Source organism: Adiantum capillus-veneris, chromosome 6, assembly GCF_014529385.1.
Source record: "Adiantum capillus-veneris isolate H3 chromosome 6, ASM1452938v2, whole genome shotgun sequence".
Lineage (NCBI taxonomy): Eukaryota > Viridiplantae > Streptophyta > Polypodiopsida > Polypodiales > Pteridaceae > Adiantum > Adiantum capillus-veneris.
Window position 1 is genome coordinate 45,751,694 of NC_140936.1, and position 144,179 is coordinate 45,895,872.

At 41.6% G+C, this 144,179-nt stretch overlaps 1 protein-coding gene across 2 annotated transcripts; it reads left to right on the forward strand.

The window, feature by feature from the left end:
- Nucleotides 1-22,740: 22,740 nt before the first annotated feature.
- Nucleotides 22,741-65,743, forward strand: LOC147455450 (protein ACCUMULATION AND REPLICATION OF CHLOROPLASTS 6, chloroplastic-like). Of its 2 annotated transcripts, none has more exons than XM_086514239.1 (6): nucleotides 22,741-23,247; nucleotides 62,075-62,305; nucleotides 62,458-62,682; nucleotides 63,182-64,409; nucleotides 64,588-64,718; nucleotides 64,834-65,034. In XM_086514239.1, exons 1-6 carry the CDS (start codon nucleotides 22,837-22,839, stop codon nucleotides 64,894-64,896), a joined length of 2,289 nt encoding a protein of 762 aa, XP_086370365.1. In that variant the 5' UTR covers nucleotides 22,741-22,836; the 3' UTR covers nucleotides 64,897-65,034. The 2 variants fall into 2 exon arrangements, with proteins under 2 accessions (XP_086370365.1, XP_086370364.1); XM_086514238.1 differs by having other exon boundaries at nucleotides 22,744-23,247; nucleotides 64,874-65,743.
- Nucleotides 65,744-144,179: the final 78,436 nt, after the last annotated feature.

Genomic DNA, 144,179 nt, shown 5'->3' on the forward strand with positions numbered 1-144,179 from the left:
GAGAGGGCACCCCACTTGAGCTTGCAACAATGACGCACCCACATTTACTCGATCTAGGAGCTATTATCCTTGAAGATCTTTTAGTTTGGCCGAACCATTATCATTAAGACAATAGAGCTCATATGGTCCGGCCCATCTAATGGTCAAATTCTTTTTCTTTGTGTCTAGCTTCCCAAGGAACAACAGCAGCAGGTCCCCTTTCGTGAACCTTTCCCTAATGGAAATTGGCCCATGAACTTTGAGAATAGCGGAATTAGGAGAATTAAAGAGAGCATTTTTGTGAGACTACTTTGAGAACATAGAGGGTGAACTTAATTAGAGGTAGAAACATAACCATTTTACTTAATTAACTTGGCATGAACAATACTTTTGCAAGAGAGAGAGAGAGAGAGAGAGAGAGAGAGAGAGAGAGAGAGAGAGAGAGAGAGAGAGAGAATTAGAGAACTTAACAACAGTTGAGGACCGGATTTATGTGGAGCTGGTCCCCCCTCGAATAGGCTTTTGTATTATAGATTCTCCCATAAAGAGAGACTTGGTATAATACAATCTTTGTGCTCTTTGTGACATTGGTGATGAGCGGGGAATGAGGGTAGGGTAGAGGAAAAAGAAACATTCATAGGAGAAAGAAATAGTTCCTCACTTATCATCACTCTTCTTGCTAGCATACATAATAGCATAGTAATGAAGATGGAGAAGATGGCAAGCTTAAGCATTGAAGCATGTCTCTTGGTTGGATTTTCATTCCATAGCCAAGAGTGTTGGTGTAGGCTCTCAACTTCTCAATAAGCTTGGAGAAGGAGATGAAGTTCTTCCGCTTTCACCAAGTGAGAATGTGTGAAAAATGAGTGTGTGAGAGAGTGTATACCCCCAAGCACACCCCTTGCTTGGTTTGGTTGACCCCTCCTTGTAGCTCAAGCTTGAAGCTCATTGGACCCCTCTAAGCCTAGCAAATCACATGCATATTGCATTTCAAGCAACATGGGTAGCATTAGGACAAGTGTCCTCCTTACTTCTTTTAGAGAGAGAACTTGAAAATACCTAGATATTTGTTGAATTGAACTAGAATCTCATTAGACCCCTCTTAGCCAAGCCAATAGGATTCAAGGACACCATGTGGCTAAGCATAGGGAGAGCTTGACATGTGTCCATGTACCCCTTGAGAAAAAGGGTGCCCTTTGGGTGAGTGGGAGGTTAAGTCAAAGATTCCCCTAACTTTGGGGCTTTCCCCCTCCTTTGTAGGGTCTCTTTTTGACTCAAGCACCTTACCCCCTAGGCATGGGAAGCTTCTCAAGCACCTTCCTCATCAAGCATGACAAGCACCTCAAGCACCTTAGTCAGCAAGCACGACAAGCACCTCGAGCACCTTACTCATCAAGAATGACAATCACCTCAAGCACCTTAGTCACCAAGCATGACAAGCACCTCAATGGGTTTCCACCTCAGACACAACCCTAGCTTGTTGCCTAAGGTCTAAGGACTTTTAACACTAACCTTTGGAGGTCTTTGATGAATCAACCCTAAGGTCTCTTAAGCTCCATTAGATGCACATTGCTCTTTGATAGACTACCTCCTTTTGGACCCCTATTGAGATGTAACCATCTCTCCTCTTGGTCCCTTGCTGAGGTAAATCTAGAAGCACTTATTGCACATTGTTCTTTGGTAGACCGTCTCCTTTTGGACCCCTATTGATATGCAACCATTTCTCCTTTTGGTCCCCTATTAAGGTAGGTTTAGAAGCACATATCTATATCCTAACTCTTGTTCTCCTTTTATCTTCCCATATTAAATGATCAGTTTAATATGAGAAAATCATTTGGTAAAGTTAGATATTACATTTTATGACATTTTCTTTTTCAATTGCTTGTTGTGATAGCTTTCGTTCTTCCTTGGGCTACTTCCTATTTCCAAAAGGCCATCTGACATAATTCATCCAATTTCTCTAGTTCTATTAGCGGACTCTAAAGGTTTGCTTCCGAGTTCAGTTGATGTTGAACCAAAGTTCGCAATTATGGGATGGTAAACTCAAACAGAACAATGGCCTCCTTCCCAAACACCAAACAAAACAATCTTTTTCTGTTTGGTACTTTGAAGGTTGTTGTGTGTGTCCATAGTGCCGTGTGTAAATGCATATCCTAGGAGCCTTTCACTATTTGTGTCATTTTTGTTAATATTCCCTTCAAAGTTGTGTTGGTACTTTCTACCTGGCCATTATACCTCTAATAATAGTCGTTCATTTTTTAGTGCTTGATTTTAAATACTTCTATCAGAGACTCAATTGTCTCATTCAAGAAATGTGTGTCTTGGTTAGTGGTGACTAACTCGAGTGGGAAGCCATACTTGGTGATAATGTTGGAGAGGGGGAATGGGGAACAACCCTAGAACACACACAATTACCTCTATATAGCCCAAGGTACTCACACCACCCCTGTCCTCTCATAAAAACCTTCAAAAACACACTTTTCCACTAACAAACCCTCAGTGGCATAGAGTCCAACACACACATGCACATCGATATCAACACCCCACACACATCCTACAATGCAATCATCCCTTGGCTCATGGCTACACACAACACACCTCTCTCTCTCTCTCTCTCTCTCTCTCTCTCTCTCTCTCTCTCTCTCTCTCTCTCTCTCTCTCTCTCTCTCTCTCTCTTTGCACACCACAAATGGCATAGGGGCACACACACACAAACACCAGTTCCACAACACAAGAGAGAAAAAGAAGAAAGGGGGAGTAGGGGAAGTGACATGGAGAATGGCTATTGTAGCATGACTTCTTGTCCAAAAACTATATACAAGTTTCTCCTTCACCGACTTCTCCTCGCAACCTTGGGAAAAAAGCGCCAAAAAACTGCACAATAGGCCCTTTTATACAGGAGGTTTTACATTTTTTTAGTAAGTTCTTCCTTTACCATACACCTGTCCAATCGGTTTTAGCAACGCTAACATGCTAAGCTGCATGGGCATCACCACTTAGGAACTTAGGAGACGAGCCCTCCATCGCTAGTGGGGGGGTCCCTTCTCCCCCATAAAAAGGGGAGTCCAAATGGTTCGTGTGTGAACCACCCCCTTCCAAGGCCACTGTATAACCCTCTGGCACAACCACCGCCACCCACGGATGCTGCCCAACACCATAGACACCCATCTGCAACACACGTGAGGAGGGAGGATGGGCCGCCATTGCTGGCATCCCCAAGCTCTTCCCCTCTTCTCTTGTTGCCTAATGGTGAGCCCTTCATGCTTTATACCCCACACCCCCTTGTTACTTTTTTGCATAAAGATTTAATGCCCCTTGCCACAAGGTGGTTCCATAGGCTTGCATCCTAGGGTTTTTAAAAAACCATAGCAACTTAAAAATAACACTTTTTTTAATGCTTCCTCAAACTCTTAATAACTTTTTGTCCCAATATTTGATGATCAAGGTGTAAAGGCATGGTGCAACTTCACATTGCGGGCTTCAAACTCCCAGATCCCCTCCACATTTTGATGCTTTTGAGACCACAAACCGAGGATTTCAAGACAAGAAAAAATCATCAAATACCTACCGTCCTTATTTTCTGCCAACTTTGACCAAGTGTACCTTGGTGCCCACAACTGCGATTGGTGATTTGTCACCTCCAATTGGCATCATATGCCCCACACTACCCTAAAAACTCTAGCAAGCTTGAGAAAAGCTCCAATGACACGTTTCTTGAGGCGGTCAAAAGGGTGCACAATCGATCCTCGATGAAACTTCATTTGCTCATAACTTAGCCGTTTGGAACCCAATTGCTGATCTGAAAAGACCAACGTGCACTTTGTATTGAGTAATATAGTCCTATCATTACACATATTCCTCAAGTACTTTCCACCCTTGTCTCATATGGAAAAACTCTGCACACCACTTTTTCCTTCTAGCTACAATATCTTGGGCTATATACCTCCGATTGATGATCCGTTTGGACGAGCTTAGAGAGCACCCTGAAGGACACTAAATACATCCTTATTCTTGCACTTTGGAATCTTTTGGTATCCATCCTATTAAGGCCCAAAATGGGACTCTCTAGCCCAAAAAAAAACATCACAAATATACATTGTCGGACACCTCTGGCTACACTTGATCTCCATACTTGCCTTAGCCCATTGGCATGCACTTATAGAGCCCCATAGCTCTGCTTTCTTCCTTTCCTATCACCGACTCTCTTTGGTTGTACCATCATTGCCCAACCCCCTTGTTGAACATCTATGCTCAACCACAAAAGGTGTTTATTGAATTGAAAATGCAAAAAAAGTGAACACTTGAGAAAACAAAAAAAAATCTATAACCATATGTATAGAGATTCTATTCCTTGGTCGTGTTACTTCCCTTTGGGTAGGATGTCCAACCCGTTCAACTACAGCTTGATGTACATTTGGCACCAATTCCGTATTAAAGTATAACTTGAGATGCACACCATTCACCCTATGTTTGATTGCACAAATAGATAGGTACCATAGGGAAAATCTTGGTATACCTTGTATTGCCACGTCCACTTCTTCTTGAGATGCACACCATTCACCCTATGTTTGATTGCACAAATAGATATGTACCATAGGGAAAATCTTGGTATACCTTGTATTGCCATGTCCACTTCTTCTGGAACTTCTTCGAGAAGGTGAAGTCGAGATAGATCTCATAATTCATCACTAGATCTCACTTGTATATCTTCTTCTTGGGCAACTTTGTAATCCGCTTCTCTCTTTGCTTCACATAAAAGTCTCCTACAACCTCTTTGTCCATCCTCAGTGCTTCAAGGCTAGCAATCCTGTCTTGCAAAACATTTTAGTGAGCTCTATTTACATGACACGTACCCTTTAATGCACCAAACGAGACATGTACATGTAGCACCACCTCTTTGCCATAAACCAACTCATAAGGGGTAAAATTAATAGCAACCTTAAAAGATGTTGTGTAAGACCACAAACATTTTCCAAGATTAGCCTCCCAACCTTCTACCTGCTTGTACACATACTTTGTAGGCATTTTGACAATCTTCCCGTTGGCACTCTCAACCGGATCATTGCACTGTTGATGATAACGTGAAGAAAACCTATGTTGGATGCCCAACTTTTCCACTAGTGCATGCACAACTTTGCTTTAAGAACATGAATCTCTATGAGAAATTAATACCCAAGGTGCTCCAAAACAACAACAAATGCAAATAATTTTTTAAAATTGAACCAGTATGTGAGAATTTACCTCTCATTGCCTTTTCCTTGACCCCACCTAGTGAGAGAGTCAATTGCTACCACACTATACTTCTTGCCACTTGCCGACTTGGGAATTGGAAAAATGGTATCCAAACTCCACTTCTCGAATGTATTTTGAGCTATGATAATCCCTTGAGATTCTGCTACCATCCTCCGAGCTCCCAATCCTGTTTTGATCCTATTGCAAGTAGCCATGGCCTTCCCATAATAATAGAATAGGCACTATCACCTTCTTTTGTCACAAAAAAGTCTATGATACATTCAATCCCCATCACCTTTACCTTCACATCTTGAATTATCCCAAATATCTCACCTTGGTGTGGCTGGCCATCCTCATCCGCACATTTGTTTTGACTATAGAGTTGACTCATGCATCCTTCATAGCACCTTTTGTCATAACATACCTGGGCTCCACCATCAATGTATGCATGCACCTGCATCTTCTTATCAATAAGCACATAAATGAGAAAGGCACATCCACTGGATTTCCTACCCTTAAGGCTAAATTTTGCATAGCATGTATATCTGCTCGAACCCATGGAAGCCTAGTACTGGTAGACCATTGCCTCCTCAACCTACGATTCAATGCTAGCAATTGCCCAAATATAGTATTAGCCTTCTTATTTTTTACATCACTCACCAAATCATATTTAAGATGACCTCACCCAAGCAGGAAGTCTATCTATTTGATTATGTTGCTCCTTCTACTCTTGCTAGTCTTTGACTGCTCTCTACCTTCATATACCTTCTCTTTGCCCTTGTGGCCTCTAGTTTCCCATTCCATCTCTAACTCTCTTTCTCTGCGTGCTCTTTTGTTGGCCAAAACATCTACATCCTGTTTGTCCACTCCAATTATGTTAACTCTATAAACTTCATCGTTACTTGGCAAAATCGGGGGTGTAGAATTATTGAATGGTTGCTCCCTTTGACCATTGAGCATCCCTCTCTCTTTGCCAAACAACAAAAACATACCTCCTCTTTCCATGGGTGGATGCGGAAAATCTTGAGCATAATGTCCTTCCTCCCTGCAACTGTAGCACTGGCCAAGCAAGGACCTAGCTCTCTCTCTCTCTCTACCCTTGGCTACTATATGTCCATCATATTTAGATGAAGCTCTTGCATTTTCTGTGACAAATCTTGAACAACAAATACCCAATGTTACGAAACGGTTGCCACACTTCACTTCGGTTGATTCTCTACTTGAACCTCATCCTTCGGGCTTTGGGGCAAAATAAGAGACAATGCTTTGTACCCTAATGCACCTTGCTCGATCTTCTTCTTGATTTTCTTACTCTTTGCCTGTGCAATTGCTACAACACCATTAAAATTCTATGGACTCTAAAAATCCACCTTGAGATGCAAGCACGCCATAAACTTATTCAATTTGAAGTATTCACCGTTGGCCAATTCTGTCGCAATCACCAACTTTGCCCAACACTCTTCAAAATGATTTAAGGAAAATGCCAAAATCTTCACTACATCCTGCCTAAGAGCCTTCAATTTTGCGCCCATGTCAACATGAGACACCTCTTTGTAGAAATCCTAAAAGAAGCAAGCCCATTGGGGCAGCCATGTTGCCTTTGTTTGCCTTCTAATGCATCAAACCATGCCTTTGCATCACCAACGGAATAATTTGCATCTTGCTATCCTCGTTTGGCATACACGGTGATAGCATATACAGCTCCTTTGGATTCTCCTTCATCAGTAAAGATAGCTTCATGCTACCATTTCTTCTTGTTCAAAAACCACTCTCTTGATTTGACCAATGAGAAATTAGGTTGGTCCTTTGTGGGAGCACCAAAAGATGGAGAAGAAAAATGGAAAACACCCCTAGAACATACACTCTTTTGATTCGACCAACTAGCAATCAGGTTGATCCTCCATGGGGGAACCAGAAGATGGAGAGGAGGAATGGTGAACACCCCAAAAACACACACAGTTGCATCTATATAACCAAGGGTATCTGACAACACCTCTATCCTCTCAAAAACACCTTCAAAAAACATCCTTTTCCTCGATTGCACACAGTCAAACACACACACACACACAAACACACACACACACACACGCCTGTCGATATCAACATCTAACACACATCCTATAGTGCAATCATCCCTTGGCTCATGGCCGCACACAACCTTTCTCTCTCTCTCTCTCTCTCTCTCTCTCTCTCTCTCTCTCTCTCTCTCTCTCTCTCTCTCTCTGCACACCAATGATGGCCCGAGGTGCGCACACACACACACACACACACACACTAGCACCACAACACAAGAGAGCAGAAGAAGAAGAAAGGGGGGAAAGGGGAAATGCCATGAAAAATGGATCTCTTGAAACTCTTAATAACGTTGTCCTAGTATCTGATGGTCAAGCTATAAAGCCATGGTGAAACTTCACATTGCGAGCTTCAAACTCCTAGATTCCCTCCGTATTTTGATACTTCCAAGACCACAAATCAAGGATCCCAAAATGAGAAAAAGCAACATCACGTACTTGTTGCCCTTATTATTTTCCAAATTCAAAGAAGTATACCTTGGTTCCTACAACTCCAATTGGTGATCTGTCGCTTTCGGTTGGCTTCATATGCCAAATGTACAACTAGAAACCAACACATCACTTGCGCATTCATAAATATTAGAAATGACTAGTTACAAGATGTAGACTTGGGCCATACAAGTGTTAAGCACTCATTTATGTATTACAATGATGCTCAAGGCAACTATGCACTCACTCACCCGCCCCCAACATTTGGGTATCAGCTTCCTTTTGTTCTTGCTCACAATACCCATTGTACTTCTTGAACCTTGTTTCTTGATTCTAACTATCCATGGCTATTGGTTGCCCTTTTTGGATTCTCACCAATAGCAGTGGTCCCCTTATCATCCTTGCAATTGTGTTGCATTGTGTTGCTAATGAACCTTTAGCTCTTTGTCTAGCACAAATTGTCCTTGTAAGTCCATAAACCAAGGGCAATGCCTAGAATCCACTATGGATAGCTCTTGTCCAAAACTTGTAGCGATGATGAGTGCCATGCCAAGAAAAACAATGCTATTGCACCAATCTATACTCTACTTACCTGACAAAGCTTGAAGTCGGGATAGATGTAGACTAGGTTGTCATTGCACAACCAAGCATAAGCAACATTGGGGAGCTCCTCCAAACTACCACTTGCAACTTCCTTCGATTAAGGGTATACTATGATATCATCAAAGAATACTTCAACATAAGTCCTGTGTACAAAAAAGATGTGTTGCATCATTTGATTGAATGTGGCCGAGCATTTTTTAGTCCAAAAGGCATGACAAGATATTCATATAGCCCAAAGGTTGTCTTGAAGGCTATATTGTGGATATCTTCCGATACGATTTGTAGTCGATGATAACCACTTTTGAGGTCTATTCTATTGAAATAGATAGAACCTTGTAGCTTATCAAAAAAATCCTCAATCCTTGGGTAAGAAATCTTTTCTTTACTGTCAATTTATTTAATGCAAGATAATCTACACACATCCTATATGTACCATCCTTTTTGTGCACTAATAAAACATGAGATCAAAAACATGTTGAAGAGTTAGGTCTTTCCATTGTTTTTTTTTGTACAAGCTTGTTAACTTGTGTCATAATTTCCTCTTGTTGAGCTGGTGAGACTCGACAAGGAGGCTTATTAGGGGGCTCTTGATTAGATCAATCTTGTGATCATCATCTCTCCTTTTAGGGGATAACTCTCCTAAGATGTTATCTATGTACAATTTGGCATTCTAATGTAGAAATGAATGAAGATCACTTTCTACTTTCAATGAACCATGAGAAGAGATGTAATTATCCATTGGAGCATCTTTGACAATTATTATGCTAGTATAAATGCAATTCTTTATTGATTTTGCAAATGAGTCATCAGATACAATGGGGATAGTACACTCTTTCTCATTGACTTGAAGAGTCATATCTCTACCCTTATTCTAAAACTTAACGGGTCTGTCAAGAGGGTTCATGGCCCTATGGGTACTCTATCTACTATAGACTTTGAATGAGCCAAGAGAGAGAATTTGTGTTTTTGTTGCTTATCGGATTTGCATATACCAAGTGAGATTGTCCTTTTCTTAGGAACATGGAGGAGGATCACATCAAGAGCTAGGATCATATACCAAAGTATTCATACTTATAGGATGTCTCTCATGTTTTGGATATACTTTTTTTTGCAATTGAATCATAATTTTTACAAGCTATAATTTAGATCGATGCTAGTTATTTAATGTTCTTAACCCTTTTACTCATTTGTTATGTACCATTCATCTTGATTTTGTTTCGAGTGACTAAATAATCTTTCCTAGGATGCATTTTTTGCTATATTCTATGATAGTCATTTTGCATCAAGACACTACGAGTGTGCAGTTTGAGTTAGCCCTGATCATCTCCTGATCACATTTTTGCCAATCAAATAGGAAGCATTATGCAGTAAGATGGGCATCATTTCTTGCAGCATAGACATGCAGGTTCTTTAAAGTGTAGAGTTAGAAGTTTGGGGATCTTGTTCAATTTTAATACGATCACTCCACACAAGGCTCTTCTTCTTTTCCAGAGAACAACACCAATTTATAGAAGTTAGGATAGACCAATGAGTGTAGCATTCATGGTCCGCCGGGTAAGAGTCACCAGCCCATTGGAATAGGGACTAGAGAGTTTCCTAGTTTAGGGGTTGCCTCTAATTAGAATGGTCCTTAATATAGTGGCACACCTGTCTATAAAAAGGAGGTTGGGAATACAAGGTGTGATTCTAGAGGCGGAGGTTGTGATGAGTGGTCCAGTCTCCTTAAATGTAACTTATTGTTGGTTAGATCTCCGGAATGATAGGCAGCTTGGGAATTAGAATGAGGGTACATTGACTTCCTTAGCACGTTGTGGCTTTTGGAAAATCTAAATCTTTCCTCGCACATCACTCATTTTATGGCTAAAAAAGGAACATTTTTATTTCTATAGGATAGGCTCCATCATGTCATTTTTTGTTTTTGAGGATATCGAGTTAAACAATGTCAAGAAGGTGGGGTACTAGGAAGATATCAATTGCCTTACACACGTTGACTCATAAAAGTCTCAAAGATAATATTCCCTCCTCATTACCATGTTTGCTAAATTTTTTATCAAAACAAGCACGGTGGCTTTTTTTTTTAAAGAGTGACTTTGATGCCCTTAGCCATGTACCCTAGAGACAAATGTTGCTGGCATAGTTGGATAAAGAGTACTATGCTTGTAGCGATGAGCACCAAAGGCAATCATACTCTTATTCATGGATACTTACACATATGAAGAAGAAACTTTTATTGATTACTAGTACTGTTGACGGTGCCTCTCGGAAGACTCTCTCTCTCTCTCTCTCTCTCTCTCTCTCTCTCTCTCTCTCTCTCTCTCTCAGTGGCCAGGCTACAAGGCACACACCATCGGAGCTCACCAGTTGAAGGAAATGTTGCCATGTGTCCGGGGGAGGGGGCCGGAATCCCTCCCGCTTTTATAATAGTATAGATTCCCTCATAAGGTTTGAGAACAGATTAGCACTTGTCATCTTTGTTACATTAAAACCAAATATATATTGAAGATGATGTGAGATTTCCTAAGCAAGAAGTTGATGAACTTGCCTTGGTGGTGTATTCCACAACCTTAAGCCATCTTCTCATGACATGATTTTTGATGGTTTGAGTTTTTCTTTTAGTTCACTTGGTTGGTTTCAAATAATAAGTTCAATTTCATGGAAGAAGTGACATTTTACCAATGTTTATCAACAATGTTTCTACCAATCTTTATCAACAACAAGGCTCATCTACAACAAAAGGTTGAGATTACAAATAGAGATTTATGTTTGTATATTTCATTTTGTAGAATCTTGAAAGATCCCTTTGCAACCTTGGTCAATTAGCCATACCAAGTTAAAATCCTCGAGCAGCTCGTAGGATCAATCTTGCTACTTCTATACTCTTTATAATGCAGCTTAAAATTTTCAAGGAAGGAGAGGACATCCACATGTCATTCCCTCGTTCATTTCAAAAATCACCTTGCAAAAAACACCTTGCAAAATATCTAATCTAAAATGCAAAAGCAAAGGGTAAGATTGCAAGAAATGACAACTTTTGCAGAATGTAAGAACCGACAAGCTTTTTCAAATGTAAAGTCAAAAGCTTTCTATTCTATATAACAAAAAGGGGATAACTTTAGTGCAGGTTTTGTTACTTAGTGCGAATTTACTTTTTGAAGATATAACAAAAAAGAAGAATTTTAGTGATTTTTTTTTAATGCTTAATGGAAATGTAATTTTTGAAGATGTGTTTGGCTTTATCTTTTCAAGAGGCTTTTTTCAAAACCAATATTGATATACTTTAAAAAATTTGGAAGCATGTATTTATTTAAAGAGCTTGAGAAAAAGAAAAAAGCTCGCCTAATGTCGACTTGGGGCAGTCTCGCTTTGAGGGCATGCATGACATGCAAATGCAGGGGTCGTTGTGTGTGTGTGTGTGTGTATGTGTGTGTGTGTGTGTGTGTGTGTGTGTGTGTGTGAGAGAGAGAGAGAGAGAGAGAGAGAGAGAGAGAGAGCATTACCTTGTCTATATGCATACACATGTACATTTATGAGGGGGAGAGAGAGAAAGAAATATTAGCATTACATTGCCTATATGCATACACATGTACATTTATGAGGGGGAGAGAGAGAAAGAAATATTTTACCGTTGAGTTCACGCACTTTTCAATTTTTCAAGATATTATTTTTTGGCATTAGTGTATTTTTAAAAGGATAGCTAAAGTTTTTCAGTGCAGAAAATGGATTAAATGCCCGACAAAGACCAACCCTCACAGTAATACGCCAAATTGGTAGAGAGATTTCCCAATTGATGGATTTTTTAACCAATTCTTAGATATTTTATTCTTTTTATTTTTAAGAGTTAACATCTGGGCTATGCTTAAAAATCTATAAATTCCTTAAATTTTGGTAGGCAAGGGTGCAAATCTCAATCAACGAGAGAGAACACCCCAAATGGGTAGAGAGATTTCCCAGTTGATGGACCTTTTACCAATTCTTGGATATTTTGTTCTTTTTATTTTTAAGAGTTAACATGTGGGCCATGCTTAAAAATCTATAAATTCCTTAGATTTTGGCAGGCAAAGGTGCCAATCTAAAATCAACGAGAGAGAGAGAGAGAGAGAGAGAGAGAGAGAGAGAGAGAGAGAGAGAGAGAGAGAGGAACAATTTTTTAGTGCCATATTTAATGTGTTGAAATGCAAAGTCCAACAAATGATGCAGGAGGAGAGAGGAAGACAAAACAAAATGTTCGCGTGTAGGAACAATCTAAAGTGACTTTAAAAGTTACAAGACATGTCTTCAACAAAAGTGAATAACTTTTGGGAGAGAGAGAGAGAGAGAGAGAGAGAGAAGATAAAGAAGAAGAAAATTTTTAATGCCATCGGGACAATCCCAAAAGATATATCTCACAACATCGGTAAGTTTCATCTTCTTTCTTTCTCTCTCTCTCTCTCTCTCTCTCTCTCTCTCTTACACACACACACACACAAACACACACGTACACACATGTCTTGATAAAAGGAGAATTTGAAATGTTGTAGGAGCACCCAATGAGATCTCAAAGATCTATCTGATGGTAGAGAGAGAGAGAGAGAGAGAGAGAGAGAGAGAGAGAGAGAGAGGGAGGCAAACCAATCATAGCCATATAAACTTTTCTTTTCAAAAAAATGAGAAAAAAGAGTTCGCCTCTTCTTTTTGAATGTCCACCTGGGATCGTCACTTCAACTAGAGGGTTGGGGGGGGGGGGGGGGGGGGGGGGGGGGGGGGGGGGGGGGGGGGACGAGGGGAGCATAGAAACTTTGAATGTCATAGTTATTGTATTGGAACAATAGCAAGATGCCTCAAGACCTATGTGACAAATCTTTCCTTCAAGTATATATATATATATGTGTGTGTGTATCTGTGTGTATGCGCGCACGCGTGTTATGTGTACATGTGTGTGTATACTATGTGTACAAGGATAGAAACAAGTAAGAGATTGGAGCAGAGACATTGAATCCAATTGTGTTCCTATCATTGAAACCAATTCTAGAACCCACTCCATTTATTAAAAAAAAGTTTTATTATTACATTGACTTCTCTTAGCTTTCATCTCTTCACACCATGCTAACTCATCTAATCTCTATAATCAAGCTTGGTAGCATTGCTAGATCAAGGTAGACCAAAAGGAGGAATCTCTCTCTCTCTCTCTCTCTCTCTACACACACACACCCCAATAGAATTAGAGCACTCCTAAGTTTGTTGAACAAGGGTTAGCACCTCATGAAAAATAATGTCTTTGAGAAGCTTCCAATCTTGGTATCAAAGAAAGCTTTGCAACATCTATTAAGAGGTTGTGTCATGGATCACTTTTATAAATGCGATAGACTATACGTCTAGGAAGAGAGTATTGATAGTGTTCCACTTGGAGGAGAAGATAGCCCTATGAGAATAGAGGAATTGTTTCCTTGACCGCAGCAACGCGCGGGTCACATACTAGTTATCCGTAAGAGGAGAAATCCCTACCTTGAGCCACTCCAACCAATTCGCACTCTTGTGCCCCCTATGAGCTTCTCTATATGGAAAAAAGAGTTTGCTGCTCCTTGTGCCCTCACATGATAGCTAGTGTCTTGTGTGTGCATTTCAACCTTGCACAATATATATACAAGAAGTTTTGGACAAATTCTCACATTGTGACTTACCTCAACATCATGAGCTTCTTTGAGGGAGGCATCACATGCCTAGCTAGGTACGATTGGGGACAGGGGACCACCGGCCCGGTGGGGGGGGGGGCGGTGGTCCCTGCCCCCAATCGTACCTAGCTAGGTATGCGGTGCCTCTCGAGCAGAAGCTCATGATGTTATTCATTGTATGAAAAACATTGGAAAGTCTCTGTTTTCCTACATGAGAAAATTTCTAAATCTTTTTGTGATAGTTGGTGTTTGCCTTACTTTTTCCTCCTTACCCAGGAGGCATCTCCGCAAGATTGTTGTTCATTAGATCCGTTTTCAAAATTTGACACACCAAATTTTTTTTGCCTCCACTTCCCTTTTCTTTTAGTTTCCAAAAAGCATCTTCCCGTGATTCCTCTTAAAAGAAATAACTTAAAAAATCGTTGCCTTCACATGAAATTCTTATGCAACTTGCCTTTTGTGTTGAATAAGATAATGCACATGACTTTGTGTGTCAAGGATGAGGGAGCGGGTTGGTAGGGGTGGCTGCCCTGATAGCTGATGTAATTATGATCCCTATATGATGTCATGACTCAACAGGAGAATGATAAGACCTTGTAATTTTTTGGGCTGTTCAATATAATTCACTCACAATTGCGAGTTTTGAAAAGAAAAAAAGAAAAAAAAAGATAATGCACATGACCTTGAGATAAGCTATTTGAATGATTAGGAAACTCCTTATAAGCCCCAAAAGCAAGACAAAGTGGTAGAGGGATTTATGTTGGAATTAGGGTTGCAGAGAAACACACACAGCTTGGAGAAGACAAAGGAAGCTCAAGGCACACAATAGAGAGTGTGTTACTTCGTGTGCAATGGAAAGATAGATAGCCCTAGAGTGATGGGCGTATATACAATGCTCGGGAGAAAAAACTTCCTAAAGAGGGAAAAAATGCCCCGGCGGTCCTAGTGTGTTCACACACATCACTACCACATGTATATGGTAACAAATCCCCCTTGGAGTGATGCGGTGAACAAGAGCTGGCACATGAGTAAAGGGAAGTGCCATGCCCTGAGGACAGGATCAGTCCACAAAGGGGAGTAAGCTCAAAGCTTTGCGGAAAGCTTCAAGCTTCTCACGAGACAATGCCTTTGTGAAAAGATCTGCAAGGTTGTCATATGTTGGCACATAAGGCAAGATGATCTCTCCTGCTGAGAGCCTCTCCCTGACATAGTGGTAATGCACCTCAATGTGCTTTGTGCGAGCATGAAAAACTGGGTTCCTCGCAACTGCCAATGCGCTCTGACTGTCAGTGTAGATAGTGTTGGCAGTGTCCTGTCCAACACCCAAATAATCCATAAGGCGTCTGAGCCATACACACTCAACCGTAGCTGTGAAGACTGCCCTGTACTCAGCCTCACAACTCGAAGTGGCCACAGTAGGTTGCTTCTTGCTCAACCATGATATACATGAACTGCCAAGCATGAAACAAAAACCACTTGTGGACACTCGCGTGTCAAAACAACCAGCCCAATCTGAGTCCGAAAAAGCATGTAAGTCTGGCGGCAATGGTCCCCCCTTGGGATAAAACAAGCCAAGATGTAAAGTGCCACTAAGGTAGTGGAAAATTCTCTTAACATCCTACCAATGCTTAGACCCTGGGCTATGCATAAATCAGCTGACTTGTGAGACTGCAAACTAAATATCCAGCCTCGTGTTGCATACATAAATGAGGCAGCCAACAACAATTTGGTAAAGAGTGACATCAGCAGGATCGCCAGCATCATGTAGACTCAACTTCAAACCTGTTTCCATGGGAGTGGCAAAAGGTTTGCAATCCTCAAGTCCAAACTTACATAGCAATGTCTCTATGTAACTTTTCTGACACAAGGCAATACCACCATCACACTGCTTAAATTGTATGCCCAAATAATGACGCAATAGCCTTAAATCTTTCATCTTGAAAGTAGCATTCAAACCATCCTTAAATTCAACAATATGTCTCTCATTTGGTCCAGTGATCAGCAAATCATCAACATAAAGAACCACGATGAGAAATACATCACCCTCACGCTTTACATACAATGTGCTTTCTGTTGGACTGTTACGAAAGCCTTGTTTGACCAAATGAGTGTCAGCTTTCTCATACCAAGCACGAGGAGATTACTTCAACCCATACAAAGCCTTGTTACATTTTCACCCTTTGTCCTCTTGTCCTTTTATGACAAAACCGCGAGGCTGCATTACATAAACTTCCTCAAATATGTCACCATTCAAGAAAGCAGTAACAATGTTTGATTGATGTACATCCCAACCAAAATGAGCTGCCAATGCACATAGAAAACGCAGAGTAGTCATACGACAAGTGGGAGCAAAAGTCTCTTCATAATCTATGCCTTTTTGCTGTGCATAACCCTTTGCAACAAGTCGAGCCTTATGGCGATCGATCTCACCATCCGGCTTGCGTTTCAACTTGTAAACCCACTTAGTACCAATGGCCTTTTTGCGAGGAGGAAAATCACATAACGTCCATGTGTCATTTTCTATAAGTGCATCATATTCTGATTGCATGGCAGCCATCCAATTTTCTGAATTCTATGCTTCATCAAAAGTCAGAGGCTCCTCAACGTCATGTAAGCTAGACACAGCCAAAGCATAACAATCTGATGCATAAGATGCATGGAGAGATCCTGAACGAGTATGACTAGACAAAGGTGCATCCAATTTACTGTCACGCAAAGTGTGCACCAGCCATTTTGGCATACCTCTAGCCTGCTCATTTTAGGCCTTTCCTCATCAAGTACATCATGTACATTTGCATCAGTAATAGGCTGATCTAAAACATTTTCAAAAACCCCCATAGGCTGTACATTTGCCTCATTGGAACTTACATTCGTATTTCCACCACTGAAAAGAGGCAACAAAGTGTCATAAATGTCCTGTGAGCTTACATTATTATCTCTAGTACATGACAGCAAGGGCTGAACAGAATCTTCCACAAACACTACATCCCGAGAAACCAGAATACGTTTTGTTTGCAGATGATACAACCTGTAACCTTTTCTTTCAGCACTATAACCAACAAAAATACATTTGACAGCCTTATCATCCAATTTTCTGTGCTGCACTTGTGGCACCAAAGCATATGCCAAACAACCAAAAACACGCATGTGCTCAATAGAAGGTTTTCTATCATGCCATGCTTCATATGGAGTAATAGACTGCAAAGCTTTCGTAGGACACCTGTTAAGTACATAAGTGGCACACATGATGGCCTCAAGCCAAAAAGAATGCGGCAAAGCTTGACTTTTGACCATACATCGTGCCATTTCCGTAAGTGACCTGTTTTTCCTCTCAGCAACACCATTTTGCTGAGGTGTATAAGGCACTGTACATTGGTGTTTTATCCCACGACTAGCCAGAAATGCATTAAATTCATGAGACATATACTCCCCCCCTCGATCGGAACGGAGGGTGCCCATAGTACATTTCGAGACATTTTCAGCCATAGCCATAAATTGTTTGAAGCACATAAAAACTTCGGACTTCGCTTTAAGCAGAAATACCCATGCATGCCTGGAGTATTCATCAATGAAAGTCATGAAGTACAGGTAATTGCCCAAGGACGGAGTTTGCATGGGCCCAGAAACATCACTATGCACAAGCTGCAACCTGCATGTGGCCCGAACTGAACCATCCTTTGGACACTTAGAACATTGCATCGCCTTCACAAACATGTTTGACAGGTGCTTCAAGAGGTGGCAAAGAAGCAACAATATCAGATTTCTGCAAACGCAGCAAACTGGCAAAATTCAGATGACCAAAACGTGCATGCCGAAGTTTTGCATCTGAAATAGCCCTTGAATCTGCAACAACATTTGCAAAATTTTGTCCACACTTGTCATACAAAGTGAGCTTATACAGCCCACGGCACAAAAGCCCAGATGCAACAATTTCATCACCAAAACTGAGATCATGAACTGTACATCTGTCATCCACAAATTTGACTACAAGTCCAAGTCTAGCAAGTGCGGATACAGACAAGAGATTCTTCTTGATCCCAGGTACATAAAGTGCATCAACAAGTGTGAAGGAACTGCCATTAGCAGCAGTGAGCACAATCTTTCCAACTCCCTGAACTGGATAAGAGGCGTTGTTGGCACAAGTGACTGAATTCCCATGAGGGATAGACTCAAGAGAGGTAAACAATTCACGATGTGAGGTAATGTGCTTTGTAGCACCACTGTCGAAATACCCCACATGTGAATCTGCAGCAACGACTGACAAGCATGCATCATGGACAGCAGGATTGTAAGTGCACTCTGCGCTAAAAGCCCATTCTGCATGAACATCAGCAACACAATCTCCTTTCACAGAAGACTCAACAATGGCTGCATTTGTAGTGGAACCAGCATTTGCAGTGGAACCACCCTCTTTCTTCTTAGCCTCTTTGGCCTTCAACTTAGGACACGACTTGATCAAGTGATCATTGGCTTTACAATAATTGCAACGCATCTTCTTTTTGCCCTTATCACCAGAATTTCCAGACGAAGTACTGCAAGCAGAATCATTAGGAACATAATTTTTGCCACTCGCTGCAGAACCATAAGAAGTGGCTGCATTGCTGTTACCACCCTTTCTTTGAGAAGCAATAAAAGCCTGTTCAACTGCACGCTGCCTAGTCCTGTTTTTTCTGGAAAGTGACTCTTGCAACAGCAATGTGCATAATGCATCAAACTTGACAACTTCAGGATTTCCTTGGGTCATCAGTCTCCAAGTACTAGCAAAAGTCTGGTAGGAATCTGGTATGGCATTAAGAACAGTCTGCACAAGGGAACTGTCTGAAATGACTTCACCTGCAGAAATAAGCTGCTCATTGATATCCTTGACACTAGCAAGGAAAGTGTCTATATCATCTTCCTCATGCATAATCTTCGACTCTAGCTCTTTACGCAGCAAAGCAATTTTAGCCTCATTCCGGCTTGCATAAAGACCTGCTAAAATATCCCAAGCCTGTTTTGTAGATTTTGCTGAACGGATGTGAGGAACAATGGTGCGCTTCACAGACAACGCAATCAATGCATGAGCCGGCGCATCCTTAACATCCCAACGAGCTTGTTCTGCCGTAGGCAAAACAACTCTAACAGCTGCAATCCTTGCAGCAAGACCTGCAACATCCTCAACATCGCCTACATCCTCAGAACCAGGACGTACATCAATGCCCTGCACAATGTTCCAGACACCTTTTGACACAAGAACATGTTGCATCATATAAGCCCACATAGGGTAGTTGTCCCCATCCAACCTGTCCTCAGCAGCAAACATCTTGAACACATCTGTGTTGTTGTTGTCAGCCATGGTAAATGCTGCACCTGATGTGAAAACTGCCCGAAAATAGGAGAAATGGAGCGAGAACAACCTGTGCTATATAGCACAAACCGTAGAAGACTATAAGGCACCTGTTATGCAAAAAACGACACTGACAGAAATTCTGCACAAAATGACGAAATAGCCTGTGCAGTATTGCCTGTAATGGAAACGGAGGCCGAAATGAGCCCAAATCAAAATTCTGAGCAGACCAAGCTTATCGAGATCTCCCAAAAATTTTGTCGACCTGCGAACGCCTGCCAAAGCTCACTGAAATCGGAGAAAGTGAGCAGGCGTGTGCTAGAGCAGCTGGCGACTAAGCCCGGGAGGACGTGAGCTGCTCTGATACCAATTGTTGGAATTAGGGTTGCAGAGAAACACACACAGCTTGGAGAAGACAAAGGAAGCTCAAGGCACACAATAGAGAGTGTGTTACTTAGTGTGCAATGGAAAGATAGATAGCCCTAGAGTGATGGGCGTATATACAATGCTTGGGGGAAAAAACCTCCTAAAGAGGGAAAAAATGCCCCGACGGTCCTAGTGTGTTCACACACATCACTACCACATGTATATGGTAACAATCTAATCTTAAGATTCCCTCAAATCAACCCGAAAGCAAAATTGGCAGGGCTAGTCATGGTTTATATACTTTTTCATGCTTATGAAGATCATGAGTGAGTTGTGCGTTGTTAAAGTCTTATAATAAATTTAGAGAAAGAAAACTTTCCACACATTGGATCATTGGCACATGCATAAAGAGACAAAAATAAAATAAAATGTTTGATTTGTGAAGGTTTTAGAGTAGACAAACAGAAACTTGACATTTTAGAAGTGGGACTACTATATATGTATGTAAGTGAGCATACATATATTTGCATGGATATGATATTCTCTACATTTATGTAGTAATGTATTCTACATCACACATGAGTGAGGTTAAGATATATAATGTAGTATGCACATTATAAAGTAAAGCCTAGGAGTAGTTGTGGTTTCTCTCTTGAGCAGAAAACTTGTAATCCTTTGGCTCGGTCTGAGCTCGAGGTTGGTGTATATTTTTTATGTTCTTAATACCATCCACTCACAATTGTGAGTTTTGCAAAATAAAAAATAAAAAATGTGTGTGTTTGGGTGGGGTGGGGTGGGGTGGGGTGGGGTGGGGGAGCATAGAATGTAAAAGTCACGCAAGCTTGTTGAAATTAATGAGGGATGAAAGTTATGAGGAGTAAGTATGAATGTAAAAGTCACGTAAGCTTGTTGAAATTAATGAGGGATGAAAGTTATGAGGAGTAAGTATGAATGAGTGCTTACAATCACATGTCATTTTTGTTATGTTTTAATATAAAATTGTATTATCCATTATACACACATAATCACAAAACCCTCATGTTACGAAGATCTCCACTTAAATAACAAGGTGAAAAGCTCATATCAACATTCCAAAACAAAAAATTAAAAAAGAAGTAATAAATAAAATAAAATAAAGAGATTCATTTATAATTTTTAAAAAAGTATATTTTAATGCTTTTATAAGAAAAGATAGGTGTAATAAACATAGTAATTAATTAAAACAAAGTGAAAATTTAAATGCCTTATATAAGACTACTGAGAGAAATTTAATAATAAAAGGCTTTTTTGTGAGAAAGAAAACAAAATCTCATCCTACCTCGCATCATCTCCTTGATTGCACCTACCATTGCCATGTGGCATCCTGTGTCGCCTTGCAATCCCTCTTCCTCATGATCGACGCCTTGTTGTACTCTCATTGCTGACCTGAAGGGTCGACCACCCCCTCTCTTTGTAGCGTGCATCCTATTGGAGCGTACTTTGTACCCTAAGCAAACCTTTTGCATGTGCAAATGCCGCTTCGCAAGCCGTCACAATTTTCTCTTTGAGCAATTCATCCGCACATCTCCACTCCCAATTGTCTCCCCTGTCGGGAGAGGCTCTACCTAGATCATGGTCTCTAGCTTTTGGAAAACCAACCGTTGAGAGACGAAGGTGACGAAGAAGAAGACATGACAAAGGGAAAGAAGATTAAGAGAGAGAGAGGGAAAGAAGATTAAGAGAGAGAGAGAGAGAGAGAGAGAGAGAGAGAGCCAAGAGATAAAACCTATGCTTTTGTCTCTTGAATTTCAACCTTCAATTTGCTCTCCATAGAATCTTCTTAGTTAATAAAAGCAATTTTGATTTTTCGTGATTGGGTAACCCGTAGCTACTACTCAAAATGGAATTTAATATACTTACTCGCACATACATAATGGAAAGCGTGAAATGAAAATCGATAGTTGCCAAAACTCATGGAATCTTTGCAATTCCCACCACGCTCCCTTTCACTCACCTCTTCCATATGAGAGAGAGAGAGAGAGAGAGAGAGAGAGAGATGCGTCGTGAGCTCTCTCAAATCACAAATGCCAAATTAAAATTTCAGAGCTTGGGTAAAGATAGGTTCGCTTTATCCAAAGCTTGTTCGAAATGAAAAATGGTCGGCTCAAATTTGGGCAAGAAGGTTCTCAAGCTGGTTCAAATTATGAAATTTTTAGTTATAATATGAAATTTCTAGTGTGATTATCCCTGTCAAATTTAGAGTTAACGTGTGTGAAAAGGTTCCAAAGCCGGGTCCACAAAAAATGTTTCCCGAGCCCATGCCAATAGTCTCGGAGTAACACTGGAGTAACACTCTGGTCCTGAATTCTTTGCAAATAGCAATACTCGCCAGGTCCTGCTTTTCTCGAAAAAAAGAGGAGCAAATGTGACGTTGTGAGAAGCAAATCGAATGAAAGAGAGAATCTTTGAAGATTTTCCTCTAGTTTCAAAATTTTTGGTAACGAGGGGACAATGCTACTTCATTATAATTCTTTAGAGGTTTTCTTTGAAAAAATGGACACTTTTTTCTTTCACCTGGAAGACCTTAATAAGATTTAAGATTTAACGATAGCCATATACGTAAATTTACAAATAAATACACCCCTCTCATCTTGGACTCGAATAGAAAAAAAGGAAAAAAAAGAGTACTTACATATGTGTACATGTTTTTATATCAGATGAAGAGATACACACACACACATACATACACATATATATATGTAAGTATGTATGTATGTATATATATATATATATATATATATATATATATATATATATATATGTATGTATGTATGTATGTATATGTAGCTCCATCCATACTTATATACATACATTTATGTGTGTATGTATAGAGTTTTACAAACTTACCGGTATGGCTCTATAAATACGTAAATACATACATTTATGTGTGTAAACAACCAACACCCCCCCCCCCCCCCCCCCCCCCCCCCAAAACAAACACACACACACAAGGACTCACACATGCACATATATGAATGTATATGTGGAGGATACACGTATGTACACACACATATATATCTCTCTCTCTCTCTCACACACACACACACAAATATGTGTGTGTGAGAGAGAGAAGATTATGTGCGTGTTTGTGAGAGAGTGCGTGTTCGGTGAATAAAATGCCACAGAGCAGTCGTTTGAAGGAATGAGAGGCGGAAGCGTGTCCGTTGGTAGGACTGGGCCTTTCCTCAGTCCCCAAGTCAGCAAGCACAGATTGAGAGAAGCAGTTCCTACAGCTTCCACCCCCTCGCCTTCTCCTTTCTCTTCCGCCTTGCATGCCACAGTTGGCAGAAACGACAGCACATGTAGGCGCCATAGCCAAAATAAATCCTCCAAAAGGGGCCTTTCGTGCAATGCAGCTAAGTGGGCAGACCGGCTCTCCCGTGACCTCCATGCCGCTGCTCCCCTCGACCCATGCCCGGACGACTCTGCTGACCCTGCATCCCTTTCTAGTTCTGTCAATAGAACTAATGGCAAGACAAATGGTGCTCTTTCTTCCTCTTCCTTCCCAGCTCTCACTGAGAGATCAGTTCCCCTTCCATTGGATTACTACCAGGTTTGCTCAATCTGTTTTTTTACGGGCAACAAAGGGGTGTGTGAGAGAGAGAGAGAGAGAGAGAGAGAGAGAGAGAGAGATTAATTTCTTGTAGAGGTCGATTCGACATAGAGGACAAAGCAAACACATCCGTTCATTTCATTCAACTCTGGCTATCATGCAATAAAAGGCATATAACGAGAAAAAAAACTAGACTTTGAAACCACCTACCTACACACACTTTTTTTTTTTGGGTGTAAATCTGCTTTGATTAATTTACAAGTGGGAAACCTCAAAGCGAGGAAAACCACGAAAAGAAAGGGATACAAAACATGGAGCACTATGAGGCTCCGAAGGCTGCATCACAGGCAAAATGCAGCGCTTGACCAAGAGATAATTTGAAATAGAGCCCTGGAACATTAAGGAGTTCCTATGATGCCAGATGGCCCACATAGTCCAAAATCTGACCAGGTGAAGAAGAATGCTAACTGAGATTGTGGTGACCAAAGCACCCCAAAAAGCCAAAATCATCTGTGAAAAGAGCCGGAAGGAAAACGCAGTCGAAGAGCAGTTGACACTTGCCGAATGAAGGCTCTGGAGTGACGACAGCAGCAACAGTAAGTGTGGCACGGTCTCCTCAGCTTCAAGGCATCTGAGGCAGTGGGAAGGCGCAATATGCCGAGCATGCAACACACTGCCAAACAGGTAGAGCTCTCACCAAGCACCGCCACAAGAAAACACGTTCCTTCAAAGGCAGATGACTCTGCCAAATGCGAGACAATGTGTGTTGCCACCACAAGGATGATTCGGAAAGCGACCACAATTGATTACCCCGATGCACAATCCATACATCAGACTGAAGGATGGCATAGACACTGGCAGCTGAGATGTAGTCCAATCTAGTAGTAGCCAGATTCCAATCAGAGAAGCGAGAGTCCATTTCCAGAGGAGGAATGGGTGAATGAGCAGCAAGCATCCTTTGAATCTCCCGCCAGAGAGGAGAATAGTGAAGGCCCAACCGAAAGCGGGAGACGGCATCAGCGAAAGAAAATAACCCGAGTCATCAACCACCTGATGCACCTGACAGATTCCTTTTTGGGAAAGAAAATACGCTTTGCGAGGAGACCGTTGAACCAAAGTCGAAGCAAAAACCCTGCTCCAATGGAGACTCTCTAGGCGAAGAGAGTTACCCCCCAAGGATTGTCGACCATCCCAAGCCAAATGGGAAGTGACAACCTTCCAATCAACAATCAAAGAAGAAGTAAATGGACATCCAGGAATGTGTCCTTCAAGCTTCCCAAAAACAACATCCCAATAAGTCAGTTTCCAACGACCAAAAGAAGGGGTGACAATGTGCACACAGAAATGTGTGACCATGAGAGCCCAGGGTTGTTGTTGCTCCACCAAAACTGGCAACAACATAGCTTTCCGAGCCAGAAGATGACGTCTCAAGTCCAAAATATTCAACCCTCCTAGCCGCGTAACAGAGCTTGTCCATAGATAGAAGCTGAAGGCCCCTCTTGCTAGACGAGGTCCGCCAAAAATGCTCTAAATTATTGGACATGAGGGATTGCAAGCACAACCAAGGCCAGGATAACAAAGGCAAGTAAAACTGCACATAAGCCACAAGGATGCATTGGACAATCCTGAGACGCACATGAAGTGGCCACGTGGACAATTCCAATAATTCAACTTGGAATGCAGACGTTGGATCACCCAATCCAGTTCTTGCATTGCCGATACATTCCAACCCAGTGGATAACCCACACTACCTACACACACACGCGGGCGCGCACACACACACGGAGAGAAAGAAAGTTAATTAACATCTTCTAGATTCCGAACTTTGCTTATGAGACATGCGAATGTACAAATGTGAGATTTCCTACATCATCAGAAAGAAGGAAAAATTGAATGATAGAACAAAAATGGTAGCTAGAATTGGACCTCTACAGAATGACTGAGTGGAGTATACAACAGTTGAGAGAGGGTGATGTAATGTAGAGTAGGGTGGAGATCTATGTCTGAAGGAATGAAGAGAGGAGAGCAAATAGAGGAGACAAACTGAGAGAGAGAGAGAGAGAGAGAGAGAGAGAGAGAGAGAGAGAGAGAGAGAGAGAGAGAGAGAGAGATTCAATAACTCAAGGGAGTGCTCATACAATTGGATAGTGAGAATTAGGAGGCGCCCCGCGCCCAGTGTTGGGCTGACTCAGGCTCTAATAAACAGCCACATAATCAAAACAACGTGCTCACGGATGACCCACTCCGATACACAAAATTGTAATTGAAAGACTTGAACTGGAGAGAATAAGTAGCACTTCCACTTTGTAGACAACATGAGAGAGGTGTATTCCCTTCGAAGAAGATTGGCCCTCAAGTCAAGTGCACTTGGCGGTATTTCTTTAGTGATTAAAATTATAGGTTACAACTATATGTTTGACCATGCACCCTTTGATTTGTTTATAATGCACACTTGCCTCAAATTTAGACGCACTTGCCACTTGGCCCTCAAAAGCAATCTAAAGATGATTGGCTATTTTAATCAAAGCCCAAAAAGCACTTTGGCATGATAACTTTCATGTTAGCACTGCCGTACAGCGCCACATTAACACACGTTGTATAGCTCCGCGTTTTACAATGAAAAATCCGGTCCGCTTTACGTGTGGGCAACAATGCTCGGAAAAAACCTAGGGTTAGTGCACTCCCACCTACATTAACCTCTAAATTTTGAAGGTGAGAAAACCTAAATTTAGAGAAGTGTAGTGTAAAAACCTTCCAATATAGTCAATTTACCTTGAACTTTTTCCATGCACTGGTGGGCAAGCTGAGAGAGAGTTGTTAGAGTTTCATCCCCTATTGCTTCACTATTATTCACATATTTGTATTGCTAGTGGTTTTTGCAGGCTGGCTACTCACATGCATTGCATGTGGGATGCATGGCTGAATGCTTTCAGTTTGGTCCGGCCGGTTATTTTGGGTCAAGATTTGGGGTTTCCCAAATTTTACCCATTTGCATGGGGTTTTGGTTTTTCCCACCATATGTACCTTTGGGCTGACAAGAGTGCTATCCATATGTAAGTCTTTGGGAGTCCCTAATGAAGATGAAGGTAGGTGAACCAAGTGTGTAAAAGCGGGAACAGGTGCAGCAGTAGCCGCCTCACCGGTCTCTGACTTTTTTAGTCAATTCCTCCGAATATGCCCTTGCTCTCCACAATTATGACATATCATCTCCTCCTTGGGTCTCTCACGAGTGTCCTGTTGATCCAACACCATGGGAGCAAGCTCCTCCCATGTCAACTCAGTGGTCTTCCCTGAAGTTATGAAGGTTGAGTAGAAAGCCGCGTTCTCGAGAGTCAAATTGTCACGAATTGCTGATGTGTCAAGCGATTGAAGACCTAGATGGTTAGGACTCCCTAGCCCTAACACTAGCCAACATGCAGATCTTGGCCGAGGGGCTTAAACCCTAGCAGAAGTAGAAGAGGATGAAGCCTCACCAACTTACAGATTCGCACCGAGTGGCCTATTATTAGAATAGGGTTAGGATTAAAATCCTAAATTCAACAACTTATGGAACTCGGACTGTTGGGGCCTAAATTAAAGACACAATCACACACTGAAATTACATGGACTTGTTGTTGACGTTGGAGCTTGCTTTACAAACGCTCGTGTTTTGCACTATCTGTTGACGTGGCAATTGTACGGATTTTCGTGAATTGCGTTGGCAGTCTCTTGTGTCAGCTTTTTGAACCAGTTGCTTTTAGACTTGATGCTTTTCATGTAAACTACTTTTGGATGGCCAAGGGCCTTTAAATATACACAAGGGCCCGCTCTCTGGCATTCTACCCGCGAGAGATGTAGAGCAGAGCCTCAAGTGTTGTACCGTGTTGAACTAATATAAAGAATCATCGAAAGGGACGCCTCAGTTTGGGGCCAATGCTTTCTGGGGGTGGAATTTCGCCATTCCATGTCTCGTGCGAAGTCTCTCTCTTTCAGTTCTATTGTTTTGAAGCGTCTATAGTTTGTTCAATCTGTTCTTTTCCGTTGGCACATGGTGCCGTCCTGTTACACAAATGCATCATCAAAATTATAGCCATGTCTTCTGAAGAGATTAACTTTCTTGCCTGAAGAATCACCTGCTTCATCTCTTGCATCTTAATGTGATATTTCATTGGACCTTTACTGTCAAGGGTCCAAATTCCACAATTGTACTCCTAGGTTAGCTAGGAATCATCCTATTGTAAAATTTCTCCAAGTGGTTAAGGTCTCTAGAGCATATTCATATTCCCAATATGTTCATGTGCTTGCGGCGTATGATTGAGGAAGTTAAAAAGATCGGATCCTTGCATTGAGCTGATCCCAAGCACGTTGATGACTCATTGATGGATCTTGGGAATCGGGTCGTCAATGTTTTCTGTAACCTTGGTAGCCTCCGTAGTGGTCTTGGCAAGCTTTTCATAATCCAAATTGGTATGTGTGGTATCTCTGATCATTTGAATAAGCAAGAGTGGAGATGAGATCATGCATCACTTCATGCTCTTGCTTTCGAGCCTCTACCTCAGCCTCCCGTTTCTTATGCTCTGGTACCTCCATACTCTCTGTAACAGGCTTGGACTCTCCAAGCGCGAAATCAATAGCAATACACAAACGAAAACTTTAAAATCATTGAACTTAGAGAGAGAGAGAGAGAGAGAGAGAGAGAGAGAGAGAGAGAGAGAGAGAATGAAATGAAATGTTATATTAACGTCTTCAAAAGGCCAAAGTGACTTATGAGATAAAAAAAGTTACAATGTGGTGGATCTGATACAAAGTCAGAGTAACAAAAGTAACAAAATGACAAAATGAAAATACAATGCTATGGAATCCTAAACTGCTAGGTGTGAACTAAGCAGCTAGCTGGGATAGCTAAATCACAAGAGATCGAGCATCGGTCACTGGCGGATCTCATCAATCTCCTCCATGGCCAGTAGTCTGACCGGGCATCGTGCAGTCGTGGGCGTCTGGATCTCCCCATCTCGGTCGCTCGATCGATTAGTGTGCCTCTAGTGTAAGGCGACAAACTCTGCTCTGGTGGTAGCTCTTCCGAGTGTCCGGTATCTGTTCTAAAGAAGTCTGTGATCCGTCTCTGAGACTGCCTAGCCTGTCCTCTCGTCAGGCTCTCTCTGTGTCTGCGCAGCTCGAGCAAAAACAAACCCAGGCATCTCTGATCCTCGTACTGCATCACTCTGGAGAGTGGTCCAAATCCCTCTCTGAACAAGCAGTGGAAGCGGCCTCGTATCTCGTAGTAGACGGGGCAGCGGCATGTGTAGTGCAACTCTATCTCAGGCTCCATGTCACACATGGGGCATGTCCTGGCCTCTGTTGGTACTCCGTTGTATCTCCCAGTCTCGATCCGTAGCTGGTGTGAAGATGTGTGTATCTGGCCAATAGCATATCGTATCCCATGATACAAGTGGGTGTCCATGTATCTGGGCCTCGTCACAAAACCGTCCTCCGTAAGTTGGAGAAAATGCTCTCTGTAGGAAGCCATCTTCGTGCCTAGCTCCTGTATTGGCCGTATCCATGTCCTCCTGGTGTCTAGCTGTCACCAGCGTGTGACTACTATCTATCGTTTTTGTTGATTTCTTTCTTATTATCTATTTACTTTCACTTTTTGGAAACACCCCTCGGGAAATCTAACTGCCCTGCATTGCATAGCTAGTGTGGAACTGTCCAGAGGGAGGCCAGGCCTGAGGGCAAGAGAGCACTAAGGTTGGACAAGGACTATGGTTAGCCAAGTGGGGTCATTGACTAGCCAAAGTGGAAATCCTTTGCTACAGAGGCTACATTTCAGTTCTAGATGTGGCCGCAGTGTACAAAGAGGGTCGGATGACCTAGAAAGATACAATGGCAGCATCTCCTAAAATTTAGGGAACTGCTATTTTGGGACCTGAAAATGTGTTGACGTCATTACCTCCGGAATGACAAGGGGAACATTTTCTTACTCTGCCGTGAAGTCAACTGGGCAACCGGTTGGGATATTTTTAGACGGCAACCCCGAAACTGGAAAATGCCTATAAATGTGCCAAGTGGCACCTTCTGGTGCACTTGCCTCATGCAACAAGAAGTGGCGCTGAATTTAGGAGGGGGAGAGCCTCATTTTCAGATTGGTCACAGGTTAAGAGCTATGGAGTGCTTGCTTTCCCTCTGATGCACAGTGCGGTGCCAGGAGTGATGCCCTGCACGCTACGCACTGCCCTCTCTCTCCCCTTTGGCAGTATGTTATGCCCCTCTAGTGGGCTCTTCATTTGACCAATGTACAGTTGTGTGGGTTCATGCGCGATTGCCGAGGCAAGAGCCTCTTGCACAGGTACTGGATTAGCTAGCGGCTAATCCCCCCGCAAGTACAGGTGAATTCGGAGAGGTTTCACGCCAGAAATCTCGTCCGATTCAAAGGGCAAGTAGCCCTACAGGTGCGGGAGCTCGAGGACTTGCTACGGATGTGACCGGCACGCAAAACGGAGCCCGAAACAGTAAATTACAGCCTGCTGTGTATTTTTGCAGGTTTAGGGTTTTGGCCCTAAACGGACCCTAATACCCCCAGGAGGTTTGGGGACGCAAGGGGACCGTTGTACAGGCGATCTGGCGCATTTTCAGGGCTGAAAACAGAGAATTCAGCGTTCTCCAGATTCTCGCCAGGTTTTGCAAAGTGCCCGTATGCGTCGGGAAAGTCGGCCAATGCGTGGGAATATTGATTGTGAAGGGTTCTAGTATAGTTATGTTGCCGAAATCAAGCCAGAACAGTCAAAATTCAGCCAAGGTTGTGCGGGGCAGCTTGGAAAGAACCACAGCGTATATTCCCTCTTTTAAACAATAAAGAAATACCGAAAGGGGCGCCTAAGTTAGGGGCCAATCTGGTGTCGGTCTTCTCATACAGGTGCATTCTAGCATCTGTATCCCATTCCCCTCTCTTGTGTCACTATAGCGCAGGTATAATAGACGACTAATAATGGGTGAAAGCTAAATCAAGGTTTAAAGTAAAGTCTACCGCCCTTTTTGGATTGAACAGGCCGGTTTCATGGTTCCATCGACGGGATTAAATCACTTTTTCCCATAGAAGTGAGCCTTGGTGAGTTTTGGGCTTGAAGACACAGGGGATCATAGACCAGACACAGGGAATTGCAATTATGGCTGACAGACCAGATGATGTGACTGAAGAGGTTTCCTCTTCACAGGGTCAACAGACACATGAAGTGGGTGAGTCCTCAAGACCACCACAAACAGATGACGATATATTCAGGACCCAGTTGGCTACTGCTGTGGCTATGTTCACACAAGTAATGCAGAACCCGAGGTTTTTAGCCTTTGTGCAACCTCCTGTTCCGTCTCAGCAAGTTGGGTCACTGGATCATATTCAAAAGCCTGTTAAGGCTCGAGCATAGGTGATTCATACCGCACAGTCAATGGAAACACCTGTACACTTGACGGAGAACATGCAGTCTCCACAACCTGTGCCTAAGGTGCAAGAACAGGTGGCTGAGATGCCAGTTTTTCAAGCTGTACCAGTTCAGCCCGCCACCTTTCAGCAGCCTATAGCTGGCTCTAATGGGCAGGGAAGCAACCTACAGGGTATGCAACAGGTCTTCCCACCATCTTCAGTACACCCTGGCTATTTTGGAGGTGGATCCGTATTCCAGAGCATGGCTGGTCATGCACCTGGAAATCAGTTTTACACGCCAGGAACAGTGTTCGGGGGTGCTCAAACGATGATGCCTAACCCCATGTATGGTGTCACAGGCATGCTACCAGGCTTTCAGAGCACTCAGGGCCAATTTGGGATGCCACAGGCAAATTTTGGTATGGCTGGAATTACAAATCAGCAGCCAAATATGGCATTTCCAGGTCAAGTTAATAGCGGCCAAGGAACACAAATGAACCCTAATAGTGTTCCCATGTTTCAGTCACTTCCATATGACAATTTAACGCCGCTGGAGAGGCCAACTCCGTACAAAGAAGGTGGCAAAGGTGTGTCATTCACGACCTTTACAGGGTTTGATGACAGGAAGAAGGCTCTCTCATTCCTCCAGCAGTTTGACAAGGCCTATGCAGGGGGAAACTTTACAGAGGCTTCAAAGGTCCGCAAGGCAGCCACTTTCTTGACAGGGAATGCGGGACAATGGTGGACAACTTTATTGCTTCAAGGGAAAGCTCCGTCCACATGGATTTACTTCAAGCAGATTTTTGCAGCAGCATGGTTATCTGATGACTTTGAAGCAGATGTCATGACAGAATGGCACCAGCTAAATGCTGCCACTTGCAGAAATCTGGATGATTACAATCGGAAGTTTTGGAAAGCTCTACTTCCAGTAACTTCCTATAGGTTTGTGCCATTGATAGAACAGATTGAAAAATACTGTTGTGGCCTACCCAAAGGATTGAGAAAATACTGCACGAAGACAAAAGTCACTACTTTGACGTAGCTCATCGAGGTAGCAAACACTGGCAATGGTTTGCTCAAGGGAGAAGATTGTGAATTTAACACTGGCGTCAAGGCAGGATCAGGCAAGAAAAATTCAGCCAAGAAGCACGTTCCCAATGAGGCTCCTAAAGGGACTCAGGAGTCAGCCAACGCAGGGAAAGATAAAACTACGGCTGAATCAGAAAAAGGACCAGCAAAGAAATGGAAAAGACGTTTTCCTCGCAAGTCGGAAGAGCAAAAGAAGGTCCTGAGGACAGAGAACAAATGCTTTATATGTGAGCAGCCTGGCCACATTGCTTACAATTGTCCTACAAAGAAAAGGCCAGCTGATTCTGATGACAAGGAAGACAAGAAAGGAAAGAAGCCCATGGTTGGTCTAGTGCCAGATATGGTGGGCGATGAGCCAAATTCAGATGCAAGTGAGCTTTGCAGAGCATGGGGAAAGGTCAGGGATCAAACAATGCTTATCTTCTTTGATCCAGGTGCCAAAGCCAACTTCATTTCCCCAGAATTGGCTTCAAAGTTGGGAATCAGACCTGAAGAGATGGGGTATGCAGCAGAGGCAGGTTTGGCATGTCCCGGCCATACAGAGGCTGTGACACCCATCATTGGAAAGTTGCGTCTACATATCCAGTTCTATGTAGATGCTGAAGAATTTTACATCATGCCACTGGACGGATGTGATGTGTTGTTAGGTATTCCTTGGTTGTTTCGTGTACAGGGAATCATGGATGCCTACAACAAAAAGATCACTGTACAGAGCAGGGGAAAGACTCACATTCTGGATGTAAAGCTTAAAGGGGAGTCTATTCCTACTGTATCAGCTTCTGCTATTACTTTTGTAATGAAAAACCATCTTTCTGCGTACTTGGTTTTTGCACGTGAAGTGTCAGATTGTGATGAATCAAATTTATCTGTGCTAGATAAAGAAAGGTCAATGTTTTTACAACAGTATAGTGACTGCTTTTCCGATTCATTACCGTCTCAATTACCTCCAGAGAGACCCGAGGACCATGCGATAGATTTGGTGCCAGGAAGTAGCCCACCAAATAAGCCTCCGTACAGGGTTAGTGCGGCTCAGCAGAAAGAGATAATGGGCCAAGTACAGGAGTTGTTAGAAAAGGGGCTGATTCAACCCAGTTCATCTCCATTCTGTTCTCCAGTGTTGTTGGTGCAGAAAAAGGATGGCTCATGGCGTATGTGCATCGACTACCGTGCACTGAACAAGAATACCATCAAGAATAGGTTCCCTATACCTAGAATTGATGATATTATGGACAAATTAGGAGCAGCAGCTATGTTTAGTAGGATAGATCTAAAGAGTGGGTACCATCAGATCCGCATTAGATCAGAGGATGTGCATAAGACTGCTTTTAGAATGACGTTTGGCCTTTACGAATTTTTAGTGATGCCCTTTGGTCTCACAAATGCTCCTGCTACGTTCAATAGGATGATGGACATAATTTTCCGTCCACACCAACAGTTTGTTGGTACATTCTTTGATGACATGATAGTCTACTCAAAGAATGAAGAGGAGCATAGGCATCACTTGGCCATTGTGTTCAAAGAGCTACGCACTCATAGGTTGCTCATCAATGCAAAGAAAAGTGAGTTTTTTCTGGAAGAGATTCACTTTCTGGGACACATTGTCTCAAAGGATGGTGTCAGAATGGATCCTGCAAAAGTTGAAGCGATCAAGTCATGGCCAAATTTGAAGACGGTGCATGATGTCCGAAGCTTTTTGGGACTATGCTCCTATTACAGAAGGTTTATCCGAAATTTCGCTGAGATTGCTTCACCTTTACATGCTCTTCAAAAGAAGGCAGTCACCTTTAGATGGACACAAAAAGAGATTTCAGCTTTTAATCTCTTAAAGGAAAAGATGACTTCAGATCCAGTCATTGTGTTGCCAGATCTTAGGAAGTCATTTGTGGTCCAGTGTGATGCCTGCGGTAGTAGCATTGGTGCAATGCTAATGCAAGATGGCAGGGTAGTAGCCTATGAGAGCAGAATTTTGCAAGGGCCAGAGATGACCATGCAGGTCTATGAGAAAGAGTTACTGGCTGTGATTCATGCGCTCTTAAGTTGGAAACACTACCTGGTAGGTGCAGATTTCGTTGTCCAAACGGATCATCAGACCTTGCGATACTTCTTGACACAAACAAAGTTATCTGAGAAGCATATGCGATGGGCAAATATCTTGTCCATGTTCCATTTTCAGATTGTGCATGTGGAAGGCAAGAAGAATGTTGTGGCTGATGCCTTGTCAAGGAAGCCACAAATTTCAGCTGTGTCGATTCCTTATCATCATGAACTTGATGATATGAGAGAACAATATGCAAATGATGAAGATTTTGCAAGGGTCTTCGAGCAACTAATGGATGGACAACGTCATGAACACTATCTTCTTAAAGACGGGTTCATGATGATGCATGGCAGATTGTGTGTCACAAAGCCATTGCGACGCAAAGTGATGGAAGAGAGTCATGTCCCACCGTATGCAGGGCATCGTGGTATCGATGCTACAGTTAAAGCGGTTGAGACATTCTTCTACTGGCCTACATTAAGAAGAGATGTGGATGCCTTTGTGCGAGAATGCCTAATATGCCAAAAGGTCAAGTTTGACAGGCAAAAGGCACCAGGGTTATTGCAACCACTACCTATTCCAGATAAACCATGGGAAAGTATTGCTATGGATTTTATCTTTGATCTTCCGAGAACACGATGGTATTTGGACCATTATTTGCAGATTCAGCAAACAGGCTCATTTTATTCCTGTCAGGAAGAAGATAAAGCCAGATCAGATGGCACGCTTGTTTATGAGCAATATTTTCAAGTATCATGGCATGCCACAGTCGATTGTTAACGACCGTGATCCACGCATGACAAGTTTGTTCTGGAGAGGCTTGTTTGAGAATATGGGCACAACGCTCAAATTCTCTTCGACATTTCATCCTCAAACAGATGGGCAGTCAGAAGAGGCAAATTCTACCGTCCTAGATCTGCTGAAGTGCTATGTGTCAGAGCATAAAGGAAAGTGGGAGCAGTATTTGCCATTGGTGGAGTATGCATACAATAATACAGTGCATTCATCAACTGGCAAGGCACCCTTTGAGATAGTTGAAGGTGGCAAGAAAGTTCCTCCCATACTGCATACAAAAGACAAGATATTTGAAGCAGATAAGTATGTTCAGGACATGGATGAAATGTATAAGAAGGTCAAAGTGGCCTTAGAAAGGACTCAGGCAAAGCAAAAGAAAGCAGCTGATCGTCACCGTCGTGAAGTGGTATATTCACTTGGTAATTGGGTGCTTTTACGCTTTGAAAAGGCAAGGTTAAAGAAGATGAAGGGCAAGGAAAGACTGTTTCCAAAGCTCAGCATGCGTTACTATGGGCCTTTTCAAGTATGCGACATAATCAGTGATGTTGCATATAGGCTGAAATTGCCAGACAGTTGGAAGATTCACAATGCATTTCATGTGAGTCTTCTCAGACCCTATGCCAGAAGATATGCCAGTTGAAGATCAGCCGGAAGTCGAGGAACTTGACGAGATCTTGGTCCCTGAACAGATTTTGGCACACAAAGAAAGGAAAGTGAAAGGCAAGGTTGCTAGGCGTTACTTGGTAAAGTTCAGAAACTATCCACCAATGGATGCTAAGTGGATGGAAGAAGGTGAACTTGCAGAGTCACCAACTGTGTTATCACTTTACCTTGAAGCCTTCGATTTGCAACCTACCTTGACCCCTTGAGTTTCAAAGCTAAATGGATTGTCAGTGTGACAATGGCTTTTGAAACAAATGATGTACATGGTATTTAAATTGAGCTCAAATGAAATACCTGTTACATGAATGTTAGAGCTGTACAGATTGTCAGTTTGGCAATTGCTCTTATGGAATGTCCAAAAGTTTGGTTAGTGCTATAGAAGTGAGTATTTCTTGTCAGTTTGTCAAGGATACAGTGATTGCTTCTATTGAACAGTATATGTGTAACTACATTCTTAAACTGTCGGTTTGGGTATGCTCGAAAGTGTTACGGGATCCAACGTGTACTATAAGACAGTGGCAAAATGTGCAGCTACCATTTTGTCATTGGAAAGGTAGTGACTCAAAGCAATGGCAGAGTGCGCAGCTACCACTATGTCATTGGGACAGGGTTCACACGCAAGCAATACATGAGTCGACGAGGTGTTGAATACACCAGGGTTGACAATGAGCATGTATGTGTCGTACATGTGTCGACAGGTGTTGAATACATCAGTGTTGACTAGGAGCATGAACGACATAGATGCAAACGAGGACGTTTGAGATTTCAAGAGGGGGGTATGTCACCAGCGTGTGACTACTATCTATCGTTTTTGTTGATTTCTTTCTTATTATCTATTTACTTTCACTTTTTGGAAACACCCCTCGGGAAATCTAACTGCCCTGCATTGCATAGCTAGTGTGGAACTGTCCAGAGGGAGTCCAGGCCTGAGGGCAAGAGAGCACTAAGGTTGGACAAGGACTATGGTTAGCCAAGTGGGGTCATTGACTAGCCAAAGTGGAAATCCTTTGCTACAGAGGCTACATTTCAGTTCTAGATGTGGCCGCAGTGTACAAAGAGGGTCGGATGACCTAGAAAGATACAATGGCAGCATCTCCTAAAATTTAGGGAACTGCTATTTTGGGACCTGAAAATGTGTTGACGTCATTACCTCCGGAATGACAAGGGGAACATTTTCTTACTCTGCCGTGAAGTCAACTGGGCAACCGGTTGGGATATTTTTAGACGGCAACCCCGAAACTGGAAAATGCTTATAAATGTGCCAAGTGGCACCTTCTGGTGCACTTGCCTCATGCAACAAGAAGTGGCGCTGAATTTAGGAGGGGGAGAGCCTCATTTTCAGATTGGTCACAGGTTAAGAGCTATGGAGTGCTTGCTTTCCCTCTGATGCACAGTGCGGTGCCAGGAGTGATGCCCTGCACGCTACGCACTGCCCTCTCTCTCCCCTTTGGCAGTATGTTATGCCCCTCTAGTGGGCTCTTCATTTGACCAATGTACAGTTGTGTGGGTTCATGCGCGATTGCCGAGGCAAGAGCCTCTTGCACAGGTACTGGATTAGCTAGCGGCTAATCCCCCCGCAGGTACAGGTGAATTCGGAGAGGTTTCACGCCAGAATTCTCGTCCGATTCAAAGGGCAAGTAGCCCTACAGGTGCGGGAGCTCGAGGACTTGCTACGGATGTGACCGGCACGCGAAACGGAGCCCGAAACAGTAAATTACAGCCTGCTGTGTATTTTTGCAGGTTTAGGGTTTTGGCCCTAAATGGACCCTAATACCCCCAGGAGGTTTGGGGACGCAAGGGGACCGTTGTACAGGCGATCTGGCGCATTTTGAGGGCTGAAAACAGAGAATTCAGCGTGCTCCAGATTCTCGCCAGGTTTTGCAAAGTGCCCGTATGCGTCGGGAAAGTCGGCCAATGCGTGGGAATATTGATTGTGAAGGGTTCTAGTATAGTTATGTTGCCGAAATCAAGCCAGAACAGTCAAAATTCAGCCAAGGTTGTGCGGGGCAGCTTGGAAAGAACCACAGCGTATATTCCCTCTTTTAAACAATAAAGAAATACCGAAAGGGGCGCCTATGTTAGGGGCCAATCTGGTGTCGGTCTTCTCATACAGGTGCATTCTAGCATCTGTATCCCATTCCCCTCTCTTGTGTCACTATAGCGCTATTGAAGCCTTGGCCCTAATGAGCCGCGAGATCATAGAGACCAGAGGCTTCTCCATGTCTCCCCATCCATCAGCGCGACCCGTCCTCCCGCGATGATCCAATGAAGGTCCCCATATCTCAGCTCCATAGAGCAATGCAGAAGCCACCAAAGTGTCGAAGAGCCAGAGCTTTGTTCGAGGTTCCTGAAACTGAACCTGTGAACACATCCTCTCTAGTCTACCCAATGCTGCATGGGCTCTGGTCAATCTAGTCTCTGCTGCTCTCCTCAATGAAAATGCTGGTCCACTAAAAACCACTCCAAGGTAAGTGTAAGCATCTATATACTCCATTGTCTCGTGGCCGTATGTGAATGCGGGTGCTGACCTCCTGATCCACTGTGGGGTGGTATTAAATACCATGACCTTGGTTTTACCAAGGCTGACAGACAAACCACTTTCATGGGCAAACCTATGCAAAGCATCCAAGTGACGTTGCATCCAAGCTCATTTACATAGAGAGAGGTGGCTCTCTATGTAAATGAGCTGGGAGTGTCCTACTGCCCAGGTCGGGGGATAAGTCTGTTGTAAGGTTACCGAGGGTGAGTGTAAGCAACTCTGAAGGTAGCAATCCAAATGATCAGGAGTGTAGAAGAGCAACTGCACTACCATCCAAGCCAAGCTCCAGGTGACTCCGGATGTAGTCGTGTAGTGATGCCTGATCTCCCACATCTCGCAGGTAAACGCTCCAAGAGACTCCAAAGCACTGAAGTTCCACTCCAGTCTGTAGATCCAAGCAATGAACCTGTAGATCCAGGATCCTCTCCCTAAGTCCATGTAGGTGCTCCTGTATAAGCAAGTGATCTAACGTGTCGAGGTCAAGTGGTAAGTGTCTGTCCACCCAAGATGGTGGTGTCATCTCTGGGAATGTAGGAATCCCATATACCATGAGCATGGCCATATCTCGTGTGAACTCTTCTGATGAGTGCATAGGTGTGTCCATAGCAAACCACAAGTCACCACCCCCTCTGGAGTGCGCAACCGTCGAATGATGGTTGGAATGAATGGATCTCCCAAGGATCATGCACCCGTAGATGATGAAGCCGATGTAAAAGCTACCATGTACTGCAAGTCACTGAGAGACCGCACGGACCACCACTGGATGGTGTCCTTGCGGGAGGTAACTTCATCCTCTGTGAAAAACACAAGCCATGTGTCTGCTGTCCACCCAAAAACGCAACTGCGAGGTGACGAAAACGCTGCTGTCCAGCGATTTTCAGCGTGCTCGTACGCTCCCGGCATGGTCCGGAGAGGTGCAGAGGGTTTGGGGAGGGTGAGGAATCAATGTAGCAACCCAAAGTGGGCTGAAAACAGAGAAAACACGGCAGGTGTTTATGCTGAAAACTGTAGTAGAATCAGAGGAATCTCGCCGGAAAGGCGCCGGATGCCGAGCCATGTAGGAGGCAAGATCGAGTGGGCCAAGGCTGACGCTGTCCCCCTTTGCTAAAAACGCTGTCATGCTGTCCAAAAACGCAGATCTACCTGAAAACGCAGATCTGGTTGAAATCACAAGTGGAGCTGTCTCACAGACTTGGACACCCCAAGTCGAGATTCTGACACGACACACGGGAGAATCACTAAAAATGCTTCACAATCTCAAATTTGAGTCGACACGGCCCGGTGTAGTTCCGTGCCCAGAGGTATTGGCCCCAAAATCTGGCGCCCCTTTCGGTATTTGTTTTTATATTAATGCTTGAGCAAAGTACAACTCCCGAGGGGACCTCTGCGTCCAGATGCCCCTGAGAGTGAGGCCCCAAAGGGTCTATTTATTCTTACAAGGGATGCCCCAAAAGCAGTAAACTCAAAAGCAAAAGCATCTGGTCCCAAAAACTGCCAGAAAAGCAGCCAGCGCAAATTACGAAAATTCATACAGTTTGCCACTTCAGCAGTCAGCGCAAATTCCGGGATTCCGTACAGTCAACAGACATCGCAGATTCTGGGACTCCGTACAGCCTGTCCTTTGGTCCTGCCTGGGTGGTCATTGGTTTATGACAGGAGTAGAGGGTTTTCCGGCGAATCAATAGTCCCAGAAGTGTAGCGCTAGGTGTAGAAGGTGATCGCCAGGTGTGGGAGCAAAAAACGCAGGTGGAGGTGTGTCCTCCGCGACAGAAAAACGCCAGATTCCTTCGCGTGCCTGGCTTGTGCAAAACGTTGGCAGATCTACAGTAAATGCTGGCTGATTTGATCCCTTGGGAGGAGAACCTGATGCGGAAGCACCCAGACCATGGAGAGCCTGAAGCTTTGATACCTTGTGAGAGTGTACGTGTGCGGAAGAGAGAGAGAGAGAGAGAGAGAGAGAGAGAGAGAGAGAGAGAGAGAGAGAGAGAGAGAGAGAGAGAGAGAGAGAGAGAGAGAGAGAGAGAGAGAGAAAATACACAAACACTAGGTGTAGGGGGGGGATCAGCCCTCCATGACTACCAAAACAAGAAGACCGGTACAATTATCAGATGATCTATAATGAAATGTGTACCCCTTGGCCCCATATATATGAGTGCCCAAGGTGGGAGCCCAACTCAAGTGGGCGACCGGCCCCAAACTCGGGCAGCCAGACAAGGTACAACCTATGCTATGGGTGGCCAACCCGGAGACACTAGCCGTACAAGGAAGTTCCCTAGACCTTTGTGAAGCACCAGAGTTGTGTAAATCTAACATTTAAGAGTCCGCATGTTGCATTAAATGGATAGGGAACCGGTTTCCAGGCTATGCATTAATTTTTTCCACTGCCCACAGAACATCCTGGTTATTTCGGTGGTGGATCAGTGTTTCAGAGCATGGCTGGTTATGCGCTTGGAAACCAGCATTATATACCAGGAACAGTGTTTGGGGGTATGCAAGGCATGATGCCAAAACCCATGTATGGAAATATTGGCATGCAGCAAGGGTTTCAGTGCAACTAGGGCCAGTTTGGAGTGCCACAGGGCAGTTTTGGCATGGCTGGTCTTTCCTACCGGCAGCCACATATGGCACCAATGACTCAAAATGTCAATGGCCAAGGGGCGTCGATGATCCCTATTACAATGCCCATGTTGCAGAGGCTTCCCTATGACAATTTGGGAGCACTGGAAAAGCCAAAAGACTACAAAGAAGGTCGTGCAACTGTGAATTTTGATACTTTCAGTGGCTTTCAGGATAATGTGAAGGCTCTTACTTTTCTCCAACAGTTTGATGTAGCTTATGCAGGGGGGAATTTTACAGAGGCCTCTAAGGTCCAGAGAGTTGCCACTTTCTTGAAAGGTAATGCGCTTACATGGTGGACGACACTGTTGATGCAAGGACAAGCACCCGTCACATGGGTATACTTCAAGAAAATGTTTGCATCTGCGTGGTTGTCAAATGAATTTGAAGCTGATGTCATGACGGATTGGCACCAAGTCACTGCGGCTACTTGCAAGGGCCTACAGGAGTACATTCGGAGGTTTTGTAAAGCGTTGCTCTCAGTAACCTTCTACAGGTTTGTGCCACTGACAGAGCAGATTGAGAAGTATTGTTGTGGGCTTCCTAGAGGGCATCGAGATTACTGTACAAAGAACAAAGTGGCTACTCTCATTTAGCTTATGGAAGTTGCCAACACTGGTCTTGCCTTGTTGAAGGGAGAGGACAGTGGGTTTTTGGGCAAGAATAAAGAAATATCGAAAGGGGCGCCAGTCTTTGGGGCCTACAGGGTGTCGCTGTCTGCTTGGTAGCGCTCTAGCTGCCAAGCCGTGGTTTGTTTGAAGTGTTAATTCCACTTATAGGTTTATTTGTGATTCGTAAAGTTCCTTAGTGTCGTAAAGTTTTTCAAGTACAGAATTGGGTGAAAGCTAAAGTCTACCGCCCTATAAGCCGGTTTCAAGGAACTTTACAATCGCTGTGAGATGCTCCAAAGACAAAATCACCATTCTTATCTCAAATTCCAACCTACAGTTTCAAGTTAGCTCCAAAACAGCCTAAAAACACTTCAATTGCAACAATCACTTCCTTTGGGGATACCAAATGAGCGTCAAATTCAGAGAATTAGAAAACAATCAAAGAGACAAACTTTTCTATGTGATAATTGGAACAGTTTACTCATACAATGTTAGGTGCAACAAAATTGAAATGGTGAAGATCTAGGTTATACACTTCCACATATCTGTTTTCTTCTTTCCTTGCGTTAGTGATCCCTTTTAGCTTGAAGGATGGTTCCTTTTACTTTTCCTTGAAGAGAGGAAATATGAGAGGGGATGCCACCTGCACATTTAACCCTATGTGCATGTGGACAAGCTACTTCATGACAAGGGTTCAGCTAGCTTAGGAAGTGTTGGCACCTTTGTGAGTCTGTTTGCAAACCGTGCATGTCCAGACACTTAGAGTAGTTGCATTTCCTATGGTTGCACACAACAACATGATCATAAGATTACAGTGAGTACCCATTTGGAGCATTTTACAGTGCATAGAATCCATTTTCCCTATTTTAGCCATTTTTCACTTATTATTATCAAGTGACTTTGTTGGGAAACTGGGTAGGGTAACTTTGGCAAGTTAATATTATATAAGAAAGCTAATGCTAGCACTTTTTGGCAGAAGAGGCAGCAAATAGCATCTGGCAATGCACCTTCTTAGCAAGACCGGCAAATGAACCTAGCGTTTTCAGCCACCAAAGACCAGCAGCGTTTTTCAGCAATTGCAGATCAGCCCCAACATTTTGCAGTTGCAGATCAGCCTGGCGTTAACAGTTTTTCAGCAGATCATCTAGCGTTTTCCAGTTGCTGCATCACCTAGCGTTTTGTAGATTCCTGGTGACGGTTCAGCCCATAGCATTCCAGCAGCCCCCAAACCTCGCAGATCTCACCTTCCCGCAACATATCCTTGTGGCACTGTCAGATCAGCCAGAGTTTGTAGATTCAGCCCGCTATTCACAGATTTCAGCATCTGCGTTTTCAACGCATCATTGTCGCGTTGTCGTCATCGCCGTCCTCACCGACATAGAGTCAGAATTCAACAGATAGAAGATTTGCAGATTTCAGTCCCTAGAATTGTCACGTGACACATCCAACCCTATGTGTCCATGGACAAGCTACAACACGACAAGGGTTCAGTCAATCTAGATTTAGAAGCGTTTTGGCACTTTTGTGAGTCTGTTCGCAGACCGTGCATGCCCAGGCACTTAGTATAGATGCATATCCTTCGGTTGCACACAACATGATCATAAGCATTCCCATCAGAATCCATCAGAATCCTTCAGGGGAATTTTCCAATGCATTTAGCCTATTTTACCTATTTTTGACATTTTTCACTTATTTATTTTAAGTGACTTTTGTTGGAAAGTAGGTAGGGCAAATTGAGTAAGTTTGTATATAAGCAAACCTAGGCTAGCACTAATTGGCAGAAGAGGCAGTAGGAGCACCAGTGCTCAACAGGCAACTTCTCAGCCAGAACCTCCCTTGGTGGCGTTTTCCCTCCAAGCAGAAAGACTCCCCTAGCCCTAGCGTTTTCCATCAACATTAGCCTCGGTGTTTTCCTCAGCAGATACCCATCGCCAAGAAGACCTTCAGCACTAGCGTTTTTGCATCACAGTTGCATCGCCAGAGCATCTCATCTCTAGCGTTTTCCAGAACCACAGATCGCCCCCCTTGCATGGTGATTTTCAGCAGATAAGCACCAGCAGAATTCAGCCCTAAGACCAACAGATTTCAGCCATCAAAGACCAGCCCATACCAGCATTTTTGGTGCTAGATAATTTCAGCCATCAGCATTTTTTGGACAGCAGCAAGGCGACATCAGATTTCAGCCAGTAGCGTTTTTGGACAGCAAATAGGAAGCCTCAGTTTTCAGCCCTTCGATCGGTCTTGCCATCCCCGTCGTCGTCATCGATCTAGCCTAGACTTGCATCAGTCACATGCATCCACTTTCGTACCAGTTTGTGCAATCAATAGTAGACCACTCTCGCCGACGAGAGTGGGGCCTTCGGAGGAGGGTTTTACGTCTCTGGTGTTGTATTCTCTTCTCTCTCTATCTCTCAGTCTCATACACTTGCACGCACAGTGTCCATTCACTTGTTTGCGATCATTGCACTCTCTCATTAAGAACGGAAGGCTCTACCTTCCATAAGAACGAAAAGGAACCTTGAGGCAAGTCCATTGCATTTAGACCATTGTACGAGGATTGTGCAATCAATAGCATAGACCTCTCTCGCCATAGAGAGTGGGGCCCTTGGAGGAGGGTTTGACAACTTTCTGGTGTCGTATTCTTCTCTCTCTATCTCTCAGTCTCAACACCTTCATTCACAGTGTTTATCCACTTTGTTTGTGATCATTTGCACTCTCTCACTAAAGGAACGGAAGGCTCTCCCTTTGTCACAAAGTGATGACGTGGCTACGGACAACAGAAACCCTAATTTTTGCCAAAAACCCTAAACTTCATGCAAACCCTAATTTTTGCCAAAAATCCTAATTTCCGGAAATCACAGAGGCTATTATTTTTTTTTTTGGAAATTTTGAGCGATGCAAATCTCAGCTTTTTGCTATGATTTGGGAGAAAGAGAGAGAAAAAGAGAACTTGCTTTTTACCGACTCTCATTGAGAGAGAGAGAGAGAATCTGCTTTTGCTTTCAAGCTTTTGGGGCTCTGCTTTTGGGCATCCCTTGTAACCTTTAAATTAGTGGTGAGGGCCTCACTTCTTAGAGCATCTGGACCCAGAGTCTGAGAGTGAATCCCGACCCACTCTCTTGTACTTTGAACTGATTAATTAAAAAGAAATACCGAAAGGGGCGCCAGTCTTTGGGGCCAATATCTCTAGGCACGGAACTCCCCCGGGCCAGTGCAAATCTATTATGATCTGTGAATTGTTTTGAAGTGATTATTTGGTGCTGTCGCGGTTGATTCTTGACTTGGAGTGTCCAAGTCTGTTACAGTGGTATCAGAGCACGGCCGATTTCTCTTCTACGGGAAATCCGATCCCAAATTAATTTTTTTTCCGCGGCACCTATGGCTTCACGCAAGGATCAGTCGACTCCCTCTGCATCTGGAGATGCGGGCAGGGATCACAACGAAGATTCCAGCACGGATTATGGCCTGCCTAGGCCTACTTAGGCGAAGCAGCAAGAGATGGAGCGTCGTCAATTGATTGGCGATGCAACAAAGATTATGCTCAATTTTGCCAAGGACCCGAAGATGGCAAAATATATGAACTAGACCTCTTGGAAGAGGTACAGACGGAGTGGCAGAGAACCACAATACCACTCCCGAAACCCGCTCTCAAGAAACCTTCTGCCTCCAAGAAATATATAGAGAAGGAACTGGAGAACGTGGTTGATGCACGGATTGCTAAGCTTTTCGACGTGCAAAAGGAAGACAAAAAGCACGGCAAAAAGCAGAAGAAAGGCACTGACTTCCCGGGATATTTGGGTCGTTGGTCGACATTTGACAAGGCAAAGAAACAGAAGAAGCGTGTTCGATTTGAAGGAGTACCCGGTTCTTCTTCTTCCTCTTCTTCTTCTGACAGTTCTTCTAGCTCTTTAGATTCGAGCGAAGAAGACAGAAAAGGTAAAAAGCGAAGCAAGAAACAAAGCTTCGGAAAGGGCAAGAGAAAGACAAAGAAGGCTAAGTCTCGCCCAGAGACTGACAGTTCTACTGAGGACTCGTCTACAGACAACTCAGATTCCGATGATGAAAACTTCTATGCGAACAAGAATAATTTTTACAAAGCCAACCAGTATGACTTTCTCAAAGATAAAAGCAAGAAAGTCCGAGAGTTTAAGGAAGGTGGCCACTCGATCAAGTTCGATACTTTGTCAAGATACTCAGATGCTTTGAAGGCTTTGTCTTTTGTACAATAGTTTGACATTGCTTTCGCGGGAGGACGCTATTCAGAGCACTCCAAGATTCGGAGAGCTGTCTCTTACTTTAAGGGGAATGCTCGTACTTGGTGGTCCACGCTTCTTTTAAACAAGACTGCGCCAGTTACATGGCTGAAATTTAAGAGGCTTTTTATTTCTTCTTGGTTGACGCAAGAGTTTGAACGAGATATACGAGCTGCTTGGAACCATCTTCGGATGACCAAGAGCGATACAGTAAATGCTTATTGTGAAAGATTCTGGAGCTCTTTTCTACCCGCCTCTTCATTCAAGAAGATCTCGTTCAGAGAACAGATTGAGCGGTTTACCTTGGGTCTACCTACAGAGATCCGAGATCATTACTTGGAACAGAAGTCAGCTTCTATTCAAGACTTGATGAGTCATGCGAAGCGGGGCTTTGCCATTCACTCTGGTAGTCTGACCTACCCCACAGATGAGGCCATGACACAACGAGCCGAACAGACTTCTGGGAATGAAAGTAGAAAGAAAAAGAGCAACCCAAAGAAAAAGGATGCACGACCCAAGCTTACTCCTGAGGAGAGAGCTTGCTTCATTAGAGAGGGGAAGTGCTTTGGATGCAGGGAACATGGACATATCTCCGCGAAGTGCCCTAAAAAGGTACAGAAAGAACAGAATGATAAAGACGACGACAGGCCTGAGAGTTCGAGAGCAGCTGAGGAACGTGGCAGAAAAGGCAGATAGAAAAGCAGAACCGGTACCACATGGCATGGGACCCGCACCGAATCTAATGAATGAAAGTACAAACTTTGCCGCTTTTGGGACAAAGTGAAGGATCAGGAAGCTCTTTTGAAGGAGCCAAGGCCAACTTCTTTTCACTTGGAATTGGCGGCTCGATTTGGAATTACGCCCGACAGACTGACGCCACAGGCGGAGGTAGTTCGACTGGCACCAGGATGGGATGTTGCCATTACACCGAGCATTGGCAAACTTCGTTTGCAATGACAGGGGTGTTCAGGGCACGCGATTGACGTTCTACTCAGGATCCCTTGGTACCACAAGAACTACGCCGTGGTTGACTATCGGGCCGAGAAAGCGACTTTGATAAATGAAGGGCTCAGAGATTGTACTTGATGAACTTCAGTTTCTTTACTCATTCTTTTGAAAGAGAACTGAACGATGGATAAAGGTTGAATATGTTTTGATCTGATCAAAAGAACGCCAAGATTTTTCTCCACACTCATGCCGATTGCCTTTAGAGGGCCTGAAGATCGGACCATTGACCTGATACCTGGAAGCACGTCACCGAACCGGCTACCTTACCGTGTGAGCCAAGTACAGATTGAAAAGATTATGAACCAAGTGAAAGACCTCTTGGAAAAGGGTCTTGTCCAGCCTGGTACTTCACCGTACTGCTCTCCACTGTTGTTGGATTTGAAGAAAGACGGATCTTGGAGAATGTGCATTGATTATAGAGCTCTCAACAAAATCACCATCAAGAAGAGATTTCCGATTCCTAGGATCGATGATATACTCGACAGGTTACAGGGATCCTCGTGCTTTAGCAGGTTTGACTTGAAGAGTGGATATCATCAGATCCGAATCGCGCCAGAAGACGTCTACAAGACAGCTTTTCGGACGACTTTTGGGTTATTTGAGTTTTTTGGTGATGCCTTTTGGTTTAACCAATGCTCCTGTGACATTTAACCGGATAATGGACAGGATTTTTCAAGAGTACAGGCTATTTGTTGGCACTTTCTTTGATGATATCATTGTTTTCTCCAAGAATGAGGCAGAACATTGAGATCATCTGCTTCAGAGATACACTTTTTGGGACACTTTGTCTCAGCAGCAGGAGTGCAAGTGGATTTGGCCAAGATAGAGACTATACGTGATTGGCCCGATTGGAAGAATGTCCATGAAGTTGGAAGCTTCTTGGGACTATGTTCGTACTATAGGTGGTTCATACGAAAGTTTGCAGAGGTTGCTTCCCCTTTGCATATCTTGACACAGAAAGGAGTCCCTTTCTCGTGGGGATCCACAGAAGTGACTGCCTTTCAGACATTGAAAGAGAAATTGACTACGGGACCAGTTTTGACCTTGCCAGACTTGCAAAAGTCATTTGAAGTATATTGTGATGCTTGTGGTCGTAGCCTGGGTGCGGTCTTGATGCAAGAAGGCCATGTCATTGCTTACGAGAGCTGATTGTTCTCTAGGCCGGAGATGACAGCACAGATATATGAGAAAGAGCTTTTGGCAGTGATCCATGCTCTTACTCAGTGGCGGCACTACCTACTCGGAGCGGATTTTACTGTCTTTACAGACCATCAAAGTTTGCGCTACTTGTCACAGAAGCAGCTTTCGGAAAAGCAGATGCGGTGGGCGAACATCTTGTCACAGTTTCACTTCTAGATTGTCCATGAGCAGGGATAGAAGAATGTGGTGGCAGATGCTTTGTCTCGGAATCCGTTGGATCTGGCTATTTCCGCGATACATCATAGGAGCTTCGAGGATATGGTCGATCAGTATGCCACAGATATAGATTTTGCAGATATTTTAACACGGATACGGATGGGGAGACAGTAGCTGGATACTCCCTTCAGGAAGGCTACTTGATGAAAAAGACTATGTTGTGCGTTACACAACCGTTGAGGGAAAAGGTTATGATTGAATGCCACTGTCCACCTTTTACGAGTCACCGCGGCATTACTACCACCATGAAGGGGGTAGAGAGATACTTCTTTGGGCCGAGACTCAAAAAGGATGTGGAAGAATTTGTGCGCAGTTGCTTAGTATGCCAGAAGGTCAATTTTGACAGGCATAAGGCACAGGCATTGTTAAAGCCTTTACCCATACCTACCCGCCCCTGGAAAAGTATTGAAATGGATTTCATTTTTGATCTCTTGAGAACACAGAAAGATCACGATGATTTTCCGATACATGGCACGTGTCAGACGATTGTCTCCGACAGAGACCCCAGATTTATGAGTTTGTTTTGGAAGGCAATTTGGGAGAACATTGGCACGCGGTTGCAGTTCTCGTCATCGTTCCACTTGCAGACTGACGGGCAATCTGAGATTGCCAATTCAATGGTTTTAGATTTATTGAAGTCTTGTATCTCGGATCAGAAGACTCAATGGGAAAAGAACTTACCTTTGGTGGAATTTGCCTACAATAACACGATACACTCTTCGATGGGGAAGACGCCATGTGAGATTGTTGAAAGTGCTGCGAAGGTTCCATCCTTCCTGAGCACAAAAGATTAGATATTTGAAGCGGATGAATATTCGCGAGATTTGGATACGGCTTTTGCCAAGGTTCGCGAGACTTTGCAGGAGTCTCAAGAACGATAGAAAAAGGCAGCGGATCGCCATCGTCGCGACTTGAAATTGAAGGAGGATGATTGAGTGCTCTTACGTTTTGAGAAGGCACGCCTAAGAAAGAAAAAGGGAAAGGAGAGGCTTTTTCCAAAGCTTAGTATGCGATACTACGGACCTTTCCAAATTACTGAAAAGATAAATGATGTCTCCTTCCGATTGAAACTGCCAGATACTTTGAGGATTCACAATGCATTGCATGTGAGTCTCTTGAAACCTGTTAAGGGTGATGTGCCTGATGATGGGGAGCCTGATGAGCAACCCGAAGTGGAAGAAAACGAGGAGATCCTTGTTCCTGAATAGATTTTTGCACATAACGATACGAAGAAAGGTAAGGTCCGAAGGCGGTTCTTGGTTAAGTTCAAAAACTTTCTTGCATTTGATGCGAAGTGGATGGAGGAGGAGGACCTAGCAGATACTCCTCGGATTATGAAACTTTACCTCGATGTTTTGGTTTAGCATAGTCTACTCCAAACGGAACCCAGAAATTCAGCTTGGCCGGAGATATGGTGCAGTGGGATGCACAAGAGGGGAGTTACTCCGCTCCTTTGTCAACAGATGCCTCGATTTTGATACTAAAGTCACTGATGTCTCTTTGAGCTTCAGGGATACTGATAGCTGACAGTATTCTGCTGGATGACTTTTTGAAATGGAATTCCTGATTATGATACTGATTTGTTCTTGACTTCTTGTGAGTGCAGGAACTGATAGCCGAAATGACTGCAACATTTTGGTCTGATTGATCTCAAATAGACATGGTTGCAATAGGGGTTAGTCAATCGGACATCGATGAGGTCCCGATTGGACCTAGATGTGATTTCTAGCTACATTGCCGATAAATCATGGTCTAAGATCCGAATGAATGTTGAATGTCATGTGATGTCTAGTGATGTCCTGTGATGTCGTGTGATGTGACTGTCGATTTTGTACATGTGCTAGAAGTGTGTTCCTAGTATGTAGGTACTAACATTCAGTGTCTGCTAAGACGGTTTATGGCTTTTGTCGGTTTTGCAGGCGTAATCGCGGTCGATTACAATGCTTTCAAGAGGGAGGTATGTCACAAAGTGATGACGTGGCTACGGACAGGAAAAACCCTAATTTTTGCTAGAAACCCTAAAATTCTTGCAAACCCTAATTTTTGCCAAAAACCCTAATTTCCGAAAATTGCGGAGGCTATTAATTTTTTTTTTTGAAATTTTGAGCGACGGAAATCTCAGCTTTTTGCTATGATTTGGGAGAAAGAGAGAAAAAGAGAACTTGCTTTTTACTGACTCTCATTGAGAGAGAGAGAGAATCTGCTTTTGCTTTCAAGCTTTTGGGGCTCTGCTTTTGGGCATCCCTTGTAACATTTAAATTAGTGGTGAGGGCCTAACTTCTCAGAGCATCTGGACGCAGAGTCTGAGAGTGAATCCCGACCCACTCTCTTGTACTTTGAACTGATTAATGTAAAAAGAAATACTGAAAGGGGCGCCAGTCTTTGGGGCCAATATCTCTAGGCACGGAACTCCGCCGGGCCAGTGCAAATCTTTTGTGATCTGTGAATTGTTTTGAAGTGGTTATTGGTGCTGTCGTGGTTGATTCTTGACTTGGAGTGTCCACGTCTGTTACATTCTTCTATAAGTAAAAGGAACCCTTGAGCACAGTTCGGAGCACTCATCTTGAGCAAAGTTGAACATTCACTTCGGCTGCACCTTACATTGGTATCAAAACTTTGGCAGTGTTCTGTATCACTCAAGGGAAGAACCACAAGATTTTTTTTTGCTTATTGCGGTCGCACATAACCCAAGCCCACTTGGGTGTGTCGATTTCTAATCGTGTTTTTGAAGAGTGACAGGAAACCCAAGAAAGAAGGGCTTGTCCAGTCTCCCCTCGTGCCTCTTTTCACTCATTGAGAGCGGACCGTGCACTTAGTGGCCGGTCAATCAACGTGAGGTGGGAAAAAGCAACCTTGGTATGAGCGCAAGGCCGCCAAGGGGTGCGCCCGCAGGAAAGAGAAGAGCTCGGGTAAGAGAAGATCCTTATCTAACACAGATTGCAAGCTAAAGAAGAACCTCAAGAACCTCAAGAACTCAAGACCCTCAAGAACCCAAGAACCCAAGAACCAAAGTTCCTCATGAACTACTCACGACTTCAGTGTATGGTTATCACCTGAAGCGGAATGGATACTTCACATGGAGATGGGAGGTGGCGAAGAAGAATTTTCCCCACCAGGAGGTTTTTCCGACCCTCCCCCTTCCCCATCTACATGAAGGATTGCACCAAATCCTATGGAGGCTTTGGTCAAGATGATGATGGACATGATGGTACGACAAGAAGCGCAACGTGCCGCCTTGGAGCGCGAGCACGAAGAAAGAATGGCAGCCTTAGAGCGTGAGCGCGAGCAAGTGCGCTTGGCGGCTGAAGAAAGAAAGACAGAATTTGATCGCGAGCGCGAAGAAAGACAGTTAGCCTTGGAGCGTAAGCGTGAGCAAGCGTGTGTGGCGGCCAAAGATAGACGAGTGGCCTTGGAGTTAGAGCGTGAGGCGCAGAGAGACCAACGCATGCAAGAGTTGGTCCTACAGGTACTTACCTTGAAACCCGAGCCGGTCAAAGATGTTGGTGGTTCATCAAGCAGCAGAGATTTGAACTCCAACAACCCCGTCACAGAGAAGATCACGTTCAGTAAGTAAGACGATAAGATTGATGTTGGTGTTATTCATTCTTGGTTACATCAATTTAATGCTTATTTTGCGACAACTAAGAAGACAAGGAATAGCAAGGTTTTGACGGCAGCCATGTAATTTGCGAGTGATGCCATCAATTGGTACCACCCATGGCAAGACACAGTTGGCCGCGCACCTAGAGAAAGCCGACGAAGGCGCGTCCCTTTCCTTCAATTGGGCCGACTTCCAAGACAAGCTCAAGGCACGGTTTATGCCACTTCAGTACCTAGCACGATTAAAGGACGACAGGTGCAGTCTCAAGCAAAATGGTTTGCTAGCTATGTCTTTTTCTAACCGTGTTTTACATCTCGGCACCCAATTACGCAAATCGGATGATGAGTGCAAGGAGGCATTTCTTTTTGGATTGGACGAGTATATCAAGTATGATGTTGAGGTACTCGATCAATCGATCTGAACAAGGCGGTAGCGATTGCTCTCGCACAGGAGATGAAGCACAATAAGGGAAAGCCTAAGGAGAACAAGTCTTCTCAAAGTACCTCTCAGACTCCTCAGAACCCGGAGAACGGTAAGAACGGTAAGAATGGTAACTCTTCTATCCAATCTTCCTCTAGTCTCTCGAAAAAGAACTCACACAATGATTCTAAGGATAAAGCTAACACAATTGCTAAACCTAAGCTCACCCCATGTGAAAAAGCAGCACAAGGAATTTTTGGAGGATACATCACGTCAGAAGAACAAAGCATTTATTCTAAAGAAGGTTGATGTTATCATTGTCACATCAAGGGTCGTATAAAGAAAACATGTCCTAAGATTGAATCTAACAAACCTAAAGAACCCACAGAACCTACATCCTCTGTTAATGCCCTAAATGAGAACACGGGTGTGACCCAAGTTTCTCATGATCCTCCCATTGATGAGTCTCTCATTAAGTGTTATGGTCATGTGAAGGGTCAGCGTTTTGTCATATTGTTTGATCGAGGCAGTATGCATGTTGTGATAAGTGACTCTCTTGTCGAAAAAGCCCGCTTGGAGGTTAGCAAGACATCTCCTTTCGGTTCCCGGTATGGAACAAGTGTCCTTTCGCAGAAAAGCTGTAGTATCTCCTCTCTCAGCATGTGGTATGCTTTTAGGCATTCGATGGTTTCATGAGCATAACCCTTTGATTGATTGGGCAGCCAATACTTTCACTTTCAATGCCAAAAATGACTCTCCCATTGCCATTCATGGAGAGGAAGTTGTTCATTCTTCATCTCTCATTTCTAATGTGCAGGCGAAGCTTGACAAGAATCAGGAAAAGGAGAATGTTATTCACGGTTCAACAGTGTCCCGCAGAAAATTTGTAGTATCTCCTCTCTCAGCATATAATATGCTTTTAGGCATTCGATGGTTTCGTGAGCATAACCCTCTGTTAGGTGCAGCGGAATGAATGTTTGCGCTTTGCTCAAGATGAGTGCTCCGAACTGTGCTCGAGGTTCCTTTTGTTCTTATGGAAGGTAGAGCCTTCCGTTCTTAATGAGAGATGCTATGATCACAAACAAAGTGAATGGACACTGTGCGTGCAAGTGTATGAGACTGAGAGATAGAGAGAGAAGAGAGATACGACACCAGAGACGTTGTAAAACCCTCCTCCGAAGGTCCCACTCTCGTCGGCGAGAGTGGTCTACTTATGATTGCACAAACTCGTACAAACGGTATGCATGAGACTGATGCAAGTCTAGGCTATGTCGGCGATGATGACGGGGATGATGAAACCGACCTAAGAGCTGAAATCCACAATCTTGTATCTGCTGTCCAAAAACACTATGGGCTAAATCTGCTACAAGTCCAAAACGCTGATTTTGGGGGCTGATTCTGTAGGTCTTTTGCCACTGAAAATCTGCAGGTTTAGGGCTGAAAACTGAGGTTTCTTTAGGCTGAAAACTGATGGTCTTTCCGGCTGAATCTGCTACTCTTTTAGGGGCTGATCTTGCAGGTACTTCATTGCTGAAAACGCTGCACTGCCATGGCTGAAAACGCTGCAAAAACGCTAGGTGCTGGGTCTCCAAAAACGTTAGGTGTTGAAGCTTCTGGCGGTGAAGATCTGGGATCAAAACGCTAAGCTTGTGGTCTTGCTGTCGCCGGAATCTGCAAAGCAAATCGTTGGCTGATCTTGATGGGAAAAATGCCAGGTCCTGCAATCTGCAAAATGCTAGGCCTTCTGATGGGTTCTGTTGAGAAGTTGCCTGTTGAGCAAGGTGCTCCTGCTGCCTCTTCTGCCAATTAGTGCTAGCCTAGGTTTGCTTATATACAAACTTACTCAATTTGTAGGTAAAGCGTGAATTACGACGAGGAGCACAAGCGGCATTCATCTATGCTGCTCTAGTTTTCCAGAGCATTCAGGCTCCAAACAAGTATTCAGATTTGTTTACCAAGTTTAAGCATCTTTTTTACAGGATGATCTTTCACCCCGTCTGCCAACCGAGAGGCTAGAGGACCATCGCATCGAGCTTATGGAGGGGGCAGAGCCTATCAACAAGGCTCCCTACCGTTTGAACAAGATACAGGAAGAAGAGTTAGAGCAACAACTCACGGAGTTGGTGGCTCGAGGATTTATACGTCCGAGTGTAAGCCCTTTTGCTGCTCCTATTTTGTTTGTCCGTAAGAAAGATGGTTCGTCTCGTTTGTGTGTTGATTACAGGGCATTGAACAAGATGACCGTCAAGAACAAGTTTCCGATGCCTTGCATTGAGTATATCCTTCATAGGCTCAATGGGGCAAAGGTTTTCAATAAGGTCGATCTCAAGAGTGGATACCATTAGGTACGGGTATTCAAAGGCGACATCTTCAAGACCGCTTTTCGCACCGAGCAAGGGTAATGGGAGTATGTTGTTATGCCTTTTGGATTGACAGGTGCCGTGGGTACGTTTAATCATCTCATGGTAGGCCGTTTCGGCGATATGGTTGGTGTATGTGTGTTTATCTTTCTTGATGATAGTCTCATTTTTCTGCATCGGGGGAACAACATGAAAAGGATTTCGAAAGGGTATTAACCCGTTTGGATGAGTGTTAGTTGTACATTGCAGCTAAGAAATCTGAGTCTTTTCTCATTGAAGTTACTTATCTGGGTTATATCATTTTTGTTGAAGGCGTCAAGCTAGACCCCATGAAGGTGGAACAGGTACGTAATTGGAAATTGCCCAAAACTGTATATGATGTGCGTTCTTTTCTTGGTTTATGTCAGACATATAGTTCGTACATAGAGAATTTTGTACGCATTGCCGCACCTATGACTGATGTTTTGAAAGGGGTAAAGACTCGTCGTCAGCGCGTCGACTTGCCCGAAGCAGCCATTGAGGCTTTCGCAGCTCTCAAGGTTGCGGTGACAGAAGCACTGTGTCTTATCCTTGCCTCTTGGGATGACCCCTTTGGGGTATGGACGGATGCGAGCAATGTCGCCATCGGCGCTGTGCTTCAGCAGCATGGTCGTCCTGTAGCTTTGCTTAGCCGGAAGCTCAATAGTACAGAAAAGAACTATTCAGTTTATGATAAAGAACTTTTGTCTGTCATTCACTCTCTTAAGCATTGAAGTATTTTCTGTATGGTAGAGAGTTTACAGTTCGCACAGATCATCAAGCCCTCAAGTGGCTCCAGTCTATACCTAGTGTACATTGGAGTGATCGCCAAGCACTGTGGTCACAATTTTTTGAGCAATTTGGAGGTTTGATTGAGTATGTGCCTCGAAAAGCTAACCCTCTTGCAGATGTGTTGAGTCGCAAAGGACAGATTTTGGCTCTTGAGTCAAGATCCACAGTTTCTATTCAGGGTGTGTCTTTTGACAGCATGAAGAACCAATATGCGGATTCCGAGTTTGGTAAACAATGGTTGTAGGCTCTTGCTTCCCAAGGGCCAAGCAACTATCTCACTCGTGATGATTTGTTGTATTTTTGTCAACGTTTATGTGTGTTGCCCTCTCTCAAGCCAACCATATTGCATGATGCACATGATTCTCTCACGGGTGGGCACAGGGGAATGAACACCACGTTGGAAAAGATAGAAAGATTCTTTTATTGGCCTAAAATGCGAAAGGATGTATTTTGTTATGTCACACAGTGCCCTATATTTCAAAAGGTAAAAGCTCCTCGGGGTAAGCAACAAGGCCTCTTGCTTTCGTTGCCTATTCCCGATGGACCTTTTCAAGATATTTCCATGGATTTTGTGACTAACCTCCCACCAAGTTTGCATTCAAGGAACGCTCAATGTTTGACAATTGTTGATCGTTTCAGCAAGTTTTGCATGTTGATTCCTTGTAAAGCCACAGTCATTGCACAAGATGTAGCACGGTTGTTCATTAAGCATTGATACCCCCTCTGTGGTTTGCTAAAATCAATTGTTTCAAATAGGGATGACGTTAAGTTCACGTCCAATTTTTGGTGCGCACTCTTTGAAAATTTTGGCATTAAGTTGAATTTTTCATCTGCTTTTCATCCACAATCAGATTGTCAGACAGAGATTTACAATCAGTTGGCTTTTGATGTTTTAAAGTCATATGCGCATGATCAACAGTCTCATCGGGAGCTCTATCTCCCATCGGGTCAAGCTATTTTGAATGACTCTTTTTCCTCTGCCATTGGTCGAACGCCGTATGAGGTAGCTTTTGGCCGTCCATTCCAGTCACTTTTGACTCGCTCGATCAGTCAAATGCCTGATGCCAATGCTGAAAGTCAGTCATTGGATGAGATTTCTGAGAGTGTGAAGCTTCGCCTAAGCAAGGCTCATGAATCTTATTCACGGTAGGCTAATAAGGCATCGTCAAGATGTTTCAACTTTCGATCAAGGAAGGGGATTGGGTGTATTTAAGAATCATGAAGCAACAACGTCTTAAGCAAGTTATAAAGAAGTGTTCCAAGTTGTCTTTTAGGATGTATGGTCCATTTTCAGTCATTAAAAAGATAAATGAGGTTTCAATGAAATTGTAGTTGCGTAACTCATGGTCAATGCACAATGTTTTCCATGTTTCTTGGTTGAAAGTGTTTCAAGGAACGTCTCCACAGGACATTTCGGAAGAAGAAGAACCGGAGATCATCGATGAAGCGGAAGTCATGGAGCCGGAGCAAGTGTTGTTGCATCGGTTTCGACATGGTTCAAAGAAGCAAGTGAGACGATACTTTTTGAAGTTCAAGGATCGAGGAATCCACGAAGCAGTGTGGGTCGACGAAGAGTTTTTCAAAGATTACCCAGAGTTGTTGGCAGACTACAAGGAAGCCATGCAACTCGATACCAGTACCTCACTTTAAATAGGAGGGGATGTTACGTGACACATCGAAACTTATGTGTCCGTGGACAAGCTACAACATGACCAGGGTTCAGTTCAGTCAAGTCAGTCTAAAATAGGAAGTGTTCTGGCACTTTTGTGAGTCTGTTCGCAGACCATGCATGCCCACACACTAAGTAGATGCATATCCTCTGGTTGCACACAGCATGATCATTAGCATTACCATCATAATCAATCAGGAGCAGTTTCCAGTGCATGAAACCTATTTTCCCTATTTTTGACATTTTTCACTTATTTATTAAGTGACTTTTGTTGCGAAACTAGGTAGGGCAAAATGAGTAAGATAATATATAGGGCTAGCAGTATCTAGCAGAAGAGCAAGGAGAACACAGACACAAGTTGCAACAAGTTCCTCCCTCTCTCTCTCAAGCAAGATCCCCCCTAGGCTGGCGTTTGTCCACCAAGCAACATCAGCGTTTTCAGCATTGTGCATCAGTGTTTATTCAGCCTTGGACAGAGCTATTGCAGCCTTCTATCAGCGTTTCTAAGCAGGCCATTCCAGTGTTTTCAGGACCAGCAAACCAGCGTTTTTCATATGCAGCCCAGCAGTGGTTTACAACCAGCAGAGCAGCGCTTCTATACAGCAGTACTCAGCGTTTTTAAACAGCCTTAATCAGTGTTCTTAAACAGCAGTACTCGGCGCTTTTAGACAACCTTAATCAGCGTTTTCAGACAGCATTAAAGCAGTGTTTTCAGCAGCACAGAAGGCAGCAGATTTCGCCCTTCCAGCAGTCAGTAAATTCAGCCCGTCTTCGCCGTCGACTTCATCCTAGTCGCACTTTGCATCAGCATCTTGTACCAGTTCTTGTGCAATCAATAGCATAGACCTCTCTCACCATCGAGAGAGGGGCCCTTGGAGGAGGGTTTGACAACTCCCTGGTGTCGTATTCTTCTCTCTCTATCTCAGTCTTAGCACCTTCACGCACAGAGTCTATTCACTTTGTTTGTGATAACTTGCACTCTATCATTAAGGGCACAGAGGCTCTCCCTTCCGTAAGTAAAAGGAACCTTGAGCACGATCGGGTCACTCATCTTGAGAAAGAGCAACATTCATTTCCGTTGCACCTAACACCTCGATTCACTTATCAGCTTTATCAACCTTCTCTTGTGTTTTGAAAATTCCTTCTGCTCTTCCTCTTCTTTTAGAGTTTTCACCTGCTCCTTAATGCATTTGAGCTCCTTTATCATTGAGGGTTGATTGTTTCCCTCCTTTGCGGGGGTATTTTTGCAAGCTACGAGGTCTCCCTCAAGTGCTTCGATCAATGCATCCTTTTCATTCATGCGTTCTTCCATTTTTTATTTCCAGGATTCAAACGTAGCAAGTGCATCCTCTAATCTTTTTTGCATCACACATTCCATTACATTCACTTTCACCCTCACAATCGTCTGCATTTCGGCCTTCAATGATGTGTATGTCTCGTCACACTTACTAAGCATCTCTTTGTTCAATTCTTTCCTCACATCTGCATACATAGCTTTTTTGTAAGTCTCCGCATTTGCATACATCTCTTTTTCAATGTCACCCCTCAAAAGGCTCAGCTCCGCCTTAATCATCAACTGTACTTCTCAAACATTAAGTCATCTTTGACTCTAGAAAGTTTCTTTGCTCTCACAGAACTTGACGATAGTGTGCTCTCTCGAATCCTCCGCCTAACTGTCATTTTCGGTTTAAGCGGGGTTTCATAGATATCGTCATCTCCGAGGGCGGCTTATTGGTCCATCCTTAGGCACCTCGTGTGAGGCTTCTGTCTTACTGATGCTGCCTAGCGCGACCAATCTTTTGTTGCCTCATGTGACCTCCTGGCACCACAGAGCAGTGCCGAGCTGCCACGTTGAAATCTGTGTACTCCGCCACAACCTGCGCAGCCCTCACGACGTGTTCCCCAACGACCAACACGGCCATGTGGAACCTGTTTCCTCACACTTGCGCTGTCTGTCCCCTGTGGTAGTGCTCTATGGTTTCCTCGTTTGTGCAGTGCTGGAGAAGCTGTCGTGCTGTGTAAGACCTTGGCCGTTTACAGCCCATTGCACGCCAAACTTTACCCTTAGTCAGACGTGGCTTTTTTAGCGCAAATAACCTGCAGTACCCACATGCGTGGCCCTCTACCTGCTTGCTGATGTGGTTTGCTGACCTGCTGTGGAGAGCGCTGCCTTAGAGAGAGCAACAACAACAACAACAACAGATTTGAGCGCATCTGGCCCATTTGTACATTGCGCGCGCGCGCACACACACACACACACACACAGAGAGAGAGAGAGAGAGAGAGAGAGAGAGAGAGAGAGAGAGAGAGAGAGAGAGAGAGAGAGAGAGAGAGAGCTTACTGGCCCATCGGTACATTGCGCACAGAGAGAAATGAAATGAAATAAAAAAGTTCTATTAACGTCTTCAAAAGGCGAAAATAACCTATGAGACCAAAAAGTTACAATGCGGTGAATCTGATACAATGTCTGAGTACCAAAAAGTACCAAAAATAAATCCTAAACTGCTAGATGCGAGCTAAGCAGCTAGCTGGAATTGTGTAGGATATGAATAGGGAGGTGAGAGTAGTGAAAGAGGGCTAATACAACACAATGTGGGGGTATCCTCAAAAAGAGCTAAATCACAGGAGATCCATCATCGGTCATTGGCGGATCTCATTTATCTCCTCCATGGTCAGTAGTTTGACCGGGTGCCGGGCACGTTGGGCCAAATTGATCCAAATCCTCTGATGCAGCCTCCGTCGATGATGTGTAGTCCTATGCAGTCGTTGGCGTCTGGATCTCCCCAGCTCAGTCACTCGATCGATCAGTGTACCTCTGGTATGAGGAGAATGTGAGATTTGTTGTGGTAGCTGCTCCTCTGGCTGCCCAATGTCCGCTCTAAAGAAGTCTGTGATCCATCTCTGAGAGTGGCTAGCCTCTCCTCTCATCTGGCTCTCTCTGTGTCTGCGCAGCTCGAGCAAAAACAGAGAGAGAGAGAGAGAGAGAGAGAGAGAGAGAGAGAGAGAGAGAGAGAGAGAGAGAGAGAGAGAGAGAGAGAGAGAGAGAGAGAGAGCTTACTTCTCGTGCTTTTTCTTTCTCATAATCATCATATCCGCTCTCGATCTATAAGGCCTATCAAATTATTGAACTTAGATATGCTGATCTCTTCAATTGTCACCGCAACCACTGGCAGTTCTGAGATTGACTTTGTAGAATCAAGAGCATTTTCGACAAGTTCTCTTACTGTGGTATACAAACTTTTTCTTGGGTATCAAAACCTACAATGTTCTTGTTTTCCGAAAAGAATTCAGTCGAAGAATCTGCAGTCAGAACATTTAGTACAAGAGCTCTCTCTCTCTCTCTCTCTCTCTCTCTCTCTCTCATAGTGTCTTACTCTGCTTGAGTGTGGCTTCGTGGGAGGAAGCTTCTTTGTTGGGCTTAGCTTTGGTTTTAGTTTCTCCCTCCATTGCCCTGAGAGAGAGAGAGAGAGAGAGAGAGAGAGAGAGAGAGAGAGAGAGTTGATGAGTCCCAACCAACCCTCGCAAGAGCCTCCCACACTGTTGCCGATGTGGTATTTGCTTTTGATTGCGTAAATGAAATATACACGCATGCAATACCTCAAGTGGAGACTCTACTGACTCAAATGGTGAATGTCGCCGCGTAACTCCTCAAGACGAGGCACCTCTGGGGTTGATTCGATGCATCTTTGGATCCTTCTCGATGTGGGATTGCGGATGGCCATCAAGGGGTAGATTTGGGGCTGAATTGCGCTCCTGATGTGAGAGGAATGAGGGGTTGAAAATGCAGATCTCAATGATGCCGATGATGGACAGAATGGGAGCACTCCATGACGGTAGGGGAATGGCCGAGTAGAGGCTCGATGGGTTGCGGAAGTGCTGGACCACGACAAAGAGGGTTGCAGAAGTACTGGACCACGACAAAGAGGCTAGCGAGGCCAGATCCAAGCCATCCGGTGAGGGAAGGGCTGAAAACTGAAAACGCTAGGGCTGATTTTCTGGGGAGAAGTTGCGATAGACTGAAATCTGCAAAATGCTAGCAAATTTGGTTCCAAAAACGTTGGGCTGCTCTTATCTCCAAAATGTTGGGCTGATTCTGGCGCTTGCTACAATGCTTGGAAACGCTAGGCTTGATGCTCCCTTTATGGGCCTAATCTGCTAGTTATAAACTCCTTTAGGTTGAGGTAGGGCAAACTGTCCACCAACCCAACAAATTAAATCATTAAATGATTTAATTTTTAAGTTTTTAACCAGGGCTAAGGCTCGAGTGAAATTGTCGCACATCTGCTGATCTAGGAATTTGATTGACGCGGGGAATGGCTCATTAGATTCCTCTAGCCTAAAACTACATGCACATCATGCCAGATGCCCACCATAGTGTAATAACATTTGTCAAAACGTGTGTACAAACAATTTATGCAAGAGGGTTCCAAAACTGGAAAACCTAATCTAATGGACTCGTCCGAACATGCAGGCCCTGCGAACAGGCTAACAAAATTGCTGGTACTAATCCTCCTAGGATTCTAGATACTCCTATCTAGGGATAGGTGCAAAATTGTCTATGGAAATGGATGAAGCATGTCCACGTGGCACACCGAGCCATGTGCACGTGACAACAAAATTTTTAAAATCTCATTTTAAAGTGCTCAAAAACTACGTGCAAAACAGATGCTCATCAAGGTGGAAAAATATAGAGATGTTTTTCATGAAAGCCAAACTGTGTCTTTGGATACTAGACGTCTTTAAACATGATATGGAACACTAACTTCATTACAATAAAAAAGAAAAGCATTGTGATAGTGGCCTAGTACATCAAAGCTTTTGTCTTTGTTCAAGATATCAAGTAGACACGTACATGACACCGTTCTATCTCATAGGCAGACTTCGGCCTCTAGAAGGCATTAATGAATCTTTCTTACTTTCTTTCTCTCTCAGTGTTTGTCTCCTCTATCTTCTCTCGTTTTGTGTTGGTGATTAAAAGGCTTCAAGGCATATTATGTGTGTGGAGGTAATCGTTTTATGTATTGTGGTTAACTTATGTCGTACTATTTAAATATATTATGTGTGGTAGAGGGTAATTTATGATAGTTTATAAATAGTGTTTTAGTCTGTGAGTGAATTTGTGCTTTTTTTGGATTCATTCAAGAATGCGTTCCTTGGAGGTGATGTTTTTTGTATCACTAGCTGGGTTTTGGTGTTTGGACATGGGTGGAATGCGCTTGCCAAGCATGCCATTTTAGCATATGACCATGAGTGAGTGATAGCTCATACTTCTTTTTTTACTTTGCGTGGCCATCGAGGAGTTGGGGATAAGAATGACTCGAAGAAGATGTCTCTTTTAAAATATGCTTTAAGGGTGAGATAAACATTGATCATAATTGCCATTTCTGTCATCATAGGAAACATATAGGACCAAATCAATAGCACAAGTATTTGACCAAATCTGAAGGATTGTGCTCATTAAAAAGGGTTGGGGCCCGTTATTCTTTTGTTCTTGTTTTTAAGATCATGGTGATTATCTTGACTCTAAAGTTTTAGAACTCGAACAGGTGCTTGGTGCAGATACACACTTTCTTGCTGATTCTATTGTCAGAGCATACGAGTCTCGTGCAAAAAATGTGCCAAAGGAAGGTTTCAGTCAAGATGCCTTGATTTCTCGTCAAGAGATTCTAAAAGGAGCGTGTGAGACGCTAGCAGATCCAGAGTTACGAGGAGAATATAATGAGGGTCTTGTAGGTGATGCAGCAGGAACATTGATGGTGGATGTTCCTTTAAGCAAGGTAATACATGCCTAATGATGTTTTTTTTGTTGAGTCTTTGGATATGTGTTTTATATTTCAAAGATCCACATTACTCTTTTGAATTTGTGTTCTTTAAGCTTTCTAGGAATGGTAGCATTTATGATTTGCCCATCTGATGTGATTTATTGCAGGTACCTGGAGCACTGTGCTTGCTCCAAGAGGTTGGGGAGATGGAGGTAGTGCTGCAAGTTGGACAGGAGCTACTACGTGAACGGCTTGGCAAGTTTTTCCAACGTGATATAGTGTTGGCAATGGCTCTTGCTTATGTGGAACTTTCTCGTGAAGCCATGGCTGAATCACCTCCTGCAATTGTCCGGAGTTGCGAGCTTCTGGAAAGAGCCTTGAAATTGCTCCAAGTAAAAACTTATTTCATAGAAATTTCATGTTTGATGTGGAAGCATGTGGCCATGTCAATATACTTAGCAATTCTAGTGACAAATGTCTCAACGTGCTCTGGGTTGGGTGGGCTGTGCTGCTGTGTGCATTTAAGCTCTTGCCCTTTAGACTGTATATATGGGGGGGAGGGGGTTTGGAAAGAACTTGAATGTTACTGGGGATTGGTGTTGGGTCTATATACTTCTGGAGTAATGCCTACCACCAGGCTATGACCCTCTTGGCAGTGGTCGCTTTTTTGTGAATCATGCACTGAAAAGTAGCCAGATAGTCACCATCTTTTTTAATCATTATCCTAAGCTTGTCTATGATCACTATTCTACGTTAATCTAGCATGTAAATGTTTCTGTCTGCATTAGCATCTTGGTTTAATATTATGAAAGGAAAATTTTTACTGAACCTCCTTACGTCAAATTTTTTTTGCTTATTCTTAAGGCAGCTCCTTTTTTCCTGTCAAAACAGGAAGAGGGTGGCAGCAGTTTAGCCCCCAGTTTGCAGGAGCAGATCGACGAGACACTGCAGCAGATCAACCCACGTTGTATTCTAGAGCTTCTTGCGCTCCCATTAGATAAAGAACACAGTGGAAAACGTGAAGAGGGCTTGCAGGGGCTACGGAGCATATTATGGGCTGTTGGTGAGGGTGGGGTGTTTGCTCGCGTTCCTGGATACACTAGGGATGAGTATATGAAGGAGGCTTTTGCTCGAATGACAGCTGCAGAGCAAGTTGCATTATTCACAGTTACACCAAGCAACATTCCAGCAGAAAGTTCGGAAGTTTACACGGTTGCTCTTGCCCATGTGGCAGAGGGATTCGCTGCAAAGAAGCCACATCTAATTCAGGAGGCAGACACACTTTTTCATCAACTGCAGCGGACAAATGCTTCGTCCTCTAGTCTGCTGGTGGCTGGTGGTATCCGTCCACTAGCAAGTTTGCAGCTTGATTTTGCCTTTGAGCGGGCAATGTGCCAACTGCTGCTTGGAGAGCTCGATGATTGTCGCGCTTGGCTAGGCTTGGATGATGCAAACTCCCCTTACAGAGACCCTGCAGTGACTGATTTCGTCATTGCTAATTCATTTGGAAGTGAGGAGGGTGATTATCTACCAGGCCTTTGCAAACTGTTGGAGAGCTGGTTGAGAGAGGTGGTTTATTCAAACTTTCGGGAAACAGAGAGCCTTCAAGTAAAGCTGAGAGACTATTATGATGATCCAGGAGTTTTGAGCTATTTAGAGAAGCTGGAGAAAGGGGAGTCTCCTCTGGCAGCGGCAGCGGCAATTGTGCAACTTGGAGCTGGTGCAGGTGCAGCACTTGGTAGTGTTAAGGAGACATTGCAGAAGGTCTTTCCATTGGGAAGGGTGGGTGCGAGCCAACACGGCAGTACTTACGAAGCCTCTGATAGCTATTTCGACCCTTCGCAACAAAGGGAGCACCTCTCTGGTGGTATTCAAACTGATGTCACTGGCGCTCTTGCTGAAAAGAGCAAGAACTCTGGAGGGGCTTGGAAATCATCTGAAGAACTGGAGGGGAAGCAAAGTAAGAAGAGTGCAGTAGCTTCATTCCTCCAGATTGCTTGTGCAGGTGCACTGGTTGCTGCTGTGGCTTTTGGTGCTCGAAAAGTCTTCTTCACAGGCAATGGTTTTCTTAAATCTGCAAAAGAATCTGTAGCATCTCCGAGGATTCTTGAATCACAAGGTACAGATTATATTTTTAACCAGTAGGAGGTAAAACAAACAGTATCATCCGGTTTATGTAGTTAAAAAGGTAAAGGGCAAAGGGTTGTGCCTCTTTGGTTACATCTTCTATTTTTTCCTACCGGTCTGTATTGGTTCAAAAGCTCTAATTTCAGACCCTTTCTGACCTTTCCTTGCAGGGCCCATCTCAGATGTTGTACAAGAGGCTCCAAAAATGGATGCTTTACGTGCTGAACAACTTGTTCAGAGATGGCAGGCTGCTAAAGCTCACGCTCTTGGTCAAGATCATGCTGTCGAGAAACTTTCAGAGGTGAGACCTTTTTATTGACTTTGTGATGCGTGTGTGCATGCTTGTACTTACGCCTATTAGACCGGTATAAGTTGTCTGTAGCTAACCATACCTCTGGAAATTTCATCATTGCAAGTGGGAGGCATATGTTTACATAGATTATGGTCGTGTGAAAGGTGCTGGAAGGGAGTATGCTTAAGAGCTGGAGTGAGCGTGCATGGCATATTTCAAAGAACGGGTGGTGCTGGGAATATAAGTTTAGCAATTTAAACATAGAAAGTGTGACTATCAGTACCGATGAAAGAAGGGCCACAGTGGAAGCTACTCTAAGGGAGGCAGCCAATTTGTATGATGAGAACAAACTGGAAGTTATTGATTCATATGATAGCACTTACACAACCAGATATGAACTTTCAGTGATAAATGGTGTTTGGAAGATAACTTCAGGTGCTGTCTTAAGATCATAATCAAGGACATAATTGTGTGCACATTTCTTAAGTTTGCTGAAGACTTCTGAGTTCCAACGGCATCTCTGCTGAGTACCTTTGCTTTAAATCTACATAAGCATTGTTTTGAGCACAAAGGAGATCCCTATCACTGGCGTTAGTGGAGCAGTGTCTGGGTTGCGTAGTACCTGGGAAGGCTGCATTTAAAGCTTCGAGATCTTCACGGTTGGTGGATAGGGGAAGTGCTTGGCGGTTACCATGGGGTTATACTCATGCAAGGTCTAGTCTCTTGGAAAATAAGTGGGTCTTATTGATGCTTCAAGTGCATTGCCACCAGTGGTCCTGCTGAACTGCCGAAAAGGCAAACTTCCAAAAGGCCTGGCTCAGTTGATCTAGACCACTTCACCGTTGTGAACATCCTCACCCAAAAGGCATTGTGTGTGTGTGTGTGTAGCATTGCAGCAGGTTTGAAACTTGCCACAAAGAGATGTAAGTGATAAAAATTGCGTAACAACCCTGTATAATTTACTTCTTTGAGGCCATATGGTGGGATACATGATGTAGTCGTTTTCATTTCCCAGCTTGATGTTATTCTCATTTGCTCGTGTGTATCATCTATGCGCAATCAACTGGCACAACACATTCTGAGCTGCTTAGTCGTATGTGAATGTGTGGAAGTAGTCTACTGAACTTCAAAAATGCCCAAATGGTTTCTCTTGCATGCATGCTCTTAAGAGGATCTCCGAAAGCCCTCGTTCAAGAGGAAAGAAAAAAGTGAAGGCTTACAAAAGCCTCCTAAATGGCTCATCCTTAGTGTTATAAGACATCACTCAAATTGAAGGTAAATTTATTTCATTCCAAAGTTTGGCCTTATAATTTTGCAGTCTTTACCATCTTTGTACAAAGAGCCTTAAGAACGAAGAGGGCCGTGGATTCCTTCTGCAAGCTCAATTCTTTTTGCAAGGCAGAAAGATTGTTTTGACTAGAGCATGAGCCAGCGGTCAGAGAACAACTCTCTGAGTATGTGTTTGCTTTGATAGATTTGACTTTGGGTTACCTTAAAGGTAGAAAATGTGTGGAGCTTACTTTCAGTGTAGTATCATCCAAAAGAGGGTCATATTAGTGTAACTGTTGGTACATTGGTAGTTCAATCCACTGAAGATAAGGGTAGGAAAGTTCAGAGACTTCTTCTATCCCTTTCCAGAGGAAGGCAGGATGAAGTAAGGTTAGAGTATAAGTTAATATTATGGTAGTGGGAACCTTCACGGATTTCCTCCATGGTTATTTACAGAAGCAGCAATTATGTTTTAACTTTTGAATACGGTTTCCAGTCTACGACACCATTACACGTGCGTGCATGCAATCACGCACAAGAATCTCAAGAGCACACGCCTAATGAGAAATTTTTACTTGTGCAAAAAAAAAAAGTGGAAAGTTGTTTGGTTATTACTAGAATTGACCAGATAATACATTGTCAAATGCTTAGCAGCTAGGATTATCAACCAAGCAAAAGTGCCACACACAACAAAAGACTAGCGAACCGACCTTAAGTTGTGTAGTGGGTCCCCTTTATATAGCTATGTAGGCTTTGCGGGAGTCTTGCTTTAAGTTTCACTCCTCCAAAACTTAGGCTTTTATGGGGTGTTGTATTTCCTTGTTCTTTGAAGAGCCTTCTGGTCTGTCATTACTCGCAAGTTAATCTTGGATCTGTAGTGGCTGCCTCTGTCCTATTGTGCTACAATAGGCTCGTTGTGGTACATCCTTGCTTCAAAGAGAATTTATCACGTTGGTGCCTATATATTGGGTCATGCTTGGTTATTGGTAATATCCTTTGAGGGAGTTTGGAATCCTTGATTACTCATTGTGACCAGTGAAAGAAAATGAGTATTTCCATTGTTCTAGCATATTGTTGAGCCTCTACCTATTGTCTTGTAACCCTGATTGAACATACCTTTTCGTCTTTTCTCTCAAGGTTTCCTTCCAAGTTTTCCATAACAAATGAATCTATTCTTGTCAATTTTTTGACTGTTGAGCCAACACTACATACGCTTCCTAGTGTACTCGCTTTATATGGTTGAGTTATAGAGAAAGATAAAACCTTGAATGTCCTTCTTCAGAAGGTGCATTGACGTACACAATTACTTTTTCTTGTGGCACATTCTTTCAAACTTGACCCATGTCTTAGACTCAATCATGCTCTTGAAACATTGAGAAGATGAAATATGTGATTGAACTGCTTTGCTTTATTATTCATCAACATAGTCTGATCCTTATTAGCATTGGTCTTAGGCCTATCAAGTGGATACAAGCTGACTAGTTTGTACTCAACCTTCGGTCTTACACATATATTGCCTTGTTTAAGGCTTTGAATTTGTATATTACTATTAAAAATCACCTCAGGTTAGTTACTTTTTAAAATGCATATCATATCATGTCAGTTAGTTGGAGAGAATTATTAACATGCACAAATGTTTGCTTTTATGTATACATTAGAGGGGGATGAGGGTTTCTTACACAGACCCACAATGTAAATATGACATGTATATTGGGATATTATAAATAATCTCTTAAGCGCATGTGATATATTTTGATGAGTGAATGCTTGAGAAAAACACTTGTAATTGGGCATGATGTGTAAAAGCAACCATTTTGAGTGGTTAAACTCTTCTTGAGCACGCTACAATTGTTAGTGTTGACTTCAAATACAACAAATGTTGATATAGTGCCAAGCATTTGTATGCAGTTGGGATGCTTAGACATTCTACATTAGCACTCATTAATTTCCAAGTTTTACACATTCCTTTAACTACCTCATGCATCATACTTAACTAGTTTTGGTCAATCTGGCTACTCATCATGCTAATTCTAAGTTACCAGATTCTAGGACATCGAGGTATCAATTCATTTAATCCTCCTCAAACCATTCTAAGTGCACTTCTATTGTCAATTTATTGCAAGGAATAACTACATTTGGACTAGAAGCTGAAGTCTTCGTCACATTTAATGAACAAGTTTTTTGTTGCCTTTGTGTCTTTTTAGTTGTTTTCTTTGATCAATGGGCTTGACTCATTCGACCCCAATCTTTCGTAAATATTTAGTCTGCCGCAATTCATCATGTTCATGGCTATAGTCCCAATGGATTGTTGCCTACTAGTGGGTTGAGTTAGTTGTTGCTCAACTTGGTCCTTGCTTGATACTAGAAGTCACTCGGTGGGTTTTTGACTAGGACCCACTAGACCCACCTTGGGAGCTACCTCTAGCAGCAGGCAGGTGTCTGCTGCATCATAGTCATTATCTAAATCACTTAAATCTTTTTTAAATTGTTCTTAGGCTCATCCTCATCCTCATGATCATTCCTTATTGTAGCTTGCCTTGCTTTGAATTACTCTATAATCAACTTGGTTGCCAAGGTTTGTGTATACTGAGCATCCATCTATTCAATCTAGCTTTTTAGGCCAGCTACCAAATGCTCAACCTTAGACTTGTTAAGCCTGACATCAATTTCCTTGTCTATAATAATTCTACACCACTTTGATCACTCAAATGGAAAATGGAGAAACCAAGCTTTCAAGTGATGTGAAAGTAGTCAAATGTAGTGTAATAAGTGGTTTGCTAAAAGACAAATCGATAGTGAAAAAAGGTAAAGTTGGGAGATGATGGTACTAGAAAGCAATAGTAGAAGATACAAAAATGGATTAGCAGCCTCAATGTGTAGTGGATGCCCTTTATATAGGTTTTGGCATCAATACCATCCGCTTGTGTGTAATAATTGTCCGTTATCGTCCACTATCAATTCCTATCTTGTGGTGTTTCAAGAATTGTTTTTTCTTTCCCAAAGGACCCTCAACGACGTTCCATCTAAGTAAAAGTGTTGGCAAATGAGTCATGATCAATCAAGAATTGGGCAAGCTTTGTTTGGTAGTTGTTCATGCCGCCAATTTATCCAAGGTATAATGCAACTTATATGTACAACAAATGGTACTATCACGTTAATGAATTGACATGCTTTAACACTAGAATGGTAACATGACACTTTTATGTCCTTGGACACTTTTGTGTCCTGTTAAGTGACCATTTTGCTTGAATTATTTGAAAAGTATGAAAATGAATTTCTAGGTGCTATATATCCACAAAGTTGCCTTATGAGCTGAAAAAAACTTAGCATTTTTTTTTGAGTATCGATCTCACCATTAACCTTACTCTTGCACAACATTTTTGAATCTAAACTGTGTGAAAAAACGGGTCCTGTTTTTGGTTTTTTTTTTAAATTTTTGGCAACTATACCACTCTAAACTTCATGTTTGTGAGGTTTAGATGGTTAGAGGTTAGGCCTTCATAGTTCTCAACATGTTTTGATGCTTGTAGGGAGAGCTAAGTGTTGAAATTGAAAGTTATGACCAATTTACAAGAATTCCATAATCTTGTTTTTTGGCCAAAATTAGCACTTTTATGATTTTTTAGGTGGCTTTCTTGATATCCAAATTCAATTTTGATTGTGTAAGTGTAATGTATAACATAAAGCTAATCTTCCTTGAGTTTTGGGGGACCTAATATGCTATATAGCATAGTATATGATGATGGTTGAGTTTTTTGATTGCTGAAGAATACCATACATTTTAGAGTAGCAAGTATAACTTTCTCAATATTGCTAGTTTCTTAGGCCAATTGTGTGTATTTTGTAGGTAGTGACCATATCTAATCATAGACTACAAACTTGGCTAGATATTGAGTAGTTTCTATGGGTTTCTAGAGGTCATAATGCTAAACCCAGTTTTTTCATGGTTGTTGTATTTAACACTTTATCATTGCCCCCAAGGTTTCAATTGTAAGAGATCCATTATCCTTTTGACATGCTCCATGGCTCCTTTTGAATCCAGAGGCCCAAAGGGAACTAAGAAAACATGTATATAGTATCTGTATTGAGCGTGACTATAGAAACTTTGATGCTAGGTCCGCAGAATGGCAAAAATGCAACTTTTTTGTACCTATTTTTTTTGCCCAAAAAAAAATTAGTGAGGTAAAAGCAAGCATATGTTTTGGTCACCAACCCATTTAAGTTAACGGGGCATTTTATCTCATGTCCTACAAAAATCTCCACTCTTATTTATATGCAATCAACCGTAAGAAATTGCTGTTTTGGGTAAAATGCACTGGTCCATGAACTTTGGAGGCTTGTAGTGACCAAGGGATGAGAAAAATTACAAGTTTCTCATTTTTTCCATATGTAGTAGTTATTGAACTATAAGCTCATGAAAGGATTTTTCAAAATGAGTGGATCTACTATGGTTTTGAAATTTTTTCCCAAAACCCTGAAAGGACACTTTTATGTCCTGTTAGGTTACCATTCTAGTGTTAAGCTACATTTGAATAACATGACTGCCAAACAACGATAAAAAGACTAACAAAAGATACATGTTGATAGTCTTAAGCTGAGTGTAGCCACTTAATACTCTGAACTACATAGCTTTGCAAGTATAAGAAGAATCTCTTCTACACCAATTGTGATGGGGATAACTTGGAGAAAGCCATTGGTCAAATTTCTGCATGGATCCTTTGAATGTGCCCAACAAAAAGTATATAGGTTGCTCCTAAACCAATGTTAATGGATATATGACTATGTAATTACTCAATAAAGATGATAGTTTATAAACTTTTGTCATCAACTGAAGACCATAGCACAACACATTTGAACACAAACATACACATAAATGCAAGCTTTGAGACCTAGGGAAAGTTAATGTAGGTATTCACTGAAGCGCGTACAAAAGCCTTGGCTGCTTGTTGATTTCTAGAGAAAGAGACAATTTTTTGACCATAAACATATGGTTAGGAGAATTTGAAGGAAAAGTGAACTTTGGGTAATTGTAAGAAAGAAAAGAATAGGGATTTTACAAATCCAAGAATAAAAACTTGGAAAAGAGTAGTCAAAGTGAATCCCTTCTCCCTTTCTTTTGCAGCATTAGAAAAGCCACATACCCTCCCGTCTAACTATGTACAAGATAATTATTATGGGACAAAATAGTTTTTTGACCTCATTTTTGGAGGGTGCCAAGTGTTATCACTATCAACAAAATAAGTTTGCAAGGCTCATTTTGAAGCTTTGGTGCCCATTTCTTAGACTAGAGTAATATTTATGTGCAATTGTAATGCAAGCCTTTCAAACTTAACAATTACATAGAACATTGTATAGTCTCATTGTCCTGTAGACCCATTCTTTCAAAAAACATGCTCACTAGTAGATTATAACTTTGTATATCAAACTTTTCAACAAAAAGATAGCCTCATAAGCGTATTATAGTCTGCCAACAAAATTTGAAAAAACCCTCAACACCAAGAGTACTTAACAAAAAAATGCTATCCCAGAAAAGATCCCAATGTAAAAAATCCCTCAAATATGTGGAAAATATACTTGCAAGATTGCATGCAAAGATGGAAAAGATGAAGGAGAAGCTCAAGGGCACACCATAGAAGTAGTATTACTAATTGTGCTACTAAAAATATAAGACCTACCCTAGAATGATGCAAGTATGTACTAATGGAGGGGAAAATAATCTCCTAGAAAAAAAAAGTGCCATGAAGGTCCTAAGTGTGTTTAGACACATCATCACCATAAGATCATAAGATGGTAACAAATCTCCCTTGAGAGTGATGTGGTGAACATGAGTGATAGACCCTTTGTGATTAACCCACAAAAGTGAGTATGTTCAAAAAGCTTTGAGAAAAGCTTTAAATTTCTCACAATGTAGAGCCTTTGCAAAAGGATCAACAGGGTTGTCCTGTGTAGGCACATATGCCAAGTTTACGTCTCTTGCAGAGAATCTCTCCTTGACATTATGATAATGCACATTGATGTGCTTTGTGAAGCATGGGATGCTAGGTGGGCCTTGAAACATCCAAAGCACTCTAGCTGTCAATGAAGATAATGGTGGTAGATTACTAACCAACACCCAAGTCAGTCTCATAAAGCATCTACACCAAATGCACTTGACCGTATTTGTCAATGTTGCCCTATAGTCAGCCTAAAAACTAAAGTGGCAAATGTGAACTGCTTCTTTTTTAACCAAGATATGCATGCATTGTGGAGAATGAAAGAAAAACACGAGTGGAAACTTAAATGTCATAGCAACTAGCCCAATCTTGAGTCTGAAAACGCATGAAAATATGATGGTAATGATCCCCCCTAGGGATAAAACAATCCAAGATACATAAAACCACTCAAGTGGCAAATATCCTTTGAATGGCCTTCCAATGCATAGAACTTAGTCTAGGCACTCACTTTCATTACTGCATACTGAATATCTACCCTCACTAGTAGTGTATACATAAATCAAGCAACCAACAAGGTGATGATAAAGAGTGACATCAATGTATTTTCCAACATCATGAAGATTAAGATTCAAAATTTCTCCATTGGAGTAGAAATATGATTGCAATCTTCAAGGCCAAACCCACACAAGAATATCTCAATGTACTTTGGCTCTAACAAAAAGAAATATCTCCATCTACATGCTTAAACTTTCTGCCCAAATAATGATTGAAAGGCCCACAATCGGACATTTCAAAAGAGGCATTCATATCAACATTAAGATTGGCAATGTGTCCATGATTTGGTTTATTTAGCACCACCACATAGAACACATGTTGAAAAAATACATCATTCAAGGAGTTGGCATACAAAGTGCTCTCAGTTGGACTATTTTTGAAAACCATGTGAGGCCAAATTAGCACGTGCCTTTATGTGGAATCTGCTTCAAAACATATAAAGCCTTCCGTTGACCTTGTTTCCTTTTCCTTTTTGAACAAAACTATGAGGCTGCACTACATACCATTTCTCATCCAAATCATGATCCAAAAACACAAGTTTTTAATGTCTAGCCAGTATACATTTCAACCATAATCATGAGCTACAAATCCACAAATGCTGTGAATGGTAGTTATACTACAAGTGGGAGGAAAAGTATCATGGATAGAAATGCCTTTCTCTTAATCATAATCTTTTTCACATAAGTCTAGCCTTATAAAGATCAACACTACCATTCAACTTACATTTTAACTTGAAACCCACTTAGCACCAATGGCATTTTTTGCAAGGGACAAATTACACAATGAACATATACAATTCTTCATAATAGCATTATACTCATATTGTAGTTTACTCAAACCAATTTTTTGATTTTGTGCTTCATCATTATACTCATATTGTAGTACTCGACCAATTTTTTGATTTTGTGCTTCATCATTACACTCATATTGTAGTGTACTCCACCAATTATTTGATTTTGTGCTTCATAAAATGTCAATGGTTCTCCTCATCATACATACTAGACATATCCAAAGCATACCTATTTGATGCATAAGTGGCATTTTGAGAGCTTGAAAAAGTACAAATACACAAAAGTACACTCAATTTATTAGAACGTATGCACGAGCCATTTTAGCAAACATCTAGGTTGCTTGTTTTCAACCCTATCCTCATTGAGTGCATCCTATACATCTGCACCAATAGTTGGTGGATTTGTAACATCATTTGAAATTTGTATAGATTGTATATGTGCTCATTAGAACTCACCTTTGCACTTTCACCATTAAATAAAGGTAACATTGTATCATACATATTTGTAAGCTGTGCTAAGTTTGCAAAGGATACAACCTGTAATAAAGCACAACCTTATCATCCAATTTTCTATGTTTGTTTAATCATACATTGACACATAAAAACCCACCAAAGACACAAGAGTGACCAATAGATGGATTCTTGTAAGGGGTTTGGGCTTTATCTTATGCTTGTGTTTACCATCTCTTGTATACTAGGATGCATAGGTGGCATAGAACCATGTGGAAAGGCACCAAAGGGGTGTGGGTACCCATGGGGGTCATTACTAGAGGGTTTGGACTCACCTACAGAGAGTTAAGTGCCTCTTAAATTACCTTGAAATGTCATCCACAATTTTGCAAGTTGCTTGGGATGATTTGGAGTCTCTATGTGATGTCATGCATGATGCTAGATGAGATGCCTACACTAGCTCTATATAATGAGTCTTTTGTACACAATTTGAGTTCAATCAATCAATCTAGTTTTGTGTCTACATTCTATTCTACTCTCATTGTGTATTCAAGTGTCTCTTTGTCATGCCAATGCCATGAATGCTTCTCTAATCTACCCTCCGTAAACTGTACAATTGATATTAAAGCCAATGGTTACTCCTAGGCCATTGATTAATTAACTTGATAAGTAGATCCTCCTAGTTTAAGCATACTAGTTAATCTTCCACTAATTAATGCCTAATTGACTATGCAGGAGCACATTCTTGGTAGCCCCAAAGAGGCACTACTCTTTATATTCAATGAGCATTGATTAGGAAGGTATTAGGCACTCCACTTGCATAAGTAGGCGTCTTGATGTTTTCCTTTGAGCATTTTCATTAGGTTTTCCACAATCATTCTCATGTGTGTGATCTCAAAGCTCCCTTGTCTTAGCCGAGCCCCCAAGCTTCAAATTTGGAGCTAGTTATCCTTTTTTAGGTGTGTATGACAGTGTGGGAAGTGGCAGAAAGATCTAAGGGTGTGTGGGCTTTCTTTTTGTGGAGTTTTTAGCTTGCTTTAGAGAGCACATGTACATGCAATGCAAGTCACCAGCTATCGGGTTACTGTAAGTGCCCGTTAATGAGTTTTTCAAAGTGAGACTTGTATATAACTAAAACTCATGTACAAACATAAAATGGTTCAGCCAAAATTCAAAAAAATTCGGGTTTTATCTCATTGTGCCTCCTAGATGGTTTCGGATGCAGTTTTTGCCCTTGCCTTGCCCACTCTACGAGTGGTCATACCAGGAAGCTCTCCGTTCGCATCAATTTTGCACGTAGTGGTGTGTAGATTCAATTTTGGTCATCTTCAACTTTCTTGCCATTCATTTTTCAAGCTTTAAAATGCCCTAGTTGGACTTGTTCTCTTCAAGTTACGACTAATTCTCTGCAGGGTTATGGCTATGGCAGCCTAATGGCAAATTGTGTGCAAATAGATTGGGAGGGCTTGTATCTATAAATTGTGGAATTGATATGTGCATTGGTCCACGTGTGCTAGAAATCCATGCTTTGACATGGTTTTTCTCCTATGTGCTATGGTCCTTTGGGTGGGCGTGTGCTTGTAAATTCCCAAGGGAGCATAGGCCTTTTGGTTGGGTTTTATTAAGAGTGGTTTTGATATACGTTTTTGGTTCTAAGGTTGAAGTTTTAACGCTCTTGGGCTATAAAGCTATAGAGGTGTCCCACTTTTTCTTTAGCCCAACAACGGGTGTGTAACATTTCGTGATTTTTTCCTTTTCGCAGTCTTCCAATCGTTTTGGAGTTACAGGATTTGGCCTACATGGATATTTAGTAGGTGATAGGGGAGAACACAAGGTACGTTTAACTATCCAAATTTGATTGTTTCCATCATAGTAACCTTGGGCTTCCAATAGTCGTTTAGGAATCCAACGTAACATTTTCTTACCTTTTCTAGGGTGAGTGGGGTGTCTCTTATGAGGCTTCTGTTTTGAACCAGATTGAGCATCGAAAGTGGTTGTTAATGAAGCTTTAGGGACCATTTGTATGTTGCTCTTGACAATTCACGCTGAGTCTTGGGTGCTTCATTCTTTGTTTCAGCCACAAAAGTTGAAGCTCTAAAGGGTTGTGCTATAGGGACAAATGTTTCAACCTCTTGAATATGCAATGTTCCATTTTGTGTTCCCTCGGGAGGTAATAACTCAAGGACTGTCGCTCGAGTGGCAGGACTGAGAGTTTGTTTCTGTGTCGCGATACTCCCCGTTCCCCAATCAATAGCACACCTGGTTTTAGACATCCACTTACGTCCCAGGTTTATGTTGCCCTCCATAGCACCCGCAGGCATGACCAAAAAGCTTTGGGTCACGGTCCTGTTGTCATAAGTAACAGAAGTGTGTAAGATTCTAGAGACAATAGTGTTCTTCTTGTTATTATCCTTGACTTGGATGGTACTTTTGGATAAAGACAGCTTTCCTAACTGGTACCACACTAGATAACGAATTATGTTTAGCTCATGTGTCCAATAAAGCATTATATAGCACTTTCCGATAGGTGCTATTTAACTCCATGGGGTATCGTAGAGGAGGGTAAGAATATTCCAAATCGTCCTCTGATTCAACTTGAAAAGCATGTGTAACTCCAAGTTTGGCATCTCGTTGGCGCTTAATACATTGTTGTCACTCTTGAGCCTCAGCTTGAGCTTGTATCTTTTTCAATTTTGCTTGTGCCTTGGCTGCCTTTTTGTGATGAATGGCATGTAGCTCCTCTTGGCCTAAAGGATCATAGTATCTTTTAAATTTATTCTCATTGAAAAATCCAATGGTTTCCACTCCATCAAGAGTTTCCACACAAATGGTACCTTGTGGGGTGATTTTGCATACTCTATATTGTCCTTTTCCCGCATATTTTAGCATTCCATACATAAGAACTTTATCCCCAACCTTGATATCTTTGTTCTTTAAATGATGATCAAACCATTACTTTCATCTATCCTTCTCCACAAGTGCATTTTGCACAGCCAATTGCCTCTCTTCATCTAATAGCTCAAGGATATATAAACGCTCAACTAAAGGGTTACCATCCCAACCTTCATGTGAAGCTACTCGAAGACTAGGAATGACAAACCCCCATGGCATAACTGCTTCTTGGCCATATACCATCTTGAATGGTGTACAATTAATAGCCACTTTGTACGCAGTACGATAAGCCCATAGAGCTTATTTTAGCTTCAAATCCCAATCTGTGCGATGAGCCTCAATCGTCTTGGTCAAGATAGAAAATAAAGTCTTGTTAGTACTCTCAGTTTGGCCATTTGCTTGTGGATAATAAGGTGTCGTCTTATGGTGGGATATCATGAAGCTTGTTATGAGTTCCTTTATCACTTCATTTATAAAATGAGTACCATTATCACTCACAATCTCAAAAGGACAACCAAATTGCGTAATAATGTTCTCAATGAGAAATTTATTGGTTGACCTTGCATCAGCCTTGCGTGTCACCTTAGCTTCTGCCCACTTTTTCACATATTCAATTGCGACAATAATATATCGAGATTGGATGTTACGGGCTGCCAAACTAATTGGGCCTATGAAGTCTAAATCCCATTTTTCAAATGGTTTGGTCACTTTAATAGGATGTAAGGGCATCCGATCCTTCCGTTGTGTGGTCTTGTAACATACAAAAAGTGATGCATCCTTGAATAAGGTGGACTACCAATAGCCTGATTGCAACACCTTCTTAGCAATTAGTTGTCCTGAAAAATGTTGCACATGGAAAATTATGTTCCAATCAAGCACTCGCAGGATGAAGTACTTGTCATGGCCCTTCTTAATAATTCATAGGCATGGTCACACTCCTCGGTCCAGTGAAACTCGATAAAAAGCTTGTACGATGGATGAGCTATCTCAGCAAAGTTTAAAATAAACCGTCCATAATAACCAACATGCCCCATGAATCTTTGGACTCTCTTATAGTTTGTAGGTGGTGGTAAATTAGAAATGGCTTTAATTTTTCTTTAATCTGTGGAAATCCCATTCTTGGACACAATATGCCCTAAAATGACTCCATGCTTAACCTAAAATTGGCATTTGAAAGAATTCAATGAGATTCGATACAATATGCACCTTTCAAACACTTTTCATAAACATCATATATGTTCTTTCCACGAAGAATAAACACAAAAGTCATCTTAAAAACTTTCGTAAAACTCCCTTAAATATTCCCTAAAAGCAATGTTTATTAATCTTTGGAATGTAGCAGGGGCATTCGTTAAGCCAAAAGCCATAACATGAGATGTGAACACTCCGAATTCAGTTATAAAAGCGGTCTTAACTTGGTCCTGTAGCGCAATTGTGATTTGATTGTAACCAGAGTACCCATCTGCAACTCTCTCAAGCACATATTCTGAATATGGCAAGGGGTAATGGTCCCTTCTAGTGGCAGCATTAACCTTCTTGATATCCACGCACACTATGAGTTTCCCTTTCTTTTTTGGCACAATAACTATTGGAGACACCCATTATGAGTGCTCAATAGGGTATATGAATCTAAATTTGATAAGATTTTTGAGTTCTTCCTGAATAATCTTTGCATACTTAGGATTCATTGGGTAGGGTCTTTGTTGGACTGGTTTAGAAGTGCTAATCGTTGGAATTGTATGTTGCATTATGGAAGGTGGAACGCCCTTTGTGTCATGATATGTCTAAGAAAATATATCCTTGAATTCCTTGAGGAGAGCCTTAAGTACATATTCCTCAGTCTCTGTCAAGTCTTGGGCAATGAAAACGGGTTTAGAGTCCTCATCTACGTCCGAACTCTATTTATTTAAATAACGTCGAACCATCATAGACTCCATTACTTTCATTAGTAGGTATTCTTTGTGCCTTCAAGTATACACAACCTTACGCTCCTCCGTGGTGTAGGATTTGAAATGATCATGCGTAGGGTGTAAGTCCGTGGGATCTTGTTGTGTTGTGGACTGTGAATTTGCTCCTTACAATACGACTCAACTTTGGCTTCTTTGTGGCCTCTAAATGTGCAATGTCAATGGACTGTGGGTTGCACCACATGACGCTTTGAGGGTATTCACCCCAATTATCTACCAACTTTTGATGAGCATCACATGGCCCATATAACTGAGCCATTCTGCAGTAGATTTCTTTTCATTTATCTTAGCACGTACATTCGCTCGACACCATCACCTCTTATATTGATTACTCCTCTTGTCTAAATTTTTATTATGGCCGGTCTCTATTGCAGAGTCGCTAGATGAATCGCTACTCGTGTCTTCTCCTCTCTATGATAGATTGTCATTTAGGGTACCGTTGAGCCTTGAATGGTTTGTCCCCTCATTTGCACCAATATTTAACTCACATTGTTCGTCCACAAAGTCAATTTCAACTGATGATTCTAACTCCAAATTGTGTGGGCTATAGTCTTCTGAGACTCTACTGGTTCCACTGTCAATCAAGCCTTCATTTCGTAGGTCATCAAAAGCTATATGCATTGCTCCTATCATATTTAAAGGTACGAGTTGTGGCAATTCGTCCCCTCAGGTGTTACCCAAGTCGTCCCCGTATTTCCCCAAGTGTCTATGGTTGCCACTAGGTGGACCCAGTCCACGTTGTTGGACTTAGTCATTCCAGGCAGAACATCCATATAAGAGGAATCTTCCCCAACATCGGTGTCCTTTTTACACGTGTAACAATACTGCAATGGGGCCGAGTGAATTGTGGTGTCAAAGCGATGATCAAATATAAATCTGCTTCCTTGAGGACGTGCTCGACCAGTCTCACGATCAACACGAATGATAGAGTCTTGGAACTGTAAGTAGACATGGTTTTTAAATCAGTCATGCACCATTTTTTATTCCCTCACGAAAGGATGTCCTAAGGTCATTTTAGATGACACAGTGTGCTTGGAAAAATCCATAACAACAATGGTGTGCCTTACCTTGTGTCTAAGGACCTTGATCGTGAGATCTTCTAGCATCCTAATAGGTTTAAGGATGGTCCCATTGGCCATCTTTACCACTATGTTTGTAGTCCCAAGGTGAGGTCTCCCCATAGATTCCCAACAATTTTTAGTTACAATGCTAACCCCAACGCCCCCATCAAGGATTCCCTTCACGGTTAATCCTTTGGTAGTGATTGCTAGGTTGCATTGGATTCATCGCCTTCAAACTATTGTCCTAACTTGTTGACATGTATTTCAACAATAGAGTTCTCATCCGGGTTGGGTCGTGGATCTAAGGTTTCCTCCTCTACTAGCACTTCATTAGAACTATCTACCTGTGCAAATTGTGGTAACCCGACCTTCAATTCTCCACTGAGAAAAGCTCGAAGAGCTAGGAATAGCTCGGGGTCTCCATATAGTTTAGACATGATGGTGGTTCTAACTTCTGAAGCCCTGAAATCCATCAATTTGACAATATTTAACATAACTTTTTGGCCTTCAGTCCCTTGACATGGGGAAGATGGGATAGGGTCAGGTAATCCCTCTGTAAACATTATCTCCAACAAGAAGGGAGTACACCCAATTCCCAATGACTTAAAGTCACTTTCTTCTTAGATGACACTAGGTATGGCTAGTGGTCTATGGTCTTTGTGAGGTGGATTTTCTGTAGGAAACAATGTGTCTATTATTTGGATCTTCCTAGGTGTTGGTTCTAGCTCCCTTTGGGTCTCATCTACCAAACTCCTTAATTGCTTGATTCACTTAATGTCCCCTATAGGGTTTAGGTAAGTTCCGACCTTCTACCTATGTTCCATGGGTTGTGTCCATTGTGGCTCATCATGATCCTGCTTATTTTTTCTTTTCTAATGGTCGTTTTAGTCTCCATGGTCTCACCTGAATCAGAATCATTTTCATCGTCATTCATATACACGGGGTCGTCGCCAGTCCCTGTGTTAGTATTTGAACTGGGGTTTGACTTCATTACCTTTTGTGATCTCTTCCTTCATGTTTTCTTCTTCTTCTTGGATTGGGTGATTGATGCCATGTCTCTTTCTTCAAGAATATAATTTTGGTTTTGGAGCATTGATCGGGTGAATACATTTACTGGTACCACCGATGTATATATGCCACATCGATTACACATGAGTATCTGCATGGTAGATGTGCTCCCTTGATTGGTATGCACTAGTGTGGCATTATTTTGTAGTCTAATAGGACACTCAGTAACACGATGTGGACCTCCACACTTATAGCATTGAAGAGGTGGTCTCTTAGTAGTGAGATTGATATTTTCTTACTACAAGAGTAGCTACTTGATAAACAGGTTTGACTTGTCCCCAGTAGTCCTCCATGTAGTATTGTGGACACTCTTCAAATGCATCCATCCCATAGAAAATATTAGGGTCTATGTCTTCCTCACAGCCTTCCAAACAAGCACTATATGGCTCGCAACCCATATGATTCACAGGGGTGACTCTTGGATGCGGGGGCTGTGGTCCTAGCACTGGAGGTGGTAGCTATGTAGCTTGAGCAACATTTTGGGCTCTAGGAACCATGTGTTGCTATAGTTGTTCAACAAGTGGGGCATGCCTCAATGCAGGAACTTGAGGTGAATCCGTCCAAGCAAAGGGTGGTCTATTTTCCATCACACGTTTGAACATTATACAATCCTTATCTTGGTGACTGTATCTACCACATGCATTGCAATTTTCGTTGAATTTTACTCTAAACGTAGGGCATTCACTAGTGTTATGTGGATCAAAGAAAACTGAGCACCATTGTTGTTCCCTTCTTGGATACATATGATTGTTTTGTGAGGCACGATTATCTCTAAGACTTTTTTGAATGGCCTTGGTGAGATCTGCTAAAGTCATCTTAGATATCTTTGGCTCCTTAACAATTGGCTTTATAGTCATTGGCTCATGCCCCGATGCTTGCAAGCTAGTAGATATAGGCTCAAAAGACACTCTTTCTCTTTGAATCATTAAATTGTGCTCCAATTGGATTGCGTTGGTGGTGACTGCTTCCCAAGTGGTGATACCCCTAATGACTAGGCCATTATAGATATCCTCATGTCATAGTCCCCTAATGAATCTATCAAGAAATTGGTTATTATTGAAGTGCTCTTTTGGATTACAATGAGAATTCAAATGCTTCAAGTGATTAATAAAGTCTCTCACTGACTCCCTTCCTCTCGTTGGGCTTTCTGGAGCTAAGATGCTACACCCCAAAGCACTCCTTCTCGTATATACTCCTTTAGGAACAATCTTCAAAGAGTAGGATAAATTGTTTTCTCTTACATCCTTAAGGTCCTATACCAATCCCCCCGCTTCCCACTCAAAGTTAGGCTTAAAGCATTGCTCTTATGTAGTTCGTTGTGTTCTTCTAGGGAATCACATATTTGTTCAAATACTTCAATATGCTTTCTAGCATCCCCGTTTCCACTGTATTTTTTTGTGAGCTTGGCCACTTGTACTGCCTTACTTCTAGGCTCTCTATCAGGCGTGTTACACTTATTTTTAGCAATAGATTGATCGATAGCATGAGCAAATGTTACCAAGTCACCCAAGTGAGCATGTATAGTGGGGACATGCGCTCTTGGGACTACAAGTGGAATGGGGGTTGGCATCGGGTTAGGCATACGGGTGATCCTTGGGTCCCAAGCTGGGTACAATGTTTTGTCATGACGTGGTGGCCCAAAGTTCCTATGCGTGGTTCTAGGCATAATAGACAAAGGATATGGTATGTTAATACTAGCTGGTATGGCCCCACTAGAATGTGTACTCGGATAGGGTGGTTTTGGAGTGTAGGCTGTCGAAACAATTGGGGGTGTGGGAGTTACATGGGTATGAGGGCCCATAGGTACATATGATTGATGTAAACTCTGTAGGTATTGTTGTGGGCATTGTGATACTATGTAGCGGTGCTTTACTCACGAATGAGGTCCAAGGTGCACTTTTTGGTGGGACACGCATAGTAGCCGTAGATTCTTTGAGGAAAAGATGCTAAATTTGGCTATGTGAAACTATTTCTTGTGGGTTCAGAGGGTATCGAGACTCCAGGCAAAACAACATATGAGAGACAAATGGGACTCATTGAGGGAGTCTCCATTTGTGATAGGGTTGGTCGTTTGGTCTTTCCCATATCCAAGAACCTCATAGGACCTGTCGAAGGAATGTTAATTCCCTGGTCTTGCCTCCCTAATTGGACGGCACCATGGATGACATCACATATCATCCATTGTTGCTCCTCTAAACTTGTGGCCCCAAACATGGATTGTACCACCTCTAACCACCCCACAAGGTATGTGCAGCTTGTGTACAAGTCAGTCAATGTCTCAGTTTGTAGGTCATACTCCCAATTCTCTGTAAAAAAATATCCCCTCTAAGCTCGGCATGTTGGAGGTTCCCCTTGAAGTGGAAGCATTATGGCTCCTCATCGCCTGACCCTCCGTGACTGCTATCTTAGGAGCACTCGGTTGCTTGACAGGCATGGTTGTTGTCATAGGGGTCTTCGCTTTCATGGTTCGACTTTGTTCTAGCATTTGTAGGTTCTCAATTTCCCTCTCCCTCATTGCTTGCATATATCGTTCGATCTCTTGCACTTCGGCAAGACTCCTACCATCGGGTAGTTGAACCTTAAGGGGTGATGGCTTAGTAGGGTCTTTAATGAGCGGAGTAGGTAGGATGTCAACATGGGCACCCTTGGGGAGTATAGTGTCTACATGAGAAGAGAAAAGCGAATCTACCTCCCCATTGCCCTCGTTTACTTCACTAGTTGTGGGCTCCGAACGGGTGGCTCGACTAAAGGTCTCTTTTAAGAGGCTAAACATGCTAGACCCGTGCCGTGCAGCAAAGGCATGCATGTTTTGACTTGACATTTTAGGGTTTTGTGTAGGATATCCCTCCATGATGTCGTAGTCAGAGGAAGAGTCACTAGATGCGATATGAGAGTCTTGAGTTCCCGTGCAATTCGAGGCACTCTCTAAGGGATCGGACTCTATCACTTGTCTAGAGTGCAAATACATGTGAGGCACGTATCCCAAAAGTGTTGAGTGATGAGTACTCTAAAAGGTCTTGCCACTAGAAATTTTGATGTTTTTACTTGGTTTTGTTTGTTTTGTATTTTTTTAATATAGAAAAAACACCTTTTTATGTGCATGAAACGAAATAGGTCATGTGATAGCTCAAAACAAGCATATTGTTCGGAGGAATTTGGCGTGCTTTACAATAGACGATTGGGCTACCAAAAACTCTCATGACCCCCAAAATGGTTGAATTCTAGTTGGGCATGTAGACAAAAGGAAGAAATTTGAATCTACAACCTCAATCATGAATGCATCATGGACAAAAGGGTCATATTGGCATTGTGCACTAAAAGCCCTTTTTGCATCAACAACACAAATTGTAATTTCTACAATGGTTCATTTGAAGACGATTCACATTCTTTCTTTTGTGTCTCTTTAGCCTTTAGCTTAAGACATTGCTTTATCACATGATCAGTAGCTTTGTAATAGTTGCAATGGAGATTTTTCTTTCTTCTTTCAACAAATTTTCTAGATGCATTGTTATGGGAGGCATTTATTACGGAGGGTTTGCTACTTGAAGAAGAAACATCAAAAGTCATAGCATTTTTATCGCTACCTCTTCTTCATGTAACAACAAAAGCCTGATCAACAACACATTGTTTAGCCTTTTTTTTTAAAAAATCCTCTTGTAATAACAAACTAACCAACCCATCAAACTTAACATAATTATCATTGCCCTGTGCAACAAGCCTCAAAATTGAAGCAAAAGCTTGATGCGAATCTAGTGTCTACACAAGTGAATAGTTGGGAATGACTTCACCTACAGCAATAAGTTACTCATTGATATCTTTGATTTTAGCAAGAAAAAAGTCCATTTCATCTTCCTCATGCATGATTTTTTATTGTAGTTTTTTGGATAGGTAAGCTATTTTTGCCTCACTAACGCTTTGCATACGTTCCATCTAGAATGTTCCAAGCATGTTTTGATGTTTTTGCTAAATGAATGTGAGGAGTAATGGTTCACCTGCACATCTCTACTAGCCGAATGAGCCTATTGATATGAGGTAAAACAACACAAGTAGTGGGAGTAGAACAACTATAACCTACAACATTCTCCACAAAACTTGAATCTGCAAAACCTAGGTGTACTTCGAAACCTTCAACAATATTCCATATACCCTTAGGAACAAGGAACTTGTGCCTTTGACAATGTTCCATATACCCTTAGGAACAAACACCTTGTGCATCATATAAAGTGACAATGGATAGTTCTCTCCATCTAGTTTGTCATCAACATACAAAATCTTGAAAGTGTCATTGCTCTCAGCCCTAGTGAAAGATTGGGTCTGATGTAGAAAATGCCCAAAGTAAGTAGAAATTGAAGGGAAATTGTTCATGCTATATAGAACAAATTGCAATAGGCTATCAAAGACCTCTTATGTAGAAATTTACAATGGACAAAATTGGGCCAAATTTTGCATAAAAGGATGAAATTGCATGTCTAGTACCTACAATAGTGGAAACAGAACCCAAAACAAGCCAGAATCAATATTCTAGGCACACAAAGCTCCATTGATGCTCACAAAAGATCACCCAAATCGGAGAAAATGAGCAAGGGGTGTTGACAACATTGGCAACTATTCCAAGGGATGCAACCTACTTTGATACCAATTGTTTGGGTTAGTGTTGCAAGAATGCACCACAAGTCAAAGATAGAGATGAAGCTCAAGGCATATTATAGAGAGTGTATTACTAAGTGTGCAAATACAAGTTCAAGTAGCCCTACAATGATGGGCTTATATACACAACATGGGGAATAAATCCTCCTTGTGAAGGAAGAAAGTGCCTCAATGCTCCTAAGTACATATGCATGGCAACATCACACTCATCATCTCAAGAATTTTCCCATCATGCATCGTAGGGTTTACCTCCCTTTCAAAGTTTTTTTGCCCTCAAAATCTCAATCTGAGTAGCACATCAAAAAATAGCTTTTTGATAGCTTTTTTGAAGCTGGAATGAGCCTATATATCACCCAAGCAAGAGGCAGAGACAAGCTCTCTACACTGACAAATACATGCTCAGAGAGAGAGAGAGAGAGAGAGAGAGAGAGAGAGAGAGAGAGAGAGAGAGAGAGAGAGAGAGAGAGAGAGAGAGAGAGAGAGAGAGAGAGAGAGAGAGGTCTTAAATGTACACATAGAATGAGTCTTGGCCGAAGTATTTGGACCTAGCCAAGAAGGAGTCAATTCTTGGATGCACACATAGAGCAATTCTTCACCGTAGGATTTTGACCCAACCAATGAGGACCCAATCGAGGAGGAGGCATTGATATATAGATGGAGGAAATTCTATTTTACATGCAAGTATAGGTGGTTCTTCTTGGAGGATTAGGGACCCAAATTTGACATCGGTAGTAGGTTTACAGGTTGGGAGCATCATTTTTGCTTTGTTCATAGATTTTCATATTGTCACAAGCATCTACTAGATTCTTTGTGTTTTTTTAGAGATTCCTTGATAGGCCATATGTGTTCTTTGGCTGTATGTATGCCATATTTTCGCTTGTTCTAGACATATTCAGCTTTATGTTACTGGCTTATAGGTAATACAAGTTTCCACATCCACTTTGGCACGGTTTTGCATGAGTTTATTTTTTTCAGTGAAAGTATGCATATTGATTTATGTGTCTAGTAGAAACTTTTGAGTGCTATGAACTCTCTTGAGAGAAACATTCTTATAAGGATAGGACATTATTGGTTGCCTTATTTGGCACCTATTTTTGTGTGTAAATTTTTGCTATCAGCATTGATTAGGCTTTGATGCATGTTGTGTTGCAGTTACTATCATAGTATGCTTTTGTGGATTCATTCTTTGGTACTTACTATAATCCCAAACATCTTTGAGGCTTGGTCCAAAACATGGTCATTACTAAGCTTGACAATAGTTCAATCTATGGAGCCTTTGGAGGGTTGTATTGAGATGGGGGATTCTAGAATGTTGAGATCCCTTCGGCCAATCAGTTTACTTCAGCACCTCTTTTTTAGGCCTTGCCATAGGTTATGTATAGAGAGGACTAGGTGCTTTTGACACCATGTTACTGGTTTATTTGGGTCAGTTCATTGATCAATTTATGCACACATCTAATTAGTCATACTCTTTATACCTTAGTCTTTGATTTTGAGATCATTTTCAATTGAGATTTTCTTTAATTATTCTACCAAAATTTCCCCAAGACTATGGCAATAAATTTGGCCTTTTTGACATAGTGTTTACCTCTTGTAGTTATGGCCTCTTCTTTTGAGAAAGACATCTAAAACATCAAGAAGTTTGATGGCATGAAAATCTTGATATGGTCAGAGAAAGAGTCAAAATGTCTTGATCCAGAAAGGTCAAATGGAGCCACTATTTGAGCACCAAGAGAGCAATGGCTACACAAATGCATAGTGGAAAGTACTTGATGCCAAAGCTAGATCCACTATTCATCTACACCTTGCAAATTTAGTGTATGTCACTATTGATAGTGAAGCTACTTCTAAAGCCTTATGGATAAATTGTGCAATATAGTAATAAAGTTTACTTGATGAAGAAGCTATTTGAGCTTTGTATGAAAGAAGGCGGTACTATTTTTGAACACTTAAATGAGCTCAACATAGTCTTCAACCAATTCATATCATAGGGACTTGATTTTGATAAAGAGCTGCATTATATCTTCTTGTTATGCTCTCTACCTTTCTCATGGAACACTTTCTACATGGTCATTAGTAATTTGGCAATTAAGGGCAAGTTGGTCTACAATGATAAGAAAGGGATTTAATATCTACATAATCACGTAAAATGTTTTGTGATTACTAAGTGTTATTGTCATATATACATAACGATAGTTAACATGATCAAAGCTGGTTAAGGGCGACCTTGTAACCCACAAAAAGGCCATTTGGCTTTTTGTTATTCCTAGAGGACTCGTCAAGAAAATGAAAAATACCCACGGCCCACCAAAAAAAAAAAACCTGATGGGCCCATAACTTAATAAATAGGCGGGCCCACTCTGATCCACGGGTAGAATTTTTTTAGCCTTGGAGAGAGAGAGAGAGAGAGACCTCTATAGGTACGTCAAGAGTGAGGTTGTCGTGTGGGAGCATGCACTATGTTGTAGTGCATGATAGTAGCAGAGTACTTAACCACATGAATTGTATGTTTGTGTTGTGTGTGCATTGTGTGGTAGCATGTCTTGTGTTGTATTATACAAAAATAACAAGGTACCTTTCCATACCATGGGTGTGTGCATAAGCTATTCTATGGAATGGTGCTTACCACAGGGGAATCACCTCAATTACGCAGGGAATATGATGTCCTTGTCGTAAGTATTGGCTCATTGTATGGGTACTACGTCGGAAATGTAGCATAATTAGTATCATTATGGTAATTAACTTCCCTTTCCCATAAAAAAGAAACATATGGGTATCAGTCGATAATGCGACCATATGATATTTGTATTTAAATTCTTTTAACTCTTTAAATTTGAGCGACACTTGGTCGATCACGCGGTTAATGTGTGTCATTTGTTAGAAGCATGTGTTTTTGCACAAATGTGGCATTCAAGTCACTAATCCGGCTTTATGAATGTTGTATAAATTGTGTGTGCATGTATATATAGTGTTTGTTTGAGTATTAGGTATACAAAATACTTGGTTGATAACACGATCGTGAAGATCATTTCGAGTACAAATTTTTGTAATGTCTATGAATATTAATGTTGAGTTTTCTTGTCAAGGTATATTATATCAAATGATAACACATTTATAAAAAAACAAAAGAAAATTTTAATTATGTAACAATTGTTGTTGAATTCTTTGTTAACCATCTTTGGTATATTAACACCAGTTTGGTACCAAAAAGAACATTTTAGTGTTGTCTTTTCACAGACTTAAATAAAATGAATAAAATGGTACATGCAATGTAGAAAACATATCGAGAAATGCTTTTTCCAACTTATAAAATGTTATCCAATTATATCATAAAGAGCATTTTAGTGTTGTCTTTTCACAAACTTAAATAAAATGAATAAAATGGTACATGCAATGTAGAAAACATATCAAGAAATGCTTTTGCCAACTTATAAAATGTTCTCCAATTATAACATGTCACTTTTGTACAACCATCAATAGTAACTATACTTATGAAAAGCACCTTCATAAAACATTAGTCGATGTTTCACTAATTTTGTACTTTAGTCTTAGAATTAAACAAGGAAGGTGCATGCAATCAAGGTGTTTCCAACAATCTCTCGACACGGTTGAAAATACGCTTATGGAGCCTAGTTTCTCCCCTTTTAATTTAGTTAGGAATCCCAATAAATTTAGCAGCTCTTCTGCATTTGACATTAGAGCCCCTAAATGTTCATTTTCCTTAACTATTTCACGGGCATCTTGCCACGTAAGAATCTGATCTAGGCTAGTTTTACCTTTATTACTTCGACTTTCAATAAATAAAGAATATATTTGCACGATCTGAAGTAATAAAGTTAAATGTGGATCCCCCGCAATATCAATTATTGCGGTAAGAAACATACCCAAGGGTATTCCCTCAACTAATTGATCTGTGAAAGAACGTAAAAAGTGTCCCCAACCTTCCGGTAATTGGAAGGCGTGTAAGGCCTTTAGATTCTGCGATAGGGGTTAAAACCTTAAACGGGCCCCTTTTCAAAAGGAAAGGACTACTAGTATGGTTCCATAGCTTGTTTGGTGTGGGTTAGCATTGTCATTGTAGCTTTTTTTTTTTTTGGTTATTCCCTCAATCAACATCCACATTTTCCTCTAAATTTTCAATGTCTTATGTTCCATATATACAACATCTACATCTCTATTACATAAGGTGATACTATTTGATGGTTATGCAAGCCATATTTATTGATTTATGCCATATCCCATTTACTACGCATGTTGTATTGTTTATTTATAAAAGATTAATTCTAGTCCACTTTGAAGTTTTCCATTCATCTCACTTGTTTGTATACAAATACCTCATATGGACACAATTATAAAATCCATATACACACGTTCATCAATTTCTGATAGTAATGTTTTTTTTTTCGAGAAATTATGCACTGTAATTTTCTTCAAGTGATCTTAAATTACAAGATTCTTGTGAGTTTGAAACCTTAAATATGTTAAGTATGGAAAGCGCACATTTGTAAGGCCCCCATTATGAGGAGAAGCCATCGTGCGTGAAGGTAAATCACTCACCGGAATACAAAATTTTCACAGTCAAAAACCATAGGCAACTTTAGGGGCCTTGGGGGCGGAAGCCCCCGAGACTTTTTTTTTCCCTCGCCAAAATATTCCTTTTCGCCGGAATATGATGGCCAAACGACGGCCAAAAAGTGGTCAGAAAACAATCGTCTGTTGGTCGGTGGCCTATAGTCAATGGCCGGTGGGCGAATTCAAAAGCGGACTTGTCTTCTCAAGGATGGCCACACATGGGCGGATTGGAGGGTCCGATTTGGACTTATTCACACAAGGGCGGCTACACATGGCTGCCTCTCATAAGAGAGGGTAGCCCTTTTGGCCTATAAAAGGAGGCCATTTCTACACACATTTTATAGTGTGTGAAGTTGATGCAACGAGGTGAGTGTGAGGTGGTGAGAGTGAAGCAAGGCGGGAGCTCCATTAAGGGTATAATCTCTTTGTAAACTACTTATTGTTTTGAAGTACTAAAGCCATTGAGTGGCTACTTTCCCGTGGACGTAGCCCACATTGGGTGAACCACGTATATCGTGTGTACTCTCTCTCTCTCTCTCTCTCTACTCTATAATCTTGTGTATGTAAATCTGTCTCTCTCCATTAAGTAATCTACTCAATTATCTATTTAGCTACGTCTTATTTCCTAACAACTGGTATTAGAGCAAGGTTTGCTCGTAGCTAAATTATCTCAAGGAAAGGATTCCTTGAATTGAGTGGGAGTTATGGCGGAGGAAGGCAAGCTCAAGATTGAGAAGTTCAACGGCAAAAACTACCAACATTGGAAGATGCAGATTGAAGACTATCTCTACCAGAAGGACGTCTATTTGCCACTAAGCGGTCTTGCAAAGAAGCTCGCAACAATGGCAGATGAAGCATGGATTGCCTTGATCGAAAGGCATTGGGAACAATCCGGTTAAGCTTGGCGTCAACGGTGGCCTTCAATGTTTCGGAGATGAAGACCGCGGAGGACTTGATGAAGTCACTTGACAACTTCTACGAGAAACCATCGTCATCCAATAAGGTATTTCTTATGAAGCGCTTGTTCAATCTAAAGATGGCAGAGAATGGTTCAGTTGCAGAACACCTAAATGACTTTAACACAAACATAAGTAAACTTCGATCGGTGAAAATCAATTTTGATGACGAAGTGCGAGCTCTCCTTATACTATCATCTCTACCGGATAGTTGGGACAGCCTTGTGATGGCTGTAAGTAATTCTATCTCTGGTACAAATACTCTTAAGGTTGATGATGTTGTGGGTGTTCTCCTAAGTGAGGAAATACAAAGGAGAAGCATAGGAGAATCATCAAGTGTTGCATTGTCAGTGGAAACAAGAGGAAGGCCTAAGGAGAGTTTCAAAAACCAAAAGGGTCGTGATCGCTCAAGACGGAGCAAGTCACGCACAAAGTCAGTTCTTGAATGTTGGAACTGCGACAAAAAGGGCCACGTCAAGAAGGATTGTTGGTCCAAGAAGAAGAAGGAGACTGAGTCTCAAGACAACAAGCCAACATCGGAGGCCAATGTGGCAGGTAAAGTAGAGCAAGATGCTCTAATTCTCTCATTAGACAATGTGTCTAATTCCTGGATAGTAGATTCCAGGGCTTCATTCCATGCGACACCACACAAGCAACATTTCCAAGACTACACCAAAGGTAATTTTGGGTATGTATACTTGGGAGATGATGAAGCTTGTGAGATTGTCGGCAAAGGTACAGTTTCTGTCAAAACTGCTAACGAAAATGAATGGAAGCTTAAAGATGTTAGGCATGTTCCTTCTCTTCGCAAAAATTTGATCTCTATAGGACAATTGGACGATGAAGGTCACAACATTGCATTCGGAAACAAACGGTGGAAGATCTCAAAGGGATCTTTGGTGGTTTCCAAGGGAGAAAAGGTCGGTACACTTTACTTGTGTACTGTTAGCACGCAACCTTCAGCTTATGCAACAACTACAGAAGTTGACAGTGTGGTGTGGCACTACCGACTTGGGCATATGAGTGCTAAAGGAATGTAAATCCTTCAAACAAAGAAGCTTCTACCAGGTTTGAAAGAAGTGGACTTAGAGTTCTGTGAAGATTGTGTTTATGGTAAACAAAAGAGGGTAAAATTTCTAAAATCAGGAAATGAAAGAAAAAATAAAAAACTTGAGTTGGTTCATTCTGATGTTTGGGGTCCTGCAAGTACACCATCACTTGGTGGCTCATTGTACTATGTAACATTCATAGAGGATGCGACTAGAAAAACATGGGTTTATGTGATGAAGAATAAATCCGATGTATTTTCCATATTTCAAAGGTGGAAAGCCTTTGTGGAGAATGAAACAGGTACCAAGGTTAAATGCCTCAGATCCGACAATGGAGGTGAATATTGCAGCCAAGCTTTTGAAAGCTTTTGTGCTAGCAATGGCATTCGGAGGCAAAGGACAACCCCAAGGACACCTTAACAAAATGGGATTTCGGAAAGGATGAGCAGGACAATCGTGGAGCGAGCACGAAGCATGCGGCTACATGCAGGACTACCGCTTGAAGCTTTGGGCGGAAGCTGTAAGTACGTCTGTGTACTTAATCAATCGGTCACCCTCAATGGCATTGGATGGGGGAGTTCCAGAAGAGGCATGGACAGGTAAACCGGTGAATTATGCATTTCTCAAAGTGTTTGGGTGTGAGGCTTTCATGCACATAGATAGAAGCCTAAGATCAAAGCTAAATGCAAAGTCTAAAAAGTGTTTCTTCATTGGATATGGAGAAGGTGACTTTGGGTATCGCCTATGGAATCCTGAAGATGGTAAAATCTTAAGGAGTAGGGATGTAATTTTTAACGAACAAAATATGTACAAAGATTACTTGGAAAGAAAACAAACAAAAGAAACAGGTGATGAGTACATGGAGCTTGAGGACGGTGAAGACTCAAGGACTGCAAACGGTGACAATGTGCAACAACGTCAACCAAATGAGGAGCCTCAATCTATTCCGCGAAGATCTACAAGAGCAAGTAGACCTCCAGAAAGGTTTGTTCCTTCCTTCAACCATCTCTTGATCTCAGATTCTGGAGAGCCGGAATCATACGAAGAAGCTATGCAACATGAATCCAAAGAAGAATGGACGAAGAGCATGCAAGTGGATATGGACTCACTACATCGCAACCAAACATGGGAGTTGGTTGAGTTACCTAAAGGTAAGTGGACACTTCAAAACAAATGGGTGTACAAGCTGAAGGAAGGAGAAGGTGGGAAGAAAAGGTACAAGTCTAGGCTTGTGGTAAAAGGGTTTTCTCAAAAGAAAGGTATTGACTTCAATGAAATATTTTCTCGTGTTGTAAAAATGAACTCAATTAGGCTTGTCTTAAACCTTGTGGCTGCTCATGATCTAAATCTCGAGCAAGTGGATGTAAATACGGCATTCCCTCATGGTGAATTAGAGGAGGAAATCTACATGCTTCAACCAAAGGGATATGAAGTAAAAGGTAAGGAGAAAATGGTTTGCAGATTAAAGAAGAGCTTGTATGGTTTAAAACAAGCATCAAGACAATGGTCCTTGAAGTTTGATCGATGGATGTTGGATCATGGATTCACAAGATGCGACTCGGATCACTGCGTCTACACGAAGAATTTGGGAGATGGGAAATTCATCATCCTAATGTTGTATGTTGATGACATGTTGATTGCAAGTGCTAACATGCAGGACATCAAAGACCTAAAAGAGGAGCTGTCTAAATCTTTTTCAATGAAAGATTTAGGTGCTGCAAAGAGGATACTTGGTATGAAAATATCAAGGGACAGGACGAAGAAGACAATAAAGCTATCTCAAGCAGATTACATCAAGAAGGTACTAGAAAGGTTTGCAATGCAAAATGCAAAACCAGTTTCTATGTAAGGTCCCCAACCCGCCTATACCGTGATCGGGATGGGATCCTTGACAGGTCTCTAGGCCTTATAAAAATCGAAGTCTCTAGACAAGAAAAATCCAAGGAATAAACCTTTGCCATTGACAATGGCTTAGTTCTATAGCCTTAGAAGAAGACCTAGTCCTGTCTTGCAGCGGAAACGGGATAACATACTAACAATCCCAAAAGTCTTTCGGCCCTATAACTTCCACATATTGGGCTAAGGTATCGTCAACCAACGCTTTTTTCCCTCTAACAGATGTGAGGGCACAGCCTCTGGTGGACTCCTCTCCAAGTGAAGAAGTTTTCTAAACATTTTATTGCACAGGGATGGATAGTAACCTGACTAATCAGGTCCACCCGTCCATGATTGACAACCTTAGTCAATCCCCACTTACCACCCCGCACTCACACATGATTCATTTATCTTACTATCACATTGTTTTAAACATTTAAAAATAATGGTTTCTTTTAACTTTCCGTCACAGTAATTCCTTGAATCAATTATTAAAGACAGCATTGAAAGCATTCTTTTAGAAAACAGACATCTTTAAACTTAAGACAGGGTACTGTCAATCAAAACATTATCCATAATAACCATGACCAGTACTCTTCTTGTCTCAAGACTACCTAAGGGTGAAAAACGGCACCCATTCCTTATTCAAATCCGGAGTGGATAAACCCCCACCCAAGGTTCGGGGTGCCCATACACCAAACGAGTTGCTCATACAACCGGGCGGCTCCCCTAGGATAAAAACGGTATCCTAACTTATGTAGAAACATTAAGACATGACACGGAGTAGAAACTCATTGTTCATGGGGGTAACCGACTTATCCGTGGCTAGAAAGCCAATCATTATCATCAATTTATATCAAGGAGTCGCAGGTGTCTTGAGACAAGCTGTCTTAAGGATGATCAAACATATGTTACCATATACATGTGGTAGTGATGTGTGTGAACACACTAGGACCGCCGGGGCATTTTTTCCCTCTTTAGGAGGTTTTATCCCCCGTGCATTGTATATACGCCCATCACTCTAGGGCTATCTATCTTTCTATTGCACACTAAGTAAGACACTCTCTGTCGTGTGCCTTGAGCTTCCTTCGTCTTCTCCAAGCTGTGTGTGTTTCTCTGCAACCCTAATTCCAACAATTGGTATCAGAGCAGGTCACGTCCTCCCGGGCTTAGTCGCCAGCTGCTCCAGCACACGCCTGCTCACTTTCTTCGATTTCAGTGAGCTTTGGCGAGCGTTCGCAGGTCGACAAATGTTTTGGGATCGCTCTAAGAGCTCGGTCTGCTCAAAATTTTGATTTGGGCTCATTTCGGCCTCCGTTTCCACTACGGGCAGTACTGCATAGGCTATTTCGTCATTTTGTGCAGATTTTCTGTCAGTGCCGCTTTCTGCATAACAGGTGCCTTATAGTCTTCTACGGTTTGTGCTATATAGCACAAGTTGTTCCCGCTCCATTTCTCCTATTTTCGGGCAGTTTTCACATCAGGTGCAGCATTTACCATGGCTGACAACAACAACACAGATGTGTTCAAGATGTTTGCTGTTGAGGACAGGTTGGATGGGGACAACTACCCTATGTGGGCTTATATGATGCAACATGTTCTTGTGTCAAAAGGTGTTTGGAACATTGTGCAGGGCATTGATGTACGTCCTGGTTCTGAAGATGTAGGCGATATTCAGGATGTTGGAGGTCTTGCTGCAAGGATTGCAGCTGTTAGAGTTGTTTTGCCTACGACAAAACAAGCTCGTTGGGATGTTAAGGATGCGCAGGATCATGCATTGATTGCGTTGTCTGTGAAGCGCACCATTATTCCTCACATCCGTTCAGCAAAATCTGCAAAACAGGCTTGGGATATTCTAGCAGGTCTTTATGCAAGCCGCAATGAGGCTAAAATTGCTTTGCTGCGTAAAGAGCTAGAGTCGAAGATTATGCATGAGGAAGATGATATGGACACTTTCCTTGCTAGTGTCAAGGATATCAATGAGCAACTCATTTCTGCAGGTGAAGTCATTTCGGACAGTTCCCTTGTGCAGACTGTTCTTGATGCCTTACCAGATTCCTACCAGACTTTTGCTAGTACTTGGAGACTGATGACCCAAGGAAATCCTGAAGTTGTCAAGTTTGATGCATTATGCACATTGCTGTTGCAACAGTCACTTTCTAGAAAAAATAGGACTAGGCAGCGTGCAGTTGAACAGGCTTTTATTGCTTCTCAAAGAAAGGGTGGTAACAGTAATGTAGTCACTTCTTATGGTTCTGCTGCGAGTGGCAAAATTTCTGTTCCTAATGCTTCTGGTGGGCAAAAAGAAGATGCGTTGCCATTATTGTAAAGCCAATGATCACTTGATCAAGTCGTGTCCTAAGTTGAAGGCCAAAGAGGCTAAGAAGAAAGAGGGTGGTTCCACTGCAAATGCTGGTTCCACTACAAATGCAGCCATTGTTGAGTCTTCTGTGAAAGGAGATTGTGATGCTGATGTTGATGCAGAATGGGCTTTTAGCGCAGAGTGCACTTACAATCCTGTTGTCCATGATGCATGCTTGTCAGTTGCTGCAGATTCACATGTGTGGTATTTCGACAGTGGTGCTACAAAGCACATTACCTCACATCGTGAATTGTTTACCTCTCTCGAGTCTGTCCCTCATGGGAATTCAGTCACTTGTGCCAACAACGCCTCTTATCCAGTTCAGGGAGTTGGAAAGATTGTGCTCACTGCTGCTAATGGCAGTTCCTTCACACTTGTTGATGCACTTTATGTACCTGGGATCAAGAAGAATCTCTTGTCTGTATCCGCACTTGCTAGACTTGGACTTGTAGTCAAATTTGTGGATGACAAATGTACAGTTCATGATCTCAGTTTTGGTGATGAAATTGTTGCATCTGGGCTTTTGTGCCGTGGGCTGTATAAGCTCACTTTGTATGACAAGTGTGGACAAAATTTTGCAAATGCTGTTGCAGATTCAAGGGCTATTTCAGATGCAAAACTTTGGTATGCACGTTTTGGTCATCTGAATTTTGCCAGTTTGCTGCGTTTGCAGAAATCTGATATGGTTGCTTCTTTGCCGCCTCTTGAAGCACCTATCAAACATGTTTGTGAAGGCTGTATTCTGGGTAAAATGCAGCGTTCTAAGTTTCCAAAGGATGGTTCAGTTAGGGCCACATCCAGGTTGCAGCTTGTGCATAGTGATGTTTGTGGGCCCATGCAAACTCCGTCCTTGGGCAATTACCTGTACTTCGTGACTTTCATTGATGATTACTCCAGGCATGCATGGGTATTTCCGCTTAAAGCGAAGTCCGAAGTTTTTATGTGCTTCAAACAATTTTTGGCTATGGCTGAAAATGTCTCAAAATGTACTATGGGCACCCTCCGTTCCGATCGAGGGGGGGAGTATATGTCTCATGAATTTAATGCATTTCTGGCTAGTCGTGGGATAAAACACCAATGTACAGTGCCTTATACACCTCAGCAAAATGGTGTTGCTGAGAGGAAAAACAGGTCACTAACGGAAATGGCACGATGTATGGTCAAAAGTCAAGCTTTGCCGCATTCTTTTTGGCTTGAGGCCATCATGTGTGCCACTTATGTACTTAACAGGTGTCCTACGAAAGCTTTGCAGTCTATTACTCCATATGAAGCATGGCATGATAGAAAGCCTTCTATTGAGCACATGCGTGTTTTTGGCTGTTTGGCATATGCTTTGGTGCCACAAGTGCAACGCAGAAAATTGGATGATAAGGCTGTAAAATGTATTTTTGTTGGTTATAGTGCTGAAAGCAAAGGTTACAGGTTGTATCATCCGCAAACAAAACGTATTCTGGTTTCACGGGATATAGTGTTTGTGGAAGATTCTATTCAGCCCTTGCTGTCATGTACTAGAGACAGTAATGTAAGCTCACAGGACATTTATGACACTTTGTTGCCTCTTTTCAGTGGTGGAAATACGAATGTAAGTTCCAATGAGGCAAATGTACAGCCTATGGGGGTTTCTGAAAATGTTTTAGAATAGCCTATTACTGATGCAGATGTACATGATGTACTTGATGAGGAAAGGGCTGAAAATGAGCAGGCTAGAGGTATGCCAAAATGGCTGGTGCACACTTTGCGTGACAGTAAATTGAATGCACCTTTATCTAGTCGTACTCGTTCAGGCTCTCGCCATGCATCTTATGCATCAGATTGTTATGCTTTGGCTGTGTCTAGTTTACATGATGTTGAGGAGCCTCTGTCTTTTGATGAAGCACAGAATTCAGAAAATTGGATTGCTGCCATGAAATCAGAATATGATGCACTTATAGAGAATGACACATGGACTTTATGTGATTTGCCTCCTGGCAAAAAGGCCATTGGTACGAAGTGGGTTTACAAGTTGAAACGCAAGCCGGATGGTGAGATCGATCGCCATAAGGCTCGACTTGTTGCAAAGGGTTATGCACAACAAAAAGGCATAGATTATGAAGAGACTTTTGCTCCCACTTGTCGTATGACTACTGTGCGTTTTCTATGTGCATTGGCAGCTCATTTTGGTTGGGATGTACATCAATCAGACATTGTTACTGCTTTCTTGAATGGTGACATATTTGAGGAAGTTTATGTAACGCAGCCTCGCGGTTTTGTCATAAAAGGACAAGAGGACAAAGTGTGCAAATGTAAGAAGGCTTTGTATGGGTTGAAGCAATCTCCTCGTGCTTGGTATGAGAAAGCTGACACTCATTTGGTTAAACGAGGCTTTCGTAACAGTCCAACAGAAAGCACATTGTATGTAAAGCGTGAGGATGATGTATTTCTCATTGTGGTTCTTTATGTTGATGATTTGCTGCTCACTGGACCAAATGAGAGACATATTGCTGAATTTAAGGCTGATTTGAATGCTACTTTCAAGATGAAAGATTTGGGGCTGTTGCATCATTACTTGGGTATACAGTTTAAGCAGTGTGATGGTGGTATTGCCTTGTGTCAGAAAAGTTACATAGAGACATTGCTATGTAAGTTTGGACTTGAGGATTGCAAACCTATTGCCACTCCCATGGAAACAGGTTTGAAGTTGAGTCTACATGATGCTGGCGATCCTGCTGATGTCACTCTTTACCAAACTGCTGTTGGCTGCCTCATTTATGTATGCAACACGAGGCCAGATATTCAGTTTGCAGTCTCGCAGGTCAGCAGATTTATGCATAGCCCAGGGTCTAAGCATTGGCAGGCTGTCAAGAGGATTTTCTGCTACCTTAGTGGCACTTTACATCTTGGCTTGTTTTATCCCAAGGGGGGATCATTGCCGCCAGACTTACATGTTTTTTCGGACTCAGATTGGGCTAGTTGTTTTGACACGCGAGTGTCCACAAGTGGTTTTTGTTTCATGCTTGGCAGTTCATGTATATCATGGTTGAGCAAGAAGCAAGCTACTGTGGCCACTTCGAGTTGTGAGGCTGAGTACAGGGCAGTCTTCACAGCTACGGTTGAGTGTGTATGGCTCAGACGCCTTATGGCTGACTTGGGTGTTGAACAGGACACTGCCAACACTATCTACACTGACAGTCAGAGCGCATTGGCAGTTGCGAGGAACCCAGTTTTTCATGCTCGCACAAAGCACATTGAGGTGCATTACCACTATGTCAGGGAGAGGCTCTCAGCAGGAGAGATCAGCTTGGCTTATGTGCCAACACAGGACAACCTTGCAGATCTTTTCACAAAGGCATTGTCTCGTGAGAAGCTTGAAGCTTTCCGCAAAGCTTTGGGCTTACTCCCCTTTGTGGACTGATCCTGTCCTCAGGGCATGGCACTTCCCTTTACTGATGTGCCAGCTCTCGTTCACCGCATCACTCCAGGGGGGATTTGTTACCATATACATGTGGTAGTGATGTGTGTGAACACACTAGGACCGCCGGGGCATTTTTTCCCTCTTTAGGAGGTTTTTTCCCCCGTGCATTGTATATACGCCCATCACTCTAGGGCTATCTATCTTTCTATTGCACACTAAGTAAGACACTCTCTGTCGTGTGCCTTGAGCTTCCTTCGTCTTCTCCAAGCTGTGTGTGTTTCTCTGCAACCCTAATTCCAACAACATATCTTTCCTAATTCAACCTTTTTAACCCAAACAATTCTTTCCTACATTATAAACAAATGCACGTTGGAAGTTACCTTCCGTTTTCATTCAGTTTATCCTTCTTACGTATGCAATTCTAACTTAACTAATTAAAGACTTAATTGAACAATGGGACACCCACCTGGGATTGATTGGCCATCTGCTGTTGCGCTGGCGCCTGAAGACTCTCCTCCGTAGGCCTACTACTAGGCCCGGCTTCATCGTCGTGCGACGCTCTAGTTCGTTTTGGAGCTACGTCCTCATCATGATTTGCTCGAGTCCTTTTTTTTTGGTATCATGACTTCTTATCCTTATAAAAGGATGTGTAATCATTAGGTAAATAGTTCAAAATCTAAACTTAACCTTTGTATTCAACCGTAACCCGTCCAAGGTTAAATTTATAGTCTTAATTGGTAAATTCTTGACCTAGTAATTTCTTATTTGTCTATATAGGTATGATAACTTTTTCCACCGCTTCTCTAAGGGTTTTCTAAGCTCTCCTATCTTTCTTATAATTTTCTTTATCTCTTTTCTAATTTTTCCATCGTTTTTTAAGCTAATAATCTACTTATTTCAGGCTTAATATTTATTGTATTTAATTTCTCTTAAAGATTTCATTTTCTCAACTTGATATCATAGGTTTACACTTACTATAATTTTCTTAAAAAATTTTGACCACAAAGTCTATTTATTTTAATTAATCATTTGCTAAAAATAGGACTTTTGGTCAATTATAATTTACTAACCTCACTAATTAACTATGGTATAATTACCACAAGTAGCTAAGGAAATTTTTGACCTCTGGTAATTATCTTATTATTTTCCAATTTAGTTATATAATTTCCATCTTCAATTTTCAACTAAATTTAGGATAATTTGACTTAAATAAATACTTATACTAATTTTTTAACCTTGACATATTTATCACGGCCTCTTTATTATGTAAAATAGCTGTGATAAATAGAATGTAATCATATAGCATGATTTACTAATTTCCCCCTTGAAATTTCCACCAAAATTAGTATATTTTGACTTAGATAAATATCTATACTACTTTCTATCCTTGGCATAATGATCACGGCATCCTTACCTTGTAATATAGCTATGATAAATAGCATGTAATTATAGCACATGATTTACTAATTTTCCTCTTTAGTTTTTAGCTAAAAATAGTATAATTTGACTTAGATAAATATCTATACTACGTTTCTAACCTTAGCATAGTTATCACATCCTCTTTACCCTATAATATAGCTCTGATAAATAGCATGTAATCATATAGCATGATCTACTAATTTCCCTCTTTAATTTTTAGCTAAAAATGGTGTAATTTGACCTAGATAAATATCTTTACTACTTTTCTAACCTTGGCATAATTATCATGGCCTCTTTACCCTATAATATAGCTCTGATAAATAGCATGTAATCATATAGCATGATTTACTAATTTCCCTCTTTAGTTTTTAGCTAAAAATAGAGTAATTTTGCCTAATTAATTAAGAAAACTTCTCAGAAAATTATAGGATAATTTTCATAGATTAATAACTATCTAATTCATCTCTAATAATTACTTCAACTTAATCTAATCCTAATTAATATATTTACCATTAATTCATGGTTAATTTGGCTAATTTTAGCCCTATTATAATAGGATAATTAATTAGCTTAGTATTACTAAGCTTAATTCTAATAGTCAGCAGAGATTAATTAATTAAGAGAGGTTTGAGGAGCATACTTAAGCCTAATCTTTGATTTATTAACAAATATCCTAATCTAACCTTGCTAATTAAGAAGGATTAGGCTAATTACCGTTAGAGTTAATCAATTAGAGATTAATCTCTAATGATTTCTGCGTAGTGTCCTCTCTAGATGAGAGAGAGAGTATCAAGGCTCCGAATCTGTGTAAAATGTGAAGCTAGGGGTCCTATTTATAGTTTTTTTGGCACTCTTAAGCTCTTACAGGCTTAAAAAAGCAGTTGCTTGCAGTTCAAGCAGCCCCCTACATGTCAAAAAATGACCCCTGTTGCTAAATGAGTCCCTGGCAAGTCAGTGATGACCCTCCCATTACCTGCCAGCTTTTAAAATATCAATTATGCTATATTTTAACCTATTTTTGCTTAATTGGTAAATATCTTGTAAATATCTAGGAGGACTTTAATAAAGTCTATGCTTGCATGATTACTGCAACCCTTCAATTTTACCTATTTTAGTCAATTCACAGTGTAAATCCAGGGGTCATAACTATGCCAGTTTTTATCGGAATTCAATTCTGAAAATTTCTAGCCCGAGGTTTATTGTGCTTAAGATTCCAAAAATACCAATATTTGCCATGGTCGGATAATTCTACATTGCTTTTTCAATAATCATATCAGTTTGATTAAGCTTTATACAACCTTTAAGGTTTCAGAAACTGGAAACTTTACATTCTACACCTTTGGCTGGTCATTTTAAACTAACGAAGGATATGTGTCCAAAGACACAAGAGGAGATAGCCTATATGTCTAAAGTTCCATATGCTGCAGCGGTAGGTTCTCTAATGTATGCTATGGTCTGGACAAGGCCAGACATTGCACATGCAGTGGGAGTTGTGAGTAGGTTCATGGACAACCCAGGTAAAGAGCATTGGCAAGCTGTGAAGTGGATACTTAGATATCTAAAAGGGACAATAACAAATGCTTTGTATTTTGGAGGAACTGATATTTTTCTAGAAGGGTATGCTGATGCAGATATGGCAGGTGACAAAGATACTCGAAGGAGCACTACTGGCTATGTGTTCACTATTGGAGGCACAACAGTAAGCAGGGCTTCAAAGCTGCAGAAAGTGGTCTCACTTTCTACCACGGAAGCAGAGTATGTAGCAATGACAGAGGCAAGCAAAGAAATTACGTGGCTTCACAGATTCTTAGAAGAGCTTGGATTCAAACAAGACAATTGTGTCTTGTATAGTGATAGCCAAAGTGCTATCCATCTTACGAAGAACTCAGCCTTTCATTCAAGGACAAAGCACATTGAAGTGAGATATCACTTCATACGCACTCTTTTGGAAGAGGGATAGCTAAAGCTAGGAAAGGTGCATACAAGTGAAAATCCTGCAGACATGTTTACAAAGGTGGTCAACAAGGAGAAGTTGAGCTTTTGCTCATCTTCAATCGGCATTCAAGGATAAGAAGCCAGGATGGAAAGCAATCACAGGTTTGGTTTGGAGATCAGTCTCCAAGTGAGAGATTGTTAAGTATGGAGCCTGATTTACCCTTGTAATTTTCTGTGGCAAAAGCGCACATTTGTAAGGCCCCCATTATGAGGAGAAGCCATCGTGCATGAAGGTAAATCACTCACCGGAATACAAAATTTTCACATTCAAAATTTTCGTCAGAATATCACATGGGGGATTGGAGGGTCCGATTTGGACTTATTCACACAAGGGCGGCTACACATGGCTACCACTCATAAGAGAGGGCAGCCCTTTTGGCCTATTAAAAGGAGGCCATTTCTACACACATTTTATAGTGTGTGAAGTTGATGTAACAAGGTGAGTGTGAGGTGGTGAGAGTGAAGCAAGGCGGGAGCTCCATTAAGGGTATAATCTCTTTGTAAACTACTTCTTGTTTTGAAGTACTAAAGCCATTGAGTGGCTGCTTTTCCGTGGACGTAGCCCACATTGGGTGAACCACGTATATCGTGTGTACTCTCTCTCTCTCTCTCTCTCTCTCTCTCTCTCTCTCTACTCTATAATCTCGTGTATGTAAATCTGTCTCTCTCCATTAAGTAATCTACTCAATTATCTATTTAGCTACGTCTTATTTCCTAACAAAATATTGCTTAGTTAATGAGTGTTGAAGATAGATGCATTACAAACCTTAAGTTTTGTCTTAATATCTATTCAAAATCTTTTTGAATGAGAATTATATTTAATTTATAAATTATTGTTAATTTTATACTAAACTTTAAAGATTTTCTATCTTAAAACTTATCATCATAATACTAATTTGGTATCAATTTTGGCAAAATATCAATTTGGTTTTCTTTGACTCATAACTAAGAATATGATGCAAAAATATCCTATTATAACCTTAGTTTTTGTTATGTTAATGTGAACTTATGCCTTATGATCTAACACAATTTTTTGAAGTGTTTAGGGTTTTAAACTGTATTGTAATGTATCTCATTTGTGTTATTGTCATGGTTTATGGGAAATAGTGTGGATCAATGGTTTATGAGTTGAGATGATTTTGTTAAATGTTTTATGTCTTTAACCTAATATTTTGATAGTCTAACATATGTGAGATTTTCACTGTGTAAATTTATTTTGTTTTTAATTGTCTAGTTCAAAAATGACACCTGAACAAAAGAAAATTATCATGCAAGCTATTTGGAAGGAGTGCATGTACAGATGCTTAAATCCAATAAATAAATGAGAGTGACATCTTTATTAAATATTTCATTAGCACTATTTGGGAGAATACAGAGCACAACTATGAGCCCAAAACCTAGGCCTCATACTTATTGCCATGCTTACTCGTGAAGTGCATGGGTACGACCTAATGCCAGTTATCCCTATATATTAAAAAATGGCCAAATCTCAGTTTTTTTCTAGAGTAAATGCCAGCCAAAGCATTGGTGTAGAGATACCTACACCCGTACAGCCATAAAACACAAGGCATGTGGAAAAGCTCTTCATAAATCCTTGCAATCCTCATTTATCTGCTCAGGTCAAGTGTCTTTTATGCCTAAAGTAAAAACAAATTTAAAAAATTATGTTGACTATTGTTTTTTTTAAAACCTCCGTAAGAAAAGCACGTAAGTTCATGGAGTAATTCGCTCATGGCTGCTAAATCTCAAGCCACACCATCTTTCTTACTTTAGTTTAGAAATTTTCCTGCATACCATATAAAACCAAAACGTCTGGTGTGAAAAAACAAGTAAAGAAATACTTTTACAGAATGCGGACCTGAGAAGCACCATCTTTCTCCACAAGCTCCATGGTTAGACAGTAGGCAAGCTTCTAGGAAATCCTTGAAATCTCTCTTTACACCAAGACAAACACCACGCAAAGACACTAAGTGAGGGGCTCACGGCCATCACCTTTATATAGTGCTTCATGATGATGCAGACCTGTGATTTTGAATTGTGCTCGATTTCCAAAGTGTAAGGCTACAAACGGCAACCGCCATGGCCATTAGAAAACATATGTGCATATGCTATTTACATAGTGTATGACACTTACAAACTCATGTCAAAGAGTCTCGTAGCCTCCACCGCCAAGATGAGAAGATCCTACAGAGTCCAAGCGTACTCTGGCTACATCTTGTTGTTGTTAGAAACCTGTCTGGATGCTCCTACATCTCTTGTGCAATCCCTGTCTACTCCTCTGCATCCAACCATGCTAGATTTTTCTTATTATTTTTGTATTTGTCTTGTACTTTATATCAATGAGGTGACATCGTTGCTATATCCACGCCCAAGATTCGGCCATTGTACTCTCTATGAATGGCATCAATGATGTCATTCTTCTCTCCGCATCTTGAGCATCCCAAACCTCCATCACAGAGTGACCAAACTACACCGTACAAAGCTGGTGAACCCTCCAACGCATGGCCTTTATGTCTCTATTCATAATTGGTACCCTATCTCTAGTCTTGTACACCTTACTAGGATCAAACTCATGTGATCCCCAAGGTTTACACGGTGTGCTCTGTGATGTACTATCTACCAAAGAGAGAGGTGGACCCTCTCTCAAAGGTGTGGACACATCGGTAGCACCACTACCACAACAACCATCACCACCACCTGAACGACAAGATCTGTATTGTCTCGAAGAGTAACGAGAAAGAACGGTCTCTGATGTAGCTCGACTAGTCAGTGTAACTGGGATGTTGATCATAGGTGTGATGCCATGGCTCGATGTGATTGGAACATTGATCTAAGGGGTTAGAGAAATTGTAAATGTTCTAGAAGGACCTGCTATCCAAAATTGATGTGGGTATGCACACTGCTCTAAGAAAAACTGCAAAAGGAAAGTACATATCTGCTCTGGTGACATGCCGGTTGGAGTAGCTAGAAAACTGACACTCGAAGAGTATGGCTCCTCATCATATGCCATGGCTGCAAAAACTAATTTAAAAACATATATACAATACGTTAGTTCACTTAACCTCACAAATAAACTTCTTTAACAACACAAATCACTGTTTATTCACTATTGAACAATAATTAAAATCCATTAATCAAAAGTAGATATTTGTTAGCAGATCGACCAAACGGGCATCCACCTGCTAGTCAGACACAAAGCCGGACCCCACATTTGTACTCTATTAATTTTTGGAGCTAGTGTAGTGGTACTCTATGTAAATCTTGATTCAAAAGTAGCATGTCAATTCTCTGAGTTTTAATTCTATCATGACATTTGTAAAAGTCCATGTGAGCCAGCCAATGACCACTTAGAAAGCCCTAGGTGTAAAGGTCATTAGCTTTAATGTGAAAAGGCTTATCTTTTGAAGAGAAAGAGCTCTGCTGTATGTACACTCAAGCGACTACAAAGCTTCAACTTGTAATCAACATAACTGATGATTGAGTAATCCGTTTTTACTTTTGAAACTTGCATTGTGTTCCTCTTTCCCTGCTCTTTCATTCAAGTGTAAGCATTGTCAATTTTGTTGAGGTTTGTGACTATACGTTAGTGAGTCTAATCTTCATATTTGAGTGCTTAAATCACTCTTTTTTGACGTTTTGAACATAAGAGAGTATTCCTAGACCATAGGGCGACCGTTCTAGATAGTTTGTTGTGGTTTTCACAGCCTTTTTCATTATGGATCGTGTTTTTGCTACCTTGTCGGATTGCAACCAGAGTGGGTAGGATAGTGTCCCTAGGTGTCTTAGAACTCCTCCTAAAGTTTTATTGCATTTCGACTGTGTTTGACTGCCAAAATGGCATGATGACCCAGAGCAATGAGAAAGGACATAGACATATTTTTTGACCATTGAGTGATGGTTTGCTTGTTGAGTTGTTGCATTTGCTTGATAGGTTCACTTCTTGAAATTGACAACCTCAAAGAGTCTCCATGCGCCATCTGAGTCACTTCCTTGAGTATTGACATTATGTTAGTGCTAGATAGCTATGCTATAGACGTTTGTTGTGGTGATCTACTAACACTGGCACCATTTTTGGAGAATGGTCCTTAGATGATGAGTGACCTAATGCGTATTTAGAGTCTTCTTTTTCGAAGATTTATCTTCCATTCCATTTACACTTAAGAGGTGAAGCAGCTAGACACATGGTTTAGTGCTTGGTAGAGTCTAAAAGTCCAAGGCTTGCTAGATCTATTCTCGAGAGATAAAGAGGGTTGTGAGTGAGATAGCCAAAAGCATTTCATTCTTTGATTTTCTCGTTGCTTTCAGAGTGTTGTTGCGTTTTTTATTTCAACTTTATTTTGTATCTTTTGTTTGTTTTTGTTTCATGTTTCATTTCATTACTTCTTCCGAGTAGGGTAAGTAGAAACTACCACTATCAAATTTAGGTTGAAAGATCAGAGAAGAAAAGGGTGAAAACCATATTTTGACCAAAACGACCATAACTTTGAAATTCAAAAAAATTGATGGTAGAGACCTGAAAAGTTAAATTCAAAAATTTGTTGATCAAGGACATTAACATACCCTCTGAAAGCAATCTGGAAAGTTTGGCCAGATTTTTGTGGAGGAACATGGATTGCGATCCATGTTCCCCAATGACCATTTTTGCAAAAGAGTGATCAATGACACTGTGCATCAATGGGATATTGCTATGATCAAGTTTGCTTGAAAGAAAAACTCAAAATCACATCAAAATTGGCCCGTAGGACAAAAACAAACATTTTAGACATAAAATTTGATATTTTTCAACTTTTTGGGATCCAAATAAAAAAGAAAGTAAAAATCTGACACCTGCAGAGTGCATGCGTACTACTGACTAAATTTCATGTTCAAAAGTGGTGGAACATGGGTCGAGATCCATGTCCCCCTTGACTATCTGGGACTGAGATTTGACCAGCAGATAGTTTATACCATTTCAAACAACTTTTCCAAAAGGCACTATAGCAAAAAACTGGAAAAAGTCAAAAATGTCAAACACCAAAACTAGTTATAAACCATAGGACGGATAGAAATACTTGCTTTTGACTGACAAAAGTTTGTCCAAATCCAAAAATAAGTGGTGGATTAGACTACTGATATTGCAAGGAACCAACATACCAAATTTGGTGTTCAAATCTAATGGAAGATGGATCGCGATCCATGTCTCCCTTAAGATTTTTGGCTAAGATTTAAGCAGTAGGTAGCTAAGACATAGACAAACACTTTTCCCAAAAGAAGCATATGCAAAAAAGTTGCAAAAAGTGGTCAAAAGAGTAAAATAGAACATAGTCAAAACTATCATAGCAAACTGTAGAATTCACCTTTGGTTGGTCAAAATTGATCTAGATTAAAAAAAACATTTAGGGTATAGGCTACAAACATCATAAGCCATCAGCTCACCAAATATCAAGATCAAAAGTGGTGGAACATGGATCGCGATCCATGACCCCCATGAGAATTTTTTGGAGAGAAAGTATACCAGCGTGTAGCAGAGACCATCGTAAACAAAACTTTCCAAAGAAGGTTTGTCAAAAAGGCCAAAAAACTCATTAAAAGTGCAAAAAATAGTTCAAGGTGGAAAATCGCTAAAACAATCTTGGGGATTGAGTTTTGTTGGACCTAATCAAGTCCAAACCACCCAAGAACCATATAGCTAGCATCAGGGGACCAAGGGCAAGCTATGTGTCAAGTTTCATCATTTTCTAACACAAGTTTACATGGATCGTGATCCATGTTTCCTATCACAGACTGAGACCAAACTTGTACCATAGCTAGAGTACATCACAAGGAGTCTAGTGGTCTTTTCAAAACAGAATGTGGATACAAATAATCAAGCAAAAAACTCAAAACTGCCAAGCATTCTGACAAAGTGTCAGAACTGACCTAATTTCCAATCTAGAGCTTCATTTAAAAAAAAAAAATTGATACTATAGTATCTACTAATCATGCTGATTTTGATGATACCAAGAAAAGTCAATTTGGGTTCCAAACATGGATTGTGATCCATGTCCCACAGTGACAACTCGACCTAAAAGTTTTTAGACTAGTAGTGCATACATAAGGAAATATATCCCGAAGCCTAGTTCTGGAAAAAAATGAGTAAATTTGGGTTAAAAGACAACAAAACAAGTGACAGATTGAAAATTGCAGTACATACCAAGTATTAAGAATTTGGCCTATCAAATCAATATATAAAGTGCAAGAAGCTGCCAAGAGATCAAGTCTGTTGGAGTTACGATTGCAGAGAAATGCACACAGCTTGGAGAAGACAAAGGAAGCTCAAGGCACACAATAGAGAGTGTGTTACTTAGCGTGCAATGGAAAGATAGATAGCCCTAGAGTGATGGGCGTATATACATTGCTCGGGGAAAAAACCTCCTAAAGAGAAAAAAAAAGGCCCCGGCGGTCCTAGTGTGTTCACACACATCACTACCACATGTATATGGTAACAAATCCCCCCTGGAGTGATGCGGTGAATGAGAGCTGGCACATGAGTAAAGGGAAGGGCCATGCCCTGAGGACATGATCAATCCACAAAGGCAAGTAAGCCCAAAGCTTTGTGGAAAGCTTCAAGCTTCTCACGAGACAATGCCTTTGTGAAAAGATCTGCAAGGTTGTCCTGTGTTGGCACATAAGCCAAGCTGTGCTCTCCTATTGAGAGCCTCTCCCTGACATAGCGGTAATGCACCTCAATGTGCTTTGTGCGAGCATGAAAAACTGGGTTCCTCGCAACTGCCAATGCGCTCTGACCCCGGGGAGGTCACCTAATAAAAACGTAACCTATCACGTGAGTTCAACAGAAGGGTATTTAAAGTTCTTGAAACTTACAAAAATATATATACAGAAGGGCATTATTTTTTCAAATTTGAAAAAACTTACAAATTTTAAAAGAAAAGGGTACATTATATTCTGAACAAAATTCACAGATAAGGGGTTTTACAAACATGTCTTGAACGCACGTGATATGGTAGTTTTACACATAGTGAACCCCCCGAGGCTCTGACTATTAGTGTAGATAGTGTTGGTAGTGTCCTGTCCAACACCCAAATTAGCCATAAGGCGTCTGAGCCATACACACTCAACTGTAGCTGTGAAGATTTCCCTGTACTCAGCCTCACAACTCAAAGTGGCCACAATAGGTTGCTTCTTGCTCAACCATGATATACATGAACTGCAAAGCATGAAACAAAAACCACTTGTGGACACTCGCGTGTTAAAACGACTTCTGAGTCTGGCAGCAATGCTTCCCCCTTGGGATAAAACAAACCAAGATGTAAAGTGCCACTAGGCTAGTGGAAAATCCTCTGGATAGCCTGCCAATGTTTAGACCCTGGGCTATGCATAAATCTGATGACCTGTGAGACTGCAAACTGAATATCTAGTCTCGTGTTGCATACAGAAATGAGGTAGCTAACAGCATTTTGGTAAAGAGTGACATCAGCAAGATCGCCAGCATCATGTAGACTCAACTTCAAACATGTTTCCATGGGAGTGGAAATAGGTTTGCAATCCTCAAGTCCAAACTTACATAGCAATGTCTCTATGTAACTTTTCTAACACAAGGCTATACCACCATCACACTGCCACTGTATACCCAAGTAATGATGCAACAGGCCCAAATCTTTCATCTTGAAAGTACCATTCAAATCAGCCTTAAATTCAGCAATATGTCTCTCATTTGGTCCAGTGATCAGCAAATCATCGACATAAAGAACCACAATGAGAAGTACATCACCCTCACGCTTTACATACAATGTGCTTTCTATTGGACTGTTACAAAAGCCTCATTTAACCAAATGAGTGTCAGCTTTCTCATACCAAGAATGAGGAGATTGCTTCAACCCATACAAAGCCTTCTTACATATGCACACGTTGTCCTCTTGTCCTTTTATGACAAAACCGTGAGGCTACGCTACATAAACTTCCTCAAATATGTCACCATTCAAGAAATCAGTAACAATGTCTGATTGATGTACATCCCAACCAAAATGAGCTGCCAATGCACATAGAAAAGACACATTAGTCATACGACAAGTGGGATCAAAAGTTTCTTCATAATGTATGCCTTTTTGCTATGCATAACCCTTTGCAACAAGTCGAGCCTTATGGCGATCGATCTCACCATCTGGCTTGCGTTTCAACTTGTAAACCCACTTTGTCCCAATGGCCTTCTTGCCAGGAGGCAAATCACATAAAGTCCATGTGTCATTTTCTATAAGTGCATCATATTCTAACTGCATGGCAGCCATCCAATTTTCTGAATTCTGTGCTTCATCAAAAGACAGAGGCTCCTCAACATCATGTAAGCTAGACATAGCCAAAGCATAACAATCTGATGCATAAGATGCATGGAGAGAGCCTGAACGAGTACGACTAGACAAAGGTGCATCCAATTTACTGTCACGCAAAGTGTGCACCAGCCATTTTGGCATACCTCTAGCCTGCTCATTTTCAACCCTTTCCTCATCAAGTACATCATGTACATCTGCATCAATAATAGGCTGATCTGTAAAATTTTCAGAAACCCCCATAGGCTATACATTTGCCTCATTGGAACTTACATTTGTATTTCCACCACTGAAAAGATGCAACAAAGTGTCATGAATGTCCTGTGAGCTTACATTACTGTCTCTAGTACATGACAGCAAGGGCTGAACAAAATCTTCCACAAACACTACATCCCCTGAAACCAGAATACGCTTTGTTTGCGGATGATATAACCTGTAACCTTTGCTTTCAGCACTATAACCAACAAAAACACATTTGACAGCCTTATCATCCAATTTTCTACGTTGTGTTTGTGGCACCAAACCATATGCCAAACGGCCAAAAACAGGCATGTGCTCAATAGAAGGCTTTCTATCATGCCATGCTTCATATGGAGTAATAGACTGCAAAGCTTTTGAAGGACACCTGTTTAGTACATAAGTGGCACACATGATGGCCTCAAGCCGCCTCAAGCCAAAACGAATGCGGCAAAGCTTGAATTTTGACCATACATCGTGCCATTTCCGTAAGTGACCTGTTTTTCCTCTCAGCAACACCATTTTGCTGATGTGTATAAGGCATTGTACATTGGTGTCTTATCCCACGACTAGCCAGAAATGCATTAAATTCATGAGACGTATACTCCCCCCCTCAATCGGAACGGAGGGTGCCCATAGTACTTTTCGATACATTTTCAACCATAGCCAAAAATTGTTTGAAGCACATAAAAACTTCGGACTTCGCTTTAAGCGGAAATACCCATGCATGCCTGGAGTAATCATCAATGAAAGTCACAAAGTAAAGGTAATTGCCCAAGGACGGAGTTTGCATGGGCCCTCAAACATCACTATGCACAAGTTGCAACCTGCATGTGGCCCGAACTGAACCATCCTTTGGAAACTTAGAACGCTGCATCTTACCCAAAATACAGCCTTCACAAACATGTTTGACAAGTGCTTCAGGAAGCGGCAAAGAAGCAACCATATTAGAGATCTACAAACGCAGCAAACTGGCAAAATTCAGATGACCAAAACATGCATGCCAAAGTTTTGCATCTGAAATAGCCCTTGAATATGCAACAGCATTTGCAAAATTTTGTCCACACTTTTCATACAATGTGAGCTTGTACAGCCCACGGCACAGAAGGCCAGATGCAACAATTTCATCACCAAAATTGAGATCATGAACTGTACATCTTTCATCCACAAATTTGACTACAAGTCCAAGTCTAGCAAGTGCGGATACAGACAAGAGATTCTTCTTGATCCCAGGCACATAAAGTGCATCAACAAGTGTGAAATAACTACCATTTGCAGTAGTAAGCACAATCTTTCCAACTCTTTGAACCTGATAAGAGGCATTTTTGGCACAAGTGACTGAATTCCCATGAGGGACAGAGTCGAGAGAGGTAAACAATTCACGATGTGAGGTAATGTGCTTTGTAGCACCATTGTCGAAATACCACACATGTGAATCTGCTGCAACCGACAAGCATGTATCATGGACAGCAGGATTGTAAGTGCACTCTGCGCTAAAAGCCCATTCTGCATCAACATCAACAGCACAGTCTCCTTTCATAGAAGACTCAAAAATGGCTGCATTTGTAGTGGAACCAGCATTTGCAGTGGAACCACCCTCTTTATTCTTAGCCTCTTTGGCCTTCAACTTAGGACACGACTTGATCTAGTGATCATTAGCTTTACAATAATGGCAACGCATCTTCTTTTTACCCTTATCACCAGAATTGCCAGACAAAGTGCTGCCAGCAGAAGCATTGGGAACAGAAGTTTTGCCACTCGTAGCAGAACCATAAGAAGTGGCTGCATTGTTGTTACCACCCTTTCTTTGAGAAGCAATAAAAGCATGTTCAACTACACACTGTCTAGTCCTGTTTTTTCTGGAAAGTGACTCTTGCAACAGCAATGTGCATAATGCATCAAACTTGACAACTTCTTGATTTCCTTAGGTCATAAGTCTCCAAGTACTAGCAAAAGTCTAGTAAGAATCTGGTAAGGCATCAAGAACAGTCTGCACGAGGGAACTGTCTGAAATGACTTCACGTGCAAAAATAAGTTGCTCATTGATATCCTTAACACTAGCAAGGAAAGTGTCCATATCATTTTCCTCATTCATAATCTTCGACGCCAGCTCTTTACGCAACAAAGCAATTTTAGCCTCATTGCGACTTGCATAAAGACCTGTTGGAATTTCCCAAGCCTGTTTTGCAGATTTTACTAAACGAATGTGAGGAACAATGGTGCGCTTCACAAAGAAGGCAATCAATTACATTCCAAGGAGCTTGTTCTGCCGTAGGCAAAACAACTCTAATAGCAGCAATCCTTGCAGCAAGACCTGCAACATCCTCAACATCGCCTACATCCTCAGAACCAGGACGTACATCAATGCCCTGCACAATGTTCCAGGCGCCCTTTGACACAAGAACATGTTGCAGCATATAAGCCCACATAGGGTAGTTTTCCCCATCCAACCTGTCCTCAACAGCAAACATCTTGAACACATCTGTGTTGTTATCAGCCATGGTAAATGTTGCACCTGATGTGAAAACTGCCCGAAAATAGGAGAAACGGAGCGGGAACAACACGTGCTATGTAGCACAAACCGTACAAGACTATAAGGCACTTGTTATGCAGAAAACGATACTGACAGAAATTCTACACAAAATGAAGAAATTGCTTGTGCAGACCTGCCTGTAGTGGAAACGGAGGCTGAAATGAGCCCGAATCAAAAATTTGAGCAGAATAAGCTCTACAAATTTTCCCGAAATATTTTTCGACCTATGAACGCTCGCCAAACCTCACTGAAATCGGAGAAAGTGAGCAGGCGTGTACTAGAGCTGCTGGCGACTAAGCCCGGGAGGACGTAACCTGCTCTGATACCAACTGTTGGAACTAGGGTTGCAGAGAAACGCACACAGCTTGGAGAAGACGAAGGAAGCTCAAGGCACACAATAGAGAGTGTGTTACTTAGTATGCAATGAAAAGACGAAGGAAGCTCAAGGCACACAATAGAGAGTGTGTTACTTAGTATGCAATGAAAAGACGAAGGAAGCTCAAGGCACACAATAGAGAGTGTATTACTTAGTATATACGCCCGAGAGTGATGGACGTATATACAATGCTCGAGGGAAAAAACCTCCTAAAGAGGGAAAAAATGCCCCGGCGGTCCTAGTGTGTTCACACACATCACTACCACATGTATATGGTAACACAATTAGCTTCAAATCAATTTTTGAACAAGCATAGATGCATAAAAACATGCAAGGAACAAAATTGTAAAGTCCAAACAAAATTTTACAACCAAAGTAAATAATCGCGATTATTTACAGCTGAGTATTTTTTTCAACATTTTGCAAACTTGGCATCATAAGCTTGTAGTATATACCAAATACATACTCTGAGTGAAATATGGGCTTATTTGGATGCATAGGGTAGAAATGGTACCAGATTTTGGCTTTAGGTCTCTAAAATAGTAGATATAAAGGAAATTTAAGATTTTGAGCACCAAATTGGTTCAAACTTGGCTAGTGGGCTTAACACATCATGTACTTTGGATGTATGATGGCAAAATAGCAAAATTTCCTCGTTTTGGCATGAAAGTAAATAATCATGATTATTAACTTTTCTACCAAAATTAATAATTTTTGGTACAATTTGGTTCTAGCCATTGTTTAGACCCTGTGTATGAGATATGAGGTGATTTGGATCAAGAAATGTGGTCCATAACCCAAAAATTGGCTTGCAAAAACTTCTTTGCGTTTTCTGGAAATTTTCCAAGTTAGAGGTGCTCATGTTGGCTCATACTTGATTTTTAGCATATAATAGGTGTGTACACATGATAGGTGAGGTGATGATACAATCTCTAAGCAAAAATAGTGCAAAAGTAAATAATCGCGATTATTTGCAGCAATCATAATTTTACAGCAAAACATAAAATTTTTGACTTAAACACACTTTTATACACCTAAAACAAGTCCTAAATTGAATTTTGGTCAAGTTTGGTCTTGTCGGCATCACTTTGTGCTTTGTCGACTCTGAAATATCTGATTTTTGTGACTATACTGCCTGTTGAGTTGGTTAGTCAATTTTGAGACTTTGGACTTGTCCGCAACATAGTTGTGAAGTAACTCATCTAATCCTGGCTCATTCGGAGTCAGTTTGACCCCGTATATCGAATTTGACTCTTTGTAGCCTTCGAGCCATTTTCTGCTTTTTGAGAGCTTTGCTTGATTGATTTCACAAAACCAATCATATACATTGTCTATAAACCTCGTAGGCAAGCTGTTTGTGGAGTCAGATCAGAATTCTGGCATCTGCCAAAAACCTAGCTTTTCTACTAGGGACCCCCTCGACCCCTACCGACTGGTCAACTGATGATATAGAAAGGTTCTATTATGTTAGGGCATGCTATAGTTCAAATCTCATCCAATTTGGTCGAGCTGACAGGCCGCTATGGTTAGTTTATGGTCGTAGGTCTTCGTGCACTCCTTGATTTCTAGGGTTTTTTCTAGTGCTTTAGACTAGCTACCGGCCGTACAAAATGGATCATTGATGAGTAAAGAACTTACCCCTCATGTCTCGTGTGAGATGGAGTTGAAAACGGGCAACTGTAGACTCCGAAAAAGACGCGCGAAAGAGGTCAAAAAGCTCTCTCTGCAAAGGCCACAAATGAAAATGAGGTGGTTTTAGCCTACCTTGGATATCTATACCCGGACTTCCCGAACCAATTTCCCCCAGATTCCCTCATTAGTCCTACTAGGCTGTGAAATCTATGTTAGACTCAAAAAATTTCCTTGAGATTCGGATTCTTGTAGGTCATTCTGCAAGAACTTTGCAAAAGTAGGTACGACCGCCTAATTTAGGCTTCCCGCTTCCATCTTCTGATTTCATTGAAAATTTTTGTGCTTTTTCTCTTTGTCTTTTTTATCACATCGTGTCTTCCGTTTTTCCATATGAGCTTCTTTGCTATTTATTATTAATTTTTGATCTGTTTATTAAAAAAATCAAAGAAAATAACAAAATGGTCTAAAAAAGTAAAGTGAAACTCAAATAATTAATAAAAGTCAATGAAAAACACAGCTTTATTGTATTTTGTTGGATTTCTCTATTTTTAAGTCTCATTATTTAAAAAAAATGAGAAATACCCAAAAAATACTATTTTTTGATGATTTTCTGATAGTATATACACTATTTACACTCATCGGGAAGATATTCGCAGTAAATTTTCCCTTGATGATGAATTATAAGGGCATAATTAGGTAATTTTGCAAAAAATCACACGTTAACATCAAACTTTTATCTCCCTTTTCAAACATTGCCCTTAATTACTTAGTGTCTTTCCACCCCTCCTAGATGGCGTACTCCGAGACGACTGTGTGCATGGGTTGAACAATCGTGTCTATGCATACCCGTGGTTGGCTCTACCATGCTTTGAAGATCAATGCAATTCAAACCACTATGTTGTGAAAGAGCTGGGTCTTGAGTAATTAACTCAAGGGTTTCTTATGTCGAGGCTTTCTAATGTTGTCTTCCAAAGAGGAAATCTTGTAGCTTGTGTGCTCTTTGTTTGATTATACCATCAGGATGCTTCATCATGCTGATTGCTTGAGCTGTTGGTAGCACTTTTGACTGTTGTCGAGCTTTTTCTTGCCATTGGTAGCTTGGTTTGCTTGGTGTTGTATGGTGTGGTGGAGTCTTTTGAGACTTAACTCGCCATTGCTTGATTGGTTTTACGGTTTGTGGAGAAGACAAGTGCTCCTTTTTCTTTCAAATCCATTTCAAGTTATGTTCCTTGCTCAAAGATGCTCGTCTCTGTGTTTTTACCCTTGTAACCTTCTTTTGTTTTGTCGGTGATGTTTTGGGCACCCAGATTTGAATCGGCTTATCCTTAAGCTGTGCTTTTGGTACCCAAATTTGCATGACTCCTTGCATCCTACTTGTAGCATTTTCTTGTCAAGGGGATGGAGAACATTGATTACTTTGTGGTTTGGTCTGCTGATTGCTTCCTTTCCATTCCTCCTTGCTTGGTGCAATTGGAACAATGAGTTGCCCGCCGCCTTTAGGTGATAGCTTGAGCTGATTTGTATCCCAATCTGGTACTGCTTTGTATGTCCGCATCCAGGGAATTCTAAGAATCATCGTCTCATTCATGTGTTCATCTGGTAAGCATACAAACTGATCAGGACGTGAACATCCATGTACTATCACGTTCAAGTTGACTACTCCCAATGTTGGGGTTGGGTACTTGCTGCATCCTTTGATTGTTGCTATTCCTACTGTCAATGCTTGACTTGTTTCCTTCTTGTACATGGAGTAAGTGACTGCATTTTCTAGATCCTGTGTCGACCAAAGCATTGGTGCTATGATTGTTGAGCTGTACTTTGATGCGCACGTCCATTCCGTCTAACCAGTCATCATCTGGTTAGCGGCGAATTTTATTTCTTTAAACAACATCCACTAATCCAATTAGCCTTTGGCTCACCATCTAGGGTGGACAATTTTACTGCTCCACTTGGAGATACATCTTCAATGATAAACGGTCCGTTTACCTTTTTCTTAAACTTGGGAATGTGTTGCTTAAGGGAATAGACTAAAACTAAGTCCCCTTTCTTGAAGATTTTTGTGATTAAGTGGGAATCAAAAACTCTTTTTGTTTCCGCTTTTATGCATAGATGTGAGCTACAGCAGTTAGCCTTTGCTCATCTAGGTTTTCCAAATGTTCAAGTCTTTCTGTCAATTCATGTCTAGTCCACTCAAGATTCCTTACTACCCTTAATGTCGACAATGGAAATTCTATTGGCAATATGACATCAAGACCATAAATAAGGTTAAAGGGTGTAGCATTTAAAGCTTTTTTGAATGAAACTCGATAAGCCCATAGAGCAGCTTGGAGATTCTGTCATTAAATATATAATATCTAACCAACCCAAATGATTTTCTCGTATTAAACTGATCCTTTAATATGGGATAATGAATGGGAACAAGGGTTAGAATATAGACATGTGCTTACGGATCTATCTCAACACGGGGCTAATGGTAAAGGGGCCCAAATGAGAGATGGTCTATCAAAGAGCAAGGTTAACTAATGAAGCTTAAAATACCTTAGGGTTATCTTCATTAAAGACCTCCAATGATTAGTGTTAAAAGTCCTTTGACCTAAACTTAGGCAAGCTAGGGATGTGCTTGAGGTGGGAACCCGACCTAAACATAGGCAAGCTAGGGTTGTGCGTGAGGTGGGAACCCGACCTAAACTTAGGCAAGCTAGGGCTGTGCTTGAGGTAACTCCACCTAAGATGCTTGTCATGCTTGATGACTAAGGTAATTGAGGGACTTGTCACATTTAATGAGGAAGTTGCTTGAGAAGCTTCCTATGCATGGGGGGTAAGATGCTTGAGTCAAAAAGAGAACCTACACACTTAATGAGGAAGTTGCTTGAGAAACTTCCTATGCATAAAAATCTCAAAGTTAGGGGAATTCTGAAAGAGCACATGGGACACATGTCAGACTCTCACTAAGCCAAAATACATCCTTCACAAACATGTTTGACAAGTGCTTCAAGAGGCGGCAAAGAAGCAACCATATCAAATTTTTGCAAACGCAGTAAACTGCCAAATTCAGATGACCAAAACGTGCATGCCAATGTTTTGCATCTAAAATAGCCCTTGAATCTGCAAACAGCATTTGCAAAATTTTGTCCACGCTTGCCTTACAAAGTGAGCTTATACAACCCACGGCACAAAAGGCCAGATGCAACAATTTCATCACCAAAACTGAGATCATGAACTATACATCTGTCATCCACAAATTTGACTACAAGTCCAAGTCTAGAAAGTGCGGATACAGACAAGAGATTCTTCTTGATCCCAGGTACATAAAGTGCATCAACAAGTGTGAAGGAACTGCCATTTGTAGCAATAAGAACAATCTTTCCAACTCCATGAATCGGATAAGAGGCATTGTTGGCACAAGTGACTGAATTCCCATGGGGGACAGACTCGAGAGAGGTAAACAATTCACGATGTGAGGTAATATGCTTTGTAGCACCACTGTCAAAATACCACACATGTGAATCTACTGCAACTGACAAGCATGCATCATGGACAGCAGGATTGTAAGTGCACTCTGTGCTAAAAGCCCATTCTGCATCAACAACAGCATTACAGTCTCCTTTTACAGAAGACTCAACAATGGCTACATTTGTAGTGGAACCAGCATTTGTAGTGGAACCACCCTCTTTCTTCTTAGCCTCTTTGGCCTTCAACTTAGGACACGACTTGATCAAGTGATCATTAGCTTTACAATAATGGCAACGCATCTTCTTTTTGCCCTTATCAACAGAATTTCCATACGAATTGCTGCCAGCAAAAGCATTAGGAACATAATTGTTGCCACTTGCAGCAGAACCATAAGAAGTGGCTGCATTGCTGTTACCACCCTTTCTTTGAGAAGCAATAAAAGCCTGTTCAACTGCACGTTGTCTAGTCCTGTTTTTTCTAGAAAGTGACTCTTGCAACAGCAATGTGCATAAAGCATCAAACTTGACAACTTCTGGATTTCCTTGGGTCATAAGTCTCCAAGTACTAGCAAAAGTCTGGTAAGAATCTGGTAAGGCATCAAAAACAGTCTACACAAGGGAGCTGTATGAAATGACTTCACCTGCAGAAATAAGTTGCTCATTGATATCCTTGACACTGGCAAGGAAAGTGTCCGTATCATTTTCCTCATGCATAATCTTCGACTTCAGCTCTTTACGCAGCAAAGCAATTTTAGCCTCAGTGCGGCTTGCATAAAGACCTGTTAGAATATCCCAAGCCTGTTTTGCAGATTTTGCTAAACGAATGTGAGGAACAATGGTACGCTTCACAGACAATGCAATCAATGCATGATCCTGTGCATCCTTTACATCCCAACGAGCTTGTTCTGTCGTAGGCAAAACAACTCTAATAGCAGCAATCCATGCAGCAAGACCTACAACATCCTCAACATCGCCTGCATCCTCAGAACCAGGACATACATCAATGCCCTGCACAATATTCTAGATGCCGTTTGACACAAGAGCATGTTGCATCATATAAGCCCACATAGGGTAGTTGTCCCCATCCAACCTGTCCTCAGCAGCAAACATCTTGAACACATCTGTGTTGTTGTCAGCCATGGTAAATGTTGCACCTGATGTGAAAACTACCCGAAAATAGGAGAAACGGAGCGAGAACAATACATGCTATATAGCACAAACCGTAGAAGACTATGAGGCACCTGTTATGCAAAAAACTGCACTAACAAAAAATTTGTACAAAATGACGAAATACCCTGTGCAGTACTGCCTGTAGTGGAAACGGAGGCCAAAATGAGCCCGAATCAAAAATCTGAGCAGATTAAGCTCTACAAGCTGTTCTGAAACTTTTGTCAACCTGCGAACGCTTGCCAAAGCTCACTGAAATCGAAGAAAGTGAGCAGGCGTGTGCTGGAGCAGCTGTCGACTTAGCTCGGGAGGATGCAACCTGCTCTGATACCAATTGTTGGAATTACGATTGCAGAGAAACGCACACAGCTTGGAGAAGACGAAGGAATCTCAAGGCACACAATAGAGAGGGTGTTACTTAGTGTGCAATGGAAAGATAGATAGCCCTAGAGTTATGGGCGTATATACAATGCTCGGGGGAAAAAACCTCCTAAAGAGGGAAAAAATTCCCCGGTGGTCCTAGCGTGTTCACACACATCACTACCACATGTACATGGTAACAAAGTCTAGATGTAGTGGAACATGTATCGCGGTCCATGTCCCCCAACCTCAAAATTTTTGATGAAAATTGGCATAGAGCTTGCATATGACCTAGTCTATATATACTGTCAAAATTTGAAGTGAAATTTGACAAGGTGTCATGGATCACAACCCATGTACCTCTTCATAGTGGGGGTATCTGACTTGATGAGATTATAGACATGCTTGAGTACATCTCAAATCTTAAGTTTAATCTAAAAGTACCTTTTGGAGACCAAGATATAAGATAAAGTTTTTGTGTCCTAGTTATGAAACTGTTTTGAGTGTTGTTTCAAGTGCAGTTCACCAGAATTGCTCTAACTTTTGATAGACAACTCCAAATTGAGTCAAGTATAGCCATGAAGAAATCTTGTGGACAATAGAACACTTTTTTTAAGAGTTGAAAATTTTCATGTTTCCTAATTCCAAACTTTTGGGGTACCCCAAGACCAATCCCCAGAGATCAAAGAGCCACAAAGATTTGACTTCTGAGAGACCTGACCAGAAGCAAAAAGGGATAAGACGCACTAAGACAAAGTGGGCTTGTCAGAGACTACCTTGAGAGTTTTAAGTGAGCCTTGACCATGATAAATCATCCACCACCAGGGTTTTCTACTTTACTTAGAGACCTGAAAAACACAAGAAACACTACAATACTAATGACATTGGGATTGGGAGAATACCTAGAGGAGAGGCATCCGTTGATCAACAAACCGATCTCAATCATGCTTGTCGAAAGCAACTCTCACATTCACAGACAACAATAAAGCTTCATCAAACAAGGGTAAAATGAAGAATGACATACAAAGCCAACGGATAAACAATGACAATGTCAGCAAGAGAGCTCTCAACAACAAAACATAAAAGCTCAACAATGTTGAAGCCAATGAAGTTTTGCAAGTCAACGACAAATGTAGACACATCAAAATAAATCTTCACAACCAAAGTGACACCAAAAAGAAGAATGGACAATAAGATGCAAAATTGCCTCAAAAATTGAAGTCCAACACATACATCAACTAGACCACATGAGATATGAAGTACTCAAGGAAGGGGGGAGCGTTATCAATGACAAAGCACTTCCCTAGCTAAAGACCAACCTTAAAGACAAAGCTAAAGACAAACCTCACAACAAAATTGCACATGGTCGCATGTCAAGGGACAACATGAGCTAGAAAGGGGAGAATGTTCACGGACTGACCAAACAGGCATCCACCTAGCCGAGCACATAGCCAGACACCACATTTGTACTTGATTAATTTTTTGAGATAGTGTAGCGACACTCTGTGTAAATCCTAATTCCAGAGTAGCAGATCAATTCCTTGAGTTGTAATTATGTCTGACATTTGTAAAAGTCCATGTGAGCCAACCACTAGCCACTTAGAAACCCTAGGTATAAAGGTCAATAGCCTTAATGTGAAAAGGCTTATCTTTTGAAAATGTGACCTCCTCCTAAAGTTTTGTTGCATTTCAAATGTGTTTGAGTGCTGTAATGATGTGATGACCTAGAGCGGTGAGAAAGGATATAGGAAAAAAAAATTATCATTGAATGTTGGTTTGCTTGTTGAGTTGTTGCATTTTCTTGATAGGTTCACTTCTTGAGATTGACAACCTCAAAGAGTCTTCGTGCCCCATCCGAATCACTTCTTTGAGTATTGACATTATGTTAGTGCCAGATAGCTATGCTACAGATGTCTATCGCGGAACCTACCTAACAACATTACAAGAGAGTACTTAATAAAAATCACTAGTTAATCTCTCATCTTCTATGAGAGATAATGCACCAAAGACATTTATCTCTAAGTGAACTTTTGCATCTTTGTCATCAAACTCTACGGCTCAATTCATCTATGCATCTATCTCAGTATCTGATTGTTCATCTTTAGGTTTAGGCATCGGCTCGAGAAGAGCACCAAATTCAAGAACAAGCTCCTCATCTTGATCTTCCACAATCCGTGCACGCTGCTCAGGTATCTCTTTGTTCTCAACCTCCAATCCTTTGCAGACTTTTTTACTCCGTGGAGTAACTTGGACGACAAAGAGCTAGCACGGTTTACTCAAATCTTCTTCATATCTTTCCTTCTAGAGTGGATCTATAATAAACACACTCTATTCACAATGCTACAAAAAGTACAAATCTATCCCAATCATCCATCCACACCCACCTAGAGTTGACTTGAATCGTTCCACACCTATCTTTACACACAGTTGCATTGGGACCGCTAGTAATAACCTTGAACCACTTCACATCACAAATGAAAATATAAAATTTTATGAAGCTAGTATTCAAGATGTCTTAGATATAGCCAAAGTCTTCAAGTTGGCTAGTCTGTGTATTGACATCACTAGCACTACCCCAACTTTCTTGAATAAAGCTTACTCTGACACCACTATCGAAGGTGACCCTTCGTTCGCCTATCCATTGCACACTGAAGTGTCATCCATGTGACCACAAAGCTCCATATTTGAAATATTAGTATCTTCTCTACGAAAAAAAGGCCGTTATTACATATATGCTCATCACAGATCTTTCGTTTTCAAAAGATTTGATGCTTACATAGCATACAAGGGCATGCCATCCTATCATCGATAATTTTTTGAAGATTGCAAAACAAATTAACAAGTAATGGCGAGTGCACATGGCTTGACTGTTATTAAAGCCAAACCAAAGGCAAATAACAACGTACCTTAACTATCGCACATTCTCTAGCAATGCCAGATCCTTGCACACCTCGGTCTAGAGGTGCACTTTGGAACGGTCAATAAGTTTAAGGTTGAAGGGGGCTTTAATGAGTTCTCCTTTGTTTAAGAATTGTCCTCCTTTCAAAATCCTGAGTCTACAATCCTCAATTGTGGAGGCACGAAGATTAGCCAAATATACCTAGGTTTCACTAAGAATTGATGCCAGAAAGGCTTTGTTAGGTAGAACCCAGAGCTGATGGTCCACTCCAAAAGATTCAATTTCAATTTGTCTAACTGGTAGGAAAGGAAAAACTTTGGACACTTTGGGTACCATTTCCAAAAGATTAGAGTCACTAAGGGAGCAAAGATTGTTTTGAAACTCCTTGATAGCTTCAAGTGTTGCACTATCTCAACAAAAGATGCCACCTGTTTGAGGGATAGTTGGAGCAGCAGGGCTATTGGATTGAGGCCACATAATTTTTTCAAAAAGTCAGATAGTTCAGCCCCAAAAGAAGAGAACGGGGCTAGCTCTTGCTGATACTCTACAGAAAGTATAGGTAATTGGGCTATGTACTGGGAAATCATACTAACCCCATCTTTGGAGTCCTTGTCCAGGGTATCCAAAATCTTGACCGAATCATTGAAAGAAAGCATGTGTAAGATAGATAACTTTTTATCCAAGGCAAGAACCGAATCATAGATTAATTGAGAAGCATCCAAACTACAAATACATCTGAGGACAAGAGAGGTTGCCATGGAGAGGGGCTCAAAGGATAGTTCCAGGCCTTACGAGAGAGTGAGGGTCTGCAATAGACAAAATTATTAGTAAGCTAGGGATTACTTAAGGTGATAGGTAACACAATTTTTGGCTTGTCGAGCGAGAAAAGGTCTAGTTCTAACATCCAAGGATTTTTATGGAGAATGGTCCTTTAGGTAAAAGCTAATTTATTCTAAAATCCTTGTATGCTTCCCCAGGTCGTAGATTACTCTCATGCGAGCTATCAATTTAAAATGTTTGTGATCTGAAAGTTAATAGAAAAATATATAATTAGTCCTATAGGTTGGGCCTACAATCCTTAAACCAACAAAGTCAGAGACTATAATAGCCGTGAGTAGATATCCTGAATATTAGCCTAAGGGAGACCACCTAACACCAACGGGACACCAACCAACCAAAAAAAGGAATTATAAGTTGTGGGTCCAACTTAGAACTAAGATTCGAGCTAGTTTCCAAAGCCAACGTCCCGATTCTCCCAAAGAGTTGGAAAGATCTTATCTATAGGACGTGTGTGTAGATGTTTTTACTTATATACTAAGACATAAATAAACTTTAACGCTCAAAAAACAGTTGGCTTTAGAAGAAAGACAATGATTATTACAAAAACAACTCAGTCTTAAACTTATCTTTGTGCGTGGCTATAAGAATGAGATCTCGTTCTAGTATACACTAATAATAACCCATCAAAGAAGTAATTCCTAAGTAGTAGGAGCGAGTGAAGTCATGGACAGTCATTTGCTTCAAACCAAAAAATTCCAAGAAAGGATAGAGTCCTCACTTGCATCCATTCAAACAAGACAACACATACATTAGCTTTGAATGTGTTTTACACGTGTTATTGGACTATATCAGTTGTTATTCGTGTCCAAGTTATAGCTTTTTAACTTTAAAACATACGTCCAGAGTGTATATGTAATCTAGTTTTAATAAAGTATAAGATGTGTGTATTTTATATCAATTTGAAAAATCTCTTAGATTAAAAACAGTAATTCTATGTGAGGTTCCTATAAAACCCCATTTTTTAGACCTTAAATAGATAATATATATATCATTCTGATCAGAAGGCCACAACCCCTTCTGATCAAAGTGTCTCAGAAAAAATCCCCCAAAAAAACTAAACAATGTTTTGTAACTTAAATGTTTAGTTTAAAGCATGTTTTTTCATTTTATCGTCTATCTCCATACAATCACAGTAATTTTGATTTTCAGACTTAATCCTCAAATCCTTTTGTTTGGTCTATAAATTCGGACCAGTATTTCAAGTCAAAACAAATTACCAAGAGCTATTTGAATACTCAGTACTACACGACACTTGTTATATCATCCAATGACAAGTTTAAACCTACAATAGGATATGGTAAGCACAACCATACTGTCCTGATACAAAACCTGTAAAAAGCCAATGAGTTGTGTCGAGAGAGCGACATCCATAATACATTCTTTAAAGTACCTCACCATGAGAATTGATACCTAAAATATGTACATACTCTAAAAATATTGTTGACTCATGCATTTTGCTAGCCATATCACTCATAATAGGGCAAAACATCCTTCCAACCATCCTGCCCCCCCTTTTTTTTAAAAAAAACTCGGCCAACGCAATATCATTTTCCTCAAGCCACAAATCATAACCAATATTCATTCTTACCATATCCATGTCTGCCTCGGATAATACCTTCTAAAATCAGAGCACGATGTAGTAACCAACCCCAAGTGTTTCAACACATTGATGAGAGAATATTCGAACCAGATTATCAAAAACAACAAACTCAGAGTTTTGATAGAGAATGACCATTAGAGTCATATACCATGCTTTTTGAAGGAGATATGTACTCGCAATAAGAAACCTATGTTTACACACAAATTACCATACTTTGTAACCTATAATGTGAGCAACCAGGGCTAAGAGTTTTCTATAAAACACCAATCATACTATGCTACACAGAAAATTAAAAAACCAAAACGTTTTGGTGCAAAAGAAAACCAATAAAAAAGTACTTTCTTTTAATAGAATGCAGACTTGAGAAGCACCATCCTTTTCTACCAACTCCATGGTTAGACAGTAAGCAAGCTGCCAACAAAGCCCTCAAATCTCTTTTTACTCAAACACAAACACCACGCAAAAGACAAGACTAAGTGAGGGGCTCAAGGCCATCCTCACCTTATATAGTATTCCATCAGTGGAGGGAGTGAGAAGACCGGCGTGTATGATTCCATTTGAACTTTTTTCGGCTCCCAAAGCGCATGGCTACAAACGGCAGCTGCCATGGCCCTCTACATAGGAGATAGAGTGGGAGAGAAGAGGGGAGAAAAATATCATCATATTGCATGCAGGTGCACAAAGATCACAATAGGGTTGTGAGGTAGAGAGGGTAAGAGAACAAGCATGGACTACTTACTCAATGTGTACTACACTCACTTAATACAGCTACTAATACGATATCTCGGAAATGAACACCAGTTATCCTATTTTGGGATAGTGTCCCATATTTCAAGCTCCCTATGAAGGGTAAAGGACCATGTATGCCAAAAAACATAATCTTTGAGAGGTCAAAAAAAAAACTTATCAAAGTGGTGTAGGAGGGACCAGTCCCATGTGGGGTTTTTTTTTTTTTTTTTTTGGGGGGGGGGGGGGGGGGGGGGGGGGGGGGGGGGGTGTTGGAATTTTTTGTTTTGAGGGGTTGCGGGGATTTTTCTATAAAAAATTTCAATCCTAAACCAGACCTGTATAGAGTGGGCCTTTGTACTAGGTTATTATTAGTTGTATAAGTACTTAAGTGTGCATATGTGTGTGTGTGTGTGAGAGTGAGGTTTTTCTTCTTTCATCATTTGCCTTAAATACTATCTGTCAAATACAAGATAGATAAACATTTGACAGTGTCGTTGACTTGCATGCTTATTTCCTTGCTTCCTTGCAACAACCTATGTAGGATTATTGGAAAATGAACAAGCTTGTTAAATGCCAGACTGAAGATTTTCCACCATTTCTTCTTTGTATGGGTGCCTTCACAATATTCACAATAGCCATTGCTTGAGTTCGATGGTCCTTCAATACGTCTTCTTCATGTAAGTACTACTTTTAACCAAATGAGAAGAGCAACTTTTGAGATTTCCGATTTTGCTTTGAGCTTAAGTTGTGTGGGCGCCATTGCCAAAGTTTGCTTTATCATCCTTAGGTTTGAACAAAGGTAGGTTTAGCTTTGAAGTGTGTATTGTACTCTATGTCAAAGCCTCAAAATCTTGTAACAACGAGGGGATGCTCCACTTGTCCTAGTTGAACTGAATAGGGTGATTAGCGGTGATAGTATGACTCATTGTCATTGCATGTGTTTCACTACGTACAATCCCTTTATGTTCTTGAGCATCAAACCCCGCATCAACACAATGCCACTAGTACTGTTGCGACACCTAGCTATGCTACTTGGGAATAGAGAGGAGCATGCAAACCTACAATGATTGTGAGTGGCGACCCCTTCTAAAGAGGCCACGCATCTATGATGTACAGTCCATGTGCTTATGTCAACGTCACCTTGCTTGATAGCCCATGGATGATAGGAGAGTGCTGCATAGAGAGAGAGAGAGAGAGAGAGAGAGAGAGAGAGAGAGAGGTTGGCATCTTTTGATGCAGATGTGGTAAACAAAAGAAAGCGATGGAGGAAATTTTAAAAAATGATAAAGTGATAATGAAATATAAAAAAAAGAATGGCATGATTAGGTGGTGGTGGGTAGCTTATGGCTGTGCAGGTGTGTGTGCACCAATCACAGACGAAGGAGAGAGGAAGAGATAGAGCCACGCATATTCGGGGAAAGTCAGTGTACAAGCCAAAAATAGCAATGCTCAAAAAGTGATGCTTACTTTATGTGCGCCATGTATAGGACGAGCAGTTTGCTGGTTGGCAAGTGAGGGCACCAGATGGTGTCCCTAGTGCCAATATTGTATAGATGTGAGAGTAGGGGTGGGTACATGCAACTCGCACCAACATTGCATGGGCTTGTGTTGATGGCAATCGTCGAAGAGGATAGGCGAGGGTGAAATAGCAGTAGCTTGTCCATGTTGTGCAGCAACACCGTTTGGTGGCAGCCTTCCATAGCCAACTACAGAGACGATACCTCTTACAAGGCAGACCGTAATGGTCAAATCGCGATGTGGCGCAAGGCCTTTCAAAGTCCTGGGAATCATCACTGTTTCTTTTTTGTTCAATTTATGGAGACATTTTGAATCTCACATGCTAGGATTGGCTCCCATGATAGAAGATATGTTGGATGTCTCTTTGGGTATTGATTCCCATGAGAGGCAGAGATCAAAAAATAAGTTACTTTGCCTTTTCTTATCTTGTATCACTACTGATTTATTAAGATATGAGTCTCTACGATGTGAACTAGTTCTTTTAGTTCAAAAGAACGTCTCCAACTCCTCCTTCCTCATCATCTTGAGGCCACTCTCTCTTATCGAGTCTCTTCTAAGTAGTTGGTTATGCTTAATTATGCCATTACATCAATCATTTGAGATCAACTATAGATCTTAACCAATATGCAATGTCTATGATGCTCAGACATACCAATCATGCTATATAACAAACACAAACTATGTAGCCATGTGGAGTTTCTTAATTTATTGGAGAAAAAAGAGAAAACACCAGTAGTTGTTTTCACTTAGGTACACTTATAAGGAAATAGGTCCATGCAAGAGTACAATTAACACATAAGAGGAGATAAAGCTTAGCTCTTTCCACCATAGCTCCTTTCCTCCCAATATCCATGCTTCCCTAGTAGTAGTCGCGATTCCAAGATCGTTTCCAAAGCTTTGATATCATGATATGGTCGGGAGTGTAGAGGGCCTGCAAAATAAATAAAATACCCTTCTATGAGCAATAGAATCACCAATCACATACGTGCAAATCGTATACACACAAAATCCTTGAGCAAGACCGCTGAGAGAGAGAGAGAGAGAGAGAGAATAAGAAGAAGAAGAGAACATGCAAGTGCACCTCCTAGAGTAGAAGTGTTACATAGGCACGAAGAGAGAAGAGTCATATGAGCGAGGAGAAGAAAGACACAGACACTGGGTGCAATCACCCCCCGTGCAAGAGGGAGCATTTTCCTCTTGCACGTATTTGTTTATAGATTTCTTGAATGTTCAGAATGATTATAGATTGTCCACCCAGACATAAAGTGACCATAGCTCATAAAGAGCTCCTTAATAATACAATATCAATAAACACGCTATCTTTTTGTATTTTCCATTGATCGCTTATGCTTTTGCCACACCTGTCAACTGCCATAAATAAATATTTTGCCATTTTTATTACATATATATTATAAGAGTGTCTTATGCTCACACATAGAGCACTTGTCCCTGCAGACCAATTTTCGTCCGCTTCATTTGTGGGCAAAATTCCTTTTTTAATACATCTTCGAAGGCTACCCATGTACGTGGTATAATGTCCTTCTCCTTAAGCGACATCCACCATTTATAGGCCTTACCCTCCAGTGTTAGACTTGTCTGCAGTGCCTTGATTGCATCTGGAGTGCATCTAAGATCTTGAATACCATTGCATTTTCTCAACAATACATTCGTAGTATCTTTGTTGCGCTCCTTTTCCTCTCCTCAAAAAATTGGTGGCTTGGTATTCTTTAGCAAGTCATTCACCTCTTTTTAAGAGAGAAGTTGCAATCCCTCTAGATTGGAGCCTTTGTTCCTGCAGACTAGGGGTGCTTCCGCCAAGCATGGGGGTCAAAGAACGCCTAGTTTGTTCATTAACCTAGCCCTTGGCCGACTGTTGTATTAATTGCACAAGCATATTAGACATCTTAGTGAATTCGCATTCAATTGTGAAAAATTAGACATTAAAATAGCCATGCGTGTTTGCAATGCCCTAAATTCTTGGATGTCAAGCAATTTGATGCTATCAATCGGCCCAATTTCCACACGGACACCCTCCATGAGAGTGGCTGACCCTACAGCAGCAGCAGGAGGCAAAACTAGTGCAGGGCTCTCAAAATCAAAAGTATGCTACATGTCAATATCCAAATCCATGGCGTAATGTTTTGTGCTAGCAGGAAAAGATGAATACCTTGTCATAAAAATCACCCGACAAAACTAAAGGGTAACCGCCTATAAGCAATCACAAGAGAAATCAATTAGGCATGCTAAATCAAAGCCGTCAATTTGTATTAAATTTTCGGTGTCAATTTTAAATTTTGAAAGTCACAATTTGCCAGAAAAACTTACCGAAAAACTTTGAAAACTTGTCCAAATTGACCTTCTCAAATCCAATGAAGAAAGAGCTTTCAATTCAAGTGTAGCAAGAATATCTTGCTACTATGGATGGCCAGCTTTGACCTAGAAAAGTACTTCATTGAAAAGGAGAGAGGTGAAAAAAAAAAAATGCGACACAATTTTTTTTGCAAGTTATCAATGCTAAGGGCCGGCTCGCCTTGCCCGCAAAGTCCCCATTGAACACAACTTTTGTCCAAGAAGCTATAGAGGATTTATTTTTACTTTTATAAAGGGTGATTCCTCCTTGGGTGCCATGTGTGAGCAAAGAAGCTCCAAGTGAGCTATGGTGTGTCAGGTTGTTGCGCCAAAGATAGATAGAGAGAGAGAGAGAGAGAGAGAGAGAGAGAGACTCTGCTACATCACTCGATTGGAGTCACGAAGCGAAAAACACTTCTCATAGCGGTGCGATCACTCTCTATGAGATCTCAACAGTGCGATCCCGTAGACGGTGAGATAAACCGTTTTCATGCAGGTTGACATGCTTCCCCTCCAAGCCAAGGGATATTTCCCATTTGCTATGCTCGATAATTTTTTTTGTCTTCTTTACAACTCGACATGCATGCAAGCATCACGCCCTAGCTTTTCCAAAAATAGTTATGACTCTAATACCAATGAGGGACCGGGGTGTCTAAAACCTATCTTACCTCCTAGCCTCTTCCCCTTTTACAAGGCAAAACCCCAAGAGATGGAAAAGGTGCCATATTCTTCGATAGTTGGCAGTCTCATGTTTTATATGGTCAGTACGCGACCAAATATTGCATTTGCAGTGGGAGTGGTCAACAGGTATATGAAAAATCCAGGCAGAAAGAATGGGGAAGCAGTGAAGCATATCTTGAAATACATCAAGGGTTTAGCCAGCAAGTGCTTACACTTTGGGAACATTGATGCATCCGTAGTCAGATACACTAATTTGGACGTTTTTGTATTTGCTAAAGCGACAGTCTCTTGGAGATCATGTCTCCAAAATTTCACTTCGTCTTCCAATACTGAGGCTGAGTATGTTGTAGTTTCCAGTGCTAGCAAGGAAGTTGTATGGTTATCTCGCCTAGTGGGAGACCTTGGTATACGCCAGACTCTAGTGACATTGTGACAGCCAAAGTGCGACTGTGTTAGCAAAGAGCCTCGTATTTTATTCCAAGTCAAAACATCGAGGTCAAGTATCATGTGATACGAGATATTTTGGCTAGCAATTGCATTGAGTTACCCAAAGTTCACATGGATAACAGCCCTGCAGATACTCTTACGAAGAGCTAACGTAATTGCATTGAGCTAGCCAAAGTTCACATGAATGACAACCCTACGGATGCTCTTACGGAGCGGGTCACACATTGCATTGAGATGGTGGCGTAGGGTGAAGCCTCATGATGCTTCACATTTGTATAGGTTTGTACTAGCATAGGCCACTTGGGCCACTTTCATGCCACTCTGCTTCTTGAGGCTTTCGATTTGAGTCTCTCTCTCTCTAACATCTCCTTCAGCTTCTCCACGTCTTGGCAAGAAACCCATGGTCTCACTCGCCTACTAAGCTTGTGAAGGAAGCCATTACACACGCGCGTGCGTGCACACGCACACACACTCAAGAGCTCTGTGTGTGTGTGTGTGTGTGTGTGTGTGTGTGTGTGTGTGTGTGTGAGAGAGAGAGAGAGAGAGAGAGAGTGAGAGATAACATATGATCCGGAGCATATGAGCTTATATTGGCAACACCTTCACATACTAAAGGCTAATCTAGATGCAAAGAACACTAATGTTTGAGTCCACCTTTTGACTACCATCCCTAGGTTGGGAAGTTGAAGCCCTATCAACTTCCCCCTCTACAGCTGCCACAAATGAAGGATCAAATATATCATCCAGTAAGGCTTCAAACCTATTGATGATTCTATTTCCATTATTTTTTACAGCGAGTCTATTTCTAAAATTGCCCCTTCTGTTTACCTATTGGAAACCTTGACTGAGGTCTTTCCCCTCTTTACCTTTGTCATGCTCCTTTTGTTGTTTAGCAAATAGTTCTGGGTATTCTTTGATTAAATGACCCTGCTTTAAATAGTGGAAATAAGCATTGGGTAGGTTCATGTAGACCACTCTCTAGACGTGCAGCACTTGTCCCAAGTGATCCTTGAGGGCGATTGAATCTTCAAGAGGAGCTTCAATGTCAACCTCAATAAGCAGTTGGGGATCCAATCATTGGGTAGGTTCTTGTAGACCACTCTCTACTCTCTACATGTGCATCACTTGTCCCAAGTGATCCTTAAGGGCAATTGAATCTTTAATAGGAGCTTCAATGTCTACCTCAGCAATTGGAGATCCCATTTGGGATTTATTCCATTTGTTGGTTTTTATCCCAAAACCTTGCCAACTTGTGCAACTAAGCCAGGGGAAATCGGGAAACACCCAAACATGGATTTTTAAAGGTTTCTTTCCCTTAGGAGTGCTTCTTATAAGCCATTGACTTCTATCAATTATCTGCAAAAACAAATAGTATTATTAGGCCTCCGAGCATCAACTGCATTAGGTTTGAGATGGGGTTGGTTCCCACTACCAAAACTCAATAGGGTCTCCTATGATCCCTACTACATCACCCCTTCGTACTCAATTGTTTATTCCTTCCTTTGTGATTAACATGTCTGGAGTCCAAGGCTCATACATGTATCGGCCTATGATGACAAATTTCTATGAATTTCTTATATCCTTTGAGATGTGCTCTCGACGATGAAAGGGAGTCAAGAAAACTAAAATACACTACTTCTACCATGCTTGCTTGTTGAGGGCAATCGTCTCTAAAGGATCCTCCTTCCACTCTCAAATGTTACTAATATTATCTATTCTAGCCACATATGATTTCGAATCTAGGGGCATCTAAAGGCAGGGGTTTCTTTGTGGAGGACTCAAAATGTGGACGCTTATATAAATCGTTCACGGCGGTAAACTCCTCCTAGTCCATATATGGAGATGTTCCTTCTATTACATATATCGAGATTCACGTAATAAGCATGCCCTTTTTGCATAACCATAAAGAACAACAAAACAAAGATATGTAACAAGAAGACAAGCTTGAAAGAGTGTGAAAGCAAACACTTAGCTCAATCTTGTTGCTGCATAGAAGTATCCATAGCTATGATCCACATATCACTAGAAATGTTAATATGGCTATGATACCACTGCAACAGGTGGCAGCAAGGCGTGCTTGCAAAATACACAAAACTACATGCTGCAAGGAACAAATTAATCGACCTACATATCTGATGAATTGCATGTGCACCATAATCAAACTATATACAATTAGAGAGAGAGAGAGAGAGAGAGAGAGCAGAGCAGAGAAGCATGTGCAAGTGCACCTCTTAGAGCGGAATGCTACACATGTAAGGACACATAGCAGTGGGTGCAATCTCCCCTGTGCAAGAGTGAGCATTTTCCTCTTGCGCATATTTACTTATATATTTCATGAATGCTAAAAAATGATTACAAATTGTCCGTTTGGACAGAAAGTGATCATAGCTCATAAAGAGCACCTTAATAATGAAATATCCATAAACTTGTTGTCCTTTTGCATAATCCATAGTTGAGTTATGCTTTTGCCACTTATCAACTATAATAAATAACTATTTATTAGTTTCCATTACATAATCCAATAATCACCATCACCTAATCGCTTGCTAATTAGTTGAGTTAAAGGGCAAGTTCTTGGCTTAGGCCTTGAGTCACTACCCTGACCTTAGGCTCGTTGCATTAGATTTGTGATGGTTATCAACCTCCGTTACTTAGATTATTGCATAAATAATTGCTTGCTTTCTTAGTAGATGAAGATATAAGCATGCGGTCTAGAGATGTAGCTTCAAGGCATGCAGAATCAAAGCGATGCATGCACTTGAGCAACAAAGCAAAAAATGATGGTCATTATCACAAGTGCTACTACCGCCAACGTCCATTGATGTGCCATCGAATTCACTACTTACTTTGCATGGTAGTGATATCTTCTCCACCTTGGCATGCTGATAGCGAGCCTCATGACGGGCACCAAAAAGAACTCGTTCCTTTATTTTGGATGTCCCTCATATTAGCAAACCGTAATTTATGCCATGCCGGGCTAGTCTATGGGTGCATCAAACCACGCAGCCCTCGTAAACTGGAGAAGGATTCCCTTGTTGACACACACATAGTCTTTTTCTCTCTCTCGACTCTCTTTCTTGCCAACCACCATCGCCCAACTCTCTTTCTCTCTCTCTCATTACAACCACCATTGTGACTATCTCTCTCCCCCTTGTTCTCTATCACACGCACAGACATCGCAACCTTACGATTCCAACCACCAGACACCCCCCCCCCCCCCCCACCCTACTCTACAAACCGTAGATATCTCTCTCTTTTATAATCACTCTCTCTCTCTCTCTCTCTCTCTCTCTCTCTCTCTCTCTCTCTCTCTCTCTCTCTCTGTGCGTGTGTGTGTGTGTGTGTGTGTGTGTGTGTGTGTGTGTGTTTTTTTTTTTTTTTTTTGGGGGGGGGGGAGGGGGGGGGGGGGGGCACAATATCTCTCACGCGCAATGTTAGTCAAGCCAATGATTTTGTCCGATGAGCTTCAGGGTACGGTTCCTCATTGTAGATTCAGGAGGCGACGCTTGTGAGGGTGCTATCAGTAACCAGGGTCTGCAGCTACGTCACCGGCACAACCACCAAAAACATGAAAATTCAGACTACATATGGGGTGTAGCAATTTTCTTTTGACCATCCAATTGCCCACGTGCTTGTTGTGACACTCATGGGAACAGCCATGATCACAGACATCGCCATGTGACGCACCCTCGGCTCCACACTATGTACACATGGCTTCTACACACAGTAAAACTCTGAGTACTTCTCAAACACCTCATGCTTAGCCATTTAGCCCACAACATTGAATTATCGAGACTAATTGTCACTGACAAAGACAACAAAAAGATTTTGAGAGACACAAAAGAATTCAAGCCTACAATTTGATGACATTTGACTCCAACAAAGCAATGTATTCCAATTCCAAAATGCATAGGTTTGGTTGAGGTAAATGTGTAGGTGTGACAAGTTGCCACATGTATGATTACTAATTGAAAAGGTGTTATGAAGGGAGATCAAAAGGGATGAGCTAAGGACATTTACATGATTGGGAATAAAATTAGCCTTTGCATAAGGGATGTGGATCAAAAGACAGAGCAAGATCTACTTACGTTGAAATTCAAAGGGAGTGGTGAGTGATTCCCCACCTCTATGTTGCTTTGCATGGTGTCTGTGCATTCACGTGCATGCGTTGATGCGTGTCAATTTTGGATTAATATTGTCGCCTATTGTTACATCCTATACATTGAGGCTATTATCACTAGTGTTTCTTTCACTCTTGTGTGACAGCTAGAGCGGTTGTTGTGCTTTAAGGGGCTTTTCTAGATTTGGTGGGTGCAGGTGCCAAATGGTCATTCCTCTATGGTCTTGCCATGGAATATTTGAAAATGTAATTAAAGAGACTCCCTGACATGAATCTCATCAAGAATGCTCTGTCCTTTCACTACATATTGTGGGACGCATATCTAACCTCACCATCCGCAATATTAGTGAAAACCACGATTAAAGTGTCAATCCATGGGACGAAGCTGATTCGACTAGTGCATAGAGGCTACAAGAGGTTGTCAATATCTCGGAAAAAAACTAACAACTCGCATCTAACTCAAGCTACACTCAAGCGATTGAAATCACCAAAAGCCAATCGCTCATCGGCAAACAAATCACATCCGTTACAATATCAGATGAGATTCAAACATAACAAAACTTCTAGAACATGTTTATAAGACTTAATCACACATGCTTATGGTTTCAAACCCCACCTTAAGTCAAGTGTCAAAATCGCGATTATTAACAGCAGTGGATTTTTGACCTAGTCATTTTCGACCCAAAATACATCTATATGCTTAGCAATGATACCCCAATACCCCGCCTATGCTTAGTTTTTTATTTGAAAGTGTAAATTCCTAATTATGATGAAATTCGATCGCGGATCGACGATGCCAAAAGCTATGAATTACTATGATGTGTTTACGTCAATGCGTAGAGCTCTTATCTACGGTTGCAATGCAACAAACGCGACTGCAATGTGACAACCGGGGAGGGAGTAGGAAGCACGAGAAGGAGAGGAGTGAGCGCCGTTAGCTCACGCTGTGTATTTCATTATCCAAAACTTAACAATAACTTACAAAAATTGGCTTTTATACCTTAGCCAAGGTTTTTGGTGGTGAAAACTAATACTCTGGGAGTTCTACCAAAGATGGGTAATGATAGGTTGATACAATCTGGAAGCTTGTAAACCCGGCTCATTAATTATAGAGTTTATCCGAGAAAATAAGAGTTACAATATTCCTGATTTATCAAAATAATAAGTGTTTTACAATGAGAACTCCGAAAAATGGCATCCGTGTTAGCTTACTGCTAACATTTCCCCCCTCCTCGCCTGTGTCGTCCCTTGACAAAGCTTTATGGGCTGAAGTAGTCTTCAAGCTAGCGGCTGACGAGGCGGTCTTAAGCATACTTAATGCCTTTTGGCATCTGATCTTTCTTTCTTTATCTGGCACTTGCAAAAACTGCATAGTTACTTTGTTCTTCAGCTCCACTACTGAGTAGCCTACAAACCTTGATGTGAGGTTGTTGATCACTCGCGCAAATATCTTCATTCACCAAGTGAAGAATCCCGTGTAGAACGCTTCCTTGAACGCCAGCATATTGTGAGAAGGTAGAAATATGCATCTGGCGTAGAAGCCATAGAGGACTTCTTCGGAAGGTTCACCACTAAGATCATAGCACAAACCTTTCTTACCCTCGAGGAATGCCATCCAAGGGGCGCCTGCTTGCTCTAGCTCATTGAACACTTCGATGCATGTGAGCAGCATTTGGTAGATCTTATATAGCATAGCACATGACAAATTTGGTAGACTTTTAAAGAATGAATTGGCGCCCTTTAGGGTTTTCGCCATGTATTCTTCAGTCACTTGTCCCTTTTCTGGAGCAGGCAATCTGGGGTAATTCAACCAAGTTGGCCGCTTCTTTAGTAGTGCCTCATGTGCTATCCAGGTCCTACTCTTGGTACAGGACAGAAAGTCGGACCTTTTTACAGGGCCGCAGGTGCTCTCGTGAACAGAATCAAGTATCTTGGGTTTTTGTTCAGCCAACTCAACCTCCACTTCGGGTGGTCTTTATCTACGTCCTCGACTTGCATGTCTGTGTAAAGCCTTTCTTTTACCTGTAGCAACTCAACCTTAATCAAAGGGTAGGGCAGGGACTATTGGTGCCATTGCGCATTTATTTGATTGGGAGTGAGTTGTGTGACATTGACAGAATGAAGTACTCTCAGCTCCTAATCCATTGCTGCCTTCCACTGCTCATCTACCTCTTGTGTAACTTTTTCTTTAAGTACATCTTATTCAGCCTTTGAGAGTTGGACCATGGGCACTATGTCTTCTTTTATAACAGGTACGTGAAAATCTTCCTCGCCACTCAGCTCTACTGTGGACTGTGTCTCCACTTCAGCAAATGATACTGACGGTATTTCTATCTAAGGCTGCTCCGAAGTTCTTGCCTCTTCTTGCGTTTCTGGCCTTCCCTCTCTCAGCAGTTGGTTGACTCTTTTGAGTTCAGCTATCTCCTTCAGTAGTTCATCTTCTCTTTGGACCCGCATCAAGGTCAGATCTCTGCGTTGAGATTGCTCTAGCTTCAGCTCTAGCTCGAGGTCTTTATTTTTCTTTTCTAGTTCCTTGTAGACTAGTCTGTACCTTTGATTGAGGTGATGGCTGGATTTTCTCGTATTTGCCGCAAGAATATCGCCTGATCATTGATTCTTTGTTTTGAGTACTGTAGAGAAGCATTGGCTACATCTAACTGTACTTGGATTTTTTGAGCTGATAGGGTGGTAGTGAGAAGTTCATTTGTAACTTTCGTCAGCTGATCATCCTTGGCTTTGCATGCATCTGACAGTTTGGTAAGCAGCTCACCCAGCTCCTCCATTTCTTTTTGTTGCTTATCTCTAGCGATTTGATGTTGTTCAGATTCTGCTCTCAGCTCCTGCACTTGCCTTTGCAGATCAGTGATGACATTAAGTCTGTCGTCTAACTCCCCTTGGAATGCGTTGATCATCATCTCTAACTCTTTGGCCCATGTGCTACAGCCAAGTGCTGTCGAGCAAAGCCTTTCTGTCATCTCCTGTATTTGCTTAGCATATTTGTTAACCTGCAAGATGACTTCATCATTGGATTCCCAGTCTTCATTGCGTGCCAGCTGTCTTGATGCTTCTGCAGCCTCATGGGTGTCTATTGGTTGTGTCAGGACGGCTGGTTGTTGTTGTTCTTGTAGCTGTGGTTGTTCTTTTTCCGTGGAGGTAGAGGGTGGTGCCTTGGCCTTCTCTTGTTGTGCTGCGCTAGAGGGTGGTGCCTCGGCCTGTGCTTCGGTAGAGGGTGGTGCCTCGGCCTTTTGCTCCTTTGGCTGCTCAACCTGTGTAGTGTCCTCTTTTGTTGCAGGACTTGCTGCCTTTTCTGTCTCTAGCTCTTTCTCTATTGGCTGCTCTTGAGTAGATCCAGCTGCTCGTTGTGTAGAGTCAGCTTCGTGTGAAGATTCAACTGCCTCTTTGTGTTCTGGTTCTTGTGCAATTTCATCTGCCTTTTCATGTTCGGCTTGTGCTTCTTTCGACGGCTCATTTGTTGTGTCTTTAACTACCGGTGATGGTAGTGGACTCGGCATTGGTTGATCTTGGTGTTCAGAGACATGAGAAGAGATGCGGGAGATACATCACCTTGGACATGTTGTGCTTCTCCTTGTGCAGTGGTCTCCTCCGCATGCTCTTGATGTTCTTCCGCTTATTTTGCCTTCTTTGCTGCTTCTTTGGCTTCCTTTAGCTTTAAAGCTTCTGCTACTTGGTACATCCATTCCAGTACTTCAGCGGGTTCTTCAGCCTGCTTCCTGGTGTGATGCTTGGTTCTTGGTCCCTTAAGTCCACTAGGCGCCCATTTTTCCTGGTCCTTTCCTTGTGCTTGTCGGCTGCATTGGTATGCGTGTTTCTCTCTTTGAAACCGGGCTTGCTTTTGCACAGGCTCTTCTTGGTGTGCTGCCACGGCTTTTCTCTTCATTTCCTCCCTTCGTGCTCTCTTTTGTTCATTACCCGAGCTTTCACCGTTGTGCCTTTCCGGCGAGATTTCAACCAATTCTTCATTTTATTTGTAGGATCTCTTGGCCGATCTTGTAGCTTGAGCAGATGGTTGAGCTGACACTATCCAAGTGTTTTAGTCTAGGGCAGGTGGTAGGTTGTCGATCATGCCGATGGCATGGTATGCAATCCTTGTCAATACCTCTGGTGCACCCAGGTAAGTAATCTTTCCTTCTTTCTTTGTGCCTTTCAAAGTGGTCAAGACATATTGTGCGTGGTCCATCGGTTTCCTGGTTATTGACTTAAGGACTTGCGTGAATGTGGTGGCAACCGCATGATTGGGCATGGTATACCTTGGTGTAGTGGTATAACCTGGCTGGCTCTTCAACCTGTTTGTGAATAAGATCAGCAAAGGTAGCTGCGGCGATTTCTTTGGTGAAAGTACCTGCCGTTTTCTTGTCCCTTGCCCTCATTGTCATTCCTTATTTGGACAGTCTGAGTGCTTCTGCCACTATTTCCTTTGTTATGACCACTTCAACTTATTCCCCTAAGGGTCTGAAATCTATGCAATTCCATCTTCTTTGATCGTGGATAAAAGCTCGTAAGCTTTTTGGAAATCCACACCGCACGGCTCCCATTCATAGAAATCTCTGAGTCCTAGCCTGCGGTTGGCTTCTTTGGTCCCAAGCTTCGCGGCGACATCATACACTTCTTTTGGTAGGAGTTTCAACTCTACCTACTGTCCCTCCTCACTCTTGAATCTGCCATTGAAGACTGTGGTGTGATGCTCTTCGAGTTGTTCTTTTGAAAGATAGGCTGCCTTGGCGGCTTTGACTGAATCTGGATCCAGTTGGTATGCCGGTAGCTCCTGCAACTTTTCTTTCTGGTTGAGATTGTTCTTGGCCCTCTCTGCTGCTTGCATGGCTCTTGTTCAGTGAAAAGAGTGTCAAAGTTAGCAGATTTGATGGATTTTTCTTTGAAATATCCTTTAGTCTAAAATGTTGACAAATTTGGTCCAATTAGCTTCAAATCAATTTTTGAACAAGCATAGATGCATTAAACCATGCAAGGAACAAAATTGTAAAGTCCAAACAAATTTTGCAACCAAAGTAAATAATCGCGATTATTTACATCTGAGCATTTTTTTTTAACATTTTGCAAACTTGGCATCATAGGCTTGAAGTATGTACCAAATACATACTCTGAGTGAAATATGGGCTCATTTGGATGCATAGGGTAGAAATGGTACCAGATTTTGACTTTAGGTGTTTAAAACGGTAGATATAAAGGAAATTTGAGATTTTGAGCTCCAAATTGGTTCAAACTTGGATAGTGGGTTTAACACATCATCTACTTTGGATGTATGATGGCAAAATAGCAAAAATTTTCCATTTTGGCATGAAAGTAAATAATCGCGATTATTAACTTTTCTACCAAAATTAACAATTTTTGGTACAATTTGGTTCTACGCATTGTTTAGACCCTCTGTATGAGATATGAGGTGATTTGGATCAAGAAATGTGGTCCATAACCTAAAAATTGTCTTGCAAAGACTTCTTTGCGTTTTCTGGCAATTTTTCAAGTTAGAGGTGCTCATTTTGGCTCATACTTGGTTTTTGGCATGTAATAGATGTGTACACATGATAGGTGAGGTGATGATACAATCTCCAAGCAAAAATAGTGCAAAAGTAATTTTTTTGCAAAACTTAAAATTTTTGACCTAAACACATTCTATATACCTAAAACAACTCCTAAATTGAATTTGGTCAAGTTTGCTCTTGCCGGCATCACTTTGTGCTTTGTCGACTCTGAAATCTCTGATTTCTGTGACTATACTGCCTGTTGAGTTGGTCAGTCAATTTTGAGGCTTTGAACTTGTCCGCAACATAGTCGTGAAGTAACTCATCCAATTCTAGCTCATTTGGAGTCAGTTTGACCCCTATGTCGAATTTGACGCTTTGTAGCCTTCGAGCCATTTTCTGCTTTTCGAGGGCTTTGCTTGATTGATTTCACGAAACCAATTATATACATTGTATATAAATCTCGTAGGCAAGCAAGCTGTCTGTGGAGTCAGATCAGAATTCTGGCATCTGCCAAAAACCTAGCTTTTCTATTGGGACCCCCTCGACCCCTGTCGACTGGTCAACTGATGATATTGAGGCGGTCCGGGGCGGGCAACAAGAAGAGCAACCTCTAGACACCCGTCAAGGCTCCCGTGCTGCTCAATGGGGCTGGGGCACAACACAACACAAACCAAAACAACAAACCCACAGCCAAATCCCAACTACACAAGGGGCACCACCTAGTTTAAGAGCGAACTAGGACGCAAAAGAGGAGAATCGTTAGAGCAACCCACAAACAAGCAAGGAATTTACACTAACCCTAACACCAATGGAACACTCTCACACACTAAAACAAGAGAGAGAGAGAGAGAGATGGTCTACAACTTAGCTTCAACTTTATATTTTGCACAAAAAGGAACTTAGAGCTTGCAGAATCAAGTGACAAGATTTGGTTATAACATCACTACCACATTGTCTTAGGGTTATGGGAGCCCTCTCACCATCCACCCTCTTACAATGGTAGCCAAACAATAGCCAATGAATCACAAGCAACAAAACAACAACCTTCAATGAAACAAGTCACCTTATGAAGCTGAATGAGTTTGCCAAGCCAAATTGGAGGAGAAACGTGAGCCTTTGGACATGAATTGCACCCAAAACTAACAATTCATTGATGTTGGGGTAGATACAACAATGGTAGGAAGAATATCTTCTACTCGCACTCACTCAAACTAGCTCAAGCTTTTTTATGCACCAAAGTGATGGTGTATAGAAAGCTTACTCTCTCTTTACAACCAAGATAGAACTGGCGTGTGCTACGCTCAATCTAGTGTGCAATGGTATAGTGATGTCTTTTACAAGGAGGAATGGGTTCTATTTATAGGTTTTAGAAGCCTTTAGTAGGATTAAGCCTAATCAATTTTATTAGGAAAGATCGAGGATTATGAATTTCAAATGATAATGGGGTCTCTCTTTTCTCTTGAGTCACATGGATGTGGGCTCAAGTAAGAGAATTATTGATGTGGTGAAAGGAGAGAAACTTCCATGGGAGTGAGTGAATTTGGTTTACTTGTGCGGTTGCCTACTCCATATGTTGATAGTGTGGGTGCATTTTTACAAGAGAAGTTAATTGTTAGTGGTAATAATCACTAGAATTGTTAGTGATACATTTACAATGGGTAGGATGAGTTGATTTGATGAAGGAAGAGGGGTGAATTAAAAAAGAATCATTGAGATGGTGAAGCTTTGAAGAAGCTTGAACTCACCCTTGTGTAGATTGTGGAAAAAATGACCGCTGGTCTTCTTCTTCTTCTTCGCTTCTTTACGCCGCCGCCACGGTTGACCACCACGATGAAAAGAGGATTTTTTGATGAAAAATCCTCAATTTGCAGAAGTTATCATGGTTAAGATGCTGAATTTTAGATATTTTTAGGAGAGGTAAATGAAATTGTAACATAGAAGCAATAGAGAGAGACATGGAGAGGGTGTATGTATGTAGAGGTTCATAAAAGAACTATAGGGATGAGAGAGAAGGGTAATGGTGAAGAGGGTGGGAGAAGCCATGGAAATTGCAGGTTTGAGTGAGGGAAGGAGAGGGAGGGATGTGTAAGAGTGAGTAGGTGTGTGGAAGGGTGAGAGAAGACTAAGGGCTACTTGTGAGAAAAGTGGGCAGACTGGGGTCCACTCAAAAATTCATAGCTCACCGCTGGTAGCTTCAAAAATCATGAAAAAAGTTGAGGTGATTATTCAGAGCGTGGGATACATTTTCTCTTTTGACCACCGCTCCAAATTCAGAGTGGAGATAGGTGCCAAAATTCTCACCAAAAAGCCTGTTTTTTATGCATACAAAAGTCTTTTAGTGGCCCCCTCCTTTGTTGTATTTGTACACTGCATCCAAGAGTGAGCCCCTCCTTTGTCATATTATAATACAAAGCATCCAAGTTGCCCTTGACCCATGCATGGAGGAGGATTATTGGTGAATAAAGAAATATATACATG

Coding starts and splice junctions, on each gene's coding strand:
- LOC147455450 (XM_086514238.1), top strand. CDS start 22,837: ATGAGAGGCGGAAGCGTGTCCGTTGGTAGGACTGGGCCTTTCCTCAGT. Junction 62,683..63,181: donor GAGCCTTGAAATTGCTCCAA/GTAAAAACTTAT, acceptor CTGTCAAAACAG/GAAGAGGGTGGCAGCAGTTT. Junction 64,719..64,873: donor CTGTCGAGAAACTTTCAGAG/GTGAGACCTTTT, acceptor GTCGTGTGAAAG/GTGCTGGAAGGGAGTATGCT.